At 45.4% G+C, this 144,179-nt stretch overlaps 2 protein-coding genes across 2 annotated transcripts; one reads left to right on the top strand and one right to left on the bottom strand.

The window, feature by feature from the left end:
• Positions 1 to 24,013: 24,013 nt before the first annotated feature.
• XPNPEP1 (X-prolyl aminopeptidase 1) lies at positions 24,014 to 116,078 on the top strand. The gene is made up of 20 exons (XM_082269294.1): positions 24,014 to 24,108; positions 36,935 to 37,060; positions 40,170 to 40,233; positions 50,214 to 50,318; positions 52,167 to 52,259; positions 56,921 to 57,064; positions 57,469 to 57,564; positions 59,390 to 59,471; positions 64,591 to 64,801; positions 64,909 to 64,998; positions 68,127 to 68,177; positions 68,266 to 68,324; positions 76,413 to 76,490; positions 83,579 to 83,650; positions 88,724 to 88,784; positions 88,943 to 89,012; positions 106,738 to 106,911; positions 107,719 to 107,795; positions 112,745 to 112,843; positions 115,727 to 116,078. Exons 2-20 carry the CDS (start codon positions 36,944 to 36,946, stop codon positions 115,853 to 115,855), a joined length of 1,872 nt encoding a protein of 623 aa, XP_082125420.1. The 5' UTR covers positions 24,014 to 24,108; positions 36,935 to 36,943; the 3' UTR covers positions 115,856 to 116,078.
• A 1,950-nt stretch (positions 116,079 to 118,028) lies between these two features.
• LOC309563688 (uncharacterized protein) lies at positions 118,029 to 138,841 on the bottom strand. The gene is made up of 3 exons (XM_082268284.1): positions 138,711 to 138,841; positions 120,701 to 120,797; positions 118,029 to 118,318 (listed from the first exon to the last, which is right to left on the bottom strand). The coding sequence occupies exons 1-3, from the start codon at positions 138,814 to 138,816 to the stop codon at positions 118,036 to 118,038; spliced, it is 486 nt and encodes a 161-aa protein (XP_082124410.1). The 5' UTR covers positions 138,817 to 138,841; the 3' UTR covers positions 118,029 to 118,035.
• Positions 138,842 to 144,179: the final 5,338 nt, after the last annotated feature.

Below are 144,179 nucleotides of genomic sequence, written 5' to 3'. Positions count from 1 at the left end.
GCAAATCCACTGCGGGTTCCCACATCACATTCAACTCTAAGACAGTTCACACTGCCATATGCGAAACACTGGGGCTGTCAATACAAAGTTAATGACACCCCCAGATCAGTTGGCATATCGCAGTGCGAACTGTCAGTTTTGACATGAATCGGATCGCATTGGTGTGAACACCCATGAGATCTGATTCTGCTGCGGACCCAAAAAAGGTTCCTGTGTGAGTTGTGTCCGAATGCGAATTCAGCCATACAAACTGTACGACTGAATTCGCATCGCACAGACATCGCATGTGATTTGCAGAGCAGTGTGCTCCAATAACATGCAATGTCTTTCATCACACATATGTGAACCGCGGGTTTAGGTAAAAAAAGCCATGTGAAGATTGATGGTTATGGGCCATGGGTATGTTTTGTGCATTGCTTATGCTCACTGCACCCTAGAGCTCTGTTGGAACCAAACCACATGGTTAGCATGTGCATTTGCAAGATGCATAGGGGTGCCACACACCAGCATAATTAAAGCCTAAACTGGTATTTAGTTAAGGTAAAACAACCTTACAATTTCTTATATCTCTCTGTTTTGAGTTTCTGGGTCACCATTATTTCCTATATATTATTTAAAATGAAAGAAAAGGTGCTGGAACACACAAAAAGGATGGGAATGCCCAATACTGCCACACGGACAGGAAAATAATAGAAATTATGACAGGGAGTCCTCACCGTTGGAGTATCCAAGTGTAGCGCATCCCCTAAGGAGCTGAAAGTGAACAGGGATCCCCCACCCAGCACAGCCAAGCACACCGTATTTTCACAAGCACTTCAGAGTCAGATAACAGTCCATTGCTTTGTTTTTTTTTGTTTTATTGAGGGATTAAAACGTGGATAGGGATTGGAAATTTATGGGATGCCCACTTGACTTTAAGCAACTTTAGGCTCCTTTCACACACTCCATTGGACGGAGTCCGTTTTTCTCAGTGGGGGATCGAGCCACCGATCCCCCGCTGAGCAGCAGGAGGACAGCTGTGTCTCCGTGCTGTGTGCGGAGACACAGCTGTCAGTTCCCTATGCATCTCTATGGGGGAAATCGGATGGGAACGGACCGTCGGTCCATTCTCATCCGATGCCATCCGATCCGCTGGACGGATGGAGAATAGGGTTTCCATCCGTCCAGATTTGACGGATCGGATCGGGTCGGATGTCAGCGGACATGTCTCCGCTGACATCCGATGCCCCATAGGAATGCATGGGGGGACCGTTCAGATCCGCCAAAAAAAACGGACAGGCGGATCTGAACGGTCCGCCTGTGTGAAAGGGGCCTAAGGGAGAACTGTCCTATATACAGCTCCACTTCTGATGGTTAATCTGACACATAGCACTCACTTTTCCCTAAAACTGATATCTGTACACTTCGGCGAGAAGAATGTTCCTTACATTGGTGGTCAGTGGGAAGATTATTCCTCACATTGGAAGTCAGTGGGAAGAATGTTCCTCACATTGGTAGTCAGTGGGAGGAATGACCCTTACATTGGTAGTCAGTGGGAAGAATGACCCTTACATTGGTGGTCAGTGGGAAGAATGCTCCTTACATTGGTGGTCAGTGGGAAGAATGCTCCTTACATTGGTGGTCAGTGGGAAGAATGCTCCTTACATTGGGGGTCAGTGGGAAGAATGCTCCTTACATTGGTGGTCAGTGGGAAGAATGCTCCTTACATTGGTGGTTAGTGGGAAGAATGCTCCTTACATTGGTGGTCAGTGGGAAGAATGCTCCTTACATTGGTAGTCAGTGGGAAGAATGCTCCTTACATTGGTAGTCAGTGGGAAGAATGCTCCTTACATTGGTGGTCAGTGGGAAGAATGTCCCTTACATTGGTAGTCAGTAGGAAGAATGCTCCTTACATTGGTAGTCAGTAGGAAGAATGTCCCTTACATTGGTAGTCAGTAGGAAGAATGTCCCTTACATTGGTAGTCAGTAGGAAGAATGTCCCTTACATAGGTAGTCAGTAGGAAGAATGTCCCTTACATTGGTAGTCAGTAGGAAGAATGTCCCTTACATAGGTGGTCAGTAGAAAAAATGCTCCTTACATATATAATCAACATATTTTTTTCCACATAGTGTCAAATTCTGTGAAAAATGCATGTAATGTGGGCAGTGCAATACGTAGGTGGGGCTGTGTGTGGGCGTGTCTTGAGTGTGGGCAGGGACACATGGGCGGGGACACAGGGGGCCCCATGATATCCTATTGCCCGGGGGGCACATGAGTTGTCAGTCCGCCCCTGACTGTGTGACTGAGCGCGGTGAGCGGCAGCGGCGCCGTGAGAAACTGCACAGCTAAGCCAATCACACGTGCCTGCACACCTGATTAGTTCGCTGAGCCGCTACTCACCGTGAGTAGCGGCACAGCGAACCAATCAGGTGTGCAGGCACGTGTGATTGGTAAGCTGTGCAGCGGCTCACGGCGCCGCTGCTGCTCACTGTGCTCAGTCACAGAGAACTAGCTGCACAGACGCCCACTCGTTCACTTCTTCTTCTTCTACCTGTAACCTTAGGTAAGTCTCTCTGGTCTCTGCATGATTGAAGGGGACACAGCATGCTGGTCACTACATTGATGGGTTGGTACGCTGGTCACTACATTGATGGGTTGGTACGCTGGTCACTACATTGATGGGTTGGTACGCTGGTCACTACATTGATGGGTTGGTCCGCTGGTCACTACATTGATGGGTTGGTACGCTGGTCACTACATTGATGGGTTGGTACGCTGGTCACTACATTGATGGGTTGGTACGCTGGTCACTACATTGATGGGTTGGTACGCTGGTCACTACATTGATGGGTTGGTCCGCTGGTCATTACATTGATGGGTTGGTACGCTGGTCACTACAGTGATGGGTTGGTATGCTGGTCACTACATTGATGGGTTGGTACGCTGGTCACTACATTGATGGGTTGGTACGCTGGTCACTACATTGATGGGTTGGTCCGCTGGTCACTACATTGATGGGTTTGTACGCTGGTCACTACATTGATGGGTTGGTACGCTGGTCACTACATTGATGGGTTGGTATGCTGGTCACTACATTGATGGGTTGGTACGCTGGTCACTACATTGATGGGTTGGTACGCTGGTCACTACATTGTCAATTGATGGGGGGGCATGCTGGTCACTACATTGATGGGTTGGGATGCTGGTTACTACATCGTCAATTGATATGGGGGGGCATGCTGGTCCCTACATTGATGGGGGGCAATATTGTGCAGCCCTACTCATAGGCGTGCGCACGGGGTGTGCCGGGTGTGCCTAGGCACACCCTAATCACCCTCGTGCAGTGCTTCTGCCATGGCCACCGCCGCTGTGTCTGTTGCTTTCTGCCCCTGGCTGCTCAGCTCCCGAACCCAATCCTGTCGGTGCGGAGACTGAGAGGGACTGTCTGGGGGAGGACCCTGGCCTGCTGTAATGGGGGCATATATATAGGGGACCTCACCTCACCCTGGCCTGCTGTAAAGGAGGATCTATGGGCGACCTGCCCTAGCCTGCTGTAAAGGGGGATATATGGGGATCCTGCTCTAAAGGGGATCTATGCCATAGATCCCCCTTTAGAGCAGGGTCCCCATAGATCCCCTTTAGAGCAGAGCCCTGTGATCGGTGTGCGGCCTTAAAAGAATAATGCAATTGTGAAGAGGACAGCGCAGATTTGGGTGTGTAAATTCTCATAAAGTGCTCAAAGTGCTAAATATTTATGATTGATGCATGTGTAAATAAATACCCCATAAGATCTCAAATCAACAAGAAAATATGCAAGTATATATAAATACAAATAAATAAATAAATAAAATAATTATAAAAAAACTCTTGACATATATATTAAATTAAAGTGCAAATCACCACCTCTTATGTAGTGCAATTGATAGACATAATACAGGTAAGTGACATATAGAGAGTCCAAAAGAGGTGGTGATTTGCACTTTAATTTAATATATATGTCAAGAGTTTTTTTATAATTTTTTTATTTATTTATTTATTTGTATTTATATATACTTGCATATTTTCTTGTTGATTTGAGATCTTATGGGGTATTTATTTACACATGCATCAATGATAAATATTTAGCACTTTGAGCACTTTATTAGAATTTACACACCCAAACCTGCGCTGTCCTCTTCACAATTGCACTTTTAAATCATTTTTGATTTTTATGCACAGCGGCACCTTTGGATTTACTCTATATATTACCATAGCGCAGCATTAATTTTCGTTTCACTTAAAAGAATAATGTTTACTTTGATAATTGTTTATTTAATTAAAAATGTTTTAATACCGCTTAGAATGTTTGTTTACATTTATTTATAAAAGTGTGTGTATATGTATATGTGTGTGTATATATATATATATATATATATATATATATATACACACACACACACGCATGTATATTGACCTCCCCAAAATAATACCTTGCCACCCCTTTTCTCGCAGTCAGTGCAGAGATGCTGCCTGCGCAGTTCTGTTATGTGTGTGCTCGTGCTCTTTTCCCATCACACACACAGTGCAGTCTCCGCCTATCAGAGCAGCCACAACACTTCACGTTCTGTGCTATTGAACTCTGAGAAGAGGAGGAGCGAGGAGTGGGAAGCACGGAGAGACGCTCTGCCTCACTCCCTGTCAGCTGAGCCAGCTCTTACACATAGAGCCCGCAACTGTCCTTCTCCTCTCTCTCAGTGCCTTTCTTGTGCAACAGCAAACGGGGGAGGGGGAGGACGGGACAGCTTAATTGACCGCTACAGAACTATTCAAGGCTCCAGGGGCAGCAGCTTTTTGGGCCCCCAACAATGACAGGGCCCTGGGCAAATGCCCCTTTTTGCCCTATGGTAAAGACGGCCCTGCACACGCTTGACACCATCTGAACCAAGTAGGTTTATCTTGGTCTCATCAGACCACGGGACATGGTTCCAGTAATCCATGTCCTTAGTCTGCTTGTCTTCAGAAAACTGTTGGCGGACTTTCTTGTGCATCATCTTTAGAAGAGGCTTCCACCGGGGAGGGAAAATGGCTAGTTGGGCCCAATTTGGACATTGTCGCTTAGGGGTGTACTCAGTTTTGATGCCAGCGGTTTAGACATTAATGGCTGTGTGTTGAGTTATTTTGAGGGGACAGCAAATTTACACTGTTATACAATCTGTACACTCACTACTTTACATTGTAGCAAAGTGTAATTTCTTCAGTGTTGTCACATGAGAAGATATAATAAAATATTTACAAAAATGAGAGTGTGAGATACTGTATACTTTTCGCTCTTTCTTCTGCTTTTAATACAGTTGACTACCCGCTTCTCCTCAGAAAACTCCACTCATTTATCCTCCAAGATTCTATTCATTTTTTTATTCCCCCTTATCTACCTACCTAGCACTCCTTCAGTGTCATCTACTGTACAACTCTCCTCTTCTCTTTCCATATTTTTTCTTTACCTACACCCCCTCCCCAGGTCAGTTGATAAGCTCCCATGGCTTCCACTATGCTGAGGATACCCACATTTATCTCCCTACTCCTCAGTTCCCCCTCTCATTCTTCTTGCACATCATCACTAATTTACTAACTGGCATATCAGTATGGAGGACACACCACTTCCCCAAACCTAATCTTTACAAAACTGAGATCAGAATATTCCAGGCATGTTGTTTACCTGTGAAAGCCTCCCTTGTGCAGACACCTAAAATCCCTGAACCTGCTGCTGGGTGCCGCCATCTTGGGCGCGATGTCAGCAGCCCCAGCAGATGCAGAGCTGTCACTCTATAGAGGTGGTTTTCCATCCTATTGAGACCAGGGCACATTACATTCTTCTAAAGGCTTTGATGTCCCAACTGTGAAAAAAAGTTTTCACTAACACAGTAAAGGAATGGGAATACTAAATATTTACTGAAATGCTAGAAGGCTCTGGATGTGGTTTGGTGTCACTATTGGGGCATAGGGGTTCTGAAAGGGGTTTGGGGACTCTGCAGCAGACTTGCTGGCTGTGTAGGGGATTTTGCTGGGAGACAGGGGAAAATGTGGGAGATCTGGAAGGGGCTGTGGTTCTCTCCAGGAGGCCAGGGGCTTTCCAGGGTCACAGTGGTACACTGAGGTGCACTGTAGGAACAGGGGGGCACTATGAGGCACTGTTGGGGGTTAGGGGCACTATGTGGGGTTGGAGGCTCTGCAACAAGCTAGATGGGAGTTGTATGGACCTAAGGGGGCCTGTAGGAGGTTGGAAGGCTGTAGAGGCTGAGGGCTCTCCGAGCATCTGGGGACACTGGTTGAGGAAGGTTGAGGAGCCTGATGGACCACTATGGGAGATTGGGGAACACTAAGGCAGCTGGGAGGCACTGTGGGAGGTTAGGAGATCTGCAGGTGGCCAGAAGCCAAGGAGAAGGGAAGCCGTGGCCTTGCAATTGGCCAAGACCCGGTGTTTGAGAACCACTGTAGTATTCCTCCTCACTCCTTCCTTGGCATGTACATAAAAGGTTATATAGGGTGGTGAAGGGAGGGACAGAGGAGTTGGGCCAGCACAGACAGCAATTAGACACTCTTAGAAGATGAGAGTGCTAGGGTGCAAATGGGGAGGGGGTGTGCTCAGGAATTGACTCTTCCTGGACTATTTCAATTTTCACACAAGATTAAAGTCACGGTGCAAGCGAATGAAAAATAATTTACGAAAAGGAAAAACCCTGCGAGTATGTACTTGGTTTTTTCCATGCTTCTACCTGCAGTTTTTTGGTTGATGACAGGTTGCCTTTAAGTATTGGCAGGGGGTTCTGAAAGGGGTTTGGGGACTCGGCAGCAGACTTGCTGGCTGTGTAGGGGATTTTGCTGGGAGACAGGGGAAAATGTGGGAGATCTGGAAGGGGCTGTGGTTCTCTCCAGTAGGCCGGGGGCTTTCCAGGGTCACAGTGGTACACTGAGGTGCACTGCAGGAACAGGGGGGCACTATGCGGCACTGTTGGGGGTTAGGGGCACTATGTGGGGTTTGAGGCTCTGCAGCAAGCTAGAGGGGAATTGTTTGGACCTAAAGGGGGCCTGTAGAAGGTTGGGAGGTTGTGGAGGCTGAGGGCGCTCAGGGCATCTGAGGGCACTGAAGAAGTTTGAGAGGCCTGATGGACCACTATGGGAGATTGGGGAACACTAAGGCAGCTGGGAGGCACTGTTAAAGGTTAGGGGATCTGCAGGTGGCTGAAAGCCAAGGAGAAGGGAAGCCGTGGCCTTGCAATGGGCCAAGACCCGGTGTTTGAGAATCACTGTAGTATTCCTCCTCACTCCTCCCTTGGCATGTACATAAAAGGTTATATAGGGTGGTGAAGGGAGGGACAGAGGAGTTGGGCCAGCACAGACAGCAATTAGACACTCTTAGAAGACGAGAGTGCTAGGGTGCAAATGGGGAGGGGGTGTGTTTGGGAATTGACTCTTCCTGGACTATTTCAATTTTCACGCATGATTAAAGTCACGGTGCAAGCGAATGAAAAATAATTTACGGAAAGGAAAAATACTGCGAGTATGTACTTGGTTTTTTCCATGCTTCTACCTGCAGTTTTTTTGATTGATGACGGGTTGCCTTTAAGTATTGGCAGGCTTCCAGCAGGAGAGGTGGCAGACACCGTGTAATTTTGGTCACTCGTCACGTAGTACTACGATTTTATTTTTAACGTCTTCCACCGGCCTAAATTTAGAGGTATAAATCCATTTGAGAAACCTCATCTGAGGACACAGTCTGGCGCTGGGTCTTCCGCTAATCCCTTAATATCTCATCCGTCTTTCATATCGCGTGGCATCCATGGTAAATAATGGGAGCAGGATTTTTTTATTGGGAGAGCGGTAAATCCAGGTCACCGAAAGGACGGAATAAAGCTTGCATTAATCCCCCACGGGGCTTATTTTAAAACAAATAAAAATCTATTGGCCGGGCTTTGTTGTGGCTTCTGGTGGCCCAGCAGACGTTGTGCTGGTGTATTCAATGCAGGCGTTGATCATCGGGTTCCAAGTAAGCCTGCATGGGAGGGGATAGGAGGGAAGAGGGGTCTCGGTGTCCGTTGGGGGTCATCAGATGTCCGCAAACACATGGGCACTCGTTCGGTAAACGGTCTGTTAATTCCTTTACGTTCTGCAAATTGGCTTTGATTGTCTGCTTAGGTCTTTCAAAGGTTTTTTAGCATTAATAGGCTTATGGCGCCTGAAACAAAAAAATATCGGATGGTCCAGAGAGTTCTGTGTAGCAATAAAAACCTTGCAGAATTTTTTGGTCTTTCTCCACTCCGTCCAAAACTTACAATAAAGTTTTGTTCAACTTGACTCTTTTGTTCAACCATTAACTCTTTAAGGACATTTGTCCAATTCTTACCTACCCCGTATATGTTACGTCCTTGGTTGTCACCATTGGTGTAGATGCTGCACTTGCATCAGTTCAGTGCTTCAGTGTATCTGACCTCCAGCCTTCCCCTCAGTCTTTCACAGTTGTACAGGCTCCTCTCCTGTACCGAAGATGCTTTCTCTGATTTTACTGCACACTGTGAGCTTCTCACAATGTGCACTAGAAGCTGCAGCAAGTTAGATAGAAACTCATTTTCTGGCTGGGGGACGTCCAGCATCATCTAGCGCTTTCTTCTCCAGCCTAACAGCATACATCCACTACTTAATGCCACTGTAATCTGTTTTTTTTTTTTTTTTTTTAGGCCCCATTCACACAGGGCGTTTTTGCAGCTGCTTTTAGGAGCGTCAGACGTTTTATTTTGCAGCTTAAAAACGCCCCTCCATGTTATTCTATGGCCTCATGCACACACAGGCTTTTAGGAGCTCCAAGCGGCATAGGCGTTTTTAAGCTGCAAAAGAAACCCAGGGCCTGTGCGTTCTGAGCTGAAAAAACGTCTGACGCTGCTAAAGGCTGCTTACTGTTGCTTATACAGCGTTAAGCCACGTTATACATGTTTTTTTTTTCCCCTATGTTCCAAACCAGGCCCTTTGGGTCTGGTATGGATTTTGAGGGGAGCCAAAAAACGGCGTGGGGTCCCCCCCAAAATCCATACCAGACCCTTATCTGACCATGCAGCCCAGAAGGTCAGGAAGGGGGAGGGGATGAGCGTGCACCCCCCCACCCCAAAGCACCTTGTCCCCATGTTGATGAGGTCAAGGGCTTCTTCCCAACAGCCCTGGGCGGTGGTTGTGGGGGTCTGCAGGCAGGGGGCTTATCGGAATCTGGAAGCCCCCTTTAACAAGGGTACCCCCAGATCCCAGACCCCCTCCCTATGTGAATGAGTGTGGGGTACATTGTACCCCTACCCATTCAACCCCATAAAAGGCAGTGTATGTAAATAATGACGAGAGTTTTGAGAAGCTTTATTAAAAATCCTTCTCCAATCATCCTCCGATCTTCTCCTCCGGTTTTCTCTCCTCCGATCTTCTACCTCTGGTCTTCTCCCCTCCAATCTTCTCCCTCTGGTCTTCTCCCTTCTGATCTTCTTCCTCTGGTCTTCTCCCTCCGGTCCTCCTCTGACGATGTCTCCGATGATTATGCCGTCATGCCGACAGGGGCATGGCCTCCCGGTGACATCAACCGGAAACCCTGCTCCCTCTTGTCACAGATGACACGATGAGGAGAAGATCGGAGAAAGAATTTTAATAAAGCTTCCCAAAACTGTCTCGTCATTATTTACATATTGGGGGTGTAGGTTCCTAGGGGTCCTCTACTTCCTTGTGGCTCTGTATGAGAGGGAGAGGGAAGGGATCATGCTGTTCTCCGGTATTCAGCTATCCTTATGTATTGCTCCGGTGTTATGGTGTGCAAAATAAACAAGGGGGGGGGGGGGGGGGGACATATAGTTTAATTCCGTATGGTAAATTTTATTTAGGTGCATAAAGAAAGGTACTCACATTTTAAATGATATATCTTTTTATATATAATATTTATAGAAGTATCATATCCAATACCTCTCATCAAATTGTATAAAGTATTATAGTGACGTCAATACCACATCCCCCATTGGGCAGCGCCAATTCCCTACCCTCTTTATATATACAATAGTCAGATATAGTTTGTTGCTATATCCCAGGGAGGCTGCAGCCCCTTCATTCCTTTATTTTTCCATAGCGCAGGATCCCCTTATTATTTATATATCGTCATTATTTAAATACACTGCCTTTTTTGGGGGTGAATGGGTAGGGGTACAATGTACCCCATACTCATATACTCATTCACATAGGGAGGGGGTCCGGAATCTGGGGGCCCCCTTGTTAAAGGGGATTTCCAGATTCCGATAAGCCCCCTGCCCGCAGACCCCCACAACCACCGCCCAAGGTTATAGGGAAGAGGCCCTTGTCCTCATCAACATGGGGACAAGGTGCTTTGGGGTGGGGGATGCAGAGCTCGCTCGTCCCCTTCCCCTTTCCCGGCCTGCCAGGCTGCATGCTCGGATAAGGGTCTGGTATGGATTTTGGGGGACACCAAAATGGGAAAAAAAAGGCTCCAAACCAGGCCCTTTGGATCTGGTATGGATTTTGAGGGAGCCCTATGCCGTTTTTTTTTCCCATCTTGGTGTGGAGTTCCCCCTCAAGATCCTCAGAGCACAAGTCGTACCACAAGTCGGATCATCCCGACTTGTGATGCGACTTACATTCAAATCAATGGGCTGAAAACCGTATCAAAGACGGCTCCTAGGCAACCATTGATTTTGAATGAAAGCAGAAAAATGCTGCTAAAAGCCAACGTGGAACGTGCAACAACGCCAATGGAAAAAGCTACTAAAAGCACGTTTTTAAAGCTGCTTTTTCCTGGCGTTAGAAGTGGCTCTGCAGCTCATTTTTTTCTGACACCCTTTGTGCATGGGGCCTTAAATGGTTTCCTTGTGCATTTTTCTGCCTCCTGGTAATGTGTTCTGTGACCTCTCAAGCCTCTCCTTTTCCCTCTCATGTCTGTTTGTTTGCAACGAGCAGTGCATGTTAGTTCCGGTCATGTGCACTGCTCTATGCACACTGCAAGTCCCATAGTCTGTAGTTCATCTCGGTAGCAAACAAGAGAGGGTGGCTACGTTCCTACATGTAGTGGGGCCACGTAGTCACTAACAGGAAGTCACATCCCAGCAGCAAAAAAATGGAATTTGCAAGAGGTTGAGAGCAATAGAAGGGATTTTTTGAGTTAAGAATACATACTTTAACCACTTGCCGACCGCCGCACGACTATTTACGGCGGCGGTCAGCCCCTCACAGGCAAAGTGACGTAGGACTACGTCACTGGCCTGTGAGCCTCTAGGGGGCGAGCGCACTCCGCTGGAGGCGCGCTCCCGCCCCCGCTCATTCCCTAACATGTCCGTGCGAGTAACCGGCGGACCCGATGTCCGCCGGTCACTCGCGATCTCCCCGTGGAGAGGGAGAAAGGAAGGCGGCTAATGTAAACAAAACCGTCTGTCATTCTCCCCTGTGTAAGAGCAGAGATCATACGGTCCTGCTATGTAGGATCGTATGTCTCTGTTGTTACACCACTAGCCACACCCCTTTACAATTAGAAGCACGCCCCTAGGGATACACTTAACCCCTTGATCACCAATAAAGTTAGCCCCTTCCCTGCCAGTGACATTTTTACAGTAACAGTGCATATGTATAGCACTGATTACTGTAGTAATGTCACTGATAACCCCAAAAGTGTCAAAAATGTCAGTCAAGGGTCCGATCTGTCTGCCGCAATGTCGCAGTCCCGCAGAAATAAAATCGCAGATCGCCGCCAAAAAAAACCCACCAAAAATGACAGAAATCTTTCCCTTAGTTAGTAAACGCAATAACTTTTGCGCAAACCAATCAAAATACGCTTATTGTGATTTTTTTTTACCAAACATAGGTAGCAGAAAACAAATTGGCCAAAAATGTTAAAAAATTCTGATTTTTAAAATTTTTTTGGGGGGAATTTCATATAAAAAAATGTGAAAAATATTGTTGTTTTTTTCAAAATTGTTGCTCTTTTTTTGTTTATAGCGCAAAAAGTAAAAATCGCACAGGTGATCAAATACCACCAAAAGAAAGCTCTGTTTGTGGGAAAAAAAGGACGTCAATTTCATTTGGGTACAGTGTCGCACGACCGCGCAATTGTCAGTTAAAGTTACACAGTGCCGAATCGCAAAATAGGCCCTGGTCAGGAAGGGGGTAAAATCTTCCGGGGCTTACGGGGTTAATATTAAAAAAAATTTAAACTGAGTTTAGTGTCACTTTAACCCTTGCCAGTTCCAAAACCCCAAAGTTTTTTTTTCTACTTACTTTGTAGCGATTTGGTCTCATTTCCTGACAGGAAGTAAAGAAAAATCTCCGTAATGGGACAGACTGAAGAAAAAAAAAAAAAAAGATCCAACACTTCCCTACTCTGTCCAAACATTTTGGTTTAAATCACTTGACCTCCAGAAGATGCCATGGCCATGTTTTGCTATAGGTCACTGCGTTACTTTAACTGACAATTGCACAGTCATGCAACGCTGCACCCAAATTAAATTTGTTTCCTTTTTTCCCCACAAATAGAGCTTTCTTTTGGTGGTATTTGATCACCACTGCATTTTTTTTTTTTTTTGTGCTATAAACAAAAAAATGGCAAAAAATTTACAAAAAAAAAAAAAAAACAATATTTTTTACATTCTGCTATAAAACACAAACAATAAAAAAAAAAATTAAAAAATAAAATATGTATTCTGCTACATCTTTTTAGTAAAAAATAAGCCTATATTGATTGCTTTGTGCACTAAGGAAAATACAACATACTTCACTCTTTGGTAAGCTGACCCCTTTTTTACTCTGAGCCGTAGCATACAATCGTTTTTTTTGGTGCGGATCCTTAAGGCTCGTACACACTATAAGAAAATTGGGCAAACATTTTCGTCCAAAGAATTTTCCTAACGATTTTCGTATAGTGTGTACAGAACTTTCTACAGACGATTCAGAATTTTCTTAAGAAAATTCCTCGAAGGGACAAACTCCAAAATTTTTCTTTTACGGGAAAAAAACGAACGATTTACGTTTATTGTGTACCGTTTTCGTGCGACTTTTGTACAAGAAAAATCAGAAAGGAAAGACTGCGCATGATCAGAAACAATAAACAACAAAAAAAGCCTTTGTTGTACAAGAAGTTTCGTACGAATTATCGTAAGAAAATTTGTTCATCGGTTCTGATTTGCTGTGAAACAACGAGGAAAATTTGACAATGGTTCGCCCCGATTTTCTTATAGTGTGTACCCCACTTTAGCGAATGGAGCTGCATGGAATGTGTTCACTGGTATAAATAAGAAATATAAAAAAACAAACCATAGGGTAACATTACGCTACAAAAACACAGACCTTCCTATTGTCCTGATCAGAAGCTTTTTATTGACCGAGGACAGATGAAAATCTTAATTTTAAGGTCAAGTCCTTGGAAGTCCCATTAACGCTCTTTACTGTATACAGCTCTGAGTTCCTAATCCACAAGGAAGCCTTGAAGTGGAATTATCCTGATGTGTGGCCCCCCTCGCTGTCCGCTCGGGGCCCGTGGGAACGCGGAGCTCTCGTCTCCCAGTGGAAAATGAAAAGTGGTCGGCTCTCTTCCTGTTTGGATGGAGATGGATTTGTGTGTTCGGCTACATCCGCCTCTTCCAAAATAAATCGGAAAAAAATATATGATATCTCCAGTGTTTGGTTTGGACGAGAGGCTAACAATCACTCACAGCGCGAGGCGAGGGGATGGAAACGCGGCTTCTGGATGGCGTGCGTTTGGAAAACCGTGACCCCTGTGATAGAGGTGGAAGGACAGCTGTGCAACCATCCGGGCTGAGCACCAAACCCAGCGAACAAATATTTCATAGCTGAGATATCACAAGAAAGGAAAGGTTGTAACGTGTAGGTGCTATTGATAAGCAGATCTTGTAGGTGACAAATTCTAACTTGCTGACCGCCCTATAGTACCTTTAGGTAGGGATCGACCGATTATCGGCAAAGCCGATATATAGGGGGCCGATATGCATTTTTCCAGATATATCGGAATCTGCGCCTGAGGTTACCGATATTGCCGATATTTTAGGAAAGTGCTGTACTGGAGTGATGCCTGCAGCTAGAGGCATCACCCCAGTACCGACGTCCATAGTCTTGCTGTCTTGTAATGACAACCGATGAGGCTGAGAAAGGAACGTCCCCCCCCTCTCCCACTGCCTTCCGAGGCTCACCCGGGTCTCCCATCCCACCACTCTGCCAGGCAGCAAAAAGCACAGCAGGAGCAGTGCCCGAAGTCCCGCCCACCCTAGTTGTTTGGCTCCTTTTTAAATCATCATGATAACAGAAATCCCCCAAATGGCCCTGATCAAAAGTTTCCATCCCCTGGAATGATTGGCTTTGGTTGGTACAGACACACAAGGTGACACACACAAGTTAAAATGGCAATTAAGGGTTCATTTCCCACATCTGTGACTTTTTAAATTGCAATTAGTGTCTGTGCATAAATAGTCAATGGGAGTGGATGCACTGAGAAGGCTAGACACTGAGCCATGGGGGGCAGAAAAGAACTGTCAAAAGACCTGCGTAACAAGGCAATGGAACTTTATGAAGATGGAAAAGGGTGTAAAAAAATATCCAAAGCCTTGAATATGCCAGTCAGTACTATTCAATCACCTATTAAGAAGTGGAAAGTTCAGGGATCACTTGATACCAAGCCAAGGTCAGGTAGATTAAGAAAGATTGCAGCCACAGCTGGCAAAATAATTTTTCAGAATACAAAGAAAAGCACACAGGTAACCTCAGGAAAAATATTGGCTGCTCTGGAAAAAGATGGAGTGGTTGGTAAGCTCCAGACATGTGCTGTTAGTTTCGTTCTGAAATTAAATTCAGACAATTTTTTTTGAATTACCATAGTAGCGAATTTAAATAGTAGCAAGGTCTATAAAGACATGGATGAGCAAGTTTGGGGTGGAGGATAGGGATTATCGAACTTTTCAAAAGTTCGGTTCGACCAGAACACCAGAACTTCCAGAAAGTTCGGCCCGGATTTCAGAACCCCATTGAAATCAATGGGATCCGAACTTCGGTAATCAAAAAACCCCATTTTGAAGCCCTAAAACCCAATAAATGCCCCTAAAAAGTGCCTAGGGTTCTGGGTCATGCCCCAGAGACTATTAATCACACAAAAAAAAGTTCTTAAAAATTGTCATTTTTGATAGAGAGCCAAATATTGAAAAAATTATTGAAACACAAAAATGAGATTTTTTGATTTTGACTTGGGATTTAGTGTCTGGGGGTCTAAAAAGTGTACCTGTGAAGTTTCAGCTCTGTAGCATGTCCAGAACCAGAAAAAAAAAGATTGTTTCTATTAGGTCACTTATAGAACAGGGATATGGCTCCGCTATTTTCACGCCTTACCAGTTTTGTAGCAAGCGTTTTTTTGGACATTTTTTGGGGTTATTGGAGGCAGGCATAACATCAAAACTTCTGTGTAGGGGTATATATACACACACACTTATATGTATATATACACATACACATATATAGGTGTGAAAGTAGCAGAACACTATACTTGCGCTAATGAAATAATTAACACCCATATGGCTTCTCTCCTTTCACACCTATATATGTGTATGTGTATATATACATATAAGTGTGTGTGTATATATACCCCTATACAGAAGTTCAGATGTTTTGCCTGCCTCCAAAGACCCCAAAAAAATGCCAAAAAAAAACGCATGCGCCAAAAAAAAAACGCCCAGGTGTGTTATTGCAGGCGTTTTTTTGGGCATTTTTTGGGGTCTTTGGAGTCAGGCATGACATCTGAACTTGTGTATAGGGGTATATATACACACACATGTATGTATATATACACCAACACATATATAGGTGTGAAAAGAGCAGAACACTATGCTTGCGCTAATGAAATAATTAACAGGCATATGGCTCCGCTCCTATCACACCTATATGTGTGTATGTGTATAATACATATAAGTGTGTGTGTGTATATATACCCCTATACACAAGTTCAGATGTCATGCCTGACTCCAAAGACCCCAAAAAAATACCCCCAAAAAAAACGCCTGCAATAACACACCTGGGCGTTTTTTTTTTTTGGCGCAGGTGTTTTTTTGGGCATTTTTTTGGGGTCTTTGGAGTCAGGCATGACATCTGAACTTGTGTATAGGGGTATATATACACACATACTTATATGTATTATACACATACACACATATAGGTGTGATAGGAGTGGAGCCATATGCCTGTTAATTATTTCATTAGCGCAAGCATAGTGTTCTGCTCTTTTCACACCTATATATGTGTAGGTGTATATATACATACATGTGTGTGTATATATACCCCTATACACAAGTTCAGATGTCATGCCTGACTCCAAACATGTCCTCAAAAAAGCCCAATAAACGCCTGCAGCAAAAAGCAGACTGACCGGCGAGAAGCCATATCGCTGCTCTGTAAGTCACATAAGAGAAACAATCTTTTCTCTATAGCGGTCACCCTGAAATGGAAGGGTTTGGTCACCCTGCCATAGCAGTCAGTGTCAGTTCACCCTACACTACACTACGGTCACCCTGGCACTTAACACTTTCCCTACAGAAACTAGATTTTTGAAGCTAACTATAGTGGAAAATAGCACCCTAACTACACTAGATATCCCTTTCCTCACACTAATAATTGCTAAATGACACTTTTGAAGCAGAAGTAACAGAACTTCTTCCACTCTCTTCCATGTCCTGTATTACAATGCTAGGAATTTGGCGGGGGCTATCTTATATACTGGGGGGCGTATTCACTAATGATTGGCCTCTGGACCCCCTAGTCACTCCAATCACGTTCCTAGCATTCTCCTGCCCCCTCAATTGGCTTTTGCTAATGGTTCTGGTCCAATCATGGGCTTTTAAAGCCCATTTCCTGTCCCATTGCATTTTGGTCGGTTATGGTTGCCGAATTCGGAACTTTTTCAGCAAAAAGTTCTAAATTCGGCCGAACCTCGAACAGTCAATGTTCGGGTCGAACCGTTCGATCATCCCTAGTGGAGGAACTTGACTGGTCTGCAGAGTCCTGACCTCAACCAGATAGGACACCTTTGGGATGAATTAGAGCAGAGACTGCGAGCCAGGCCTTCCCATAGACACACTCCTAAACCTTGTGGACAGCCTTCCCAAAAGAGTTGAAGCTGTTATAGCTACAAAGGGTGGGCCAACTCAATATTAAACCCTACGGACTAAGACTGGGATGCCATTAAAGTTCATGTGCGTGTAAAGGCAGGCGTCCCAATACTTTTGACAATATAGTATATATAAATATAAATGAGCTCATTTGGGGGATATTTGTACTGTCCTGGCATTTTAGGGTCTCACGAAATGAGATAGGTAGTCACTACATCTGGATCAATTTTCAGATATATAACATAGTTTATAGACTCTATAACTTTCACACAAACGAAAAAAATATACACTGATTTTGGTTATTTTTTTTTTATCAAAAAGTTAGCATAACACATGTTGACCTAAATTTATCAAGAAAGGTTTTTTTATTTGCAAAAATTTTATAACAAAAACAAAATTTTTTTTTTTCAAAATGTTTGATATTTTTTTTACTTACATAGCAAAAAATAAGAAAAACTAAGTGGTGAATAAATACCACCAAAAGAATGCTCTGTCTCAAAAAATGATACAAAATTTCAAGAAGAGCAGTACCAAAGAAAGGGTAAAAAAATTGTTTTCTAACTATGTGATTACTTATTACTACATCTGTTCTATCGTATATAAATCTCCCCTGTATTCACATATTCTTCAATGAAGAAATTATTCTAGAAGTGTATCAGAATAGTAGAAATGTTTTTATTTTTTATTTTTTAATAAATTAAAAAAAAAAAATCAACCAAACAATAGTAGATATACTGTATGCTGTTAGAAGTACCTTTCTTTGCAATTATTGTATTTAATTTGTATATTGTTGTTGTAACACTTTGGTTCTTCCTTCCCTGGCCTTAATAAATCTTATATTTGAAAAAAAAAAAAATGATAAAAATGTCAATTGGGTACAGTGGTGTATGACTAATTGTGTGACAGCGCTGAAAACTGAAAAACGGTCTGGGCAAGAATGAAGTAAAAGTGTCCAGTCTTGAGAAGGTTAGGTAAAATGTCACTCGGACATCAGCCTATTAACAGAATGATCCTAAACACTGCCATACGCTACAATTCACAGAAAATAAATTTGATTGAATATTTAGCACAAGTGATTTAACTTTTTTTGTGCAACTCCAAATCAAGTTTTGCAGAATACTGTAACATTACAACTCCACCATTTATTACTAAGTATTGCCCTCTAGTGGCTAAATTGAATAACTACCATTCGCAGGATTTTTGCAGCATATTTTTATTTGCCTGTGCAAGTATAAAAACAGAAATTCTAACCTTTCCCCACTCTGTCCAAAACTCACTAAAAAGTTTTGTTTAATTTAAATCAGTGACTCTTTTATAGGAACAAAGCCTATGTTCCAATATTTGACCTCTTTCAGTAAATATTACATCCTCGGTTGTCATCAGTGGTGAAGGGGCTGTGCTTGAATCAGTCAAAGATGCGATCAGGTTTTCGCACTGGGAAGGCTGGTTCTAGACGGCCTCCTTTCTTACCCTTAAACTTAGTCTAAAAATGGGCAATGGCATCACAGGGCCCTCCATCCTCAAACTCCTCAGGGCTCAGAAGAGGGGCTATGCTCCCCTGTAGCTGACGCTGCAGGACTTCTTTGGATATCACTGGACTTTGGGAATAATAATGTATTCTGAATCTGAAGCCGAAAGGTAAATATTAGTTAAAATTAGATTTAATAAAAGACTCTTTTAAATAATGGTGTGGTGTATTTTTTTTAAAAAAGACATCTGGTTAGGGGTCCAAGGGATCCAGAGAAACAGTTCTCTAGTAAGGGGCAACCACCTACTTGACCATTGGGACAAAGATAGAGGTACAGACACCCCCCCTCCCCTTCTCCTTTCTCCTTTGCCAGTACTCCTCCCGGCCACGAAGGGTGACAACATCAGGCCTGGTGCTTTGGTGGTGAAGCCTGAAATGTGGCAAAAGGTCGCAAAAGGTCGCAAAGGTCGCAAAGTTGCGGGATCGTTTTGATTCTGAGGGTTGATCAGAAATTGCTCCTGCCATCAAACTCTGTGCAATTCTACATGTGATTGGACCTGGATCCTGAGAGAACACTTTGGGGATCAGCGTTTCACTTGCTGGACGTGGCGAGTGATTGTGACTATCAGCAGACCCCTGATAATCAGGAGAACTGGCTACTACTGCTGGGCACTAGCTTGCAAGGGAGAGCCCTTTTGCAAATCTACGTGGAAACACCTATTGTGGTGAAGGGCCTCCTGGCCACTGGCTTTTCTTTTCTCCTGGTTCTGTGAAATAGTTCTGCCCCAGTGGGGTTGTCTTTATTTTTTAACAATCCATTGCCCCCTTTGATTACAAAAACTGTATGTGAGAGCACTCCCACCACTTGTAAGAAAGATCTAAAGGGATTGTCCCAGCAGGTTTCAAAGAGAGAAATCACAGCAGCTCCTATCTCTGACTTGAACTGGACTTTTACTGAGTCAGAGCACATGTTTAAAGACACATAAAAGAGTGCCTTGGGTCTGGGAAAGGACTAACTTAGCACAAGGTAATCGCTCAGTTAATCTGTTGTCTGCTGGAAACTGTTGCGTTTTCTTCAAGGGCCCCAACTTTGCCGGCCAACATTTTTTTTTTCTTTTACACCATTCACTGGCCAGTAGGATAAAATGGGGACTGTTATAGAAAGTTAATTAGCTTTACCATATTTACTAAGCTCTGGGTAAAACTTCCTTGCAGAGTGCAACTGCACTTGCAAAGTGAACAGTCCATTTGCCTTTAGTAAATCAACCCCACTGTGCGGAAGCACTGCATTTAAAGTGTTTGTTACCCTAAAAAAATAAATAAATAAATAAAAAATAAAGACCCTGTCTCCTTATAGCAGGTTAAACAGCACAGTGCTTGTGCTGTCTAATCTGCCCCTCTGGAAACTGTAAAAAAACCTGGCTGATCCTTCAACTTCCTGTTTCCCCCTCCGTGTGCTGACCACGATAATCATGGCTGCTGAGCCCTGACTACCGTTGTCAGCTTACATCACTCCATCATCTGCTGTATCTCCTCTCCCCCATCCTCTCCCCCCTCCCCTCCCTGCCTGTAAGCTCGGTAATCTGTGTCTCTGTCTCTGCCCACCCCACCTCCCCACCTGCTGCTGTTAATAAAAAGTAAAATGTCACTGCCAGCTCCTCTCTTGTAAGCTCCCATACTGCACTGTATAAGTGTTTGTAAAAAACGAAGCCTCTAAATACCTTTTTGTGAATTAGCTTCAGGCCGGTTGCGTGACTCATGGCTGCTGTAATACTACAATCCAGGGATACAGTGGGAGGGGCCGAGCGGGTAGCTCAGAGGTTATGTGACTCCCAGGTGATGTAAGAGGGAGAGCTTGGTTCCCCCTGCAGTAGCCCTGGATAGTAGTAGCAGAGTGGCCGGGAGTCACGTGTCCGGCCTAAAGACACTTCACAAAAAGGTATTTAGAGGCTTTGTTTCTTACAAACACTTATACAGTGGAGGATGGGAGCTTGAAAGAGAGGGGCTGGCAGCAAGGCATAATTTAGGGTTACAAACCCCTTAATATTTTGTAGTTTGAATATCATGCAAGGCGAAAAATCTGCAAATGTTGGGTTAACCACTTAAGCCCCGGAGGATTTGGCTGCTAAACGACCAGAGGGTATTTTGCGATTCGGCACTGCGTGACTTTAACGGACAATTGCGCGGTCGTGCGACGCTGTACCTAAACGAATTTGGCGTCCTTTTTTTCCCACAAACAGAGCTTTCTTTTGGCGGTATTTGATCACCTGTGCGATTTTTTGATCACGCGCTATAAACAAAAAAAGAGCGTAAATTTTGCAAAAATAGCAATATTTTTCCCTTTTTTTTATATGAAATTCCCCCCAAAAAAAATGTAAAAATCAAAATTTTTTAATATTTTCGGCCAATTTGTTTTATGCTACCTATGTTTGGTAAAAAAAATCGCAAAAAGCGTATTTTGATTGGTTTGCGCAAAAGTTATTGCGTTTACTAACAAAGGGAAAGATTTTTGTCATTTTTGTTGTTTTTTTTTTTAACGCGTAATGGCGGCGATCTGCGATTTTTTTTGCGGTACTGCGACATTGCGGCGGACAGATCGGACCCTTGACTGACATTTGTGACACTTTTGGGGTTACCAGTGACATTTCTACAGTAATCAGTGCTATATATATGCACTGTTACTGTAAAAATACACTGGTAGTGAAGGGGTTAACTTTATTTGAGAGGGAGGGGCTGTGTGTGTCCCTAGGGGCGTGATTCTAACTGTGATTGGCTGTGGCTTCAACTGTATGCAGAGTGATCAATGGATCTACATAGTAGATCCATGTGATCAGCTCTCATACAGAGAGGAGAATGACAGGCAGCTTGTTTACACAAGCTGCCTGACTTTCTCCCTCTCCCCCGCCGATCGCAGAGTGGCCGGGGCCGGCGGCGATCGGGTCCGCCGGTCACACGCGCGGGGGGGTCCGTGACCACGCGGGAGCGGGAGCGCGCCTCCGGCGGCGCGCGCTCGCTCCCTAAACCCTCACAGGCGAGCGACGTAGACCTACGTCACTTTGCCTGTGAGGGGCTGACCGCCGCCGTAGATAGTCGTGCGGCGGTCGGCAAGTGGTTAATGTCAGAAAGAATCTATATTTACTTATCGATAAATAGGATGAATAGTATAGTAATGCACTTTCCCTATTAAGGGTGGTATTGCACTGCTGTGCCGTGGTTTGGCGGCAGCGTGGGTGCAGCGCAGAGTACCCACGGTTTTCATGCCGGCCACCCGCAGTTTCCTATTGATTTCTATTAGATTCCGTGTTTTTGATACGTTTTCTGAAAGCACGCTAAAGATGCAGCATACAGGATTTTCAGAAAAAGCACCAGAAATGTGCGCTCTAATAAAAGTCTACAGAAAACCGCAGGTAACCTGCATGAAACCTACAAACTGCAGTGTGGCAGTGTGAAACTGCTCTAAAAAAAAGATTTTGGGTGAATCTTGCTAGATGCAATTTTTGACAGGCAAATGTTGGGCGAATGTAATTTGAAATTGACGAAAACCGTTGTGATGAATTGAATGAATTTGAAAAATCGAATCTTGGCAAAAAAATGGACAAATCCTGGGCAAAAGTTATGCAAATGATAAAAAAAATCATAGATTCCTCAAGAATGCAAATCTGGAGCTATTGGAACCTCACCGGCCAAATTCTATTCACCCGTACATCTTAAAGACCTTGGAGGTCCTGGAGAAATTGCCCAAAATGGGTATCTCCTTTGGGGCCCAGCTAATGGCCAGGGTTGGACTTTCATATAGAACAGTGGTCTAAGGGCTGGACACTAACAATGGGGTACTAGTCATCTCACTGACACCAATGATGGGGCACAATTCCTCCCATTGACACCAATGATGGGGCACTATTCCTTCCACTGATACCAACAATGGGGCACTATTCCTCCAACTGATACCAATGATGGGGCACTATTCCTCAAATGGATACCAATGATGGGGCACTATTCCTCAAATGGATACCAACAATGGGGCACTATTCCTCCAACTGATACCAATGATGGGGCACTATTCCTCAAATGGATACCAATGATGGGGCACTATTCCTCCCACTGATACCAATGATGGGGCACTATTCCTCCAATTGATACCAATGATGGGGCATCATTCCTCCCATTGATACCAATGATAGGGCAGTATTCCTCCCATTAATACCAATAATGGGGCATCATTCCTTCCATTGATACCAATGATAGGGCACTTTTCCTCCCACTGACACCAGTGATGGGGCACTATTCCTTCTACAGACACCAATAATGGGGCACTATTCCTCCTATCGACACCAGTAACGAGGCTCTATTCCTCCCATTGACACCAATGATGGGGCACTATTTCTCCAGTTGATACCAATGATGGGACACTATTCCTCCCAATTAAGTCAATGATGGGGCATTATTATTTCCAGTGACACTAATATTGGACCACCATTCCTCCCACTGATACCAATGATGGGGCACTATTCTTCCCACTGATACCAATTATGGGTCACTATCATTTCCAGTGACACCAATAATGGGGCACTAAAATTTCCAGTGACACTAATAATGGGCCACCATTCCTTCCACTGATACCAATGATGGAGCACTATTCTTCCCCCTGATACCAATGACGGGGCACTATTCCTCCCACTGGTACCAATAATGAAGCTCTATTCCTACCAATTAAACTATTGACAAGGCGCTATTATTTCCAATGATGGGGCACTATTCCTCTCACCATTACCAACAATGGGACACCATTCCTCCCACTGTCACCAATGATGGAGCACTATTCCTCCCACTGACACCATTGATGGGGCATTGCTTATTCCCACTGATGCCAGGACATTTTCTTCTCCGACTGGCCACAGTTTGGCCCCCCTAAAGTTCGGAGGACGGTAAACTGGTCCTTTGCTTACAAAGTTTGGAGACCCCTGATATAGAAGTACCCAGAAGAGGAAGAATCCTGAAGTCTATATATGAAAAACACATGTATAGCAAAATAGCAAGCAAATAAAAAGTCTAAGGTCCTGTGCACATGAGGTTATTGTGGTAATGTGTGCGTTACCGCGCGCTTTACCGCAACACCTGCCAACATGCATTTATCACATTGGTTCAATGCGGTGCCATGAATTCAGAATGGCACCCCAAAACACCTTACCCGACATGGATATTACAACAGCGACACAGTGTGAGCGGCCCTGAAAGTGAAATGTTATAATATTAAGAGTGAGCAGTCATTGAACCTTCACTATACTTTCCTTTCATTGTAATCTATGTGTTGGTATTGCACAATGCAGACTTGGTCAGAGCTGTAATGAGCCTTGAATACACAGGACAGTAATGAGACTCTGGATCAAGGTTCACCGACAGCTATCAGACAACAGATATTTCTGTTAGGAAGGATTAAAGTGCAAATCTCTTCTCTCAAAGCAGCTGAACACTGAGGTAGCAAAGCTACGAGACTCCTCAGTCAGGTAAGAAGAGTAGATTTTTTGTGACCTGGCCAGATCCTAAGGCTCTGTTCCCAGCTGAGCGCACTGGAATCGTGGGCGGAATCGCACAATTCTGCCCGCGGTTCCAGAATCGCTGCAAAATACGGGTCACGTTTGCAATGCCATTATCTCTTAATGGCACCCCAAACGCAGTGCAATTTTGCTGCGATTGTTGAGCGACAAAACCCAACAAAATTGGGGCAAAATTTTCACTGCCAAATGCCCCTGGCTCTGTGCCAAAATTTGGAACATGAGCTCCTTTGGAGCGTTTTTGGAGCGGAGGGAGGCCTATTTAAAAAAATGGTGCTGCTTCAAAAATGCATCACAAAAACACACACGCAAAGACAAAAAAAAACAAAAACGCAGTGCAGCAGCTGTCGCTTAGATGTGAATGGAGCATAACACTTACCTCCCTGTAATTCTAAAACTATCCCTCCATGTATTCCTAACACAAACCCTCCCTGTAGCCCCAACACTAACCCCCCTGTACCCCAACACTAACCCTCCTTATAACCCCCAACACTAACCCTCTGTACCCCTAACACCAATCCTCCCTGTACCCCAACACTAACCCCCCCCTGAATTCCTAACACTAACCCTCCCTGTCCCCCTAACATTAACCCTCCCTGTACCCTTAACTCTAACCCTCCCTGTACCCCTAAAACTAACCCTCCATGTATTCCTAACACAAACCCTCTCTGTAGCCCAACACTAACCCTCCTTGTAACCCCAACACTAACCCCCCTGTACCCCTAACACTAACCCTCCTTATAACCCCCAACACTAACCCTCTGTACCCTAACACCAATCCTCCCTGTACCCCAACACTATTCCCCCCCTGAATTCCTAACACTAACCCTCCCTGTACCCTTAACACTAACCCTCCCTGTACCCCTAAAGCTAACCCTCCATGTACCTCAACACTAACCCTTCCTGTAACCTAACACTAACCCTCCCAGTACCCCTAACACTAGCCCTCCTTGTAACCCTAACACTAACCCTCCCTGTACTCCAACACTAACTCTCCTTGTACCCCTAACTATAACTCTCCCTGTACCCTAACACTAGCTCTCCCTTTACCCTTAAAACTAACCCTCCATGTACCCCTAAAACTAACTTTCCATGTACCTCAACACGAACCCTTTCTGTACCCTAACACTAACCCCCCTGTACCCCTAACACGTCACTAACCCTCCTTGTAACCCTAACACTAACCCTCCCTGTTACCCTAACATTAACCCTGCCTGTACCCCAACACTAATCCCCCTGTACCCCTAAAACTTAACCCCCCTGTACCCCTAACACTAACACTCCTTGTAACCCTAACACTAACCCTCCCTGTACCCCTAACACTACTGCTTCCTGTAACACTCACTTTTGGTAACCCTACCACTAACCCACCCTGTAACTATTGGTGAGCTGCACATACAGTATCTCACAAAAGTGAGTACACCCCTCATATTTTTGTAAATATTTTATTATAACTTTTTATGTGACAACACTGAAGAGATGACACTTTGCTACAATGTAAAGTAGTGAGTGTACAGCTTGTATAACAGTGTAAATTTGCTGTCCCCTCAAAATAACTCAACACACAGTCATTAATGTCTAAACCGCTGGCAACAAAAGTGAGTACACCCCAAGGTGAAAATATTGAAATTGGGCCCAAAGTGTCAATATTTTGTGTGGCCACCATTATTTTCTAGCACTGCCTTAACCCTCTTGGGCATGGAGTTCACCAGAGCTTCACAGGCTGACACCGGAGTCCTCTTCCACTCCTCTATGATGACATCACAGAGCTGGTGGATGTTGGAGACCTTGCGCTACTCCACCTTCCTTTTGAGGAAGGGTTTAGGTCTGGAGACATGCTGGCCAGTCCATCACCTTTACCCTCAGCTTCTTTAGCAAGGCAGCGGTCCTCTTGGAGGTGTGTTTGGGGTTGTTATCATGTTGGAATACTGCCCTGTCGCCCAGTCTCCGAAGGGAGGGGATCATGCTCTGCTTCAGTATGTCACAGTACTTTTTGGCATTCATGGTTCCCTCCATGAACTGTATCTCCCCAGTGCCGGCAGCACTCATGCCGCCCCAGGCAATGACACTCCCACCAGGAAACAACAACAAAAAGAAAAGGGGTGCACCGACCTAGTACATTACCACTAAAAATGTATTAAAATATTAAAAAGTATACATTATACTCACAAAGTGGTTGTGAATAAACACACATCAACATAATACACATAAAGTCTCCAAGGTAGCCAAGGAACCGCACTATGCCAAAAAAGTTGCTGCTGAACCACACTCTGGAAAGGCCAGGGATTAAATGGGAGCTGGTCCACCTGTTAGGTTACTAGATGTCCTCCCAGTGAACACAGGCTTGTCAGTGCAGTCTGGGGAGGTGGGTGGGCTCGAGCAGCTGCCTGAGTTGCTGTGTACATGACCGGCTCACAGTGTCAGCTGCCCGAGAGATTTTTTGTACTGTGCAGAGACCCGTAGCGGTCGTGGGCGGAAGTGACGTAAGATGCGGTGGAGCGCATCCACTTGCACTTCCGGTTTACGACTTCTGGTTCAGCTTTGGGAGGCGGGTGTCTGATCCTGGCTTAGGTGGGCGTACCTCCCACCTTCTCGCCATTTGACCCCTTCCCCCCCCCCCCCTGGTGGGGGTGGAGCAGGAAGAGGCGTGACCAGCTCCCATTTAATCCCTGGCCTTTCCAGAGTGTGGTTCAGCAGCAACTTTTTTGGCTCTGAGGAAGGGGGTTCGCCCCTGAAACGCGTCAGCCCAGACACAGCAGCCTCATGCGGCACACTGCATACCATTCAGCATAGTGCTGTTCCTTGGCTACCTTGGAGACTTTATGTGTATTATGTTGATGTGTGTTTATTCACACCTGCTTTGTGAGTATAATGTATACTTTTTAATATTTTAATAAATTGTTAGTGGTAATGCACTAGGTCGGTGCGCCCCTTTTCTTTTTGTTGTTGATTCCTAGTTGGTTTCGGATACCCTTGATCCTGAAGGGGCAGCAAGACTGCAAGCTTTGTCCACTCAAATTTGAAGTATCCCTCTTCCCTCCGCTTGTTACTCGCAGGAGAATTGTTCTACTAATGACACTCCCACCACCATGCTTGACTGTGGGCAAGACACACTTGTCTTTGTACTCCTCACCTGGTTGCCACCACACACGCTTGACACCATCTGTGCCAAATAAGTTTATCTTGGTCTCATCAGACCACAGGACATGGTTCTAGTAATCCATGTCCTTAGTCTGCTTGTCTTCAGAAAACTGTTTGCGGGCTTTCTTGTGCATCATCTTTAGAAGAGGCTTCCTTCTGGGATGACAGCCATGCAGACCAACTTGATGCAGTGTGCGGCGTATGGTCTGAGCACTGACAGGCTGACCCCCCCCCCACCCCTTCAACCTCTGCAGCAATGCTGGCAGCACTCATACGTCTATTTCCCAAAGAAAATCTCTGGATATGACGCTAAGCACATGCACTCAACTTCTTTGGTCGACCATGGCGAAGCCTGTTCTGAGTGGAACTGATCCTGTTAAACCGCTGTATGGTCTTGGCCACCGTACTGCAGCTCAGTTTCAGGGTCTTGGCAATCTTCTTGTAGCCTAGCCCATCTTTATGTAGAGCAACAATTCTTTTTTTCAGATCCTCAGAGAGTTCTTTGCCACGAGGTGCCATCCTGAACTTCCAGTGACCAGTATGAGAGAGTGAGAGCGATAACACCAAATTTACCACACCTGCTCCCCATTCACACCTGAAACCTTGTAAAACGAATGGGTTTCATGACACCGAGAAGGCAAAATGGCTAAATGGGCCCACTTTGGACATTTTCACTTAGGGGTGTACTCACTTTTGTTGCCAGCGATTTAGACACTAATGGCTGTGTGTTGAGTTATTTTGAGGGGACAGCAAATTTACACTGTTATACAAGCTGTACACTCACTACTTTACATTGTAGCAAAGTGTCATTTCTTCAGTGTTGTCACATTAAGGCTACGTTCACATGTAGACGTTTTGGGGAGTTTTTCTGCTCTAGGATCAGCTCAAAAAACGCCCAACAAGACAAATCCTATTCATTTCAATGGCCCCTGTTCACATCTGAACGTTTTGACGTTTTAAGCAAAATGCCCAACGCTCGAAAAATTACACGAGCTTCTTTTTGGGCAGATGTCCGCCGAGCACTCGCGATCGTCCGTTACACCGGAAGAAAGGCAGGCGGCTAATGTAAACAAAGCCGCCTGTCATTCTTCCCTGTGTAAGAATGAAGATCACACGGTTCTACTATGTAGGACCGTTGATCTCTGTTCTTACACTAGTAGCCACAGCCAATCACAGTTAGAAACACGCCCCTAGGGACACACTTAACCCCTCCCTCTCCAATAGAGTTAACTCCTTCACTGCCAGTGTCATTTTTGCAGTAACAGTGCATATGTATAGCACTGATTACTGCAGTAATGTCACTGGTAACCCCAAAAGTGTCAAAAATGTCAGTCAAGGGTCCGATCTGTCCGCCGCAATGTCGCAGTCCCGCAAAAAAAAAAATTGCAGATCGCCGCCATTACTCGTTAAAAAAAAAAACAACAAAAATGACAAAAATCTTTCCCTTAGTAATTAAATGCAATAACTTTTGCGCAAACCAATCAAAATATGCTTTTTGCAATTTTTTTTTACCAAACATAGGTAGCATAAAACAAATTGGCCTAAAATGTTAAAAAATTTAGATTTTTACATTTTTTTGGGGGAAATTTCATATAAAAAATTTGGAAAATATTGTTATTTTTGCAAAATTGATGCTCTTTTTTTATTTATAGCGCATGATAAAAAAATAGCACAGGTGATCAAATACCACCAAAAGAAAGCTCTGTTTGTGGGGAAAAAAGGACGTCAAATTCGTTTAGGTACAGAGTCGCACGACCGCGCAATTGTCCGTTAAAGTCACGCAGTGCCGAATCGCAAAATAGGCCCTGGTCAGGAAGGGGGTAAAATCTTCCGGGGGTTAAGTGGTTAAAAACGCAGCTTACAGGTGTTTGGCTTTTTCTCTTTTCTGCCTGTAAATGCACCTCTACATCCAGAAAGTGTTCACAATGCGCCAGTTTTTCCAAATTTTGTTATGTTACAGCCTTATTCCAAAATACAGTAGATTTAATGAATTATTTTCCTCAAAATTCTACAAACAATACCCCATAATGAGAATGTGAAATAAGTTTGTTTGAAATCTTTGCAAATTTATTTAAAAATAAAAAAGGAAAAAAATCCCATGTACATAAGTATTCACAGCCTTTGCCATGACACCCAAAATTGAGCTCAGGTGCATCCTGTTTCCACTGATCATCCTTGAGATGTTTCTACAACTTGTTTGGAGTCCATCGGTGGTAAATTCCATTTACTGGACATGATTTGGCACACACCTGTCTATATAAGGTCCACACAGTTAACAGTGCATGTCAGAGCACAAACCAAGCCATGAAGTCCAAGGAATTGTCTGTAGATCCCCAAGACAGGATTGTATGGAGGCACAGATCTGGGAAAGGGTACAGAAAAGGTCCCAATGAGCACAGTGGCCTCCATCACCTGTAAATTGAAGAAATTGGAACCACCAGGACTCTTCCTAGAGTGGGCTGCCTGGCCAAAGAAGGGCCTTAGTCAGGGAGGTGACCAAGAACCTAAATATCATTCTGACTGCTCCAGCATTTCTCTGTGGAGAGAGGAGAACCTTCCAGAAGAACAACCATCTCTGCAGCACTCCACCAATCAGGCCTGTATGGTAGAGTGGCCAGACAGAAGCCACTCCTCAGTAAAAGGCACATGACAGCCCACCTGGAGTTTGACAAAATATACCTGAAGGACTCTCAGACCATGAGAAATAAAATTCTCTGGTCTGATGAAACAAACATTGAACTCTTTTGCCTGAATGGCAAGCGCCATGTCTGGAGGAAACAACGCACCACTCATCACCTGGCCAATATTATCCCTACAGTGAAGCATGGTGGTGGCAGCATCATGCTGTGGGGATGAATTTCAGCGTCAGGAACTGGGAGACTAGTCAGGATCGAGGGAAAGATGAATGCAGCAATGTACACTTTGTGAGTAATGAGCAAAGGTTGTGAATACTTATGTACATGGGATTTTTATTTTTGAAAAATGGAATCCATAAATGCTCAAACGCTTGATAAGCCTAAACAAGCATGCAGAACATGTTTTTTAGGCAGCTTTTCTCCTTCAGGGGAGCTGACCAAACACTCAGTGTGCATGAAGCCTTAAGGACTAAAAATGCAAAATTTCTACCATGCCTGGGGGATGCCCTGACCCTTCCTGTGTAGTGGTGGATCGGTATGAAGTATACAACCTACTGCATCACCACAGACATTTAGGGCCGACTCACACCAGGCATCCCACAGGAATTTGCGGCAAAACGCGTGTGTAAAATCGTGCCTGACTTAGGGGCAAAATTTGGTCCCTAAGCTTCTTTTGGGCAACAAACAAGCATCGGGCAGTCCAATCAAGTATATGCATGACACACAGGATCATGTGAAAATCGCACTCACATAATCTCGAGCAGGAATAACTTTTGAACGGGGTCCTAGGCAGCCCGTAGATGATATATTTGTATTTATATTTTTTTATATTTTTTAACCAAGGGGTTGAACATATAAAAAAAAAGACTTGATATCTCCATCCACACATTCAAGGTGGATGTAGGAATACCTCCAGCTGAGCCTTTGTATTCTGACAGCAGGGAAATATCACCCCTGGCAGAATACACTGGTGGATTGAACAGAAATGTTTATACCAGGGTGGCTGTATAGAAGTTGATTGGTAGATCAACTTCAGTGCAACCACCCTGCCCATACATGGATCAAAATTCAGATGCTCCCTGCTGGACCGGCCAAATTTTGATCCATGTATGACTGGCTTTATCCTAGATGATCATCTGGTAAGTACATACCAGACACTTTTCCTTGATGAGGGTCTGGTATGGATGTCAGGGGGCACCCCATGCAAAAAAAAAAAAAAACAGAAGCATGGGATCCCCCTAACTTCCACTCTAGACCCTTCGAGTCTCGTATGAATTTTAGGGGAATCACCAAGCTAAAAACTAGAAAAAAAAAGTGTGGTGTCCCCCCCAACATCTATATCAGACCCTTATCCTAGCGTGCAGCCTTCCAGGCCAGGGAAAGGGGGGGACGAGCGTTCACCCTCCTTCCTTCAACATGGTGATGGGACCTTGCCAAGGTAGACTGGCAATGTTACCCTAACACTCAGTGCCGGGACAAGGTCATCCAGCGCCCAGGGCAAGGATGCCAAACTGCGCCCCCCCTTCCCTTAGGGTTAGGGTCAAGGCACCCCCCCCCCATCCTTGCAATAAACCATTGCGCCCAGGGCAACCTTTCCTCCTGCCCACCCCTTGTCCTGGCCCTGCTAACACTGACCCTCCTAGTAACTCTAAGGCCGCCTTCACACCTGGCGTTTCCAGAACACGCAAAAAAAAACACACAGAAAATGCACGTCGCGCTTGCGGTACTTTTTTTGTTAATGGCAGCCCAAGCGTGGTTGCCAGAAACATTTTTTGCATTTTCAGTCAGGTGGGTGTAAGGTATTAAAAGAGAGGTAGGTAGGCTGGATGATCATATGGTATTATTGCAGTCAGGTAAGTACATGTATTATTACAAAGGTAGGTCCATGGTAGTATCAAAGAGATCGGTAGATGGTATTACTGTATAGCAGTTGCTGCACATTATTATAGAGGTTGGTAAATGGTATCATTATACAGCTAGATATACAGTATGGTATTATCCTAGAGGTAGGTAGATGGAATTATAGATTTAGGTACATAATATTATCATAGAGGAAGTTACATGGTGGTATTATAGAGGTAGGTACACAGCATTATTATAGCGGTAGATATATGGTGTTATTATGGAGGTAGGTACACTGTAATATTATAGAGGTAGGTACATAGCAATAATATAGAGGTAGGCGGATGGAATTATACATTTAGATACATGGTATTATTATAGCGTTAGGTATGCTGTAGTATTATAGAGGTACTGTAGGTACACAGCAATAATATAGAGGTAGGTGCATGGAATTATAAATGCAAGTATATGGTATTATTAAAGAGGTAGGTAGACAGCATTAATATAGAGGTAGTTGGATGGACTTATAAATGTAGGTATATGGTTTTATTAAAGAGGTAGGTACACATCACTAATATAGAGGTAGGTGGATGGATTTATACATTTAGGTACACAGCATTATTATAAAGGTAGGTGGATGGAATTATAAATTTAGGTACATGGTATTATTATAGCGGTAGGTACACAGCATTTTCATAGAGGTAGGTATATGGACATATTATAGAAGTAGATATATGGTATTATTATGGAGGTAGGTACGCTGTAATATTATAGAGTTAGGTACACAGCATGAATAAAGAGGTAGGTAGATGGTATTTCTAAAGTGCTAGATACGTAATACTAAAGGTAGGTTGATAGTATTATTATAGACTAGGGTTGCCACCTCATCCCTTTAATCCAGGACACATAGGAATTACACAGGTTCTGAGGCTGATATAATGCACATAAAGCACTAAGGAAGTTTAATTACCACCTTAACCACATCCTACCTGCCCGCCGTCAAATGACAGTGGAGCGGTGCTCCTATGGTTCTGGGATGCTGTCATATGACGGCGCACCAGAACAGCCTCTCTCGCACGCCCATGGGGGCACGCAGAGCGGCGATCGTGGCCTCGCTGTGTTGCTAGGACACGGCACGACCCCGATCTTGGTAAAGATTCAATGACATGGCTCTTTACCCATGTGATCGGCTGTGTCCAATCACAGCCGGTCACATGTAAATGAGGAAGTGCCGTTATTCGGCTCTCCTCGGCTCACACTGTCAGTGTGTGAGGCGAGGAGAGCCGATCAGCCGCTCCTCCTCACAGGGGAGACCGGGACATGTAATCAGGGCACTGATCATCAGCGCCCTGATTACAGAAAATTGCAATAGAGTGCCAATCAGTGCCCACCATCAATGCCCACAGTGCCCACCATCAGTGCCCATAGTGCTGCCAGTGAGTGCCCATTAGTGCCTGCTTATCTAGGCACTGATGGGCACTGACTGGCAGCACTATGGACACTGATTGCGGGCACTGATGGTGCTGCCCATCAGTGCCACCCGTCAGTGCCGCCTGTCAGTGCGCATCAATGCTGCCTGTCAGTGCCCATCAGTGCCGCCCGTCATTACTGCCTCTCAGTGTTCATCAGTATCGCCTATCAGTGCTCATCAGTGCCACCTATCAGTGCAGCATATTAGTACCTCCTTATTAGTGCCACCTCATCAGTGCCCATAAGTACCACCTCATCAGTGCCCATTAGTGCCGCCTATCAGTGCCCATCAGTGCCGCCTCATCAGCGCACATCAGTGAAGGAGAAACATTTATTTATTTTCAAAATTTACTCACAGAAAATAAGAAAAACTTATTTTCTTTTTCAAAATTTTCTGTCTTTTTTTTTTTTTTTAAGAAATAAAAAACACAGCGGTGATTAAATACCACCAAAAGAAAGCTCTATTTGTGTGAAAATAAATGATACAAATTTCATATGGGTACAGTGTAGCATGACCGCGCAATTGTCATTCAAAATGTGAGAGCGCTGAAAGCTAAAAATTGGCCTGGGCAGGAAGGGGGTGAAAGTGCCCGGTATTGAAGTGGTTAATCAGCCACAGAACCTGTGTAATAATGTGTGTCCTGGATTAAAGGGATGAGGTGCCAACCCTTTTATGGAGGTGGGTACACCGTATCATTATAGAGGTAGGTACTTTGTATGACTACAGAGGTAGGTGTACACCGTATCATTATAGTGGTAGGTACTTTGTATGATTACAGAGGTAGGTGTACACTGTATTATTATAGTGGTAGGTACTTTGTATGAATACAGAGGACGGTAGGTGTACACAGTAGATGACGGTAGGTAGGCTGTACACTACTCTATCATCTATGACTGGCAAGAATCAGCTGACCTCCCTGTCGTCACATGACTGGGTGCTGACAGTCCGGGCTGGCCGCGGTGGATGCCGGGATTGTAGTTCGCTGGGCTCACTCTGCTCCTCGTGCAGTGGGGAGAGCGGACTACATTTCCCGGCATCCTGCGCGGCCCCGGCACTGAGCGCTGTACAGAGAGCTGAGCACAGCACGCGAGGGACACTACCTGCACTGTATGGTAACAACCGGGACTCACCACTGTACTACGGGATGGGGGGGGAGAGAGGGGTGATAACTGGGGGAGACCACTGAACGCCAATAGGGGGATTCTGTGTTATATGATAACTGGGACACACCATTATACTGTGTGGGGTGGAGGAGGGGACAATACCTCGCTGCATGGGGAGTGTTACATGGTAACCTAGGAGACCGCTGGACTACATGGGAGGGGGGTTCTCAGGGCTGCTTAAAGACACTGTACAGAGAAGGGTGGCCAGGAGTATGTAGTATACAGCACATTGTACAGAGGACAGGAGTATGTAGTATACAGCACATTGTACAGAGGACAGGAGTATGTAGTATACAGCACAATGTACAGAGGTCAGGAGTATGAAGTATACAGCACAATGTACAGAGTGCAGAGGTCAGGAGTATGTAGTATACAGCACAATGTGCAGAGTGCAGAGGACAGGAGTATGTAGTATACAGCACATTGTACAGAGTGCAGAGGACAGGAGTATGTAGTATACAGCACATTGTACAGAGGACAGGAGTATGTAGTATACAGCACATTGTACAGAGGACAGGAGTATGTAGTATACAGCACATTGTACAGAGGACAGGAGTATGTAGTATACAGCACATTGTACAGAGGACAGGAGTATGTAGTATACAGCACATTGTACAGAGGACAGGAGTATGTAGTATACAGCACATTGTACAGAGAAGGGTGGTCAGGAGTATGTAGTATACAGCACATTGTACAGAGGACAGGAGTATGTAGTATACAGCACATTGTACAGAGGTCAGGAGTATGTAGTATACAGCACAATGTACAAAGTGCAGAGGACAGGAGTATGTAGTATACAGCACAGTGTACAGAGGACAGGAGTATGTAGTATACAGCACATTGTACAGAGGTCAGGAGTATGTAGTATACAGCACAATGTACAAAGTGCAGAGGACAGGAGTATGTAGTATACAGCACAGTGTACAGAGGACAGGAGTATGTAGTATACAGCAAATTGTACAGAGAAGGGTGGTCAGGAGTATGTTGTATACAGCACAATGTGCAGAGGACAGGAGTATGTAGTATACATCACAATGTACAAAGTGCAGAGGACAGGAGTATGTAGTATACATCACAATGTACAAAGTGCAGAGGACAGGAGTATGTAGTATACATCACAATGTACAAAGTGCAGAGGGCAGGAGTATGTAGTATACGGCACATTGTACAGAGTGCAGAGGACAGGAGTATGTGGTATACAGCACAATATACAAAGTGCAGAGGACAGGAGTATATAGTATACAGCACAATGTGCAGAGGTCAGGAGTATGTAGTATACAGCACAGAGTACAGAGTCGGGTGGTCAGAAGTATGTATTGTATAACACAGTGTTGAGGGTTCAGGTAGTCTAAAGTATGTTGTAGCAGACAGCACAGTGGAACAGTCAGGAATATAAATTGTACAGCACAATGGTTAGAAGTACTGTATGTGCAGCACAGACTGCAGGTTGGGGGGGGGGGGGGTCAGGAATATATATTTTGTAGCACAGTATACAGAGTGGAGCAGCCAGCTGTAAGTAATGCACAACGGGGGCAGTGAGTGGTATGTAATGTACAGCAGAGTGGGGCAGTGAGCGGTATGTAATGTACAGCAGAGTGGGGCAGTGAGCGGTATGTAATGTACAGCAGAGTGGGGCAGTGAGCGGTATGTAATGTACAGCAGAGTGTGGCAGTGAGTGATATGTAATGTACAGCAGAGTGGGGCAGTGAGCGGTATGTAATGTACAGCAGAGTGTGGCAGTGAGTGATATGTAATGTACAGCAGAGTGTGGCAGTGAGCGGTATGTAATGTACAGCAGAGTGAGGCAGTGAGTGGTATGTAATGTACAGCAGAGTGTGGCAGTGAGTGGTATGTAATGTACAGCAGAGTGGGGCAGTGAGTGGTATGTAATGTACAGCAGAGTGGGGCAGTGAGTGATATGTAATGTACAGCAGAGTGGGGCAGTGAGTGGTATGTAATGTACAGCAGAGTGGGGCAGTGAGTGGTATGTAATGTACAGCAGAGTGGGGCAGTGAGTGGTATGTAATGTACAGCAGAGTGGGGCAGTGAGTGGTATGTAATGTACAGCAGAGTGGGGCAGTGAGTGGTATGTAATGTACAGCAGAGTGGGGCAGTGAGTGGTATGTAATGTACAGCAGAGTGGGGCAGTGAGTGGTATGTAATGTACAGCAGAGTGGGGCAGTGAGTGGTATGTAATGTACAGCAGAGTGAGGCAGTGAGTGGTATGTAATGTACAGCAGAGTGAGGCAGTGAGTGGTATGTAATGTACAGCAGAGTGTGGCAGTGAGTGGTATGTAATGTACAGCAGAGTGGGGCAGTGAGTGGTATGTAATGTACAGCAGAGTGGGGCAGTGAGTGGTATGTAATGTACAGCAGAGTGGGGCAGTGAGTGATATGTAATATACAGCAGAGTGGGACAGTGAGCGGTATGTAATATACAGCACAGTGTGCAGAGTAGGATAGGTAATCTATTTGTTACATACGTTACAGAAAGTTTATATTCTTCTCATTTATTTATTTTCTAGGCATTAAGAATGGCACCAAAGATAAGCACAGAGCTGCTGCGGCAGCTGAGGCAGACCATGCGTTCCTCCCGCAGCGTGACGGAGCCCATCCAGGCGTACATTGTGCCCTCCGGAGACGCACACCAGGTATTGCGACTTCAATGTCACACCCAGGAGTCAGGCCTGACAATTAACGCCTCCTACACACCATCAGATTATCCGACACATTGTCACATTGTCTCCATTTTTGTCACATGCTGGTCTCATATGGAAAGTGAAGAGGTTACTTTCATACGAAAATTCTCCTATGACAGAATTCAGCCCCAGAAGTGATGTCATGTGTTGGATTGTGTTGTATGTATTCTTTAGTTTCTGAGCATGCTCAGTCTTACTCTTACAATTTCTTTCGGACAAAAACTGTAGTAATTAAATTAAAATCTGGCTTTGTGTTCGCATACAATACAAATGTTATACCCTAAAAATTCTGTTTTTGTCGTACAAAAATTGTTGGAAGCTCTATAAGAGCGATCCGATAATCGGCAGATCGTTCGTCAGACGAAATTTTACTTCTGGTTTTCTTATCGTGTGTATGGGCCGTAAGGGATTGTTTTTTTTGGGGCTTATTCACAAGAGTGCAGAGAGTCGTACGCCATGAAAAATGAGCCTCTCTCTGCACCCCGGGTGGCAGGTGTTTGTGTCTAGTAGAGCTGCACCATTCTGGATAAAATGAGAATCACAATTTTTTTTTGCTTAGAGTAAAGATCACGATTCTCGGCATAACCTCATCTTTCACATTTTACAGAAAAATTGGGCTAACTTTACTGTTTAGTTTTTTTTTTTTAAATTCAATTAACCACTTGCCGCCTGCCGCAAGTACATATACTGCGGCGGTCAGCCCCTCACAGGCAAAGTGACGTATATATACGTCACTAGCCTGTAAGGCTCTGGGGAGCTCCCGCGCGCCACCGGAGGCGCGCTCCCGCGCGGTTATGGCCCCCCCCGCACGTGTGACCGGCGGACCTAATGTCCGCCGGTCACTCGGCGATCGTCGGTGCAGAGGGAGAAAGGCAGGGGGCTAATGTAAACAAGCCGCCTGTCATTCTCCCCTGTGTAGAAACAGTGATCATACGGTTCTACTATGTGCACAAACCAATCAAAATACGCTTTTTGCTATTTTTTTTACCAAACATATGTAGCATAAAACAAATTGGCCGAAAATGTTAAAAAATTTTGATTTTTACATTTTTTTTTGGGGGGAATTGAAGAACTGAAGAAAAGCAGGCCCAAACCATGATGCTGCCACCACCATGTTTGACAGTGGGGATGGTGTGTTCAGGGTGATGAGCTGTGTTGCTTTTACACCAAACATAACGTTTTGCATTGTTGCCAAAAAGTTTGATTTTGGTTTCATCTGACCAGAGCACCTTCTTCCACATGTTTGGTGTCTCCCAGGTGGCTTGTGGCAAACTTTAAACAACACTTTTTATGGATATCTTTAAGAAATGGTTTTCTTCTTGCCACTCTTCCATAAAGGCCAGATTTGTGCAGTATACGACTGATTGTTGTCCTATGGACAGAGTCTCCCACCTCAGCTGTAGATCTCTGCAGTTCATCCAGAGTGATCATGGGCCTCTTGGCTGCATCTCTGATCAGTCTTCTCCTTGTATGAGCTTAAAGTTTAGAGGGACGGCCAGGTCTTCGTAGATTTGCAGTGGCCGGATACTCCTTCCATTTCAATATTATCGCTTGCACAGTGCTCCTTGGGATGTTTAAAGCTTGGGAAATCTTTTTGTATCCAAATCCGGCTTTAAACTTCTCCACAACAGTATCTCAGACCTGCCTGGTGTGTTCCTTGTTCTTCATGATGCTCTCTGCGCTTTAAACGGACCTCTGAGACTATCACAGTGCAGGTGCATTTATACGGAGACTTGATTACACACAGGTGGATTCTATTTAACATCATTAGTCATTTAGGTCAACATTGGATCATTCAGAGATCCTCACTGAACTTCTGGAGAGAGTTTGCTGCACTGAAAGTAAAGGGGCTGAATAATTTTGCACGCCCAATTTTTCAGTTTTTTATTTAACAAAGTTTGAAATATCCAATAAATTTCGTTCCACTTCATGATTGTGTCCCACTTGTTGTTGATTCTTCACAAAAAATTACAGTTTTATATCTTTATGTTTGAAGCCTGAAATGTGGCAAAAGGTCGAAAAGTTCAAGGGGGCCGAATACGTTTGCAAAGAGCCCCCCACTGGTTTCTGCTAGTTCTGTGCTGACAGCACTGCTGGACATCTTCCAATGTGGAAGGGAAGTAAGCATGATGTGTCTTTCATCTGCTGCATTAAGTTTCCTAGGCTGACCACTGCGTCTACAGTCCTCCAAGTTCCCTGTTTTTTTGTGCTGTTTAAAAAAACTGGAACTTGCTGATTTCTATTAAAATGGGCTTCTATCAGCAAAGCTGAAAAGGTTACAATGCATACCATGTGAAAAGGAGACTAGAGTGCCACTTTCTGGCTGGATAGGGGATTGCATAAAATTTTGCATAATCTTCTACTTGCCTGTTTAAAAAAAAAAAAAAAAAAAAAAAATGAAAATACAATATGTACAAAACCTGTATTATTTAGGGAGGGCAAGGAAACTGGTTCATTTTAACAGCAGCCTTACCAGCTGCACATACTCTCCTTGCCTGCACTCCCCTGTCATTTCGTTTTTTTCAGCAGAAGTGAGGAGAGGAAGCGTGTGTAAGCTCCAAGTTTATTCAAGTCAGACCTTACTCAGGAAGGATGATGGGCTCCCCAGCACCTTTGTCTTAAAGAGACCCTGTCACCTTGTTCCTTCAAGGCATAGTGAGAAGGCTTGCTTAAAGCCCACACACCTACCTATACTTACCTTTACATGCAACTCCTTCCTACGTGACTGCCAATGACCCGATGATTCCAGCTGTAGGGGAGCATGTGATCCCCTCCCATGATGCATTGCTTAGACCTAGCAGCCATTTGTTAGGCCCAGGCACAGTCACATGATTGGGAGTGTGATGTCACCGGGTAATCTGCAGGTGCGATGGGTATAAGGTGGTCTGTGGTGGGCCTTAGAGACCCCAAATGGGTAAGGTGACCAGGTCTCTTTAAAGTGAACCTGGACTCTATTTTTAACGATTATCCTAATTGTGGCTGTGAACATGTCCTCCATGTGTGCAGTATGTACAATGCACTGTGTGTCCTCATTTAATTGTCTCTTGTCATTGGTTTGCAGAGTGAGTACATCGCCCCATGTGACTGCAGACGGGAATTCATATCCGGATTTAATGGCTCAGCGGGTGAGTACGGTAGTGGATGTTTCTCCCAGAATGTGACTATAATTCGGTTTTTACTTATGTCAGGTCAGATCAGGTGCTGCATTATTTGATTGCTTATTTTGGATGAAAGCTTTTCACTTCTGCATGGTTGTGAATGTCATGATTAGCACTGCACTGGAGTATCTTAAGGGTCCTGGTTTCAGTTCCCACCAAGTCTCTATGTGCATGGAGTTTGTATGTTCTCCTGTCTTTGTGGTCTTCATTTTGGGTGTTCCAGTTTCATCCCATAACACAACGTGCTGGGAGAATATAGTGGTATTAATACCCAAACCAAAAATATTATATCTTGCAGCTTACCATTTCTTGGATGTGGTGGCTGAATTAGTTTTCTTTTCTTTGGCTTCCACCCCCCCTCTGTTTTTTTACCTGGTGATCCTGCCAGAAACACGGTATCAGGACATTATCCCCCCCGGACATTATCCCCCCCGGACATTATCCCCCCTGGACAACATCCCCCCGGAAAAGATCCCCCTCGACCTAATCCCCCCCCCCCGGGACAATATCCCCCTCCCGGAAAACATCCCACTGGACATAGGGTTAGGGTTAGAGGGGGGATGTTGTCCAAGGGGGGATGTTGTCCAGGGGGGATGTTGTCCGGGGGGGGGGGGGATATTGTCCTAGAATCCAGTAACACACCCCCTATTAGTGAGACAGAACTCTGGAGGAACACTATTGTATTACAAACACTGCAGCCCCAGCATCCCCCCCAGACATGCCTGTGCCTGGCTTCACATTGTTGGCGGCTGCTATGCCTGCACAGCATCCCCGGCGTCCATCCACACATGCATGTGCCTAGCTTTTCCCTGTTGACCGCCGTGGCTGCTATGCTTGTATGGCATCCCTCCAGACATGCCAGGGCCTCATGCTGAGCTCTTTTTGGCAATGGGTTGGACACCCCTTTTTTATATGAATAAATAGAATCCGATAATTTTAAGCTTGTGCTTTTGAAAAAACAGACTTGCTGGCTGGATCACCAGATGACAATAGAAGGAAGGAAGAGCCTAAAAGACCGAAACGAATGCAGCCACCACATATTAGCATTTTTTTTTTTAAGTTGCAGTATAATATTTGCTCTTGGGTTTAAAGGCGAAGTTTACCTTACCCATGATCTCTGCAGTTAGATCAGGGAGAATGACAGGCGGCTTTGTTTACATTAGCCGCCTGCCTTTCTCCCTCTGCACCGGGAGATCGCGAGTGACCGGCGGACACCGGGTCCGCCGGTCACACGCGCGGACATGTTAGGGAACAAGCGGGGGCGGGAGCGCGCCCCCTAGAGGCTCTCAGGCTAGCGACGTAGTACTACGTCACTTTGCCTGTACGGGGCTGACTGCCGCAGTTAATATACTGTGAGCGGTCGGCAAGTGGTTAAAGGCCAGCCAAAACCTGACCTGGAAAGGTTTACTTACACTGAAATGACATTAGCGATATGCGGTCGGTTTAGATGCAAATCATACTTAGTAGGTTCCTCATAAACTATTTTGGATGGACTGACCCTTTAACCACTTGCCGACCGCGCTATAATGGAATGATGGCTACAGTGCAGCCGGCTAGTTCTAGGAGGCTGTCATATGATCGCCTCCCCTTATTGCACCCGCTGTGGGGCACTGACTGTGCATTCGTGATCAGTGTCTTCCAGACATTGCTGATCACGGATTGAGGTAAAGAGCCAATCAGTGTCTCTTTACCATGTGATCAACTGTGTTCAATCACAGCTGATCACGGATGTAAACAGAAGCAGGTTATCGTCATTCCTTTCCTCATGTTGACAGCATGAGGAGAGGAGAAGAGAGCTGATAACCGGCGTCTCTAAATAGGACATGTACACTGATTATCAGTGCACTTCCAACAGTGCTGCCTATCAATGCTCATCAGTGCAGCCTATCGGTGCCCATCAGTGCAGCCTCTTCAGTGAAGCAGAAAAATTACCTGTTTGCAAAATTTTATAACCAACAATGAAAAGTTTTTTTATTCTTCTATTTTTTTTTTTTTTTTTGGCTTTTGGGGTTTTTTTTTTTCAAAATTTTCAGTCTATTTGTTTATTTAGCAAAAATTAAATCCAGCGGCTGGGTGGATTAGATTTAAATCCTTATTTAAATCACTAGTAAAGAGGCTTGATTTATATCATGGGTGTCCAACCTTTTGGCTTCTCTGGGCCACACTGAGTGTAGAGAAATTTTCTCGGGCCGCATATAAAATATATACTACAGTTAAGGTATATAAGTAATAAAACGCTGCAGCGCCCTTCCCGCGCCACCTCACCAGTGCGCGTGCCCATCGGCTGGACCGGCTCCTATGATAGACGTCACCAATGTGCTGTCTATCATTGACAGAGGCTCCGAGGCAGACTCTGCCTACAGTTAGTTGGAAGCCGCTGTGGCCGTTCCCCCGACTCGACTTCCTTCCTCCCCAGCAAAAAAATAATAATTGTCAGGGGGCAGTGGGCCGCATGGCCTGTGGTCCTGGGCCGCATGAGGCCCTCGGGCCACAGGTTGGACATGCCTGATTTAAATCAACTTGATTTAAATCATAATTTTTTTTATTAGCAACTGTCATTTCTGTCCCGCAGCGGCTCCTTCTCTGACCTGATGTTGGCTCACTGACCGTCCCATTCAGTTTAATGGGAAGGCTGGTGATGTGGCAGTGATACAATAAGGTGAGGGACATGGCGGCAGCAGGTGAGTGGATGCCCGCTAACAGGCGCTGCCACGATGGATCTGACATGACAGGTGCTCTTTAAATGTAAGGACCTATTCTTGCTGGTAGTTAGATTCTTTATTATTTGCAAACAAAAAAAAAAAAACAAATGAATGTTTTCTATTTAAAATAAGCTGTCAGGTTAGTAAAACAGCGATATCAGACCCGATTCAATCATACAGTTTGCAGTGTACATAGATTTACAAAACAATGGGATAAAGGAATACTCCATGAACTTTGTTTTATCTCATGGTTACTATGAAATTGTGATGCAGTGCATTTTATCTCAGCTTGCAGAGCTTGGATTCATTAAATGCGTTTACAAAAAATTTAACTATTGCAGAATATACAGCCTCATGCTACATAACTAAGCTCCATTTCTTGCTGCATAAACTAAATTATTAATGTATCTTAAATAGAAAACTAACTTTAGATAGATTTTTACTCCAAATGCATTTTATTAAAATAAATTGAATCAAAAAAATCCAATTTAAATAAAAAAATATAAATCTGATTTTTTTCTTTTTTTTAATTCTTTTAAAATAAATCATTGATTTTTATTCTCCCTGCTTAGCGGTGATTAAATGACACCAAAAGAAAGCTGTATTTGTGGGAAAAAGATGATAAAAAAAATTGTTAGGGTATAGTGTTGCATGACCGTGCTTAGATTGTTAGGTGTTTGATTGTCTGGTCATCCTTTAATTAGGAATTCATAGTGGGACCCCTGCTGAGGGGAACAGGAACACATCACTTTGGGGGTCTAGTAAATAGCTCTTTGTGGAGGTTTTATGTCTGCTTTCACGGTTATACCGGCTATTATTGAACTTTAGAATTTATAGCCTGGGCCTGATTATCCTGCCCTATAATAAATCTAGCCCCGTATTCTGTTTTTCCATGCTTGTCCGGGTTTTAGTACAAGCAGCAGAATGTGGCGCCACATTGCAAAACCTCGGAGTCTGAGTGCGGCGGACCGCTGACACTTTAATGAGCTTGCGGAGTCATACAAGGACTAGCGCATTCTTTGCAGTTTATATTAAACATGTATATTATTAGACCCTTCTCTGAAGACCGGGGGTGTCCAAACTTTCTAAACAAAGGGCCAGTGTACTGTCCTTCAGATTTAAGGCAGGCCAAACTGTGGCCAGTGGCAATAAAAAATGTATCGGTGTCAGTGAGAGCAAACAATACTTCAGGCTTGGTGGTTAGTGGGAGTAAAATAATTACATAGAGCCTGTGGTCAGTAAGAGGAATGGTGCCCCATCATTGGTGTCAGTGGGAGGAGTAGTGTTCCATCATTGGTGTCGGTGGAACGAATAGTGCCCCATCATTGGTTTCAGTCGGAGGAATAGCGCACCATCATTGGTGTCAGTGGGTGGAATAGTGCTCCAACATTGGTATCAGTGGGAGTAGTAGTGCCCCATCATTGGTGTCAGTGGGAGGAATAGTGCTCCATCATTGGTGTCAGTGGGAGGAATAGTGCTCCATCATTGGTGTCAGTGGGTGGAATAGTGTTCCAACATTGGTGTCAGTGGGAAGAGTAGTGCCCCATCATTGGTGTCAGTGGGAGGAGTAGTGCCCCATCATTGGTGTCAGTGGGAGGAGTAGTGCTCCATCATTGGTGTCAGTGGGAGGAGTAGTGCTCCATCATTGGTGTCAGTGGGAGGAGTAGTGCCCCATCATTGGTGTCAGTGGGAGGAATAGTGCCCCATCATTGGTATCAGTGGCAGAAATAGGGTTCCATCATTGGTGTCAGTGGAAGGAGTAGTGTAGTACAGTATTTACACTTTAGTAACTGGAGTTCTGCTTTAATGGAATCTGTCTAAACATTCTAAGCACCTGTGAATTTAAACATTTAAATAAAGTTAGGGTCATCATTTTTTTCCCCTTTTTGGATAGAGCAGCAAAGGGTTAGACTCTCTGTCCGATTTGTTTATTACTGGATCCCTGCTATGGGGATTCACCATATTTTACAAGGACTAAAAGTGATGGAAAAAGTCTTCAACCTGTTCTGGTGACCTCTCTCTTCAGAGAGGCTTCCCATCCCTTTGGAGAGATTTTCTCTCACTTCCTGTTGTGCCTCCAAGACAAGTAGTGAAGGACAAGAAGAACGGACTTGGTATTCCCTAGTCCAGTGATGGTGAACCTTGGCACTACATATGTTTAGGAACTACATTTCCCATGATGCTCAACTGCACTGCAGAGTGCATGAGCATCATGGGAAATGTAGTTCCAAAACATCTGGGGTGCCAAGGTTCACCATCACTGGACTAGTCCAGGGATCCTCAAACTATGGCACTCCAGCTGTTACGGAACCACACATCCCATGAGGCATTGTAAAACTCTGACATTCACAGACATGACTAGGCATGATGGGAATTGTAGTTCCTGAACAACTGGAGGGCCGTAGTTTAAAGACCCTTGCCCTAGTCTATTCAAAACAAAAAGAAAAAACTTTGGCTGGATATACCTAAATGTATCTATGGTAAAAAGTGCAAGTGATGTTGGGACCGGCGCTACCACATAAATATTGTGTCTGTGCAATTCCATACACTGTATAATTCATATAAAACATATAAAAGTGCATATAGTGCTTAAACCAAAGTGCTGCGTGCTGTAAACCTTTTATATATTCGCATGGGCTGTGCTCAGTGTACCATATAAACACATGTGTACATATAAAGTGCTGAGTGCTATTGATAACCACGTGTGTGATTGCGTGCTAAACAAAGTTTGGCGCCAGTGGGTGTACCACCAATTGCACGTTGTTTTACCCTAACAAGGATATACTACGCAATGGAGGCTTGTTTTCTGTTCTAGTGACCAGGGAGTGCTGAGCCACCTTCCTAAGAGTGCGGTAAGCAACGGTGCAATTGGTGGTACACCCACTGGCGCCAAACTTTGTTTAGCACGCAATCACACACGTGGTTATCAATAGCACTCAGCACTTTATATGTACACATGTGTTTATATGGTACACTGAGCACAGCCCATGCGAATATATAAAAGGTTTACAGCACGCAGCACTTTGGTTTAAGCACTATATGCACTTTTATATGTTTTATATGAATTATACAGTGTATGGAATTGCACAGACACAATATTTATGTGGTAGCGCCGGTCCCAACATCACTTGCACTTTTTACCATTCTACTACCTCAGTGGTAGGTTGGGGGCAGCTTACACCACCATTTTTTAGTCCAAAAAAGTACTGAAACTCCATAGCGCTGGTATTTAAACCCTTTTCCTAAATGTATCTATCCCCGGGTTTCCTGACCAGTGTGTGAGATTCTGCATGGGTGGCTTCTGGAACAATAAATCTCTCTGGAACTTGTTTCCGCTAATGGGTTTTGTTGTACTTAATATAAATCAAGTTGCCGGCTGGCTCGGTCTCCTGGGTGCTGACAGGTGGTTGGTAATGTTGCATAAGGTGATTACAACTCCGTTCAGACTTCCACTTTGGCAGCAGAACAATGCCCACTCTTAAAGCTACGTTTTTTTTTTTGTAAAGTTTGGTCACGTGCATTAAAGTTTCAGAATTGAAACTGAAGCCTCTTTGAAAACCCCAAACCCATATTTTGCTCGTCATTCGTTGTGGGACATTTGCCTTGCCTGGTTCATGCTAAAGTTAGCCACACACTTTAGATACAAGTGGAAGAATTCAACCGTAGCCTGCAGTATAATGGGGGTGGGTTACCTGATGATCATCCCTGAGCTGCTGTATGGCTGGTTCCTTCACCATCACAAATGCAGGCGCATTACTGTGCTCAGTTGTTATACTGGGATAAAAATTTTGTTTTAAAAAAATGTTTGTCTTATTTTTAGTTGGGTAAACATGAAATATTGCATTGAATAATCATATATTTATTTTCTGCCAGCAGGGGGAGTGCTAGGCTGCTTTCTACATGTTTATTGAGCTAATCTTATCTGCCAGCAGGGGGAGCATTAGGCTCCTTTTCCACATGTTTACATGGCTAATCTTATCTGTCAGCAGGGGGAGTGCTAGGCTCCTTTTTCCACATTTTTACTGGGCTTATCTTATCTGCCAGCAGGTGGAAAGCAAGTTTCTGGGATCTACATGTTTACTGGGCTAGTCTTATTTGCCAGCAGGGGGAGCACTAGGCTCATTTTCTACAGGTATACTGGGCATATCTGCCAGCAGGTGGAGCACTAGGCTCCTATTCTACTTCTTTTTTTAAATTGGGCTAATCAGATCTGCCAGAAGGTGGAGTGCAAGTCTCCTTTTCTACATGTTTACTGGGCTTAGCTGCCAGCAGGGGGAGCGCTAGGCTCCTTTTCTACATGTTGGACTAATCTCATCTGCCAGCAGGTTGAGCGCTAGCCTTCTTTTCTACATTTTTACTGGGCTTATCTTATCTGCCAGCAGGTGGAGAGCAAGTCTAATTTTCTACATGTTTACTGGGCTAGTCATATCTGCCAGCAGGGGGAGCGCTAGGTTCCTTTTCTACATGTTTACTGGGCTTATCTGCCAACAGGGGGAGCGATATGCTCCTTATTCTACAGGTTTATTGGGCCAATTATATCTGCCAGCAGATGGAGCGCAAGTCTCCTTTTCTACATGTTTTATTGGGCTAATCAGATCTGCCAGCAGGTGTGAGTGCAAGTCTCCTTTTCTACATGTTTACTGGGCTTATCTTATCTGCCAGCAGGGGGAGCACTAGGCTCCTTTTCTACATGTTTATAAAGCTAGTCTTATCTGCCAGCAGGTGGAGTGCAAGTCTCCTTTTCTACATGTGTACAGGGCTAATCTTATCGACTAGCAGGTGGAGCGCAAGTCTCCTTTTCTACATGTGTACAGGGCTAATCTTATCTGCCAGCAGGGGGAGTGCAAGTCTCCTTTTCTACATGTTTACTGGGCTAATCTTATCTGCTTACCGGCTTACAAACCAGAATAGGTTAAGCTCAGATTACACACCTAAATGAGTCACTGGAGAAAGAAAGGAGGGAATCCTCAGTTTTGCACATCCACGGGGTTTTGTGAGGGTGAAAGAGACAACCTTAGCCCTAGGTCCTGCCAGGCCATGCCTCATACGCGTTTCGCTTCCCTCCCTCTCCCTTTGGGGCTTAGTCATATAATTCTATCTAAATTCTCACTCTTATCTAAATGAGTCAAAGGAGTGACCCTTTTTCAATTTTTTTCTAAGATGACATCACACAAAGTTTCAATCAAAAAGAGCGAGCCTCAAAGCAAACCACTTCTGCCATGTTCTCTCTTTAGAAAGCATCAACTGCTCGGTTTCACTGATGTCGTATCCACCCTGTATAAAACATTTGTGTTTTACATAATACATATTTACATTAATGGCAGAGTTGTTGAAAGTGTATATGTGTCACCTAGATCACTCACCTACACATGGTGAGGGTCTCCAGGATTTGTGTCGTTATGGAGAAAACAAACTTTTGGGATCCTAATGGGTCCTGTTCTTAGGTCCTGGAGCTTAGAGACTTTGTAGAGCTTTGAGTGGTGAGAAGCCTTTATTCGTAGGTCCACATCTTACCTTGTTTTTAGTGTCAGCTGTACACAGGGCTTTCTTTATGTGAGATGCTCAGGGCTTCTCTCTCCTGCTGTTGAGTGAAAAGGCTGAGTGCAGACAGAACACTAAAAAGGTACAAGAGCTATCTTTGTATTGGGGAACCCATTCGGGTCAGGAACTGACCTAAGTTTAGTTAGTAGCTCAGACAAGCAGATGTTTTGTTTGTTTTATGCTGTAGAGTTGTTGCTCAAGACCTTCTGCATTAAAAAAATTAATAAAAGCTTCCTTGCTGAGTAAAAGGACAGGATAAACTTGCATGGACTGTTCCTCAGTGTCACTGTCTCATTCATAGTTTACAACTACTAGTTGAGTCTGCCCCTATAAATATACACTATATTACCAAAAGTATTGGGACGCCTGCCTTTACACGCACATGAATTTTAATTGCATCCCAGTCTTAGTCCGTAGGGTTCAATATTGAGTTGGCCCACCCTATGCAGCTATAAGAGATTCAACTCTTCTGGGACCTGTGATGTATCCTCGAAGGCAATGGGGGAAGGAGGGGGGCCGCACTTCTGCTTGGATCGCTGAAACAATCCGACCGGAAGTGTGCCCTGAATGGTGCCCACCCTGAGCAAGTGACCAGTAGGCTGCAGGAAAGCCACTCCTTTCTCCGGAGGCCAATGGAGACCTCTATAGTGTTGATGTCTTCTACTGTGACATTTCTAGCTTCCACATGGATCCCACAGGTATGGTACATACATACTTACATTGGTCCAAGCTGGAACAACGTAGCTTTGTGAAAATTGCCATACCTGGAATTCATCTTTAACCACTTGTTGACCGCAATACGTATATATATATATATATATATATATATATATATATATAATAATACATTGCGGTTTGCAAGTGGTTTACTGGGATTTTGGCTGAAGAGATCAGCCATAAACCCAGTATCGTCTTTTACAACCGGCGGCTAGATTTCTCTTGAAAGAGTTCTGAGCGGCTCATGAGCTATTGGAATGCTTTCAGAATCAGGGGGAGGGGACGTCCTGTCCCCCATTTGTCGGTGTCTCCCGGGCTTACCGTTTCCACTGGCTCCCCCGAGAAATGCTCCAACGGTGCGACCGGCTGGCCACAGAGGCGATAAGACTAGATCATCTTTAATCACCTCTATGGCCTGAGCAACGTCATGACATCACTTCCAGTGGTTTTTTTTTTTGGTTTTTTTTTTTTTAAGCAAAAGATCATAAAAAAGTTTTGCTTTTAAAGGTAAAGAAGAAATTTGGGGCATTTTTTGACCTCAGTTCCCTCCATGAAGAGGACCGGTCATCCCTATTTCTATTGCAAGGGATGTTTACATTCCTTGTAATAGGAATAAAAGTGATTAAATAGAAAAAAACGAACCGTGCTGGAAATCATGGCGTATGACTTGTCACGCGACTTTGCAGTCCCAAGTTGCAGGACAAATCGCACAAGTGTGAAAGGGGCTTTAAACGTGTAAACAAAAAGTGCCAGAAAAAGCCTGGTCAGCAAATGGTTAAATAAGTGACATTGGTGATGGTGTTCTATGGCTCTTCCAAGGTATAGTCCTGTGACTTTCCTCCAGTAGTTATAACTCCACATCCTGAGCATGATTGCTAGAATTGCAAGAACTGTCCTTGGCTGATGTCATGTCTGTCATTATGGGGGGGGGGGGGGGGGGGGGCTGTTTTAACTAAACTTTTATGTTTATTTCCCTTGTTTTTGCAGGGACAGCAATAGTGACCGAGCAGAGTGCGGCTATGTGGACAGACGGACGCTACTTCCTGCAGGCTGCTCAGCAGATGGACAGCAACTGGATGCTAATGAAGATGGGTGAGGTGGATCCTGGCTTGCTTAATCTCAGAATAAAGTTGAACTCCAGGCAAACCACTAAATACACAAAAAAGGGAAGCAGGTCACTGATGATCTCATAGTTTTCACTCTGCTCTCTCCTTCTATGAGCATGTTCTGTGCACTGCAGCACACCCTATTGGCTCCTTTTGCGTCCCCCAATTGCTGTACTGTAAGTCGTTGATAAGCAACTCAAATGTAAGTACTTGCGTTTCAAAAAATATTTAATTATACAAAAATTATATAAAATTTTAAGGAGTACAGAGCTGCATTAATTTGTGTCTTTTATATCTGCCTGGAGTTCAGCTTTTCCCCCTAACGTTTGTCAGGCTATTTTCCTTTTATTTTAGCACAGTGTTCCTGCCAGAAAGACACTCCCTGTCCTGGGGTGAATGTACTCTTTGTAGGAGCAGCGTTGTCACCTTAACCACTTCACACCTAGAAGGTTTTACCCCTTAACGACCAGGCCATTTTTTGCGATATGGCCTTGCGTTACTTTAACTGACAATTGCGCGGTTGTACGACGCTGTGCCCAAAAAAAAAATTTGTCGTTTTTTTTCCCTACAAATACAGCTTTATTTTGGTGGTATTTGATCACCTCTGCATTTTCTTTATTTTATGTGCTATGAACAAAAAAAGCGACAATTTTGAAAAAAAAAAAAAATATATATATATATATATATATATATATATATATATATATATATATGTTTTACTTTCTGTTAATAAACATATCCAATAAAAAAAAAAAATGTAAAAAAAAAAAAAATCAAATTTCTTCATCAATTTAACCCTTATATGTATTCTGCTACTAATTTTTACAAAAAGAAAATCCCAATAAGCGTGTATTGATTGGTTTGCGCAAAAGGTATGGCGTCTACGAACTAGGGGATATTTTTATGGCATTTTTTCTTTTTTTAACTAGTCATGGCGATTAGTGATTTTTTTAGTGGGATTTCGGCAGATAAATCGGACACCTGACTGACACTTTTTTGGAAACCTGTGACACCAATACGATGCGCAATGCGGTGGGCAACCGGACACTAACATTTTGTGGGAACTAACTGCCAGTGGCAATAATACAGTGATCAGTGCTAAAAATATGCACTATCACTGCACTAATGACGCTGGCAGAGAAGGGGTTAACATAAGGGGCAATCCAAGGGTTAACTGTGTGCCTAGCTGGTGCTTGCTAAATGTGTTTGGCCAACAAAGAGACTTCCCTGTTGCTCTGACTGGATGAAGACAGAGATCCGTGTTCCTGCTTAGCAGGAACAAAAGATCTCCATCTTCTCCCCTGTCAGAATGGCAATCTGCCTTGTTTACGATGATCGTGGGTGGCCGTGGACATTGGGTCCGCTGGACCTGCTGATTGGTTTGCCCTGTGTCCAATAAACGCGCAATCTTGTCTCCGGCAGCGGGCGCCCCCCTGTGTCTATTGCACTAAATGACGTACAGGTACGTCGTTTGGCACAATAGAGCCGACCTGCCGCAGTAAAAGTGCGGTAGGCAGTCGGTAAGTGGTTAAAGCTGTATTAACTAGAAATGTAATATAGCACAGCTTACCAATCCTTAGATATGGTGGCTGCACTTATTTTCCTTTTTTTTTTTTTTTTTAGGTTTTTTCCTCTGTTTTCGCCTAGTGATCTGGTCAGTAACACACCTCTTGTATTAGAGTGCCCCCACTCTGGATGAAGGAGAACAGGGGGCACCTTTGGACAGTAGCAGGAAAAGCTGTTGTTCTAATCATTTCCAACTCTACTGGAAAAAAAAAAAGATAGCTTCCCAAATTTTGGCTAGACATACACAACATGTTCTTTCTTGTTACAGGTTTAAAGGACACGCCCACACAGGAGGACTGGCTAATCAGTGTGCTTCCTGAAGGCTCGCGGGTGGCTGTGGACCCCTTTATTATTCAAACAGGTAACGTTTTGCTATTGCAACCGATTGTTTCTGGTGATTCAGACCCTCCTCTGCACCAGTAAGGGGCTTGGCACCCTCCCAGACTGGGGCTTTTTGGTTTGCCCCTTGGCATCCACTGACTGGCTGCCAGGTGACCAACATAAAATGTGTACAGACCAGAAACTCAGCACAGAGATGGTACAAACCCCAATAATAGGTATAGACTTGGAAATTAAGCCCAGGTATGGTGGGATCTCCTCACAATGGGCAGAGCAGGTATGTAGACTTGGGATCTCAGTGCAAAGATGGTGGGAACCACTCAAATTGGGAACACTAGGAATGTAGACCCAGGACCGCAGTGCAGGGACGGTAGGGAACCCCTCATAATAGGGACTGTAGAATCAGGAACTTGGTGCAGGGATGGTGGGAACCAGTCATAATGGAAACTGTAGGAATGTGGACCCAGGAACTCAATGCAAAGATGGTGGGAACCCTTCATAACAGAAACTGTGTAAGAATGTAGACCCAGGACCGCAGGGATGGTAGAAACCCCTCATAATGGGAACTGTAGGAATGTAGACCCATGACCGCAGTGCACGGATGGAAGGAACCCCTCATAATGAGAACTATAGGAATGTAGACCCAGGAACACGGTGCATGAATGGTAGGAACCCCTCATAATGAGAACTATAGGAATGTAGACCCAGGAACATGGTGCATGAATGGTAGGAACCCCTCATAATGAGAACTGTAAAAATGTAGACCAAGGAACGGGGTGCAGGGATGGTGGGAACACCTCATAATGGGAACTTTAGGAACGTAGAACCTGGAACTCGATGCAAAGATGGTGGGAAGCCCTCATAATGGGAACTGTAGGAATGTAGACCCATGACCGCAGTGCAGGGATGGTAGAAACCCCTCATAATGAGAACTGTAGGAATGTAGACCCAGGAAAATGGTGCATGAATTGTAGGAACCCATCCTAATGAGAACTGTAGAAATCTAGACCAAGGAACGTGGTGCAGTGATTGGGGGGGGGGGGGGGGGGACACCTCATAATGGGAACCTTAGGAATGTAGAACCTGGAACTCCGTGCAAAGATGGTAGGAAGCCCTCATAATGGGAACTGAAGGAATGTAGACCCAGTAATGCGGTGCAGGGATGGCAGGAACCCCTCATAATGGTAACAGCAGGAATTTAGACCCAGGAATACAGTGCAGGGATGGTGGGAACCTCTCATAATTGGAGCTGTAAGTATGTAGACCTGGGAATTCAGAAGAGGGATGGTGGGAACCCCTCATAATGGCCAAAGCAAGTGTGCAGACCCTGGAACACACAATTACATTCTATGACCTATATAAGAGGTTTATATGGTTTTATCTTTTCATCTATCAGACACTTAAGCTGGCCTTAGATGGATCGAATCTCGGCCGGTTCAGCGGGGACCGGTCAAAATTGAATCCATCTATGGGCAGGCTGGTTGTACTGAGGACAATCCATTGATCAGCTTCAGTACAACCAGCCTGTTGGAGTTTTTGGATGTGATTGCTGCTGTAGCCACTAAAGTGATCATTGTGTTCTGCCAGCAGCGATGTCTCCCTGTTGGCCGAACACAATAGCACTGCAGGGAGTGATTCCCCCATCAATACTGACTTTATTATAAGGACACTTACCTGCCCCTGGATCCAGAGCTGTCATCATCCAAGCCTATTCTTCAATTGGCTTCGGGTCCAGGCACCGCCATCTTTACTAAGGGAAACCGGCAGTGAAGCCTTGCGCCAACTGGGCTGTGTTTTGTGAATGGTCCCGCAGTCTTCTGGGACCTGTGATGTGTCCCCGAAGGCAATGGGGGAAGGAGGGGGCCACACTTCTGCTTGGATCGCTGCAACAATTCAAAGTGGGGGAGTGGGTGCCTGTCAAAATCCGGTACTCCGCTCCATCCTAAAGTGGATGTAAACCCTCACATATACCCAGTGACGTGAACAGCCTCAGATGATACACCGGGATGAAACAAATCTCCCTATATACATTTTACATGGATATCTGATGTCTTCAGCTTTCTCTTCCTGTTCAGCACTGGGAGTATATTCTTGGCATACAGCCAAGACAGCTGATTGGAGAAAAGGCACACACCCCCACTCCACATAGGCAGAGAGTTGCAGAGCTGTGCTGTGACAAGACAAGCTCTCTGCTAATCTATTTATTACAACCTCCCAGGACACAAATTTCAGCCTGGTTTTATCTCAGTTGTCCCAGAACTTGTCAGAAGTTATCATGCTGATAACAGAGCAATGAAACAGCAGAAAGACCTAGAACTCAGGGCTTTGGAGAGAGATGAGAAAACACTACAGATATATGTGCTTGGGTCAAATTTCATTAATCAGGTTTTCATCCACTTTAAGGCACCGCTTACACATATGCGAATTGGATGTGGTTCGCATATCGTGAACTGGCAGCCTTCTCAAAGCAGTCGGTTCACACACGTGTGGGGTGGCCGCAGTGCAATTTTAAAGAGTCCTATGTGTTTTTCATTCCAATTTCAGGTAAAAATTTGCACATAAATTGCACATGAACAAGTGAACCGAACTGCACCAGACTCCTGTGCTAAAACCACGGCTGCATATATGTGAACGTAGCCTAAGATTAACAACTTACTGCCCGTCCACCATCAAATGATGGCGGAGCGGTGCAGCTATTGTTCTGGGATGCTGTCCTATGACGGCGCACCAGAACGGCCTGTCTCGCACGCCCGTGGGGGTGCGCTGTGTTACTAGGACATGGCGCGACCCCGATCTTGATAAAGAGCCAATGACATGGCTCTTAACCCATGTGATCGGCTGTGTCCAATAACAGCCAGTCACATGTAAATGAGGAAGTGCAGTTTATCGGCTCTCCTCGCCTCACACTGTCAAGAGTGTGAGGCGAGGAGAGCCGATCAGCAGCTCCTCCTCAAAGGGGAGACTAGGACAGGTAATCGGAGCACTGATCATCAGTGCCCTGATTACAGAAAAGTGAAAAACAGTGCTCATAAGTGCCGCCCATCTGTGCCCATCAGTGCTACCTCTGTGCCCATCAGTGCCACCTATCAGTGCCCATCAGTGCGGCATATTAGTACCTCCTCATCAGTGCCCATAAGTGCCACCTCATCAGTGCATCCTATCAGTGCCCATCAGTGCCGCCTCATCAGTGAAAGAGAAATATTATTTATTTTCAAAATTTACTTTCAGAAAATAAAAACTTTTTTTTTTTTTTTTTCAAAAATTTTCTGTCTTTTTCTTTTAATTTTTGTAAGAAATAAAAAACCCAGCAGTGATTAAATACCACCAAAAGAAAGCTCTCTTTGTGTGAAAAAAATAATAAAATTTTCATATGGGTACAGTGTAGCATGACCACGCAATTGTCATTCAAAGTGTGACAGCGCTGAAAGCTGAAAATTGGCCTGGGCAGGAAGGGGGTGAAAGTGTCCTGTATTGAAGTGGTTAAGCTTAACCACTCCCCGCCTGGCCTATAGCAAAATGATGGCTGGGTGTGACTTTTGTCGATTTCAGGTGGACGCCATATGGCGTCCTTCCAAATCAGGCCTCTCTGTGGCTTGATCTGTCATCGGCTGCGTTTGCTGGACACATTGCCCTGTTCCGCTGCCGTTACCATGTGATCACTGCGACCAACCAAAGCAAATCACATTACAGTTATAAACAACGGATGGCTTCCTCTCATGCCATCCATTGTGTACAATTGCGTTGCTAGCTTTGATTGGTGACAATGATCACATGACACAGACAGGGCCAATCACAGCCCATCTGCACCATGTGATTGGCTGTGGCCAATCCCAGCTAATCGCAATAAAACACACTGAAGGAATCTGTTTCAGTAAAAACTGGTATAAACAATTATGATGTATAAAATAAAAATAAAAATCCTGATCACTTTCCCAAAGTAGTACAGTGTTACTAATTCATTTTCCAAAAAATTGTGACAAAAAACTAGAACTTCAAAATACTCGCAATGCCTCTTACTAAATAGCTTGGACTGTCTTCTTTCCTAAAAAGGGGAATTTGGGGGTATTTGTACTGTCCTGGCATTTTCGGGCCTCAAGAAATTAGATAGTCTGTCAGTACATCAGGATTGATCAATTTTCAGATATATACTATAGTTTTGTTCCTACAGACTAAATAATATACCCTGATTTGGTTTACTTTCATCAAAGAAATGTAGCAAAGTACATTTTTGGCTCAATTTTTGAAGAAAGATTATTTATTTGCAACATTTTATAACCAAAATAAAAAAAATATTTTTTTTTTTTGGTCTTTTTTTCATTTATTTAGCAAAAAATAAAAAACCCAGTGGTGAATAAATACCACCAAAAGAAAGCTCTATTTGTGTGAAAAAAAAATGTATAAAAGTTTTATTTGGGTAGTGTTGCATGACCGCGCAATTGTCATTCAAAATGTGATAACGCTGAAAGCTGAAAATAGGTCCTGGCAGGGAGGGGGTGAAAGTGTTTGGTTTTTAAGTGGTTAAGGAGGCAAATAAAAGGAATTCCAATTTCCTTAAGTTTATATCCTTAGTGGAGTGTCCATTTAAAATGGGATGTGGGAGGAGCTTATTTAAAGTAAGAATCAAAGGAACGTTGCAGATAAATTTATTGTTAATGTGTGTTTTCAATTTTTTTTTTTTTTTAGACCAATGGAAGAGTATGTCTATGGCATTGAAGAACGCTGGGCATCTCCTCGTACCTGTGCAGGAAAACCTCATAGATGCCATCTGGACAGACCGCCCAGCAAGGCCATGCCAGCCGCTGATAACACTGGGTCTGAACTACACAGGTTCGTGTTACTGCCTTTGCTATCCCAATGCCAGGCCGCTGAGCTTAAAGGCTAAGTTCACCTTTTTGTGAAAGATGAACTAACTCCAAATATCCCAGCCACTCCTACAGACCTCTCTGTACAGCGGCGGCACTGATCAGTCAGGAAAAGCCAGACCGGCTGGTCTACCGAATAACTTCTGTACAACCAGGGTGCCCATACATGGATTGAAATTCGACCGATCCCTGCTGAACCACCCAAATTTTGATCCATGTATGGCCGGCTTTAGACGGACTGTTGCCTGTGACCTGATGATCCTGGAACACATCTTCTGGAGATGCTGGAACACCCTCTTTAATATCTCTCACACACTGGAAAAAAAAAAAAAAAAACTTATACTAAGAAGTTTTTCTCTGTTATCACAGGTGTATCGTGGCAGGATAAGATTGTGGCACTTCGGGCCAAGATGGCAGAGAGAAAAGCTTCATGGATCGTCCTGACTGCCCTGGATGAGGTTGCATGTAAGAGATGTTTGTCCTTCTCTCCTTTGGTGGATCTTACTGGGAATACAAACAAGATCTTCCAGCAGTACCATCTCTGCTGTTGGAGGCGGATGTCAGTACAGACAGTATAAAATTAAAATCGAAGGTCATCCAAAAAATATCTATTTATTGGAGAGTCCACAGTGTCAAATTTTCAGGTTCTGCAACCCCCGCCCCCCCCTTTTTTATTTATTTAGTTTTGTTTAAAATCTCTTTTAGCATCAGTTCACACTAGATGTGTGAATTCGCTGTGGATTCCGCGCCACATCAAAATCGCAACCCGTTCATACGAACTGATTGCGGAGTGTATGTTCAGGCAATGACACCCCCCAATCGGTTTGCAAAACGCAGTGCGATTTGCAGAATCAGATAGCATGGGTTTGAACACCATGCAAACTGACTCTGGTGCAGACAAAAAAGGGTCCTGCACGAGTTTGGTGTGAATGCAGTGCAATTTGAGCCATACAAATCCACGGCTCAAATCACACCCTACAGACACCGCATGTAATTTGCACAGGAATGTGCTGCGTTTACTGTGAGAATTAAATACAGTGTTCCGCACCACGTGAGTGTGAACCCCCGGCTGAATAACATTTTTATGATATTCTAAGGTTGAGTGTGCAGTTAATCAGCATGCAGTTGTGTTTTATTATAACTGCTCTGTATGTGAGGGGGAAGACTGAGCAGTTTGGGAATATGTTTAATGATGATGGGTTAGGTGGAGGTTTCAGGAATCTACTTGTGAATCTTCCACTTTGGTAAATGCAGGATATAGACAGTCAAACCTCAAACTTTTTTTTTTATTACGAGGGGCCACATCATATATTGTACAAATATTCATGTGTCAATAGTCCAACCCCCCCCCCATTCCCCCCTTATATCAAGCTCCCATCAGAGTTTGTCACCCTTTTATATCAAGTTCCCCATCAGAGTTCTTCCCCCTTTTAGATCAAGTTCCCCATCAGAGTTCTTCCCCCTTTTATATCAAGTTCCCCATCAGAGTTCTTCCCCCTTTAAGATCAAGTTCCCCATCAGAGTTCTTCCCCCTTTTATATCAAGTTCCCCATCAGAGTTCTTCCCCCTTTTAGATCAAGTTCCCCATCAGAGTTCTTCCCCCCTTTTAGATCAAGCTCCCCATCAGAGTTCTTCCCCCCCATCAGAGTTCTTCCCCCTTTTAAATCAAGTTCCCCATCAGAGTTCTTCCCCCCCTTTTAGATCAAGTTCCCCATCAGAGTTCTTCCCCCTTTATATCAAGTTCCCCATCAGAGTTCTTCCCCCCTTATATCAAGTTCCCCATCAGAGTTCTTCCCCCCTTATATCAAGTTCTCCATCAGAGTTCTTCCCCCTTATATCAAGTTCCCCATCAGAGTTCTTCCCCCCTTATCTCAAGTTCCCCGTCAGAGTTTTTCCCCTTATATCATGTTCCCCAGCAGAGTCCCTGCTTACACCAGAAGCAGGCACCACAAGCACCCTCTACTGACCTTAATCCTCAATCAATGTACGCTACTGACCCTAGCTGCAGATTGGATGTGGCCCTTGGTTTGTAGTTTGGAGGCCCCCCCTTAGAGGTGAATTGAGTCAGGTGCCGTCTTCTGTTGTAGGAGAAATATTGTACAGCGTAGACCAGGGACATCCAGCAAGTAAGCATTGGTGCTGGTGAATATCTTTATGGCTGCTGTTCCAGTAGCTGAAATTTGACTCAGAACAGCACAGAAACACTGTGACAGAGGTAAACTAGTATATTTAGTGATGTGTGCCTCTCCTGATCGAGATTTTCATCATGTGTTCACTTCTCTCTGATTAGGGCTGTTTAATCTCAGAGGCTCCGATGTGGAGTATAACCCAGTATTCTTCGCTTACGCCATTGTGGGGACAGAAACAATCAGGTGAGACTGAGCTTTGTTTGTTTTTTTTACTTGGAGATGCTATGTGGGTGGCCCCGCGTCATTTTTAAAAAAAGCCAGATCGTTTGGTTTGCTTTTGTCAAAGGGGCCTGCAAGAAAAACTGTGGCCAAAACAGTAGCTGTATCCAATCAGATGCCACCACTGATTGGGTATTTTTAGAGCTTCTGGATGCTGTTTGTGAATCTGGGCTGTTTAGTGTGGATGGAGGAATCTGTTAAACTTACTTTATTCAGCTCGTAGGCTGAAAAAAGAAAATCTAATAGCATATGGACAGATTTACTTCTTACAGCTGATCTTCGAGCTCCTATCCAGACATGTTTCTCCTAGACTGAAATAATGTCATCAGTCGGCTGCAGGAAGCATTTCCTCAGTCTCATCTCATTTAATGACCAAACGGCTCAAATGAGTTCAGGCATGTTCAGACAAGAGCCTGAACCTGCTTGAGCTATACCGCCAACAAGCTGTCACAGCTGACAGCCAGTCGTAGGTGGTGGAGGCATTTCGGGCTTGTGTATATGTGCGGCTGCTGGGTGGGGAATGCCGCTTCCACCTATGAATGGCTGTCCTCTTTGACTGCTTCCTGCCGGGATATGTCAGGTAGGTTCAGACTCATGTCTGTATCTGCCTGAGCTCATCTCTGCTGGCTATCAGTGCCTAGATGTTGATCATTATTGTCCTAGCCTCTGCCTAAAAGAAGGACACTATAACCAGGCATGTGGACTTTTTCTAATTGAGGCTTCAGGAATGGCGGCTTACATAGTTTTTCAGTAAAGGTTTATTTTTTGTGATTTATGTGCCTTACTAGAAAAAGCATAAATATTAGTTTTAATTACTAGCATTTATGTACGAAGGGAAGGCCTCTGTATGTGCTATAAACTTTTTCATTGTACTCTCATTTGGTAGAAACATAGAGTGATGGCAGAAAAAGACTTGTTGGTCCATCAAGTCTGCACTTCTTTTTTTTTTTTTTTTTATCATCATAGTAATTTCTTGGATAGTTTTGAAATTTCCTCCTGCTAGTTTGAGGTCATGTCTCTGTGTTCCTAACTTCATATACTGAAAAAACTTCCCTCCTGAACCTTATTAACACCTTTCATTTAAATAAAGGTTTCAATCATGTCCCCCCCCTTTCCATTATTTCCTCTCTTGTACATATTAGGTTCCCCCAGTCTCTCCTGATATGTTTTATCCTTCAGACTTTTCACCATTTTTTCTCTTCTCTGGACTAATTTTAATCTTCTCCATATCTTAAAGCGGAGTTCCACCCAAAAGTGGAACTTCCGCTTTAGGGAGTCCTGACCCCCCGACATGCCACATTTGGCATGTCATTTTTTTGGGGGGGTTTTTTTACCTAGTTTTGACAGGTACCCGCTCCCACTTCCGCTCGGAGCGCCGCGGCGCCCTGAGCGGAAGTTCTCCTCTCCCCCTCCCTCCCTGCAATCTTCTGGGACACGTCAGAGGTCCCAGAAGATTGCCGGCCAATCACGGCGCGCAGCGTGACTCGCGCATGCGCAGTGGGTACCCGGCTGTGAAGCCGCAAACTGTAACAGCCGGGTGCCCACAGCAGTGATGCCGGCGCCGAGGGAGAGGATCGAGGCTTCCGGCGGCCGCATCGCTGGACCGTTGGACAGGTGAGTAAATGGCTGGAACTCCGCTTTAAGTGAGTGAGGTCTCCAGAACTGGACACAGTATTGTAAATGAAGTCTACCTAAAGGTCTTCATAGAGGAATCTTGACCTCCTTCCTCCTGCTGGTGACCCCTTTAGTTGTATAAAGATCTATATAGAGGAATCAGGACCTTCTTCCCCTTGCTGGAGATCCTCCTAGACGAGCTATAAAGATGTATATAGAGGAAACAGAACCTTCCTCTTCCTGATGGTGACCCCTCTAAGGATAACAAAAGATCCTTATAGAAAAATCAGGACCTCCTTTCTCCTGCTGGTGATCCTTCTAGTGATAATTAAGGATGTATATACGTAGAGGAATCAGGACCTACTTCCTCCTGCTGGTGATCCCCATAGAGATTTAAAGATCTATAGAGAGCAATCAGGACCTCCTCCTTCCTGATAGTGATCCCTCTAGTAATAACTAAAGATCTGTATAGGGGAATCGGGACCTCCTTTGTTCTGCTGGTGATCTCTCTAGTAATATAAAGATCTCTAAAGAGGAATCAGGATCTCCTCACTCCTGCTGGTGATCCCTCTATCCTAGTGATAAATGAAGATCTATATAGCAGAATCAGGACCTCCTTCCTCCTATTGGTGATCCCCATAGAGATATAAAGATGTACAGTGCCTTGCGAAAGTATTCGCCCCCCCCCCCCCTTCCCCTTGAACTTTGCGACCTTTTGCCACATTTCAGGCTTCAAACATAAAGATATAAAACTGTAATTTTTTGTAAAGAATCAACAACAAGTGGGACACAATCATGAAGTGGAACGAAATTTATTGGATATTTCAAACTTTTTTAACAAATAAAAAACTGGAAAATTGGGCTTGCAAAATTATTCAGCCCCCTTAAGTTAATACTTTGTAGCGCCACCTTTTGCTGCGATTACAGCTGTAAGTCGCTTGGGGTATGTCTCTATCAGTTTTGCACATCGAGAGACTGAAATTTTTGCCTGTTCCTCCTTGCAAAACAGCTCGAGCTCAGTGAGGTTGGATGGAGAGCGTTTGTGAACAGCAGTTTTCAGTTCTTTCCACGGATTCTCAAATACATCATACAATGCAAAAATACGAATCTACCCTCCGGATCACACAGGGCAGACAACTCATGGTAGTCCAGGGACTTGTGTATCAAGACACACACCCCCCTGGAGTACGAGGTATGGGTAGAATGATAAATGCGCTGAGCCCAGGCATATTTCACACAACAATCTGTATCAGGCGTGAGATGGGTCTCCTGCAGTCCCACGATAGCTGGAAAGTATCTACGCAACACCGTGGACACCATGGCCCTCTTCAGGGGATCACCAAGCCCCCTGAAATTCCACGATACCATAGGGACACTAGCCATCAGGTAGGAAAGTCATCATCAATAGAGGGGAAGGAGCACAGTCCCCAGGCAGCCAGGGACCGGTAGGCCAAGTTAGTTCGTGTAGGTCATGGGAAGTCCGTGTATTCCGTAACAGACAGTGTATCCACAAAAAAAGGAAAAAGAAAGGGAAAAAAGAAGCTTGCCAACGGGGCAAGATAGCAGTCCACAGTTCCAGACATAGACACAGGGACATCTTAAAACAGCACCGGGGGCGCTTCAATATAACAAGAGACAAACGCATGGATCGGCAAGCGAAGCTCACCAAGCACTGGTCAAGTTCTTATGGGCAGTTCCGGAGTTTAGTAAGGCACCGGGTTTTCCACGGATTCTCGATTTGGATTCAGGTCTGGACTTTGATTTGGCCATTCTAACACCTGGATATGTTTTATTTGTGAACCATTCCATTGTAGATTTTGCTTTATGTTTTGGATCATTGTCTTGTTGGAAGACAAATCTCTGTCCCAGTCTCAGGTCTTTTTCAGACTCCATCAGGTTTTCTTCCAGAATGGTCCTGTATTTGGCTCCTTCCATCTTCCCATCAATTTTAACCATCTTCCCTGTCCCTGCTGAAGAAAAGCAGGCCCAAACCATGATGCTGCCATCACCATGTTTGACAGTGGGGATGGTGTGTTCAGGGTGATGAGCTGTGTTGCTTTTACGCCAAACATAATGTTTTGCATTGTTGCCAAAAAGTTTTGATTTTGGTTTCATCTGACCAGAGCACCTTCTTCCACATGTTTGGTGTGTCTCCCAGGTGGCTTGTGGCAAACTTTAAACGACACTTTTTATGGATATCTTTAAGAAATGGCTTTCTTCTTGCCACTCTTCCATAAAGGCCAGATTTGTGCAGTATACGACTGATTGTTGTCCTATGGACAGAGTCTCCCACCTCAGCTGTAGATCTCTGCAGTTCATCCAGAGTGATCATGGGCCTCTTGGCTGCATCTCTGATCAGTCTTCTCCTTGTATGAGCTGAAAGTTTAGAGGGACGGCCAGGTCTTTGGAGATTTGCAGTGGTCTGATACTCCTTCCATTTCAATATTATCGCTTGCACAGTGCTCCTTGGGATGTTTAAAGCTTGGGAAATCTTTTTGTATCCAAATCCGTCTTTAAACTTCTCCACAACAGTATCTCGTACCTGCCTGGTGTGTTCCTTGTTCTTCATGATGCTCTCTGCGCTTTAAAAGGACCTCTGAGACTATCACAGTGCAGGTGCATTTATACGGAGACTTGATTACACACAGGTGGATTCTATTTATCATCATTAGTCATTTAGGTCAACATTGGATCATTCAGAGATCCTCACTGAACTTCTGGAGAGAGTTTGCTTCACTGAAAGTAAAGGGGCTGAATAATTTTGCACGCCCAATTTTTCAGTTTTTTATTTGTTAACAAAGTTTGAAATATCCAATAAATTTTGTTCCACTTCATGATTGTGTCCCACTTGTTGATTCTTCACAAAAAAATGACAGTTTTATATCTTTATGTTTGAAGCCTGAAATGTGGCAAAAGGTCGCAAAGTTCAAGTGGGCCGAATACTTTCGCAAGGCACTGTATATAGAGGAATCATGACCTCCTTCCTCCAGATAGTGATCCCTCTAGTGATAACTAAAGATCTATATAGGGGATTTAGGACCTCCTTTGTCCTGCTGGTGATCCCTCTAGTGGTATAAAAGATCTATATATTGGAATTAAGACCGCATTCCTCCTGCTGGTGAATTCTCTAGTGATAACTAAAGATCTATATACAGGAATTTAGACCTCCTTTGTCCTGTTGATGTTCCCTCTAGTGATAAGTAAAGATCTATAAAGAGGATCCCTCTAGTGATGCACTCCAGCATGTTCATGCTGTTTGCTCATTTTGCAATCATCTGAAAAAAAGAACCCCTAAATCTTTTTCCTCTGTATTTCTGGCCAGAATTGTTCCTCAAACAGTGTACACTATCAGATACATTTTTTTCTTCCGTAATTGCATTTATTTGTGTTTAGGTACGTTGAGCTTTGACCAATCTTCCATCAATGCCTGATCATGTTCCATGTTGTGCCCTCTTTGTTTTTTTTACAGGCTTTTCATTGACGGTGAGCGTCTGGCTGACCCAGCTGTCCGGGCGCACTTACAGCTGGACTCCTCTCCAGCCGCTGGGTTCAGGATCCAGCTGGAGCCATATGGGTCCATACTGAGCGCTCTGCAGGGAATCTGCGCTGGGCTCTCTCACAAGGAGAAGGTGTGGATTAGTGACAAGGCAAGCTACGCACTATCTGAAGCTATTCCCAAGGTACATGCTATATTCTGCAAGGGCATATGTATGTCCAACTGTCCCTGTCTATAACTTCTCTATTTAATACTAATTCTTTATTTGTTTCATGTGTTTGAAATACTCAGACTCAAAGATACCTGTCGCAGTACACGCCGATATGTCTGGCAAAGGCTGTGAAAAACTCTGCAGAGATTGAAGGAATGCGGAGAGCCCATGTAAGTCTTTTTTGATGAATGAATAAGTACCAGGAACTGTCCAAATCTTGCACCTTGACATACGATGAGGTATTATACTGGAGAGTGCAAAATCTGGTGCAGCTGTGCATGGTAGCCAATCGGCTTCTAACTGCAGCTTCTTCAATTAAGCTTTGACAAAAAAACATGGAAGCTGATTGATTTCTATGCAGAGCTGCAGCAGATTTTGGTTCTGGGGGAGAGCTGATACTCTTGCATGCAATGCATTAAGATAAAAAAAAAAAAAAAAAAAAAAAAACACCTGAAGCATTTAGAACCATTTTAATAGAGCTCAAAGAATAATAAATTCAGTCTGCTGCACATTTCTAATCAGAGTGCCCTTTAAAGCAAAACTACACTGCACTATAAGCCAAAGCTGCTGTTTTGACACATCCATCTATGTCTCCATGCTTTATTTTGCTGATAAAGCACTTTGAAAAACACCCTCCTGGCATTTCTGGTCATGTCCATATTGAGTAAGGGCGGATAATTCATGTAGCATTTACTTCCTTGAATCCATCTGCCCTTAGCTATGGCATGCATGCTGAAGGGTGTGCTTAGCTGAGAAAACCCCTCCTGGAGACTGCTGGGATGTAGGACTACATTTGCATAGACACCAGAAAGTAATTAAAGAATTGTAAAAAAAAAAAAAAAAAAAAGGTTTAAAACAAATATCAACCTTCCTAACGAATAAAAATAGTCAGTGTTGATTGAAAGAATGAAGTTCTGTCTGCGTCCCTTATGTCAGGGTTCACTATCAGGGTCTGCCTTTACGTCGGGGTCCGTCATCAGGGTCTGCCTTTACGTCGGGGTCTGTCATCAGGGTCAGCCTTTGTCGGGGTCCATCGTCGGGGTCCATCATCAGGGTCTGCCTTTATGTCGGGGTCCGTCATTAGGGTCTGCCTTTACGTCGGGGTCTGTCATCAGGGTCTGCCTTTACATCGGGGTCTGTCATCAGGGTCTGCCTTTACATCGGGGTCCGTCATCAGGGTCTGCCTTTACATCGGGGTCCGTCATCAGGGTCTGCCTTTACGTCGGGGTCCGTCATCAGGGTCTGCCTTTACGTCGGGGTCCGTCATCAGGGTCTGCCTTTACGTCGGGGTCCGTCATCAGGGTCTGCCTTTACGTCGGGGTCCGTCATCAGGGTCTGCCTTTACGTCGGGGTCTGTCATCAGGGTCAGCCTTTATGTCAGGGTCCATAGTCGGGTCCGTCATCAGGGTCTGCCTTTATGTTGGGGTCCGTCATCAGGGTCTGCCTTTATGTCGGGGTCCATCCTCAGGGTCTGCCTTTACGTCGGGGTCCATCCTCAGGGTCTGCCTTTAGGTCGGGGTCCATCCTCAGGGTCTGCCTTTAGGTCGGGGGCCATCCTCAGGGTCTGCCTTTACGTCGGGGGCCATCCTCAGGGTCTGCCTTTACGTCGGGGTCTGTCATCAGGGTATGCCTTTACGTCGGGGTCCATCCTCAGGGTCTGACTTTACGTCGGGGTCTGTCATCGGGGTCTGCCTTTACGTCGGGGTCTGTCATCAGGGTATGCCTTTACGTCTGGATCCGTCATCAGGGTCTGCCTTTACGTCTGGGTCCATCATCAGGGTCTGCCTTTACGTCAGGGTCCGTCATCAGGGTCTGCCTTTACATCGGGGTCCGTCATCAGGGTCTGCCTTTACGTCGGGGTCCGTCATCAGGGTCTGCCTTTACGTCGGGGTCCATCCTCAGGGTCTGACTTTACGTTGGGGTCCATCCTTAGGGTCTGACTTTTCGTCGGGGTCCATCCTCAGGGTCTGACTTTACGTCGGGGTCTGTCATCAGGGTCTGACATTACGCCGGGGTCTGTCATCGGGGTCTGTCATCGGGGTCTGACTTTACATCGGGGTCTGACTTTACGTCGAGGTCTGTCTTCAGGGTCTGCCTTTACGTCGAGGTCTGTCTTCAGGGTCTGCCTTTACGTCGAGGTCTGTCATCAGGGTCAGCCTTTGTCGGGGTCCATCGTCGGGGTCCATCATCAGGGTCTGCCTTTATGTCGGGGTCCGTCATTAGGGTCTGCCTTTACGTCGGGGTCTGTCATCAGGGTCTGCCTTTACATCGGGGTCCGTCATCAGGGTCTGCCTTTACATCGGGGTCCTTCATCAGGGTCTGCCTTTACATCGGGGTCCGTCATCAGGGTCTGCCTTTACGTTGGGGTCCGTCATCAGGGTCTGCCTTTACGTCGGGGTCCGTCATCAGGGTCTGCCTTTACGTTGGGGTCTGTCATCAGGGTCAGCCTTTATGTCAGGGTCTGTCATCGGGGTATGCCTTTACGTCTGGGTCCATCATCAGGGTCTGCCTTTACGTCAGGGTCCGTCATCAGGGTCTGCCTTTACGTCGGGGTCCATCCTCAGGGTCTGACTTTACGTTGGGGTCCATCCTTAGGGTCTGACTTTACGTCGGGGTCCATCCTCAGGGTCTGACTTTACGTCGGGGTCTGTCATCAGGGTCTGACATTACGCCGGGGTCTGTCATCGGGGTCTGACTTTACATCGGGGTCTGACTTTACGTCGAGGTCTGTCATCAGGGTCTGCCTTTTACGTCGAGGTCTGTCATCAGGGTCTGCCTTTACGTCGGGGTCCGTCATCAGGGTCTGCCTTTACGTCGGGGTCCGTCATCAGGGTCTGCCTTTACGTCGGGGTCCGTCATCAGGGTCTGCCTTTACGTCAGGGTCTGCCACATAATACCCCCCTACTGCAGAGCCCCTCCATCAGAGTCCAAAGAAGAGACCCCTCTTATGTCAGAATCAACAGCAGAGTTCCCCCTTACAGTAGGGCCCCCATCAGAGTGAAGACTGTGCACATCAGCTGTGGACCAGATAAAATCTAGTAGCAGACTACAGTTTGGAGCCCCTTGACATCATTTTAATTATATGATTTGTAGTAAGTTAATCAAATATAAAATAAATAAAATATCTTAATTTAGAGCATTGTTCTACTTTGTGTTGAAGGAACATAGATAGAGTCCCTTTAGAGTCAGAGAGAGCAAAAAAAATGTGTCCATTTCTGTAAAGTAATTCTTGTACATATATCGTTGGTATTGTCACCTAGTTTGTGTCATTAGGATTTCACATGTCATCTTTGTTTAGATTAAGGACGCCGTGGCCCTCTGTGAGCTGTTCTGTTGGCTGGAGAAAGAGGTAAAAATACTAATACTGGTGATGTGATTGTCCTCCCTCCTCTATTAGAAATCATTGTGTTATTGACGATGTCTGTTTTCTGTTACAGATCCACAGTGACAGTATTACAGAGATAGGAGCTTCTGATAAAGCAGAAGAATTCCGAAGGTAAAAACCCAAAATTCTCCCAATAATTTCAACTACATTTCTTCTTGAAAGAACTTCAGTCCCCTGTAATTTGGCCCACCTCCCCCCTCCAGCACCACCATTTTTAAAGATCTATGCATTTGTTCAAGGTCTCTGTCTGGCCTTTGGGACCTAGAAGAGACCTGCGGCACATCTACACATGCTCGTGGGGGGAGGGGTTCCTGCACATGTGCAGACACCCCGAGACCTCTTACTTGTGTAGTCTTTGTTGTGTCCTGAAGTCCTGCAGCATGTCTTGCACATGCGTGAGATCCAGAGCTTGACCTCATTCTTGCCTAATTGAGAAAAGTGTTACAAACACTTTAAATAAATAATTTTTTTTTTTTTTTAAATCTAATTGTGGAAGAATAAAGCACCCCCCCCCCACAGGTTTAAATAAGTTGATTTATTGGGTTAAAGTGGAATTTCACTTTCTAAATCAGCATGAACTATTTTTAATTCTTATGCTGCTAGTAGTAAGTAAACAGGAAGGTATATTATTTTTACTTATTTTAACCAGTTCTGGACTGCTCAATATCAGATCTACTGCTACGGGATGACCCTCCTGCGCAGGATCACGTATATACATGGGGGGTGTGATTTATGACAGCAGAAGATCTGATCTGCAGGTTCCAGGCACTGGATGTCCGCCGACACCCACCTGTCGTCGGTAAAACGCAGAGAATGGTGTAAACAAGGTGGATCTCCATTCTGAAAGGGAGGAAGGCATATTTTTAGCATTGAACATTGTATTAGTGTCACTGGTATCCGATTGTCCACCACAATATCGCAGTCCTGCTATAAGTCGCTGATCTCAGCCATTATTAGTATAAAAAAATAAAATAAAAATTCCATAAATATATACCATAGTTTGTAGACGTTATAGTGTTTGCGTAATCGGTATAGGCTTATTAGGATTTTTTTTACCAACATATGTAGCAGAATACATATTGGCCTAAATTTCGGAAGAAATTAGATTTCTTTCATTCATTGACGGACACAGCTCCTGATTCTTCTTAACCATTGGGTTATACTGCCGCCTACAGGAGTTAGACACTAGGCAGGAAAAAGCTTGACTACACCTATGGACAGTCCCAGGGGGTATACACCCACTCTCAGCTATAGGCACCCAGTTTTGTTACAAGCAGTGTCAGAAGAAAGCCAACTCCACAGAAGGGTGGCCGTAAATGAAGTAAGGACCTAGTTCCTTGCTGGGATCTCTGGTCCTGGCGATTATTTTTTAAATAAATTTTTTTTCCTATCTTTGTTATTTTGTTCCTGTGAGAATCTACAATCAATTGCCGGACTGGGCGACAAACTGGATTATCTAGATCCAGAGGGTCCTCTCAGTCTCGCCTGCGAGCGTGCGCAGGCCTCAGCTCCACGCTTGGTCGGCCGTGACATAGCCCCACTGGATGGGGGCTGGCCTGCAAGTCAAACGTTTTGTGAGGGCGCATAGGACCTGGCCTCGGCCTGAGTTGCAGCGTTCCTCCTGGCTGACACCCACATTCCAATGGAACGGTGGTCTGTCCGGAGTGGTGCCCACTCTGTTCCTGGTATGGTAAGTAGCTGTCCCCCTCCACTCCTGGATGGTTTTGGTGTGGACGTGGGCCCCTCCCTATGACGGTGGAACCCCCCCCCCCAGCCCCTCTAAACCTTCAGTGTTCACTGTGGGTCTTTTGCCCCCCCACTTTGGGGGAGCGACTAGTTTAGCATCTGCGGGTCCGCGCCTCATGCGGCCAAAAATTTAGGCCACGGCTTTCCAGCCTACTGGTTGGAAACTATGTGGAGTAGCCCCTGTGAGGGTGGCTGCCACTGCCTCCCGTTTGGGCATCTGGCTTCCCCTCTGCTGCCCCAGGGGGGTCGGCTTCGTTGGGGCTTGAGTCCAGGCGGCTGGGTGCCCTAAAAAATTTAGGCCGCAGCTCTCGGCCTACTAGGCCATGCGGCCGATTCGGGCGCCTCTGTTGGGGGGTGGCCCCAGTGACTTTGGCTGAAGCCCCCACTCTTCCTTTGGGCATCTGCCAGACTGGGATCTGTGCATTTGCGGCTGAGCCTCCACGAACATTTAGACCGCGGCTTGCGGCCTTCTAGGCCATGCGGTCAGCTTGGTGCATCCCTAGGAAGGGGTGGCGCTGTGGGGGTGGTTAATTTTTTGTTGACAGCCTTGCCACCATTATTGTGTGGGACACCTGCCCCTTTTTAGTTCTGCGGGACCATCAGGGTACCCTGCCTGCGCATCTGCGTCACGGCGGGTGGCCCCATCTTAAGGGGGCTATTTCCTATTATGCGGGCCTCTATGGAGGGGCTCGGAGGGCGACACACTTGTCCCCTTTTTGCGGGGTCCAATAGGTGGTCCATTGGTGGGCCCTCAGTTGGCATTCCTGTTTGCAGGATCGCAGTCGACGGCCCTTCAATGATTCTTGCATCAGATCCTGAAATTGTTTTGGCCGCCGTGGACGCGAGTCACCCTGCTCCTTTAGCCGAGCATGAAAAGGCGCTGGTGGATGCACTGTTTGTGTCAGTGCGTGAAATTTTAAAAAATCGAGGTTGCAGCTGATACTGTGTCGGAGGCGCCAATCCCTTTTGGCACTCGCAGGCCCTCCAAAGCGGCGTGGGTGTTCCCCTTTCCGCTTACTTTGACAACATTCACAAAACAGTGGGGTTGTCCAAAACGCTGTGGTTCCTAAGCGTTTTTGCCTTGCGCTATCCTTATGAGGGTTAACTGCTTAAAAGGTGGACAGTCCTACATGTAGCAGACTTCATTCTGGTTGAGGAGTCCCCGGTCTTTACAGATCCAGCTGATAGGAGGGCGGAGGCTCCGGCCGGCCATATGTTCGCTGTGGCTGGTTTGGCACTTAGGCCAATATTTACTATTGCCCTGGTCTCGCAAACGCTGACCGAGTGGGCTAAACTTTTTTAAACGCGGGGACCTGGAGGGGAAACCGCTTTCCCCTGTCTTGCGGTGCTGGCGGATTCGTTGATCCAGGGGCTACAGTTTATCTGCGATGCTTCTTTGATGTGGCTCCTTTGATTTTTAGGCTGTCTGTATCAGCGGTGGTCTTTTGGCGTATTATCTGGCTGAAATGCAGGTCTGCGGACCAGACTTCTAGAAAGCATTATCTGATCTTTCCCTTGTAGGGGATCGCCTGTTTGGAGCTTCGTTGGAAGACATTGTTAAGGGGCTCACAGGGGGGAAAAGTACTCTTCTTCCGCCGGCTACCAAGGGCAAGGAGCCCTGTCGTAGACATGGGCCACTCTCCTTGGCTCATGAGAGGTTTTTTCATCCCTCAGGGTCTTAAGACAAGGGATCAAAAGTCAGGGCCTCCACCTGAGGTTCCAAAAGGACCTCGTCTGGCAAGCCACGAGCGGGCTCTTCCTGCGGACAAGGCTGCATCCGCATGCAGGGGAACCCTCACCTGTATGTGTGGTGGGGTTACGTCTTTGCTGGTTTCCGGATCCATGAACCTCCATAGTAAAGACAAGTGGGTCCTGGAAGTTATTTGGCCAGGCTACAAGGTTGAGTTCTACCTTCTCCTCCGAAAAGGTTCCTTCCTTCCAACCTGCACGTCCCCAGATCGCTTACAGGGTCTCTTTGGTGCAGTGCAAGACTTGTTACTTTAAGGGGTGATTGTTCCAGTCCCGGCTTCGGAAATTTTTCAGGGGTTTTTACTCAAACTTCTTTATAGTTCCCAGGAAGCAAGGCAAGGTACGTCCAATCTGGATCTCCATGGCGCTAAACTGCTTTGTGCGGGTACAGAAGTTCCGCATGAAGTCCATTTGCACAGTAGTGGCGTCCCTTTATCAGGGGTTTATCTTCTCGTCTCTATCGGCATCAAGGACGCCTACCCGCACATTCTAATATGTGCCGGTCACCAACGATTCCTCCATTTTGCCTTGGGCGAGGAGCAGTGTCAGGTTGTGGCTTTGACCTTTGGTCTCGCCTCTGCTGGTCGGGTCATCACAAAACTGTTGTCCCCGGTGCTGGCATTGTTTGCATCAGTGGGGGATCGCAGTACTGGGGTACCTGGGCGATCATCTTCTGCGAGCGGAGACTCGACTCCTCTGATGGACATCTGGAGATTACTCTGCGAACTCTGAGGGAGTTTGGTTGGATTCTGAACCTTCAGAAGTCTGCTTTGGTTCTGTCCTCAAAATACTGGACTATCTGGGTCTGACTCTGGCCTCAGCCAGAGTGTTTCTTCCTCCGGAAGAACTCCAGACATTGCAGGAGGCAATTCAGCTTCTGTTGTTCAGCAGACGGTCATCCCTCCGGGCTTGCATGCGGCTGCTGGGCCTGATGATAATCACCTTTGAGGGGGCCTGTTTGCAGAGTTCCAAACAAGATCTCTGCAAAAGAGATTCTGGTGAAATGGGACAAGGCTCCACAGTCTCTAGAGGTGTCTTCTTTCTCCGGCGCTTCAATTTGGAAAATCCTTCTCCCCCTGTACTGGACGGTTGTCGCCACGGATGCCAGCCTGTCCGGGTGGGGAAGCGTTCTCAGCACAGATGTGCAGAGCCCAGACTGCCGATTATTGTACTGGAACTCCGAGTGATCAGACTTGTCTGGACAATTCATCTTCGAAAAGGCAGAAGTTGGGACTTTAAATGGAGCACCGATAATAGTGCCCCCATCCCTGGTTACATGGATAAAGGAAAGGTTTGGGACTTTGAATGAGGTGGAGACCAGAACGCTGGGAGACATGGGTGATAAAAACATTTTATTACTGTACAACATCAATAGACACACAGGCACTTCGTATTGGCCACACAGTCCAGAGTTGCTACATTATTGCCATACTGTGGGCGGTCTGCAGGGTGCACCATGGTAATGAATGTTGAATCAAAAACTTACTGCAGCAGTCATGGACCTAATATAGATCATGTGTTGAATCACACAGAATTGCAATAAAAGTTCAATAGGTAAGTAACTGTTTAAAATTGATTGAGTAGCGATTAATTTCTGTATAGTAGAAAAAATTGATGACATCCTTGTAGCTCTACGAGTTTCATGGCTAAATACCACTCTTCAGGAGCGGATGCCAAAAAACTCTGTAAAAAAAGTATAAATGTAAAAAAAGTATAATTGTAACTATTGATCGACTAAAATCGCATATATGAAAATAAGGAGGGAGGAAAGGGTTATCCAATCCTATGGTTACTTACAAGATGGCTGTCATTAACTAACAAAGTGCGGCTCTGTTGGCGCAGAGCATCGCATACGCCTCCCCCGGGAGCTGTGGTGGTCATCCCCGCAGTCCCGCACAACGCACCACACATATCACCATAAAAACGAAGTGCAGAGTAATGAAAAAATGTGGGTTGTGGCTGTGTTGCTGTGAAAAAGCAAAAAAACTACTAAGAGTCTGAAATAACAAAAGTATGGGAAAAATGGCATGTGTAGAAGTAGTGGACCAAAAAAGAACTCTCCACAGCCCAAAAGAAATAAAAAGAAAAAAAAAAAAAATTACAAAATAAATAAAATATAGGTAGCGATAGGAAATACTCCAAGAGAATCAGTCAGAATAACCAAGTAGTAAGTAGGTGCAGTATATCCAAGAATAAAAAGTATACAACAAAATATTAAAAATGTGGTTACCTTGAATGACTTCATCAAGTGTTATAGTAGTATACATGTGTAGTCTCTCAAATCCTGGGTCTAAATGATCTGTGGCAAACTAGGGGATATATATGTGCATCAGCACAATTTATCTTCAGTGGTGTCCGGTACGAATTCATTCAGACAAGGCCACGGGCATGTCTATGTCAACCACCAAGGGGGCACAAGAAGTGTCCTGGCGGCTCGGTAAGTAGCTGGCATTCTTAGGTGGGCTGCTGATTCGTTCCAGTTCTCTAGCACTTCTGCCATGACTCCTGTGCAGGATTGAGGCAGAAAGGATTCCAGTCATTCTAGTGGCTTCAGTCTGGCCTCGCCGGTCTTGGTACGCCGATCTGGTACGGCTGGTCACCAATGCTCCTTGGGGACTTCCTCTCAGGGAGGATCTGCTGTCCCAAGGTCCAATCTTCCACCTTGCTTTACAGTCGCTGGCTTTGGTGGCTTGGCTGTTAAACGCCAGGTGCTGAAGGATAGAGGTTTGTCCTCTAAATCGGTGATTCCTACGCTTTTGAAACTAGAAGATCTACCATTGTACGTGGAGTTTCTTGGGGTTCATCCTCGCTCATTCTCAGTGGGTCGGATCTTAACCTTCCTTCAACAGGGGAGTTGAACAGCAATTGGCCTTAAGTACCATGTATCTGCTATTGGCTTTGGCATTTTTTTCTAATTACCTTTGGCCACACACTCCCTGGTGCGTACCTTTTTTCACGGTGTCCGACATTTGTTACCTTCAGTGCGGCCCTGGGATCTTAATTTGGTGCTTTCAGCTCTACAGAAGCCTCCCTTTGAAAATAATCGGAAGCTTTTCCTGCTTTCGCTGTCCCAGAAGGTGACCTTCTTTTTTTTTTTTTTCTGACACCTATGCGCGCAGGGTGTCAGAACTGGCGGCGTTATCCTGTCGTTCGCCTTATGGTGATTCACAAGGGTAAGGTGGTGATTCGCCCCTGTCCGTCATTCCTTCCTAAGGTTGTCTCTGACTTTCATTTGACTGAAGACCTGGTGTTGCCTTCCCTGTGTCCCAGGCCTAAACATCCGAAGGAAATTGCCTTGCATGCCTTGGATGTGGTCCAGGCAGTTAGGGTGTACCTGGCAGCTACAGAGTCTTTTAAGAAGTCAGACTCTCTATTATGCTCATGGACAGACCTCACAAAGGGTTGTCCGCTTACACTGCCACCATTTCCAGATGGATCAGACAGATGGTGGTTTAGGCCTATTCCATCAAGGGTCAGGTTCTTCCTTTTCCTATCAAGGCGCACTCTATTAGGGCGCGTAGTGCCTCCTGGGCTTTCCGTCGTCGTGTATCAGTGACGCAGGTTTGCAAGGCGGCATCCTGGTCATCTGTGCACACTTTTACAAAGTTTTTATAAAGTGGATGTGTGGGCATGTGCAGATGCTTCTTTTGGCTGCAAGGTTTTGCAGGCTGCTGTTTAGAGGACTTGGTCCTCTTTGAGGGTGTATTGTTTTTCAGGTGAGCTCCAGTTGTTTATGGTAGAGCTCTGTTACCTGATCGGCTATGGTTAGCCTTGGGAATTTTTTTCTTATGTTTTTCCCATCCCTCATGTTTAACACTGCTTTGGGACGTCCCAATGGTTCAGAAGAATCGGGAGCTGTGTCTTTCAATGAACGAAAGAGAAAATGGGATTTTCGGCTTCTCATAATATCTATTTCTCTGATGTTCATTGACGGCCACCCCTCTGTGGATTTGGCTTTCATCTGACACTGCTTGTAACAAAACTGAGTGCCTATGGCTGAGAGTGGGAGCATACCCTCTGGGACTGCCCATAGGTGTAGTCAAGCTTTTTCCTGCCTAGTGTCCTACTCCTGTAGGGGGCAGTATAACGCAATGGTTAAGAAGAATCGGGAGCTGTGTCCGTCAATGAACATCAGAGAAATGGATTTTACAGTAAGTCAAAAATCCCTTTTTTTTTTTTTTTTTTTTTTTTTTTTTTTTTAATTTTTTTTTATTTCTTTATTGGATGTTTTATAGCAGAAAGTAAAAAACTGATTGTTTTTGTTGTTGTTTTTTTTTTTTTCTGAAAATCGTCTTTCTTTTTTTGTTCATAGTGCAAAAAAATTAAAACTGCTGTGGTGGTCAAATGCCACCTATTTGTGGGGGGAAAAAATGACACAAATTGTATTTGGGAACAGCGTTGCATGACCGCGCAATTGTCATATTCAATTAACACATGCTGTATCGCAAAAAATTACCTGGTCATGAAGGGGGTAAATCCTCCGGAGGTCAAGTCAGTTAAAGGGATGCTGGGGATGGGCTGGACGGGGTTAATATGGGCTAACCTATTACACATTTTGGTAAATTCTGTGAAAAAAAATAACATTTATAAAACTTTTTTTATTTGATTTTGCTATTTTCTTTTTTATTGAATTGTATGTGTATATATTATCACAGCAGAGAGAAGAATGTTACACTGCTTTTTTTTTTTTTTTTTGTGTTTCAGCCAACAACACGACTTCGTAGAGCTCAGCTTTCCCACCATCTCCAGTACCGGACCGAATGGGGCAATCATTCATTACACGTAAGATCTTCTTTGCTTACATTTCTTGATGGATACCCAAGATCTGTACTGAAAATATACAAACTGCCATTGCTTACCTTGCTCTGGATCAGTAGCTCAGATTATATTAGGTCCAAGCAACTGGCGTTTTCATAGGGAGGTCAACGATGGCAATCCCTGTATTTAAAGTTTTTACAGCAAAGTCCCCCTTCACTCTTGTGTGTGCATTTCATTGAGGTATGCTGTGGTAAAGCAGCCTTATAAATGAGCAGCCAGTGAAGCTAAGCACATCCTACACCAGGGCTTGACAAATTTGCTTTGAATCTAGGAGCCAGCTAAAATAGTTAGGAGCCAGTTTTTTTTTTAACTAACAGAGCTTTGTTTTAGACAACGGAGATGGCAGATCTTGACTTTGCACATGGAGGGGACTGGAGTAGCGCATGCTGCTGGGTGGGGCAGCTTTCTCACTGGGTGGTTTCAGAGGACGCGTGTCTCTTTGGGGCTCTCACAATGTGGAGATTTGACACTTGAGGTTGTTGGGGTTGCGGTTTTTGGTGTGTTTTGTGTGGCATGCTGTGTGGGCTGGACTCTGATCTCCTCCAGTGCAAAGTGCTGGGAGGAGGAGGAGGGGTGGGCCATGGTTCGCACAGATCGGCTGGTGCCGAGGGAGAGGGGTGTGTGGGGGAGCCTTTCTGCACGGAGGCAGTGGGTCTGCTGGGGGTGGGGGCGGAGGGGATGCCAGTGTGTAGAGAAGGAGAGAAACTTTGGCTCTGCTGCAGGTAAGTAGCAGAGCTGGAGTGTTTTTTTTTTTTTGTTTTGTTTTTAGATGTTGGAGCTGGATCAGCTGCCCAGCGCCCAGAGCTGCATATCCGAGGCATCGGGCAATGGGAGTTGACCGCACCTTGTGGCGGCAGTGAGTGGACAGTCGCTGTGATGTGGTTTCTGATAGCCATGGCGACCTGGGATTTGTCGAGCCCTGTCCCTACATATACACCCTGGTTACCCCCTATATACAACCCTCTCCCCTTCTCTGTATACACACCTGGGTCTGGTCCCCCCTTCTATATACAACCTGCTCCCCCTCTTTATACAAACTGGGTCTGGTTCACCCCCCCCTCCTCTATATACACCCCCCTTCCTCCTCTGTATACATCCTGAGTCTGATCCACCCCCCCATATACACCCTGTTCCCCCCCCTTCTCCTTCTCTGTATACTCACTGGTCCTATACACACCCTGGGCCTCGTCTGTGTTCCCATGTGAGAAGAGCAGAGTATACCAGCTCCTCGGGACACAGTGGAGCCCAGGCAGCTCCCTCGTTCCATCCACACCTCCACCGCGTGGTAGTACTGCCAGTCCACCCGCTCTGTCAAGTGGAGGCTACAGAGGGTGCCAGTTCCCCACCCCCACCGACCCCCTCCTACACAGCGTAGGTGAGCTCCAGGGGGAGCTAGGTCACCTTGCGGCTCGGGCAGGGCGGGCTGCAGAAGAGCCAGCACAGCTCCCCCAGAGAGATGCATTTCATTCTCAGACCCCGCTCGGGCATTGCGGAGGAGGAGGGGACAGCGGCTGCCTGAGAGGCCCCCCCCCCCCGGACATCGGGCTTGCTTCCGTGAAGACCAGCCAAGGGGAGAGAGAAGGATTAGCTGCTCGTTGCCCCCAGCTGCACGTCCGGGGCGTCGAGCAATGGAAATTGGGTGAGTGGGCTGACAGAAGCCCAGGCGCCAGGATGCAGTTTCTGGTTGCCATGGTGATTTGGCGAACCCTGCCATACACCACACCTGCAGCCCAAAGGAATCTGAAGAAACCCTTTCATATTATCATGTTCTGTACACTGGTGGATTTTTTTTATTGTTGGGTAAAGATTTCTTTATATTTGCAAGATTATCTTGGTTAACCCCTTTCCTGCTAGGCGTATGCAAATATGTGGCCTCAACGGAAGTGGGTTGATTGCCGTGGGATCACATATGTGCACTGCTGTGTCTGTGCTGGGAGCACGCCAGCTAAGTACTCACCCAAGCTGTCACTGACAGATCCAGGTCTTTTACTAATGATACTGAGGTGGGAGGACTGGCTCTGCTCTCGATTTATATTATCGCTGTTGTGAGTGGCTGTCAGTTATCAGTCACTGCCTAGCCTGTCCCTGTACTCTTTCTCCTCTTGTATTGAGAAAATGATACTAGGGCTGGACCGATACTGTTTTTTTATTGGTGAATACGAGTATTTACTGATACTGAGTACCAATACCTTGCAGTGTGATTTTTGTCAATACAAAAAAAAAATTGGCGCATATCTCACTGCAAAGAATCACATGCAATTTGAATAGGAATGTGGTGCGATAATGTCTAGATAGACTATGTTTCGCGAAGGCCCTTTTTTATGTTGTTGGTATGTTGTCTTATTCTCACAAAAAAAAGGTCTGGTGATCCTCCCCACATATTGTAGCCTACATGGGCATTCTATTACATATGTGACATGCGTACTTGTGCATGTAATCCTCTCTTTTGCTTTATGCTGCCTGTCTGTGGCCGCTATAAAAGTGTCCATTTTCTTTGGTTGTTTTTTTACTAACTACATGGTAGACACTTTTGACACCTAAAAAAAACCTTTTTAAACCCAATTTGCTTTGGTGGATCAAGTACATTGTGTACAAGTTTCGTCCTGAGCGTGGGGACTTTTCTGTATATGAATTTGGGACGTTGTGGGAGTATTTTCTTCAGTGTTTGGCAAATTTGAGGATAAGCTATTGTTTCTTTACTATATTTTCCACATCCTTATACTGTCTTTTGAAACCCATGAGAAAGGCCCACTCCATATTGTTTACAGTTTTCATCTGTTTGTTTTCAAGGAGTATCTCTCTGTTCATATTTTTAATTTTCATCTTCAGTGCTTCTAATTTTTTACTTTTGTATCCTTTTTATTCAAATCTTTGTATTAAAGTTTCTGTTTGCTCCTCATAGTCTTTATTGTCACTGCAGTTCCTCCCAATTCTCATAAACTGCCCTTTGGGCACATTCCCTGTTGCATAGGGAGCGATGTCCGGTGAGTGGAGTAGCAGGAGGGGGGCATGAGTGGAGACATCGGTAAACTGCATGCGGTTGCACAACCCTCAGGCTGTAATATCATGAAATATTGCTCCTTTTTTATTGATACCACCAAAAGGACCAGCGAGGAGAGCTGGAAAGTTTGGACTGAGATACTGCATAGGATTTATGGACTGTTCACTTTAAACACTGATCCCCTTGTATTAGTCCATGGTTTATGTATAAATTGTCTAGTGAAATTGGATTTTGACATCACTTGGGCACCTTTTATTTAGCACGTGCACTTTATAAATAATTGTAATTTTTTGCACATAATTTCTGCATATGCCGCACAATATTATTCTATATATTTTCTGTTTTTTGGTTTATGATACACTGTACTAGTTGTACATTGCACACAGACCAGTGCCAAAACCCAATTTTTACATAGGTTTCACAACATGCATTACCTTGGGAGCAGTGGCGTACCTAGAGCATTTGGCACCCTGGGCGGATCCTATATCTGGCACCCCCCCCCCCCCCCCACACACTTTAAAATGTAAAAACACCCGCAAAAATTTGTAATGTCTCCAAGAATATTTATTGCACAAATTTCCCAGCCCCCCTATCACAGTGCCCTTTGCAGTCTGCCCCCCCCCCGTCTCTCTAATCACAGTTCCCCCTTTTGCACTCTCTGCCTCCCCTGCACAGTCCTACCTTTGGCATAGACAGATAGCTAATACTATTATTAATGTGTTTAAGTTTGAGTAAGAGATTGGAGACATGCTAAAGGAGATAGTCAGAGACTACGGACCTAAAACAAAAGAAATCAGATACTGAGGACATGATACAAGAGATGGTCAGAGACTAGGGACATGATACAAGAGATGGTCAGAGACTGAGGACATGATACAAGAGATGGTCAGAGACTGAGGACATGATACAAGAGATGGTCAGAGACTGAGGACATGATACAAGAGTTGGTCAGAGACTACGGACCCAATACAAGAGAAATCCAAGACTGAGGACATGATACAAGAGATGGTCAGAGACTACGGAGGGGATACTAGAGATGGTCAGAGACTGCAGACAACACACAGGAGATGGTCAGAGACTGAGGACATGATACAGGGGATGGTCAGAGACTGTGGACATGATACAAGAGATGGTCAGAGACTGCAGACATGATACAAGAGATGGTCAGAGACTGAGGACATGATACAGGAGATGGTCAGAGACTGAGGACGTGATACAGGAGATGGTCAGAGACTGAGGACATGATACAGGAGATGGTCAGAGACTGAGGACATGATACAGGAGATGGTCAGAGACTGAGGACATGATACAAGAGATGGTCAGAGACTGTGGACATGATCCAAGAGATGGTTGGTCAGAGACTGAGGACATGATCCAAGAGATGGTCAGAGACTGCAGACATGATACAAGAGATGGTCAGAGACTGAGGACATGATACAAAAGGTCAGAGACTGCAGACATGATAGAAGATAGAAGAGCATTAGGGGGGCCGGAGAGCACAGGGCAAGCAGAGAGCACTGGAGGAGCTGAAGGGCGTGGGGGGGGGGGGACTGGAGAGAATTAAGAGGGGTTTGAAAAGCATTGTAGGGGGGTTGGAAGGCGCAGGGGTGGAGAGCACTGGGGGGGGACAGGGAAAACCAGGGGGATGGAGAGCATGGGGGGAACTGGAACTCACTGAGGGGGGAGGCAGGGAGCACAGGGGGGTGGAGAGCACTGGGGGAGCCAGGGAGCATAGGGGGGAGATGAAGAGCACTGGGGGGCTAAGGAGCGTCGGGGGGGGCAAGATAACTGAGGGGTTAAGAGCAGGGGGAGTGTTAAGAGCAGGGGGAGTGTTAAGAGCAGGGGGAGTGTTAAGAGCAGGGGGGGTGTTAAGAGCAGGGGGGTGTTAAGAGCAGGGGGGTGTTAAGAGCAGGGGGGTGTTTAGAGCACTGGCAAGTGTTTAGAGCAGGGGGGGGTGTTTAGAGCAGGGGGGGTGTTTAGAGCAGGGGGGGTGTTTAGTGGAGGGGGGTGTTTAGAAGGGGGGTGTTTAGAGCAAGGGGGTGTTTAGAGCAGGGGGGGTGTTTAGAGCAGGGGGGGTGTTTAGAGCAGGGGGGTGTTTAGAGCAGGGGGGGTGTTTAGAGCAGGGGGGGTGTTTAGTGGAGGGGGGTGTTTAGAGCAGGGGGGGGTGTTTAGAGCAGGGGGGTGTTTAATGGAGGGGGGTGTTTAGAGCAGGGGGGGTGTTTAGAGCGGGGGGGTGTTTAGAGCGGGGGGGGGTGTTTAGAGCAGGGGGGCTGTTTAGAAGGGGGGGGGGGTGTTTAGAGCAGGGGGGGTGTTTAGAGCAGGGGGGTGTTTAGAGCAGGGGGGTGTTTAGAGCAGGGGGGGTGTTTAGAGCAGGGGGGGGGTGTTTAGAGCAGGGGGGGTGTTTAGAGCGGGGGGGTGTTTAGAGCGGGGGGGGTGTTTAGAGCGGGGGGGGGGTGTTTAGAGCGGGGGGGGGGGTGTTTAGAGCGGGGGGGTGTTTAGAGCGGGGGGGTGTTTAGAGCAGGGGGGGTGTTTAGAGCGGGGGGGGGTGTTTAGAGCGGGGGGGTGTTTAGAGCGGGGGGGGTGTTTAGAGCAGGGGGGGTGTTTAGAGCGGGGGGGGTGTTTAGAGCAGGGGGGGTGTTTAGAGCAGGGGGGGTGTTTAGAGCAGGGGGGGGTGTTTAGAGCAAGGGGGGGGGGCTGGAGAGCACTAGGGGGCCAGCAAGTTGTATAGGAGAGGGGATGGGACAGCTGCATATAGATGATTTGATCTTTACATATTCCTCCTGCTGCCGCTAACTGACTGCAGGAGGGAGAGGAGAATCGGCCATTCAACAGCAGCAGGAGAAATACGGAAAGATGAATCCCTCTATATTATATCCAGCTGTCCCATCTCCTCTCCAGTCCAGACAGTTACACAGAAGGAGGCTGCTCAGTGCTCACCTTCTTCCCGCCGGCCGCCGCCCCCGCGAGCAGCGCGGACTAAAGGAGCTGCAGCTCCTTCACACTGACTGAAATTCCGAGCAGCCTGACACCCCCCCAGCGCGTGGCACCCGGGGCGGGCCGCCCCCCCGCCCCCCCCGTTAGTACGCCACTGCTTGGGAGCACTCTAAAGTGGGGTACACACTATAAGAAAATCGGACAAACGATTGTCCGATTTTCCTCGTTGTTTCACAGCAAATCGTAACCGATGAAAGAATGTTCGTACAAAAATTCGTATGAAAATTCTGGTACGACAAAGGCTTTTTTTGTTGTTTGTTTCTGATCATGCGCAGTCTTTTTTTTCTGATTTTTCTTGTACAAAAATCGTACGAAAACAGCCACATTAAACAAAAATTGTTCGTTTTTTGCCGTACGAGAAAAGTTTTGGAGTTTGTCCCTTTGAGACTTTTCGTACGAAAATTCTGAATCGTCTGTAGAAAGTTCTGTACACACTATACAAAAATCGTACAAAAATTCTTTGGATGAAAATCCTTGCCCGATTTTATTATAGTGTGTATGAGCCTTAAAAGGGGGCAACAGCTCTATGCACACTAAGGCTTCTTTCACACGGGCGCTCAGTTTTTTTCCTCCGCTGCGGCACTTTTTGTTTTTTTTTTTCACGGACACTGGTGACACTTGTGTCATCCGGTCCGTATGTCCGCATATCATCCCATCCGTTTGCGGATGATATACGGACATAATGTATGTCTGTGGGGATTGCGGATATCGGTGGATGACACCGCTGACATCCGATTTTGCATCCGTTCCGTTTTTTAAACTGAAGAAAAATAGGGTTCTGTTCCGTTCCAAAAAACAGAACAGAACTGAAAGGACACAAATCGGATGTCAGCGGATGGTCATCTGCTGACATCCGCAATCCCATTGACATGCATTATGTCCGTATATCACCCGCAAACGGATGGGATGAATATATACGGACATACGGAACGCCCTTGTGAAAGGAGCCAAAGCACTTTATTACACATTGGTGTTTATCTGATTTATACACATTTTAGCTATATAAATCCTGTATAATATATAACTCATTTCTATTTATTTATTTTTTTTCTTTTAGACCGGTTGATGAGACAAACAGAAAATTGTGTGTAAATGAAGTTTTCCTCTTGGATTCTGGTGCCCAGTACAAGTAAGGATGTTTTTATGTTTCTACAGGGTTTTGTAAGATGCTTTGATGGGATAACCATCCTTAAAGTGGAGTTCCACCCTATTTTTATACTTACCTCCATCTTCTCGCTCCGGGTCACCTGAAAAAGAAATGGATAATCGCATATTTTTTTTTTTTTTACTTACCTCGTAGCGAACAAAATATACTTACCTTACTTCCTTCTTCTTCCTTCCTCGGCCGCGGCCCGTCGTCACTTCCTGGCTCTGCAATGATTCCTGGGAGCTGGACGTCATAGCTCCCAGGAATCATTGCGCCTGCACCGGCCCCGACGTCAGTTCCGGGTCGCGCGCGTCATCCCCTTCTAAACAGCTTCTGGGCATGCCCAGAAGCTGTGGAGGGGTGACGCGCGCGACCCGGAAGTGACGTCGGGGCCGGCGCAGAGCATCGTGGGACCACAGAAGGCGGAAGAAGACGCCGAAGAGGACGCGCTGGCTTCAAGCTGCCCACATCTGAGATGGCAGCGCTGGACAAGACGTTTGCAAGGTAAGTATTTCGACTTGCAGGTAAGTGCAACCCGGGACAGATCAGAGGCTAGCCATTGTGGAATGCACTAGCCCTGACTGTCCCGGGGGTATTAAAAAAACAAAAAAACAAATCCAGGGTGGAACTCCGCTTTAAGAAATACACTATATGGCCAAATGTTTGTTGACACCTGACCATCGCATCCAACCTTATAACCAAAAGTATGAGGACCCCCCTCCAAATGGTTGAGTTCAGGTGTTTCCAGTAAAGAGAACTGTTGGTGCTACACTTCACAAAAACATTTACACTATTGAGCTCTTCCAACCTTGGGGTGACACTTGGGTGAAGACCCTTTTCATGTTCCAGCATGACTGTGCCCCTGTGTACAACGCCAGGTCCATAAAGACATGGGGGTTGATTTCCTAAAACTGGAGAGTGCAAAATCTGGTGCAACATAGAAACCAATCCGCTTCTAGTTTTTTTTTTTTTTTTTTGGCAAAGCTTAACCACTTGGCAACCGCCCTACTTCTACTAGTTTCACTGCTATAGGCCTGCCACTGTGTGCAGGATCACGTGTGTATGTGTGTGTGTATGTATGTATATATTTGTGTGTGTGTTTATAACGAATAACCACAGCTGGAGCAAATGGATGGGTAACGCGAACACGATGTCCGCCGGCACCTGCAAATCATTTGGTATACACAGGCACAATGGCAGTCTGCCTATGTAAACAAGGCAGATTACAGTTTTGTCAGCGGGGACTGCATGGATCCTGTGTTCCTGCAAAGCAGAGATATGGATCCATGTCTTCCCCTAGTACAAGCACCTCCCACAGTAAAACAGCAGCTAGGCACACGTTTAACCTTGTGATCACCCTTGATGTGAACTCCTTCCCAGCCAGTGTCATTAGTACAGTGACTGCGCATATTTTTAGCACTGATCACTGTATTAGTTTCACTGGTTCCCAAAAAAGTGTCAAGAGTGTCAGTGTCAGATTTCCGCCACTACGAGTCGCTGATCGCCGCCATTACTAGTAAATTTTTTTTTTAAAAAACTAAAAAAAAAATCTCATAGTTTGTAGATGTTCTAACTTTTGCGCAAACCAATCAATATACGCTTATTGTTTTTTTTTTTTTTTTTTTCAACCAAAAGAAATACATTTTTTTACATTCTTTTATTGGGTATTTTTTATAGCAGAAAGTAAAAAAAAAAATATATATATAATTTTTTTGTTTATAGCGCAAAAATTAAAAATGCAGTGGTGATCAAATACCACCATAAGAAAGCTCTATTTGTGGGTGGAAAAGGACATAAATTTTATTTGGGTACAACGTCGCGTGACTGCGCAATTGACATTTAGATGAACGCAGTGCCGTGTCGCAAAAAATGGCCTGGTCAGGAAGGGGGGTAAATCTTCTGAAGGTGAAGTGGTTAATTGAACAAGCTGAACTTAGAAGCTGATTGGCTACCATACACAGCTGTACCAGTTTCCAAGCGCTCCACTAAATAAACCCCATATTTGACCATCTTGGTGTGGAGGAACTTGTGTCTTGCACTTCATCCCTACTGAACACTTTTGTGATGAATTTGAACTCTAATTGGAAAAGCCAGGTCTTGTCATCCAACAATAGTAACTGACTGAAAGGGCACAAATTCATTGTATGGTAAGTCTTCCCAGAAGAGTATAGACTGTTTATTATTTTATTTAATGCCCTTTTTTGGAATGGGGGTCCAAAGGTCCAAAAAGTTCATATAGGTGTGATGGTCAGGTGTCTGCATACTTTTTGGACAGCTAATATATATATTTTTTTTACATAAAATTTCTCATCACCAAAACTAGTGGTAAAAAGGGTGGTTAGGTCTCTTACTAGAATAAGCTCACAAAACAACCCAAAAACATATAGATACGTTTGCATGAAGCCAACTTTGTTTTTTCTTTTTTTATGTATACAGTGCCTTGCGAAAGAATTATTCGGCCCCCTTGAACTTTTCAACCTTTTGCCACATTTCAGGCTACAAACATAAAGATATAAAACTGTAATTTTTTTGTGAAGAATCAACAACAAGTGGGACACAATCATGAAGTGGAACGAAATTTATTGGATATTTCAAACTTTTTTAACAAATAAAAAACTGAAAAATTGGGCATGCAAAATTATTCAGCCCCCTTAAGTTAATACTTTGTAGCGCCACCTTTTGCTGCGATTACAGCTGTAAGTCGCTTGGGGTATGTCTCTATCAGTTTTGCACATCGAGAGACTGAAATTTTTGCCCATTCCTCCTTGCAAAACAGCTCGAGCCCAGTGAGGTTGGATGGAGAGCGTTTGTGAAAAGCAGTTTTCAGTTCTTTCCACAGATTCTCGATTGGATTCAGGTCTGGACTTTGACTTGGCCATTCTAACACCTGGATATGTTTATTTGTGAACCATTCCATTGTAGATTTTGCTTTATGTTTTGGATCATTGCCTTTTTGGAAGACAAATCTCTGTCCCAGTCTCAGGTCTTTTGCAGACTCCATCAGGTTTTCTTCCAGAATGGTCCTGTATTTGGCTCCATCCACCTTACCATCAATTTAAACCATCTTCCCTGTCCCTGCTGAAGAAAAGCAGGCCCAAACCATGATGCTGCCACCACCATGTTTGACAGTGGGGATGGTGTGTTCAGGGTGATGAGCTGTGTTGCTTTTACGCCAAACATAACGTTTTGCATTTTTGCCAAAAAGTTAGATTTTGGTTTCATCTGACCAGAGCACCTTCTTCCACATGTTTGGTGTGTCTCCCAGGTGGCTTGTGGCAAACTTAAAACGACACTTTTTATGGATATCTTTAAGAAATGTCTTTCTTCTTGCCACTCTTCCATAAAGGCCAGATTTGTGCAGTATACGACTGATTGTTGTCCTATGGACAGAGTCTCCCACCTCAGCTGTAGATCTCTGCAGTTCATCCAGAGTGATCATGGGCTTCTTGGCTGCATCTCTGATCAGTCTTCTCCTTGTATGAGCTGAAAGTTTAGAGGGACGGCCAGGTCTTCGTAGATTTGCAGTGGTCTGATACTCCTTCCATTTCAATATTATCGCTTGCACAGTGCTCCTTGGGATGTTTAAAGCTTGGCAAATCTTTTTGTATCCAAATCCGGCTTTAAACTTCTCCACAACAGTATCTCGGACCTCTATTAGGCAAGTGGTTCCTTAAGGACAAAATATTCAAAGTCCATAAAGTTCTCAGGGTGGAATCATGCAGAGACCATGGTGTATGGAAAACTTAGTGTTCTGATGTTAATAAATAGAAACAGTGCTGTATAACACAGAATCTTCTTTGCTGATCCCACAGCAGCCACCAAGATCCTTCACCACACCGCTGTGCTCCCCCCTATAGAGTGAACATGTACCCTTAACACTTGGGTGAAGCGCTTTATTCAACCAGTGATCTTCCTCTCTATGATGGCGATCCACCTTAGTACTCAACTCCAGCTGGTAGAATAATGGTCAGCACCTCCTCCTCTCATTCTGTAGTCCCCCAACATGCATTTCCAAGTGGGAATAGAGCCAGGTTCACACGTCAGGGCTATCTCCGCTTCTTCTCTGGAAAATCCCATCCGCCAGGAATGGCGCAGAGCTCTCGATGACAATTAACTCGCGCTGCGGAAGAAGGACAGGGGTTTAATTCAGCTTATCTTCCTTCTCCTCCATGTCTCCATGGAGGAGAAGGAGAAGGAAGATAAGATGGAGGAGAAGGAGAAGGAATGGAGACATGGAGGAGAAGGAAGATAAGCAGAATTTTAGCATTTTATTGAGACAAATAGTTCTTTCTTTTGGTGGTATTTAATCACCACTGAGTTTTTTTTTTCTTTTTTTTACTAAGCAACCTAAAATTTTGAAAAAAAAAAAGTTTTTCTTAGTTTCTGTTACAAACGTTTGTGAAGAAGTTATTTTTCTCCTTCACTGATGTACACTGATGAGGTTGCACTAAGGGGCACTGATATGCTGCACCAATAAGGCCGCACTGATGAGGTGGGGCTGATGGGCCTTTATGAGCACTGATAGGCAGCAATGATGGGCACTGATAGGCGGCACTGATGCGGAGGCACGAACAAGCAACACTGGTGAGCACAGGTGGGCATCGCTGATGGGACTGCACTGATAATCAATGCATTGCTTTGCAGCGCAGACCCCCGTCAGGAGAGCCACTTATCAGCTCTCCTCTACTTACGCGCTGTTAGCATGAATAGAGGAATGCCAATAACCGATTCTTCCTCGTTATATTGTGATACGTCATAGGCTCTTTACCGTGATCGGAGATGCGGTGTGTCCGAGCAAAACACCGCACCACCAATCACCTCGCTGCACGACCCAATGGGCGCGCACGAGTGGCTTGTTCAGATGAACGTCGTATGATTTCCATTCAGAACAACGAAACCCCCGTCCGGCCATCATTTTGCTATAGGCCGGGCAGGAAGGTGTTAAACTTTATATGTGTGTGTATATGTGCATTTGTATTTAAAATGTACTTTTTTCTCTCTCTTTGATTGTGTTTGAAAGAGAACCTGATTAACTTTGACTTTGACGATTATTAGGGACGGTACAACAGATGTGACCAGAACAATGCATTTCGGAACTCCGTCTGAATACGAGAAGGTAAGGGATGTCCTCCTCTTATGATGATGGCGGAAGAGTTAGTGGACAGCTGTTTTTGGGAACATAGTTTTCTCCTTTCGGCCCATGTTTTTGTTAGATTTCCATGCTCTCTCTGCTTTCTTCTGATTGCAGTGTTCTCTTATGTTGTTTGCCTATAGGAATGTTTCACGTATGTTCTGAAAGGCCACATAGCCGTCAGCTCTGCTGTTTTCCCCAACGGGACAAAAGGTAGGTACTTTTGTTTGCTCTCCTAAAGGGAAATCTTTTGTGTATTTCTCTGTAGGGGCTCAGTCTGGGTTATAGTAACATATGCCTGAATGTATTTGCATGCTGTTTTTGTGCAGACCGGAGTAATGGGAAGCCGCTGAACATATGATCTGAGGTCTGTGATTTAAATGGGATAAGAAGGGTGTGTGTATGTGGGGTCATATGGGGCTTTTGTATTCAGAATTGATTTCTTTATTGTACACCATGGGACACAGAGCAGCCATAATAATTACTATCTGGGTTATACGCCATCTATAGGTAAATGGACACTGGCAACTAAAAACCCAGGAAGTCCCTCTCTATATAACACCTCCCATACAGGAATTACCTCATTTTTTTCGCTAGCGTTTTAGAGGTGATGCTAATATTTGGAGAAGCTCTCCATATTTTAAAGTTATGCTGTGGTCCCGGATAAAGATTCTGCAGGATCCAAGGGGCTTGACAATTAGATCCATCCAAAAGTTGAATACTAAAATGGATAGTACCTGCGGCTCAGTAGATGGAAGACTGCGAGGTGTTGCCTGTAATGTGACCCCCCTTGGGCGCTGGACCCTGGGATCCGGACCCTTGGTAAAGACTAATTCCAAAGGCGATCCGGCAGGGTGCCCTACAGGTCCAAGGAAGTGGCCCCAAGATTATAGGGGGACCTGGTCCTTGAAGGTCCACAAGTGACAGAACCTGCCGTGATTGGGTAAAGGTTGGATTCTAGCTATTAGCAGAGTCCTGTGGTGGGATTGGTAAGTAAGGTTACTTTAAATGAGATGCACTGTTACCTATATGATATTTAACAGATACTGGGTACCATGATTTATGTCTCCACGCCGCACAAGCGCAGTAAGGGGCGGAGGCGGCGCAGCATTTGAGGAAGTGTTCCCGACAGCGCAGGCTTCTGTAAGGCGCTAGATGGGACACAGAGCAGATGCAGCTGGGTGCGTGAGTCACTGTGGGTGGGTGGATGGATGCAGGCACTGACAAGTTTTGTTACTGTGGGGCTAACTGTGCTGTGTATTGTGTTAAGCTGATTACTGCTTAACACAAGGATTGAGTGCACTAAAGTAGTACCTCAAGTTTCTTGTCTGGAGCAATGTCCTTTCCGGAAAAGGAGTGGGGGGGGGGGCACAGTAGGAAGGCGCACAAGTGTGCCGCCAGCAGGATTGGAAGATCCTAGCCAAGCATCCTCTGTGTTAACCTCCCCTGAGAGGCCAGAGGCGACTGGCCAATCTGAGCCATTACAGTTGTCCGGTATAGTAGCTACAGCTAGTGCTTCTGTCTCAGCCTATGTCATGGACAATTTGGCGTCAGCTTTAGCTGTCCTTGAGGGAAAGATTGCTGGCATGACTGATTCAGTATCCCAAGGAGGGAGGAAACGTGATCCCCCCTCACCTGAGCAGCCCCTCTATTTTAGTACAGGATTGGGCAGAGGATGTGGAAGAAGTAACTGTAAATGAGCTAGAAGGTCAAGCTGAGAATTCCTCTTCCAGGGAGTCGGGGTCTGAGGAGCCATTTTCGACCTCTCAATCTCAGAGATAGTTAATTCAGTCTCTCATTGAAATGGTCCGGTCTGGACTTAAATTACCTCCCTTAGAGATTTCTGAAGTCTTTTTCTTCATTAGGCTCATTATGCCCTCTGCAGAACTCTCAGGCTTTTCCCTTACATCCGATTTTAGAGCAGATAGTGTATGCTGAATAGGATCACCCTCACTGGGTTTTTGTTCCTATCAAAAGGTTTTCTCTGTTGTATCCTATGGAGTAAAAATTCACAAAGAAGTAGAGTATGCCTACGGTTGATGCTGCTATTTCTTCTGTAAATAGAAATTTAACCTGTCCTGTAGACAATGCCCAGGTTTTCCAGCGGATAAGAAATTGTAATCTTTACTAAAAACTTTTTTTTGCTACTGCTTGGTCTGCGATACAACTGGCAGTGGCAGCTATAGGAGTTTGTCAGTCTTTGAAAAACCGTATTTAGCGGGTAGCCTAGAGTATTCCTGGCCAGGGGGAGTCTGCTGAATATTTAGCAGATTTGCCTTGGGCTTTGTGTTTTGCAGTAGATGCTCTTAAGGAGTCCATACAGCAGGTGTCACAGTTTGCTCTTCTGTCAGTACATATGTGGAGAATTCTGTGGTTAAAGAATTGGTCTGCAGAATTACCTTGTAAGAAGTTACTAGCTGGTTTTCTCTTTCACGGGGAAGGCCTATTTGGTGACGATCTGGATAAATATATCCAAAAGATTTCAGGGGGAAGAGTGAGCTTCTACCAGTTAAGAGGAGGAGTGAAATCCTTATTTTAAGGTGTCTAACGCTCAAGTACCCAATACTTCTAATCCTAGGCAGTTTCGACGGCCTCAGCCGTCTGGATTTAGAGCAAAACTTCCAGGGCAAGGGCAGAACAAACCCTGGGTCCGGAGGCCTACCAAGCCTAGCTCTAAATCTACCCTGTGAAGGAATGCCCCCACTCAGTCGGGTGGGAGGAAGGCTACTACAGTTCTCGGATGCCTGGGTAGAAGTGATTCAGGATAGCTGGGTTGTTTTCACAGTCTCTCAGGGGTACAAACTAGAATTCCGGGTGTTTCCTCATCCTCGGTTTTTAAGGTCCTACATACCCACAGATCCATTAAAGAGAAAATCCTTTTCTCAGGCTCTAGACCATCTGAAATCACAAGCAGTGATTACAGAGGTCCTGGATGACGAGAAAGTCAGGGGCTTCTACTCAATCTTTTCGTAGTCCCCAAACCAAACGGAGATGTGAGACCTATTCTGGATCTCAAAGCCCTGAACCAGTTTCTAAACATTTTACACTTTTCGAATGGAGTCAATTCGCTCAGTCATTACTTCTCTACAAGGAGGAGAATTTCTGGCATCCATAGACATCAAAGGGTGCATACTTACATGTTCCAATTTTCCAGGCCCATCAAAGGTTTCTGCGGTTTGCGGTGGAAGACAACCATTTTCAGTTCGTGGCTTTGCCCTTCGGGTTAACCACGGCTCCACGAGTGTTCACAAAAACCCTAGCTCCGGTATTGCCAATTTTAAGATCTCAGGGGATAATAGTTGTAGGATACCTGGACGATCTATTGGTCATAGATCAGTCGGCTTCTACTCTTAAGCCAGAATGTGTTCCGGGCAGTTCAGTTCTTAGAATGTCTGGGTTGGATTCTGAATTTGGCAAAATCAGCGTTGCAGCCCGTTCAGAGTCTAGAATATCTGGGTCTCCTTGTGGACACGATACAGGAAAGAGTGTTTTTGCCGCCAAGAAAGGTCGAAGCTGTAAAGGATCTTTTCCGGATTGTAAGAGGGAAAAAGTATCCTTCTGTACGTCTTTGCATGAAGTTGCTAGGGAAGATGGTGTCTTCATTGGAAGCAGTTCCCTATGCCCAATTCCATGCCAGACCATTACAAAACAACATTTTGTCAGCCTGGGGCACAAAGATCCAGGCCCTAGATTGTCGCATGTCTCTGTCACCAAGGGTGCGTCAGAGTCTCGGTTGGTAACCAGGATTTTGGAGATAGGGAAGTCCTTTCTACCAGTGGTCTGGAAGGTGATGACCACAGATGCCAGTCTCTCTGGCTTGGGGGCAGTTTTGGAGGATGCCACTGTCCAAGGGAAATGGTCCTGTTTAGAAAGGAGCTGCCATCAATATCCAGTTTGTTTGGCTCTAAGGTTCAGGAATACCAGACTATGGGGTTGCCCTCTCAGAGTCCAATCCGACAATGCCACGACTGTGGCCTACATCAACCATCAGGGGGCACAAAGAGTAAGTCAGCCCAGAAGAAGGTGGGTCACATCCTATCCTGGTTGGAGAAATTTGTACCATATCTGTCGGCAGTATTTTTTTTCTGGGAGAACTGGCAGGCAGACTTTCTGAGTGGCCAGCAGATGTTTCCAGGGGAATGGTCTCTGCATCCCGAGATCTTTGCATTGATTTGTCAACGCTGGGGGGTTCCGGACGTAGTTCTGTTGGCATCCAGGTTTAACAACAAGTTGGACAGATTTGTGTCCAGGACCAAGGATCCGCTCCCAGTCGGACTGGATGCCTCGGTGACTCCCTGTGATCAGTTCTCCCTGATCTATGCCTTTCCCCCGGTCCAGCTGTTGCCATGACTTCTGCGCAGGATTCAGGAAGAAGGGAGGCCAGTAATCCTGGTGGCTTCAGCTTGGCCCAGGCTGACTTGGTTACATGCAAATTGTAAGGTTGTCGGGGGGGGGGGGGGATTGAGAGACCATTGTCCTCCCGCTACGTCCGGACCTGCTTTCTCAAGGTTCGATATTCCACTCTGCTATACAGTATCTAAATTTGACGGTTTGGCTATTGAAGCCAGGATTTTGAGGGAACAGGGTATATCTGATCCTGCAGTCTCTACAATGATAAACTCTAGGAAACCAGTCTCTAAGAACATTTATTACAGAGTCTGGAAGTCTTACATTTCCTGGTGTGAGGCCAGGAAGTGGCATCCCCGTAAATATATCATCAGGAGAATTCTAGCTTTTTTGCAAGTAGGGGTAGAAATTAAGCTGGCCTAGGCACAATTAAGGATAAAATTTCAGCCTTATCGGTCTTCTTTTAACCACTTTACCACCGGAGGATTTTGCTGTCTTACGTCCAGGCCACTTTTTGCCATTCGGCGCTATGCAAATTTAACTGACAATTGCGCGGTCATGCGACGCCGTACCCAAACGAAATTTACGTCCTTTTTTTACCACAAATAGAGCTTTCTTTTGGTGCTATTTGATCACCTGTGCGATTTTTAATTTTTGCGCTATAAACAAAAAAATGCGTTTATTTTGAAAAAATAACAATATTTTTAACATTTTTTATATGAAATTCCTCCCAAAAAATATGTAAAAATCAAATTTTTTTAAAAATTTTTGGCCAATTTGTTTTCTGCTACCTATGTTTGGTAAAAAAAATCACAATAAGCATATTTTGATTGGTTTGGGCAAAAGTTATTGCGTTTACTAACGAAGGGAAACATTTCTGTCATTTTTGGTGTTTTTTTTTTTTTTAACGAGTAATGGCGGCGATCTGCGTGTTTTTTTTTTTTTTTGCGGGACTGCGACATTGCGGCGGACAGATCGGACCCTTGACTGACATTTTTGACACTTTTGGAGGTACCAGTGACATTACTGCAGTAATCAGTGCTATATATATGCACTGTTACTGTAAAAATTACACTGGCAGGGAAGGGGTTAATTTTATTGGAGAGGGAGGGGTTAATGTATGCCTGGTGCTTACTAACGTGTGTGGGGGGGAGGTGACTGAGTGAGCCAGGGACAGATCGGATGTTCAGCTATGCTGAACACTCCGATCTGTCACTCCCTGTCACTTAGGAGATCCGCCCGCTCTGTTTACACAGGCGGGCGGATCTCCAAACTAGATTCCCCGACGATCGGGGAAGAGCGGCGGCGATTGCCGCCGCTCCTCCCCTGGCCCGACTCCCGCTGTGAATGAAAACAGCGGGAGCGTGCCTCCGGTGGCGCGCGAGCACCACCTACAGGGGGAGGAGTCCAGCGACGTAGGTCTACGTCGCTGGACGATAACGAGCCACTGTGCCGCAGTAGCAGCACAGTGGCTAGAGGTAAAGTGGTTAAAGACCGATTGCTTCACATTCCTTGGTTCAAACCTTTATACAAGGGGTGCTTCATATGCTTCAGCCAGTTAGGCCACCCTTGTGTCCTTGGCATTTAAATTTAGTTCTGGCGGTCCTACAGAAACAAGCCTTTAAGCCCATTCGGCATATTCCTCTGGTTCTAGTTAGTCTTTTCAGTTGCAGTAACATCAGCTAGAAGGGTTTCTACTCAATAGCTGCTTTTCTAAAGGAAACAAACTCAAAGTTTAGTTTAAGGTCTTAAAGAAGAAGGCAGCCCATACATAAGACTGTTTTTTAGTTCAAACAGTTGGTTGAACAAAAAAAAACGGAATCGATTCGCTCATCCACACACTCAATGTGGATGGGGGAAACTTCCTCGTTTAGCCTTTGTATTCTGACTGTGTGGAGACTTCCCTGGCGTCGGAATACACTGATCAGCTTTGCAGGCTATAGTCGGCAGGACTGATAAGGGTGGCAAAAATTCATCAAGGCGGTTGGTCAACCTACTTCTGTACAATCACCTTGACATACATGGATTGAAATTCAGCTGGTTTCTGCTGCCTTTTGCCCAATTTTCATATTTTGGGTGTAACATGGTGCAAGTGGGACCCCTCAGAGACAGCATGCAAAGGTTCTTCTCCCCTGCAGCAGCAGTCACTTTTGAAATCAGCTGGGGTTTTCCTGTATATCCACATTATTCATTTAGAGAGATCTGTGAATGAAAGGACTACAAGTCTACTACTAAATATTTAACATGGCATAAACTTTCAAACAGTAGGTTGAACAAAAAAAAAAGGAATCGATACGCTATTTACACATTTAATGTGGATGGGGGAATCGTCCTCGTTGAGCTTTTGTGTTCTGACAGTGGGGAGACTTCCAAGGGGTCAAAATACACTGATCAGCGTTGCAGTCTATAGTTGGCAGCACTGATGTGAGTGGCAAAAATTCAACAATGCGTCGTACAGAAGTTGGTTGGTCAGTCGACTTATGTACAATCACCTTGACGTACATGGATTTAAATTCGATCGGTTTCTGCTGCCTTATGCCCAATTTTCAATGCTACACCCATATTTTAATGGTGCAAGTGGGACCCCCCCGTGACAGAATGCCATAGGCTCTTCTCCCCCGCAGCAGCTGTCACTTTCAAAATTAGCGTTGCTTTGATTGTACATCCACATCATTCATTTAAGGAGATCTGTGAATGAAAGAACTACAAGTCCCCACCACAGTGGCAGACAGACTTGTAGTTCTCAATGGAACACACGTGTGATTGCCATTGACCATCAACACCTCCTCCGGTTCTCCAACTGAAAGCCTGTACCTCAATACAGACCGAGAGCTGGAGGAACAGTCTATAGGAGCCTGGCATTGCACCCACTATACACTGATTAGGGTGTGATGTTTTGCAGGCAAAAAAACAATAAATGCACATTTGTTTCCTACAAGCATATGTGCATTAATTATATTATTTTTTTCCAAAAAGGTGGATTTTAACCACTTCCATACCGAGTCATGTAATATGACGTCGGCAAAGTGGTTGTAAGGATCCGGGCCGCCGTCATATGACGTCGCCCGGATCTCCCCTCTACTGCGCGCCCCCGGGGGCGCGCAGCGCGGCGATCGGGGGTGAGGCCCGTCCCTCGGACATAGCCCATCCCTGATCAAGGTAAACAGCCAATAGAAATTGGCTGTTTACCATGTGATCGGCTGTGTCAATCACAGCCGATCACATGAGCGGCTCCAGCACGAGCCGCTCGTTCTCTCTCCAATGCGCGCCCCCGGGGGCGCGCAGAGCAGCGATCGGGGACGAGGCTCGTCCCTCGGACAGAGTCGATCCCCGATCTAGGTAAAGAGCCAATGAAATTGGCTCTTTACCACGTGACCGGCTGTGTCCAATCACAGCCGGTCACAAATGTCAACAGAGAACACGGTAACAAGCTGTCACCGTGTTCTCCTCCTCACACACTGATCCTGTGTGAGGAAGAGAGTGTGGTAACAGCTAGTTACCAATTACAGTGCACCCCAAACACACTGATTGCCCCCCCCCCCCAATAAAGAGCACCTGTCACTAGCCCATCAAAGTACCCGAGTACCTGTCACCAGCCCATCAGGTACTCAGATGACAGGTACTCGGGTACTCTGATGGGCTGGTGACAGGTACTCGGGTACTCTGATGACGGGTACTCGGGTACTCTGATGACAGGTACTCGGGTACTCTGATGACGGGTACTCGGGTACTCTGATGACGGGTACTCGGGTACTCTGATGACGGGTACTCGGGTACTCTGATGACGGGTACTCGGGTACTCTGATGACGGGTACTCGGGTACTCTGATGACGGGTACTCGGGTACTCTGATGACGGGTACTCGGGTACTCTGATGACAGGTACTCGGGTACTCTGATGACGGGTACTCGGGTACTCTGATGACGGGTACTCGGGTACTTTGAGTACCTGTCAACGGAGTACCCGTCATCCGAGTACCTGTCACCTACCCATCAGAGTACCCGAGTACCTTCCACCTGCTCATCAGAGTACCTGACGCCTGAAGTACCCGAGTACTTGCCGCCTGCTCATCAGTACCCATCACTACTCATCAGTACTCATCAGTACCTATCACGTATCAGTACTGATCATCAGTACCCATCAGTACAGTATCACCTATCAGTATCAGTACTACTCATCAGTACCTATCACCTGCCTGTCACCTGCCCATCAGAGTACCCGAGTACCTGTCACCTGCCTATCGGAGTACCCGAGTACCTGCCACCTGCTCATCAGTACCAGAGTACCTGTCACCTGCCCAACAAAGTACCCGAGTACCTGTCACCCTTGATACAGCCACCATGTCCAAGTCCAAAAAGGTTTATATAGGTCCTCCGTTTAAACCTAAATACCGGTGTTATGGCAGCAGATAGCTGCCACAACCCTGGTATTTTTTTAAACGGTGGACAGTTGGCTTTCCGATAAGGGTGGTCCCAGCGGTGGATTCACCGTGGGATCACCCTTCCGGGATGGCGGAAGAGGCACCCCCCCCCCTCCCGCCGCGTTCCGGTCCTTTTCCCCGCTTACCGGACCCGCCGGCAGCGGGGAAAACGATCCGGTCCCAGATCCTCACAGACAGGATGTCGAGTGAGGGCAAGCTTGCCCTCACTTGACTCTATGGTCTTGGAGGACCGGAGCTACGGAAAATGTTGTTGCCTAGCAACCGGTTTAAAGGTCCTTTTTTTTTTTTTTTTTTTCTATCTTTTAATGTGCTTTTGAGATCTGAGGACTTTTTGACCCCAGATCTCACAAAAAAGAGGTCCTGTCGTGCCTATTTCTATTACGAGGAATTTTTACATTCCTTTTAATAGAAATAAAAATGATCAATTTTTTTTTTTTAAACGGTGTAAAAATAAAAAATAACTAAAATAGTAAAAAAAAAAAAAAAATTAAAGCGCCCTGTCCCCGTGAGCTCGCGCGCAGAAGCGAACGCATCCAGAAACCCCGCCCACATATGTAAACGGTGTTCAAACCACACATGTGAGGTATCGCCGCGATCGTTAGAGCAAGGGGAATAATTTGAGCCCTAGACCTCCTCTGTAACTCAAAGATGGCAACCTGTAGAAATTTTTAAATTGTCGCCTATGGGGATTTTTAAGTACCAAAGTTTGTCGCCATTCCGTGAGCGTGCGCAATTTTGAAACATGACATGTTGGGTATCTATTTACTCAGCGTAACATTATCTTTTCTAAGCAGTTTTCTAGCAAAACAACTGATTTTAGCTTGTAAACACCAAATGTCAAAAATAGGCCTAGGCAAGTGGCTAGGATGCATAATGATGCTCTTTGGATGTTGGGCCCCTCTATATGGCTAGGCTGTGAAAAAGTCTCACATGTGGTATTGCCATACTCAGGAGGAGTGGCAGAATGTATTTTGGGGTGTAATTTTTGCTATTTACATGCTATGTGTTAGAAATATCCTATAAATTGACAACTTTGTGTAAAAAAAAAAAAAAAGGTTTTCATTTGTTTCCCACATTTTCCAAAAACTTGTGGAAAAAAAATGACACGTTCAAACGACCCATAATGCCTCATAGAATATACGTTGGAGTGTTTGCTTTCCAAAATGGGGTCATTTTGTGGACTTTTCCATTGTATTGGGGCTCTAGGGCCTTGAAAAGTGTGATAGGTAGTAAGAAAGTTTTATGTGTATTTATGCTCCTAGAACGCCTGAAGGTGCTTCTTGGACGTGGAGTCTCTTTTTGTGGCCAGGCTGTGTAAAAGTCTCACACATGTGGTATCACCATACTCGGAAGGAGTAGCAGAATGTAGTTTTGGGTGTAATTTTTGCTGTGTACATGCTATGTGTTAGAAATAGCTTATAAATTGACAACTTTGTGGGGAAAAAAAAGAAAAAAATTTTTTTCTTCATTTTCCCAAGAATTGTGGGAAAAAATTACAACTTCAAAAAATCCACCATGCCTCTTACTAAATACCTTGGACTGTCTACTTTACAAAAAGGGGTCATTTGGTCAGTATTTGTACTGTCCTGACATTTCAGGGCCTCAAGAAAGGAGATAGGCAGTCAGTACATCTGGTGTGATCAATTTTCAGTAATTGGTACCATAGCTTCTAGACTCAATAACTTTCACACAGACTAAATAATATACACTAATTTGGGTTAATTTTACCAGAGACATGTAGCAGTATACATTTTGGCCCAAATGTATGAAGAAAAATTAATTTTTTGCAAAATTTTATAATTGAAACTAAAAAAAAAAGTGTTTTTTTTTCAAAATTTTTGCTGTTTTTTGGAATATATCACGAAAAAAAAAACCCCCAGTTGTGATCAAATACCACCAAAAGAAAGCTCTATTTGTGTGAAAAAAATTATAAAAATTTTGTTTGGTTACAGTGTAGCATGACTGAGCAATTGTCATTCAAAGTGTGAGAGTGCTGAAAGCTGAAAATTGGTCTGGGCAGGAAGGGGGTCTAACTGCTCTGTATGGAAGTGGTTAAGACACTCCGTGGAAGAAAATACCAATTAGAGTGTGCTAGCAATTTTCCTTACCCAAATTTTGCCTTCAGGTGAAAAATCAGTGACTGAGACCAAGGCTAATTCATTCGTTTTCAGAACTTGAGTCTTCTGTACCATGTTTCTTAGAGGAACTCATTTAAAATGTAGGATGATCAGTCTACAGAACGGTGGCTTTCTTGGCAATTATTATAAGGCTAATTTATTTTACTAGAATTGTTACACTTGGTGATCTGTAGGGTATTGCTGGGAATGCAATGAGTCTAATTAGTCCTATGGCACATTCTCTTCTACACATTATTTCCTGTGGCATTATCAGAGGAGTGCGAGGAAAGAGATCCTATGTCAGAGTTTTACTTTCCCTGTTAGAATTCTATATTTTACATACTAAGGCCCAACTCAAACCCAAACACTAGTTTGTTGTGGATAGGGCAAGGAAGGGGTCGAGTCTCCATTAGGTCTTTATTTCTCAGATATAAAGGAAGGAGGGCGCCATACACATGTTGAAGTCCAGATGTGTGGATGTGAAGGTCCTCCTATATATAATGCCTTGAAAAAAGTATTTATACTCCTTGAACTTTTCCCCATTTTGTTAGGTTACAACCAAAAACAAAACAGATGATATGCCTACTGCAGCCTTATTCCATCACTGTTTAATGGACTCTGATCCCACATAAAGATTAGGGAACGTGAGTGTAAATTCAACATCACAACAAATAGATGCCAATGAGTTGCTAATCCCCTGTATCCGCCCCAGACATATGCAACATAAATATTCCTCTCATGATAATGCAAATTATCAGATTGTTATACACCTGCTGTTGGTCCTGAGGAAGCATATTGCGAAACCCGTTGATCAGCAACAAGGAATACTTTTCTCAATCAATGGATTGAACATGTAAAGGTGTTCACACCAAAATTCTATAAGGATACTGTATCACACCAATGTGTATTCTTAAATGTAATAGTGTTGGGCGCCTACTGTGTTCTTAATGATGGCTAATAAAAGATTATTTTTTTTAATAATTCAACAAGTCTGTCTCATGTGAGTGCCATTAAAATCCACCACTAGCAGGACTGTGTTTTACAAACTCTTTGCACATATATCAATATATTAGGGTGCGGCGCGGGTAAAGGTCCTCCCCCTTTTGTCTCTTTTGTATTTTATTGGGATTTTATGTGATAGACCAACACAAAGCGGCACATAATTGTGAGGTGGAAGGAAAATGATAAATGGTTTTCAAACTTTTTTATAAATATCTGAAGTGTGTGGCGTGCATTTATATTCAGCCCCCCTGAGTCAATACTTTGTAGAACCACCTTTCCCTGCAATTACAGCTGCAAGTCTTTTTTGGGGATGTCTCTACCAGCTTTGCACATCTAGAGAGTGACATTTTTGCCTATACTACTTTGCAAAATAGCTCAAGCTCTGTGAGATTGAATGGAGAGCGTCTGTGAAGAGCAATTTTCAAGTCTTGCCACAGATTCTCAATTGGATTTAGGTCTGGACTTTGACTGGGCCATTCGAACACATAAATATGATTTAAATCTAAACCATTCCATTGTAGCTCTGGCTGTATGTTTAGGCACGTTGTCCTGCTTGAAGATGAACCTCTGCCCCAGTCTCAAGTCTTTTGCAGACTCTAACAGATTTTCTTCTAAGATTTCCCTGTATTTGGCTCCATCCATCTTCCCATCAACTCTGACCAGTTTCCCTGTCCCTGCTGAAGAAAAGCATTCCCACAACATGATGATGCCACCACCATGCTTCATGGTGGGGATGGTTTGTTCAGGGTGATGTGCAGAGTTCGTTTTCCGCAACATAGCGTTTTTGCTTTTAGGCCAAAAAGTAAAATTTTGGTCTCATCTGACCAGAGCACCTTCTTCCACATGTTTGTTGTGTCCCCCACATGGCTTCTCACAAACTGCAAACGGGACTTCTTACAGCTTCCTTTCAACAATGGCTTTCTTCTTGCCACTCCTCCATAAAGGCCAGATTTATGGAGTGCACAACTAATAGTTGTCCTGTGGACAGATTCTCCCACCTGAGCTGTAGATCTCTGCAGCTCCTCCAGAGTTACCATGGGACTCTGGGCTGCTTCTCTGATGAATGCTCTCCTTGCCCGGCCTGTCAGTTTGGGTGGACAGCCATGTCCTGGTAGGTTTGCAGTTGTGCCATACTCTTTCCTTTTTTGGATGATGGATTGAACAGTGCTCCGTGAGATGTTCAAAGCTTGGGATATTTTTTATAACCTTACCCTGCTTTAAATTGTTCCACAACTTTATCCCTGACCTATCTGGTTATGTTCCTTGGCCTTCATGATGATGTTTGTTCACCAATGTTCTCTAACAAACCTCTGAGGGCTTCACAGAACAGCTGTATTTACAGTGCACATCACCTGCCTTTGCAGAGAAGAGGGTAGGGAAAGAGGCCTGGCGTGGTGGTCCTCGCACCCTCCTCTTTACTTTCTTTTGCATTGTATAGCAGTAGTTAGTCACATTCAAATTAATTTATTTGATAATACTGAAGGCCTAAATAAGTGGCTGGGATAACAATTGCAAGACATCTTCAACATTGCAGAACAATACCAGTTAGATATGACTAATTACTACTAGCTACCCAAATCCATATATAGTTTATTAGTAGCATTTGTAAAATGTAGTATTTGCAAGCCTTTATCTGTGATTGCAATATACCAGGGGTCTCCGAACTATGGCCCATAGACCAAATACGGCCCACTACATGATTTTATCATGCCCTCTGATGTAGGAGGGGACTCTGATGGGAGACTCAATAGTGTTAAAGTGATTGATTGTCTCTTTTTTTTTTTTTTTTATTAAAAACAACAAACATGTTATACGTAACTGCTCTGTTGCAGTGGATTTGCACAGAGCAGCCCAGATCCTCCTCTTCTCAGGCCCCTCTTTGCAGCCCCTGGCCCCTCCCTCCTATCGAGTTCCGCCACAGCAAGCAGCTCACATGACTGGAGGAGATGTATCAGTGGTCCGCCCCCAAGCTGACATCACTTCTGGCCTATATCTGCAGGGGTCCCGGCACTTCCTACATCTCTTCAAGCCCTTTGAGCACCACAAGGGCTGTGGTTTTGGATTTGACATGCAAGATTTATTACGTTCTTTTTAACACATGAGTTGTGATAAAAAAAAATTTAAAAACTGTTTTTCCCATTGCTGCACTTATTAGATGGCACTTCCCTGCCTTTCTATACTGGGATCAGACAGGAGCAGTGGAGGGAAACTGCATGCCATTTGGACCAGAATCACACCGCATTACTGTTCAAATCGCATTCGATTCTTTGCAGTGTGATCTGAGACCATTCATTTTGTATGGGCTCAAATCGCATTGCAAAGTACTGTATCGGTACTTGGTATCGGCGAATACATGAGCAAAAATATTGGTGTGTGTATATATATATATATATATATATGTATGTATGTATGTATGTATGTTATGTATGTATATATATATATATAATGTATGTATGTATGTATGTATGTGTATATATATATATATATATATATATATATATATATATATATATATATATATATATATACAGTGGGTACGGAAAGTATTCAGACCCCCTTAAATTTTTCACTCTTTGTTATATTGCAGCCATTTGCTAAAATCATTTAAGTTCATTCTTCTTCCTCATGAATGTACACATAGCACCCCATACTGACAGAAAAACACAGAATTGTTGACATTGTTGCAGATTTATTAAAAAAGAAAAACTGAAATATCACATGGTCCTAAGTATTCAGACCCTTTGCTGTGACACTCATATATTTTACTCAGGTGCTTTCCATTTCTTCTGATCATCCTTGAGATGGTTCTACACCTTCATTTGAGTCCAGCTGTGTTTGATTATACTGATTGGACTTGATTAGGAAAGCCACACACACCTGTCTATATAAGACCTTCCAGATCACAATGCATGTCAGAGCAAATGAGAATCATGAGGTCAAAGGAACTGCATGAAGAGCTCAGAGACAGAATTGTAGCAAGGCACAGATCTGGCCAAGGTTACAAAAAGATTTCTGCTGCACTTAAGGTTCCTAAGAGCACAGTGGCCTCCATAATCCTCAAATGGAAGACGTTTGGGACGACCAGAACCCTTCCTAGAGCTTGCCGTCCGGCCAAACTGCGCTATCGGGGGAGAAGAGCCTTGGTGAGAGAGGTAAAGAAGAACCCAAAGATCACTGTGGCTGAGCTCCAGAGATGCAGTCAGGAGATGGGAGAAAGTTGTAGAAAGTCAACCATCACTGCAGCCCTCCACCAGTCGGGGCTTTATGGCAGAGTGGCCCGACGGAAGCCTCTCCTCAGTGTAAGACACATGAAAGCCCGCATGGAGTTTGCTAAAAAACACCTGAAGGACTCCAAGATGGTGAGAAATAACATTCTCTGGCCTGATGAGACTAAAATAGAACTTTTTGGCCTTAATTCTAAGCTGTATGTGTGGAGAAAACCAGGCACTGCTCATCACCTGTCCAATACAGTCCCAACAGTGAAGCATGGTGGTGGCAGCATCATGCTGTGGGGGTGTTTTTCAGCTGCAGGGACAGGACGACTGGTTGCAATCGAGGGAAAGATGAATGCGGCCAAGTACAGGGATATCCTGGACAAAAACCTTCTCCAGAGTGCTCTGGACCTCAGACTGGGCCGAAGGTTTACCTTCCAACAAGACAATGACCCTAAGCAAACAGCTAAAATAACGAAGGAGTGGCTTCACAACAACTCCGTGACTGTTCTTGAATGGCCCAGCCAGAGCCCTGACTTAAACCCAATTGAGCATCTCTGGAGAGACCTAAAAATGGCTGTCCACCAACGTTTACCATCCAACCTGACAGAACTGGAGAGGATCTGCAAGGAGGAATGGCAGAGGATCCCCAAATCCAGGTGTGAAAGACTTGTTGCATCTTTCCCAAAAAGACTCCTGGCTGTATTAGATCAAAAGGGGGCTTCTACTAAATACTGAGCAAAGGGTCTGAATACTTAGGACCATGTGATATTTCAGTTTTTCTTTTTTAATAAATCTGCAACAATGTCAACAATTCTGTGTTTTTCTGTCAGTATGGGGTGCTATGTGTACATTCATGAGGAAGAAGAATGAACCTAAATGATTTTAGCAAATGGCTGCAATATAACAAAGAGTGAAAAATTTAAGGGGGTCTGAATACTTTCCGTACCCACTGTATATGTATATATATATATATATATATATATATATATATATATATATATATATATATATATATATATATATATATATATATATATATGTTGAAAAAAGACACAAGTCCATCTGGTTTAACCAATAGTATTCGTACTCACTTTAACCACTTTACCACTAGCCACTGTGCTGCTACTGCGGCACAGTGGCTCGTTATCGTCCAGCGACGTAGACCTACGACGCTGGACTCCTCCCCCTGTAGGCGGCACACGCACACCGCCGGAGGCGTGCTTCCGCTGTTTTCATTCACAGCGGGAGTCGGGCCAGGGGAGGAGCGGCGGCGATCGCCGCTGCTCTGCCCTGATCATTGGGGAATCCAGTTTGGAGATCCGCCCGCCTGTGTAAACAGAGCGGGCGGATCTCCTAAGTGACAGGGAGTGACAGATTGCAGTGTTCAGCATAGCTGAACATCCGATCTGTCCCTGGCTCACACAGTCACCTCCCCCCCCCCACACGTTAGTAAGCACCAGGCATACATTAACCCCTCCCTCTCCAATAAATTTAACCCCTTCCCTGCCAGTGTAATTTTTACAGTAACAGTGCATATTTATAGCACTGATTACTGTAGTAATGTCACTGGTACCCCCAAAAGTGTCAAAAATGTCAGTCAAGGGTCCGATCTGTTCGCCGCAATGTCGCAGTCCCGCAAAAAAAATCGCAGATCGCCGCCATTACTCGTTAAAAAAAAAAAAAAAAAAACACCAAAAATGACAGAAATCTTTCCCTTTTGTTAGTAAACGCAATAACTTTTGCGCAAACCAATCAAAATACGCTTATTGCGATTTTTTTTTTTTTTACCAAACATGGGTAGCAGAAAACAAATTGGCCAAAATTTTTTTTAAAAAATTGGTTTTTACATCTTTTTTGGGGGGAATTTCATATAAAAAAAGTTAAAAATATTGTTATTTTTTCAAAATAAACGCTCTTTTTTTGTTTATAGCGCAAAAAGTAAAAATCGCACAGGTGATCAAATACCACCAAAAGAAAGCTCTGTTTGTGGGGAAAAAAGGACATAAATTTTGTTTGGGTACGGCGTCGCATGACCGCGCAATTGTCAGTTAAAGTCGCACAGCGCCGAATCGCAAAAAGTGGCCCAGACGTAAGACTGCAAAATGCTCTAGTGGTAAAGTGGTTAAAAAAAAACTGTATTGGTGTGACCGTAGTAAAAATTGCCATACTTGAAATACATTTTTAGGTAAGTGATTGGTGATGGTGTTCTATGGATCTTCCAAGATATAGTAGCAGGCACTGCTGCTAAAGAGCTGTCCATCAGCTTCCGAGTCCTGTGCTGATTGGCTGTCCTGCTGCATTGTGAACACAGGAGGTTGCCTACTTTGCACAGACATCACTTAGAGAACACTTTGCATTTTTTCATTGACATGCAAAGCATTCTCTGACTGGATGGGGTGGGGAGGCCGCACTCTCAACCTCTTCCAGTCATAGAACACTTTGCATGCATTGGGAAAATGCAAATATTCTCTAAAATGCCCTTTGCAGAATGGGCAACCGTCTATGTTAATGCAGCAGAGCAGCCAATCTACACAGGACTCTGAGGCTAGTGAAGATCACTCTAGTAGTGGTGCCTATTACAGTGATTTCCAGCTTCCAGGGGGTCCCAGAGGTATGGTATAAACAGTTACATTGGTTCAAACTGGGCCAATGTGCATTTGTAATATTTGTCATACTTGGAATTAATCTTTATCCCTTTTCACTACTTCAACTGTTCAAATTTGCCAGAAGGGCGATGGCAGCATATCAGAATACAGGGGTACAACGGTCACTTGGGAAATGTGTGACGTCCTTTTTTTTTTATCTGTTGTCTTTCAGGACATCTTTTGGACTCCTTCGCTCGTTCAGCATTATGGGAGTCTGGACTGGATTATCTACACGGGACAGGTCATGGTGTGGGATCCTTTCTTAACGTCCATGAAGGTCCTTGCGGGATCAGCTACAAAACGTTTGCAGACGAACCCTTGGAAGCCGGGATGATTCTTTCTGATGGTATTGATCCCCGTCTAACTCCAAATTGTGTTTTGTAATGTGGCAAACCTTCCTTCATGTATTTAGACGCTCACTCATCTAGTATAGGCACCCAATATGGTGACAACCCTTGGTCCCTGTCTACCAGTTGTTCTCCTGAATTGTCATCCTGTCACATGGGCTTTTGATGAAGACTACAAGTGGCCACGGTCCACTGTTACCACCAGGATACTCGCCCTGAGAAATGTCATGCAGACATTGGTTGAGTACATTTAGATCGGGCATGCATGCAAGAGATCCCGAGCATTAATATATAGCAAAGGATATAGAAAAGTGAAAATTTTAAATTTTCACCTTTTCATAAAAAATAATGAAAAGGTATACTAACACTGTACACCCGCCCCACCGCCCCGGTCCCCTCTGTACTTACCTCCAGGGATGCTGAGCTGTCGGTGCCGACTCAGCTGGTTCAGTGGTCCAGGGATCAGAAATCCCCACTCTTCTCCCCTTTCTCTGTGCAGCGCGTTCAGGACGGACCAGAGTGATTCTGATTGGTCAGCGCCTGCACAGTGAATCACTCTGGTCTGTCCTGAGAGCTCTGCACAAAGATTAAGGGGAGGAGCAGAGATTTCAGGTCCCTGGACCGGCTGCGTGGGCACTGACTGCTCAGCATCCCTGGAGGAAGGTACAATGGGGACTGGGGGGTGGGGAGGGTGTATGGTGTTCACTTTTTTTTTTTTTTTTTCATTTTTTCTACCCACCAATTTATACATAGGACTGTACTAACATTTCAGAGACTCTAACCTGATCATTATTTGTATTTTCCAGAGCCAGGTTATTATGAAGATGGATCGTTTGGGATCAGAATTGAGAATTTAGTCCTGGTGATCCCTGCTAAAACCAAGGTAAAGACTGACAGATCTAAAAGATTAACCACTTTCCAACTGCAATATATAGCTTATAAGCCACTAGACCAGTTTCCGAAGCGGTAAACCTCCTGCCGCTCGCCGGTGTTTCCCAGGCTTACCGTTGCTACCAGTTTGCCCAAGAAATGATCCAACGGTGCTGTTGGCTGCTCTTATAGGCCATCAAAGAGTTAACCATCTTTTAGCGACTCTATGGCCTTGGAGGACTGGAGCGACGTCATGACGTTACTTACGGTCCAGGCTGGAATAAAATAATAATAATTTTTTTTTTTTAAAGTGCAAGATCAAAACACTACTTTTTTTTTGATCTTTTGCTTTTTGACCCCAGATCTCTCCATAAAGAGGACCTGTCATCTTTTAAATGTTTACATTTCTTTTAATAGAAATAAAAGTGATAAAAAAATAAAAGGATAGTGTAAAAATTAAAAGCGCCCCTATCCTTCCGTGCTCGCATGCTAAAGCGAACGCATACGTTCATGGCACACGCATAAGTAAATGGTTTTCAAACCTCACGTGAGGTATTGCCATGAACGTTAAAGTGAGAGAAATAATTCTAGCGCTAGACCTCCTCTGTAACTCTAAACAGGTAACCTGCAGAATTTTTTTAACCGGTTGCCGACTGCGCACAGTATATTTACTGCGGCAGTCAGCCCCGGCCAGGCAGAGTGACGTAGATCTACGTCACTCGCCTGTCACTGAGATTGGAGCCAATAGCGGGCGAGCGCGCACCCGCCCGCCTCGGCTCGTTCAGGGAGGAGTGCGGGCGTGTGACCGGTGGACCCGATATCCGCCGGTCACTCGCCGATCGTCGGTACAGCGGGAGAAAGGCAGAGCGGCTTATGTAAACAAGCCGCCTGTCATTCTCCCCTGTGTAAAAATGAAGATCAGACGGTTCTACTATGTAGAACCATTGATCTTTGTTTTTACACCAATAGCCATGTCCCAATACAGTTAGAATCACGCCCCTAGGACACACTTAACCCCTCCCTGTCCAATACAGTTAACCCCTTCCCTGCCAGTGTCATTTTTGCAGTAACAGTGCATATATATAGCACTGATTACTGCAGTAATGTCACTGGTACCCCCAAAAGTGTCAAAAATGTCAGTTAAGGGTCCGATCTGTCCGCCGCAATGTCGCGGTACCGCAAAAAAATCGCAGATCGCCGCCATTACTCGTTAAAAAAAAAAAAAAACACCAAAAATGACAAAAATCTTTCCCTTTGTTAGTAAACGCGATAACTTTTGCGCAAACCAATCAAAATACGCTTTTTGCGATTTTTTTTTTTTTTTTTTTTTTTTTTTTTTTTTTTTTTTTTTTTTTTTACCAAACATATGTAGCATAAAACAAATTGGCCGAAAATGTTAAAAAATTTTGATTTTTATATTTTTTTGGGGGGAATTTCATATAAAAAAGAGTGACAAATATTGTTATTTTTGCAAAAAATTACACTCTTTTTTTGTTTATAGCACATGATCAAAAAATCGCACAGGTGATCAAATACCACCAAAAGAAAGCTCTGTTTGTGGGAAAAAAAGGACGTGAAATTCGTTTAGGTACAGCGTCGCACGACCGCGCAATTGTCCATTAAAGTCACGCAGTAAAAATCGCAAAAAAAACCCCTGGTCAGGAAGGGGGTAAAATCTTCCGGGGCTTAAGTGGTTAAACCTCACCAATGGAGATTTTTAGGTACCGTAGTTTGTCGCCATTCTATGAGCGTGCACAGTTTTAAAGCGTGACATGTTAGGTATCTATTTACTCGGCCTAACATCATCTTTCACATTATACAAAACAAAGGGGGGTAACTATTGCGATTCTTTTTTTTCTTTTAATTCATTAAAGTATATTTTTTGCCAAAAAAAATGTGTTTGCAAAACCACTGTAAGTAATTTTCTAGGAAGTAATTTAAACTTGTAAACGGTGCTAGAAAAAGCCTGGTCGGTAATGGTTAATGCAGCTTGATATTCATTATTGCATCAATAAAGAGGACCTGTAATGTGGAAGCTATGCCAAAAGAGGAAAAATGGCTAGTCACTTGTATTGCCTGTGGTCTCCCTGCAGCTAATCTCTTCCCCATTACTGATTTACTATGTCTATTTCTGTGCTGTTTCTTATAGAGGCAGTCATCTTGGTAGGAGCAAGGTTTTGCCTCCTTGTGTCACAGTTGTCCCCCCTGATCAATGGCGATTTGAAGACTAGGAGGCAGCAGAAGGAAGAATAGTTCCTCAGAATAAATGAAACTGGGAGATCCTTGCATTGCAGTTATTCAGCTACAGCTTCCTCTCCAGCAAAGAGTGAGAAGCACCAAATCTCACTCCGTATCTGGTGAGACTAGCAGTCAGAGGCAGCGGTGCCTTAGATATTCTCACACTGTAGATATACAGTCATAAGGCCACAGGACAGGAGTGTCCAGCGCAAGAAGTACACTGTTATTTTTCAGGAGGAATTAATACCAAAAGATTTCCAGGGGTACTGCTTGGACACTAAAACTTGTAGATGTTTCCTTTAACCACTTCAATACCGGGCACCTTCACCCCCTTCCTGCCCAGGCCAATTTTCAGCTTTTAGCGCTGTTGCATTTTGCATGACAATTGCGCGGTCGTGCAACACTGTACCTAAACCAAATTTATGTCATTTTTTCCCACAAATAGAGCTTTCTTTTGGTGGTATTTGATCACCGCAAGGTTTTTTTCCTTTTTGCTACACAAATAAAAAAGACAGAAAAGTTTGGGAAAAAAAAAGTTTTTTTTTTTGTTTATGTTATAAAATTTTGTAAATAGATATGTTTTTTCCTGCACTGGTGAGCACTGATGAGGCCGCACTGATGATGAGGCACTAATATGCAGCACTGATATGTGGCACTGATAGGCAGCACTCATGGGCAATAATGGGCACCGGTGGACGGCACTGATAGATGGCAATGATGGGCAGCACTGATGAGGAGGGCACTGAAAAGGGTCCCTGAGCCCTGATTGGCATCCCTGGTGGCCATGGGTGGGCAATCCCTGGTGGCTCTAGTGGCATCCCCCAAGGGATCAATGCTCTGATTACCAGCACAGACCCCCCCCCCTGTCAGGAGAGCCGCCGATCGCCTCTCCTCTACTCGTGCCTGTCAGGCATGAACTGAGGAAAGCCGATCAACGGCACTTCCTATTTACTATGTGATCAGCTGTGATTGGACACAGCTGGTCACATGGTAAAGAGTCCACGTCATTAGGCTCTTTACCAGGATCGGAGATGTGGTGAGTCAGAGTGACACACCGCACCACCGATCGCCGATCTTCGTGCCCCCCGTGGGCGCGCAGAGCGGTCTATCCTGCTGAACACCATATGACAACCACTTCCCGGCTGTGATTTTGCTATATGACGGGCGGGAAGTGGTTAAAGTAGTTGTAAACCCCTTTACAGTGAAGGGACTGGCCTAAGTTGATGTGCAGAGATGAAACAAATCCTCCTACATAAGTTGTACCTGTTTATATATAAGTATATAAAGTCTTATTTTCTCTTCTTCCTCTCAAAGTCCAGAATTTATAAAGCTTGTCTGGGCTGTCAGAAAAAAAGGGGTCAGAGAGCTGAAATCACACTCTGCAGGGCTCACTAAGGAGAACTCTGAGCGCTAATTGGAGGAAAGAAACACACCCCTTTACACAGGAATAGAGCTGAGGCCGTCAATCATCTGGAGGTCCCTATCCTGTCACCATTTTCCTCTTGGTGTCAGGAAAACTTGTCAGAAGTTAATCATGATGATAAGCAGAGGAACAAGGTAGCAGACAGAAATGACACTTAGTGTTCTGGACTGAGACAAGTACACACTATAGAGGGATATGCTTTGTTCATATTTCATGTCTGAGGTTTACATCCACTTTAGGCCTGCCATACATACTGTGGCCAATTTTTGGAACCAATTTAACCTTCCAGCATGTCTTTGGAGTAGGAGGAAATCCACATATGCACAAGGAGAACATGCTGATAGTGTCCTGGCCAGAATACTAACTTGCATAAAAAGCAACAAGGGTTAAATGCTCCTTAAATCTAGAGATAGAGGAATAAGATATAAAATTTTCTTTTTTCTCTCCAACGCTCAGGGTTGTATGCAGGCCCTCACTGACCTCAACGTACAAAACAGGGCTGTTGATCTTACATTGTACTTGATGACATCATCGATGGCTTGATAATGGAGGTCAGTAGTACAACACAGAGTGAACCTGCCAGAGCAAGGAATATGATAAGTATTACAGCTTATTCCTCTACCCCTAATCCTACTGAGCATTTAACCCTTGCATAGCAGGGGGCCCCACTGCAAGGGCATTATTATTATTTTTTTAATTCCCAGATTTCGGCTTTAAATTTATTGACATGGTCAGCAGATGTTACAATTAGATTGCAGTATGTGTGACCAGCTTTACGTCTACAGAAGGGCAAAGTCAAGCATTACCTAGAAGAGTATTCCCACTTTGACATAATGTTCCTTTGTTATCTTCCAGTATCCTCCTGCTTGTCAGTAAGGCCTAATGAGGCACAATCTATCCCAAACAGACTCTTGAAGGTTTATAGACCATGGCGGTTTAGTCTGTATCATTACCGTTTGCTGGGTCTCAGGAGAGGCCTATTCATATATATATTACACCAAAATGAGATTGAATCTGCAGCCTTAAATAAATACTAATGAGTTTCTAACTTTCCGGAATACGCCGGGATGGCTGGAATTGACTGTTTAAGGCTTATTATGTTACTCCTCGGGGTGGAAGACTCTTAAAACAATTTACTTTCCACTTTTTTAATGTAGCGTTAAGCGGTCTTCCCCAGGTAGCTGTCTGTTTTTGCAGCTGCTTCTCGCTCTTTTCTTTTTTTTTTTTTCCTGTATCGGAGAGAAAAGGAGTATTTGCCAGGAAAGATGGTAAATGGCCCTTTTGTGCTTTTTCATTTTTAGTACAACTTCCGAGATCGGGGAAGTCTGACCTTCGAGCCTATTACCCTGGTTCCTTTACAGAGCAAAATGATCAACGTCGACCTACTGACACAGAAAGAGGTAAGTGACCAATGTCATTGGACGGTGTTTAAATGGCAACAGACCCCTGTTCTTTTCTATACATAGCAGCTGCAGGAAGACTGACTGATGGATGGATATATAGATAAATAAACTAATGTACAGACAGATAGATGGGCAGACAAATAGCCTAATGGACATGTAGATGGAGGGATAGCTAGAGATTGGTGGATGGAAAGATTGACGGACAGATTGGTGGACGGATAGACTGATGGACAGACAGTAGAGGTGCCCATTTTCACTGGTCTCACAATTGGATTACGATTATCCTGTCAACGATTTGATTCTGCGATGCATCACGATTTAATGCCCATGTTTTTCATCAAAAAATTCAAGCAGTCAGAAAAACGTAATTTCTTTATCTGCTCTTAAAAACACTCCCTGCGTGTAGCAAAGTCTGTAAACAGCAGACAACCCAGTATTTATTTAGAACAGTAAATACTAAATGGCACAGCCCCCCTGCACATTGCACAGTCCCCCTGCACATTGCACAGCCCACCTGCACTTTCAGGAAACCCCCTTCACATTAAACAGCCCCCCCCCCATGGCTGGCGGGGGGGTCACAACCGGCCATGAAAGAATGGAGCGAATAAGGTATTTAGAGGCAAAGGTTTAAAATGACACTGACACAAAGTAGGAAGGATCCATGAAAAGGGGCTGGCAGTGATTTTTTTTTTTTTAATTTTAGAGTATGCTGGCAGGGCTGTCCCAGGAGAGGCGGGGCACGCTGGGATGATGTCAATTGTGGAATCGATGCAGAATCGTTCACAGCTGAATCGCAACTCATCGATTCCACGATTATTTTCAACACCCCTAATAGACAGATTGGTGGAGGGACAGACAGATTGGTGGACAGACAGATTGGTGGACAGACAGATTGGTGGACAGACAGATTGGTGGAGGGACAGCTTGGTGGCCAGACAGACTGACGGGACAGCTTGGTGGACGGACAGACTAAGGGGCAGATAGACCAATCTATGGAGGGGGATGGGTAGACTGACATACAAAGTTTGTCTACAAGACTCCTAGGTAAATGGATGTTAGAAAGTGGATGGACACAGTAGTAAGTGGTTAAGCCCCTTCCCGGGTGAAATCTGGTGAATGGGATTTCTTGTAATGTGCAGTTTTCTATAGTAAAAAAAACTGATAGACAAATTGGGGGAGATTTACTAAAATGGTGCACACAGAATCTGGTGATGCTCTTCATAGAAACCAATCAGCTTCCAGGCCTTTGGTCAAAGCTTAATCGAACAAGCTGAAGTTAGAAGCTGATTGGCTACCATGCACAGCTGCACCAGATTCTGTGTGCACCAGTTTTACTCCTCCATAGATATCTAGAAGGGTGGATAAACTGATAGAGATGGATAACTAGATAGATATAAGGATGGAGAGTGATGGAAGAATAGACAGATGAATTGTGGAGTACAGTTTTACAAGTTTGGTTGTTTCATGTAAGTACGTATATGTTTTATAAGTGCCTATTAGGTCTAGGGGTAGAGGAATGACGTGTAAGGCCCCATTCACACGGGGAGCAGACATGCGCCTCCCATGCACGGCCCTCCTTCACTGGCACGGGGTGCATATCGCTGCCAGTGTCCCATTCATTTCTATTGGGATACATGGCTGCACGGGCACAGCCACTATGTCCTAATATAACATGCAGGTGTAACGCTCCTGCGTTTTTGTAACAAGATGGATTTGCAGCTGCAGAAATCTCCACTCAGCAGTCATGTAGAGATGTGTTGAAATACCAATTCCAACTCCCAAGACTCATCACTGTGGCCTGCCTGATTCAGCATACAAATATACACACTCAATAAGATGTTCCTGGAGTGATAGGATGTATATAGCAGTATAGTGGTGATGTGCTGAAGGGACAGGTATGAACAGTGACAGTAGATGGCAAGCACTTGAGAGAAATGTTCAGGAGAGTATAGATGGTAACAGGTAGGATGCAGATAGGTTAGCAATCATGTATGGTAGTAGGTGGTAGGATAGCAGATGACATACAGGAGAGACTAACCCAGTGCAAGGATAGATGTTAGTAGGCTCAGGAGCTAGCAATCTAAATAACAGTGCAGATGATAGGTTTAGTATTGCATAGAGAGTGACAGTCTTTAGTGAGCAATAGATATATAGTGTAAGTAGGTTTTATGGAGGTTTCCCCTGCGGGGTACTTATCACTAGAGAGTAGGTTAGTAGCGGGTCCAGTAATGAGGAGTGATCCGGTAGCGGGATACAGGGATCAGGAGCGAGGTTCCGGTCTGTTCAAGGCAAAGGAAAGCAACTGGAGGTTCCGACAGCGAGACACACTAGCAAGCATGTGGACAGCCAAGCAGGTTGAACGAACGATGTGAGTGAGACCGCCGGCGGTTGAAATAGCCGCTCTGCGGCGCTCAGCAGTGACCTCATCGCTCTTAAAGGTATATGCGTACCACCTAAAGGGAAAGGTGGGACGCATTGAAAAGAAAGTAGTAAATAAGGGTACTAGAGGTACCAGAATCTTACAGCAGGTGGGTGCGGGACCCCAAACCCATACAGGGTATATGTATTTTTATTAACCCTGAACATAATGAGCATATACAGAAACACACTGGGGTTCATTTACTGTGCACTGCAAGTGCAGTTGCTCCAGATCTTCATAAATGAGGTAAAGCTTCACTTTGCACAGAGTACCCAATCACATGCAAGGGAAACACAACAAAAAAAAAAAAAAGCTTTTTTTGCTTGCACATGATTGGATGATAGAAATCAGCAGAGCTTCACTAAGCTCTGGAGCAACTGCACTTGCAGTGCACAATATATTTGTCTTTAGTAAATCCACCCCACTATACATTCCTTCTAACACCGTCCGGTGCTTTCCAGGTGGATTGGGTGAATGATTACCACAAGAAGTGTCGGGAGGTGGTCGGTGCTGAGCTGGAGAAGCAAGGACGCCACGAGGCCCTCCAGTGGCTGATAAAGGAAACACAGCCCATTTGCAAATCCCATTAACCCCTTTTCTAAAGGTTTTTTTTTATCAACTTCAGCGTTGTCATTTTGTGCAGCACATGCTGGGGTTGCCTCTGCCAAGGCATCAAATTCGACCCCTACAGCTGGGTCTTTTATGTGGCATATTAAATGACGTGTTTTAACTGATCACAGATGACAGTTGAACCCTGAATGATGTAATGATCTGGAGTTTATACAAAGAAGAATCGAAGTGCAGACAATTAAATGAAAGCAAATGATTTCTGTGTTCTCTTTTATTGCTTATTATTGGGAGAAGTTTTGCATTGGGGGTTACTTTTGAGCAATGAATAAAATATTAAGTATTGAGCATCAGCCTACCCACTACTGTATGCTCATCTGAAATACTCTGTGCTGCTGCAGGGCTGAACTGCTCAGGGATTGTGTACTGGGGTGTCAGAGTCCAAAGCCAGAAAAACACTCCAATGACATTGTACGCACCTTAAAGGGTAACTCCACTTTCGTTGGGAAGAAATTAGCAAATAAAGAAAAAACAATATAGCTTATACAATTGGGACACAAATCATATTGTAATTGAATGTTATTAAAAATTACCTTTCCTTTTCAATCTGCAGCTGTTGTAATTTTCTGAAATTGCAATGCAATATGGCTACCTGGAGGTGTTCTGTACACAGAATTTATACTGACCACACCCCCAGAAACATCATTTCCTGCTTGTGTGATTGGCTCACCGATTTTCCCAGAAATCTGCCTAAGATACAAGTCAGATTTCTGGCATCCTCTGCAACAAAAATGTAATTTTTGGTGATATACTCCCAATAGGAACACGTCTAAAGGGATGCAGGCCCAGCAGATTTCCTCTAGAGCCCTGCAGCTGCCACAGCTGATTGATAATTATGAAACCACTCCCATTACACCCACTCAGCACAGAGGAACAAACAATGATTTCATCAGAATAACAAAAGGTAGGAATCTGCAACAAAGTTTGTTATAATCCTTGTAATGTACAGAGATCACCCAGATGGGAATGTTTTTTTTTCTCAACAAAAGTGGAGTTACGCTTTAAAGCTTTCAAAAGGCTGAGAAATCTATCTGCACCCATGTGACAGTGGTGAGCCAATCGACAAGAACTAGTGCTGTCACCAGGGGAAGGCCCCTTTCACACAAGGGAGTCCGTTGGCGGACTCCGTTTTTCTCAGCAGGGGATCGATCCACCGATTCCCCCGCTGAGCAGGCAGATGGCAGCTCTGTCTCCGCGCTGTGTGCGGAGACAGCTGTCAGGTCCCCGATGTTCTCTATGGGGGAATCGGATGGGAATGGACCATCTGTCCGCTCTCATCTGATCCCATCTGATCTGCTGGACGGATGGAAAATAGAGTTTCCATCCGTCCAGATTTAACGGATTGGATGTCAGCGGACATGTCTCCGCTGACATTCGATGCCCCATAGAGATGCATGGGGCATCCATTCAGATCCGCCAAAAAAACGGACAGGCGGATCTGAACAGTCTGCCTGTGTGAAAGGGGCCTTAGTCCCAAGTCGTGGCCCCCCCACCACACACCCTGTTCCTGGAAGTATTCGATGTTTCTATTTTCTCCCCCTGGTAAGTGTGCCAATTTCTTCAAGCTGTTTTTTTTTTAAAGCTGCAGTCTAATCTGATTACATTTTTGCTTCCCTGGTTCCTCCTCTCTCCCATCATCTAAACTCATCGCTCTTCATAGACCAACACTAATATAACTGAACCCTTACCCGCCAGATCACCAGGTAAAAAACGAATGCAGCCGCCACATCTAAATATTGATAAACTGCAATATATTACGTTTTGGGTTTAATACCACTTTTAAGATCTCCCCTCTTCATCAGGGTTCAGCTAATGTATATAGTTAGGAGGAGGAAAAAATGTAAATTTACAGGATGAAGAAAGGTAGTGCCCAATACGGCATTGCACCATTGTCCACCCTGTAAATTTAATGATTGTACAATTTCAGATTGTCCTGGAATTGAAGGGTCTGATGACCGGGTCTCTTTAGAGTAATCATTCCGGCTCGTTGGGTATGAGATTTAGTATTTAGTAATCTTTTATACTAGTAGACCGATGGCGGCAAGCAGGACTACCCCTCGACATTGTCATAATTGCCCCCACTTGATGAGAAGCACTGGCTTGCAGCGTACCATACGCATGTTGTACTGCATAATTGCACCCATTAGACGAAGAACACACAAGGGTTTAGGATGACTCCACTGGACTTGGCATCTCCTGGAATGACAGGTGGGGTTTTGTTTCCCGGTGGTTTCTCCTGGTCCTCACTGACCATGGCCAAGTTGCTGTAGATGAAGTAGACCTGTGGGCTGTGCTTTTCTTGTTTTCTCATTAGAATTATGGATTTGTGGATGTTAATGAGCCGCCTCATGGTGGACATGGTGACGGGGGTGCTACTGGAGCTGATTTTGACGCTGGCCTCGTACTCCTGGGCTCGTTGGTACTGCCTGCACAGAGCAAAGAGAGGTGATGAGAAATCGGACCTGAATTTAGGCTTCAAAATAGATCCCTGGTGCCCAAACTGCGGCCCTTTTGGCACTTTTTGTGCGGCCCTTAGATCCTCTGCTAGTCTGTGTTTCCCCATTGCCCTGTTTTAAAATAGTGATTTCTATCAGTCTCCTGTAATATGTCTCCTGAAGCATGTCCCCTGTCTTCAACAACTCCTATTGCATATTCGCAGTCTCTGACCATCTCATATCAGGGCTCGACAAACCCCGGGCGCCAGGTCGCATTGGCGACTAGAATTAGCGACCTGGGGCCTAGGGTGCCCTGGAGGAGGTGTCCTGTCCCTTTTGCGCCCCCCCCACCTCCTCCCCGAGTGCACGGACTACCACGCCGTCCTAAAATTGAGGCCCCGGCTTTTCGGCCTTCTTCTGTGAGATGAGAGAGGCTTCCAATGGGGAACTGGCACCCTCTTGTGGTGGCCGGGAGTTTCACAAGCAGTCACTAATGACTGTTTCCACTGCATGTTCTCAATGCCTGCCCATCTCCTTCCCAAGAGGAGATTAGATGAAAGTTTTTGCAGGCTTCATCTCCCTGTCCACTTACCTTTGCTTAAAAGGTAAGTGGACAGGGAATGTGGTTATTATTTATTTTATTTTTTAAATTATTTAAAAAATAATATTTTTTTTTCAATTATTGAAAAATATATATACAGTGTGTGTGTGTGTATATATATATATATATATATATATATATATATATATATATATATATATATATATATATATATATATTATCATGTCCCTGCCATGCCACAGCCACTCAGCCGAAGGCCCCTTTCACACAGGCTGTCTGATCAGTTCTGCCTGTCAGTTTTTCAGGCATACCTGATCGGACCCTTCAGTCTCCTCTATGGAGCGGTAATCTGCTGCCATCTGATCCTGTCCGCCAAAAACAGATGGATGGCGGTTCTATTTTCTATCCATCCCGTGGATCGGATCAGATGGCATCGGATGGAAAGAGGCAGACAGTCTGTTTCCATCCGATTGCCCTATAGAGGAGAGTGGGGTTCTAGTCGTATTTGTGTAAATTTTGTATCAGTTTTTTTTTTTAAATAAAGCTTGGTTGTTGGTTTAAAAACAAAAAAAAAAAAAAACTGGCTCCTAACTTTTTTTTTAGCTGGCTCCTAGATTTCAGGCAAATTTGTCAAGCCTTGTCTTATATCATGTGCACAATCTCTGACCATCTCCTGCATTATGTCTATTTCTTGTATCGTGCCCATAGTCTTTGACTGTATCCTGCTGTGTGTCTGCTGTCTCTGAGACTGAATATTCACAGAATTTTATATATATATATATATATATATATGACCCTTTGCTGCACTTGAGATGTCCCCATATCTAAAAAGGTGACCACCATTGAAATAGATAGGAACCCAATTGCTAATTCCTTCTCATCAACATGCTAATTTCATTTTTAAATAAAACTCTCCCATATTCATTACAGATCCAATTTTAGACCCAATGACATCATCGTTGGCTCTCTTCTTCCCTATGCAATGCTGGCAGATCATGGGTGGTGGGAGGAGCCGGCAGGGTGCTGTTCCTGGAAACATAACAGCACCCTTCCTCAGTAAAGCCCCGCACACACGTACTGATCATCGGCCGAACGATCGGCCGTCTTTTGTCCAGGGCTGTCGGTGTCTGTTGAAAACTGCAAAAGACTGCACACGAATTTTGTCGGCCAACAACAGCCGACTGCAGAAGTGATGTCATGTGATGGTTAACTTTCCTTGTCTTTTTTCTTTTCTGAGCATGGCCAGTCTTGCTAATCTGCTGTCTGTCGGCCGAATTCTGTACTGACTGGCGAACAATCGGCCGTTCTGGTGTTGGCCAACAAAAATTTTAATGCCTGCACGACAGATTCTGTTCGGCCGAAAATGCGCTGTCGGCTGTCGGAAGCATCATACTAACAAGCCTACAATCGGCCGATCGGTCGTCGGCCGAATATTTACGGCCGACAATCGGTACGTGTGTACGGGGCTTTATTCTTTCAGGAGTCCTCAGCCATGCAAGCAGTGGGCTGGCACTTGGGAGGACTTGAGGGGTGGATGTCAGTCTGGAGAAATGGGCTTTCCTAGGCTGGTTCTGAGAATCCACAATTGCAAAAACTCAAATCCATTGAATGAAAGGGGGGTAGGTTGGGGACAGTCAAATTGCAGAAATAAGATCTAGATGATGCTGGATGTCCTCTGGCCAAGAAATATGATACATGATACAGAAAACAGCCCATGGCCACACCATCCTGAATGCGCCCGATCTCGTATGATACAGAAAACGGCTATTTGACAAGGTGGGGATTGTTCAAGAAGAATTCATGTGACGTACCTGCTGTGCTTGTGCCAGGCTCTGGTGCATAAGATGGCAGTAATAAATAATATCACAGCGGCAAGGGACATCATTGTGATGGTAAAGACATTGAGCGCTGCAATGGAAAAAAAAAGAAAGGCTTTAAATTGATCAACCCAGTACAGACAGTCATTGCCGGGGGGGACCTGTGGGGGGGCAGTACTGAGAAGCTCCCTGGGTACAGCATGGACCCTGCATTGCCTTGTAGTCGCCATCCATGCATACTGCACTGTACACAGGTAACAAACAAAAATGAAACTTAAATGCCAACTCTTACTTTAACTATCTTGTTGAAGAGACCCTGTCACCATCTCTAAAGATTGCATATAAAATACACAAAAATCTAGTATTACACCACCATGCTTGCAGCATTTTTTTTTTCCATAAATTATTTTTTTATTGACTTGCAATGTGGCATGAAAATTGCTAGAAAATTTGACCACTTCAAGGTAAAGTCAGTTTCCTAGCATAGCTCCCTTCCTCCTTGCATGGCCAAGCCCTCTCCTCTTCTCGGAGACCCTAATTGCTGTCTCAGCAACTCCTCTCCCTACATCACCTTTTATGTACAAGTTAAGTGGAATACTTTAAGGCAGGGGTCTCCAAGCTATGGCCCGTGGGCCACATCAGGCCATCTACAAGACTTTATCTAGCCTCCTACTGGCTGATCTGTGTATCATCATATGAGGACTGGCACATCCACTGACAGACAGCCATGACCCTCCCCCAGTCCCCCAAAATGGTTACTCCTAGATGTAGGGGGATATGATGGGCAGCCCTGGATATAAGGGGGGGGGGGGACTCTGATAGGTACTCCTGGATATAAGGGGGGACTCTGATAGGTACTCCTTGATAGAAGGGAGACTTATGGGAACTCCTGGATGTAAGATGGTGGCTCTGATTGGCAATCTTGATTGTAATGTGGGGGGCGGGGAAACTGATGGGCACTCCTGGATGTAAAGGGATGAATCTGATAGGCAATTCTGAACGTAAGGGAGGGAGAGTCTGATGGGCACTCCTGGACGTAAGGGGGTGGCTCTGATGGGCTATCCTGAATGTAAGATGGGGCTGTGATATGGACTTCTGGAACTAAGGGGGGACTCTAATAGGCACACTTGGATGAAGAGAGGGACTCTGATAGGCCCTCCTGGAAGTAAAGGGGAAGGGGCTCTGATGGGCACTCCTTGATGTGATGTAAGGAGGGGACTCTGATAGGTACTCCTGGTTGTAAGGGGAGACTGATTTTTATTTATTTATTTTTCTGCCCCTGAACATTTGTAATATCCACAAGGTGGCCCTGATACTGAAACGTTTGGAGACCCCGGCAATAGAGTGTCACCTGAGCTCTGAGTCTCCTGGGGCTGCTGACACCACATCCAAGATGGTGGCACCCAGCAGCACCATAGGGGGGTTGTCTACACACGGAAGGGTTTATACTTGGCAGATTCGGTAAATAACATGTAACAATTACATTAAATGCAATATATGTGTAGGGGGTTGTAATGCGCTTTAGGGTGTTTTTAAACCAGTTCTTCTTAATACATATATACACTTTTCTTCCAATCAAAATTCATATATAAATACTATAATCCTGTATCACTGTATTAATTTAAAATATATAAAGTGCTTGTGTGCTTCAAGTAATGGTGACGAGGATATGTTGAACCTACAGTGCTTTTGTGCATAACATATATTAAAATCAATCCGTGCTGATAAATAATCAATGAATATGGAGTGCCTTTCATCCAGTTTAACATATAAAGTGCTTAATTCATAAAGTGACCAGGTGCGCCAGTATATAAATATACCATACACAGTGCTTCTATATATATTTTTAAATAAACCGATTCACTCCTTTTGGTGCTAAATAATATGTAAGTGTCTGAAAAAAACAGAAAAATTTATTCAAAGTGATCCATAGTGCTTTCTATCTTCCTCCACCTTTATTTCCCGTGTCTTGGATTTCTTCAGTGCAAACAGTTCTAGGTGTCCTAAATGCTCACCTTAATGAGGTAAGTAATACGCCTGTAGCACTTAGCCCTCAGTGCCTCCTGGTTCCTTTTATCTCAGCGCCGTTCGTCTCCTTTTAGGGTGGTTTCCTTCCCTCCTGGTCAGTGTTGGGTACCTTCTCCTGGGTGTCTTTATCTTTCTTATGGGGGTTGCCTATATTCCTCCCACTCTCGATTCCTTAATGTTTTTCTTTACTCCTTGGGGCTCATGTAAATAATAGGGGACAACATAGTGTAGTAGTTCAAGGTTTTTATTACAAAAAATATAGCCAACTCACATTTAAAATCGCTCTCAATCGTCTTTCGGATTCTGTTACGGGATCTCCGTCCCGTTACGTCACTTCCGGGTAATCCTACGCATTGCGTCACGGCCACACGTGACCTCCTCAGGGCATCCTTACCCGGATTACCCGGTATGGTTGAAACAAAAAAGGGCAAAAAGTTCCCTTATTTGTACCCTTCAGGTCTGGTATGAATTTTTAAGGTAGACCCCGTGCAAAAAAAAAAGGATCCGGTTTGGATTTCTTGGAGTAACCAGGACACTCACTCTCTCTATTTGTCCTGGTTACCATTGTCACTGAGACATAAAGTAATTCGAAATCCAAAACCAGGGCTGTTTACGCTTTCCCTACTTTACCCAAATGTAAAAAAAAAAAAAATTAAAAATTTGACAAATTTTCTTTAAACTTTTTTGTTTTAACCACTTGAAACATAATCATGTAAATGTACTTCATTGTGTTCAAGTGGATATAGCGGGGTCATGACTGCAGCTGTCAGCCATAACCCCGGTATTAACATTTTCAGCTGCGGATTCCCTAACCTGTAAAAGTCATCTGAGCAGCTGATTAGCCACAGGGTCATTTTTACAAGCAGCGGTAAGGGATGAGCCACTCTCCGCTGCAGTCTTCTTGTTTCCTAGGCTTACCGGTCTCAACACAGAGCGCGGCATCCAATCCAGCCGTTGATGGCTGGCCATAGAGTTGATTGAAGACCAGAATGTCCCCAATCATCTCTATGGTCTATGAAACCGGAAGCAATCAGCATTTCTCTTACGTCCTCCGACAGTCGCCGCCTCTTCAAATTCGTCACTATGGGGTTATTGACCTTTGCTCCGTAGGAGTAGCTAGGCAACAGAATATGTCAATATTAAAGCTTTTAACATATCCCACCCCCAGGGGGTGGTCCCCTCAGTCAATACCCTCCTGCTTCCTGTATCCATACCTCAGTTTCAATTGTCTAGCTCAGGAGTAGGCTGGCTGATTCTGTGCTGGGGCTTTTCAGTCTCCGCTTCTTTTCTCTTTTAATTTTATTTGAAGTTTTTTTCTCTTCTTTTTATTAGCTGTTTATTTTTCAGCACTAGTTAGGTTCTTCTGATGAAGATGATCGTGCGGTGCTGGGTCTCGGGCTGGCCTCCCTGGTTTTCCGGGGCTCAGGGCCAGTGGCTTCCCAGCCTGCCATTGAGCGTTCAGTCAGGTTTTTTCCTGGCATGTGTGAACGACCCATCCCTGTTCGCTGCAGGGATGCTGCGGTGAGGTGGCTACCTCACTGGACGCCATGCGGTTTCGCACCGCAGTTCTATTGCGTCCTGGCTGCGACTCTCCCTGTCCTCTGTGCAGTGGCTTGATCGCTTGGGCGGGCTCCCCACGCCATTCAGGAGGTAAGTGTACTCTGTGTGGGGACCTGTCTGTTTAGTGGGTGTCAGTCTGGGACTGTGTAACCCTGCATGTCTGTAAACACTATTGGGCTCCCTGTCTGGATTGCTGCTTTCTGTGGGCTGCAAGGGGGGGGCTCGCCTGCCATGTTTTGTGTAACAGGCTGTGTTTTTTCTGTGTGACATGCTGTATGCTGTGGGACATGATGTGAGACATGTTTTGTGGGCATACTTGCGGCGACCGCTGCTGCGGTCCGCCATTTTATTGCAGCAGGCTTATGGTGGCCGATACTGTGTGGGGAGAGCGGCGTTTTTGGCGCCAAGCGCTGCCATTTTGGCGGTGATCGCTCAAGCCACATGTCAGCGCTGCATGATCTCTGCCTTTGCAGTCCTCCTCCGGCGGCCATTTTTTTTGTAGCCTTCCATAGGCTTTATAGGAGCGGTCAGTATTGCATCACTTCCTTTGCCCTGAGAACAGCGATCGATGCAGCAGCCTGAGTGATCTCTCCAGGTTTACCTTCCTTATTCCTGTATTCCTTGCCTAAGTTTTGTACTTCTCCCTGTGGGGGTCGGTGTGTGCTGTGTGTGTGCGGTGGGCTACGCTCGCCGCGATCTTAAAGGGGCAGTACCCCTTTTTTTCCTGCAAACTTGTGGGGGCATGGATTCTCAGGAAAGCAAATTTCCTCCCACTTTAATGGGAGGCCAAGGGGCTGCTGCTGCTCCCCCCTAGGGGGGCGATTTGGCTACCATTGTGGCTAACCTAGCTGCTCAGGTGCAGATGCTTGTGGCTGCTCAATCCACAAAACGGCCCAGAGTTTCAATTTCCTCTGATTCAGAGGGCGATGGTGATGGGGCTGCTATGGCTGGGGTCCCCTTATCGGGGTCCCGTTCGTCCCTGGACCTTGTAGGGTCGGAAGGGGAGGCGGAGGTTGAAGGGGTTGATGATTCCCCCCCTGGCTCGTCTGAAGAGCTTGCAATCATGGATGAATTGGTTGCTTCTATCAAACAAACACTGCATTTGCAGGATGAACCATGTCCTCCTGCCGTCCTGGCCTCTTATGGGACGCAGCGGAGGCGCAAAACATCACAGGTTTTTCCTTGCACTGAGGATTTTCAGTGCGCTGTTAGTGAACAATGGCGCAATATAAAGAAGCCTTTTGCTGTGCCGAGTAGGTTCAAGCTGCGTTATCCCTTCACACCCGCCACTGATGAACGTTGGTGTGTACCGCCTCCGGTGGATCACGCGGTAGCAGTTTTGAATAAATCTACTGCGATTCCGGCGGAGGATACCCCGGTGTTTCGGGATCCCACGGACAGGAGGCTGGAGTCTCTTGCCCGCCATACTTACTCGGTTACCGGTTCCATGCTAGAAGCTATTTTTGCTTCCCTTATGGCAGCTCAGGCTGTCGCGGATTGGACGCAGGTGCTCAGGCGCGTCCTGGTGGCTGATTCTGCCCCGCCGACAATGTTGGCTATGGTAGATCAAATTCATCAGGGTGTCATGTATTTGTGTGATGCGGACTTAGATATAGTCCCTTTGGCTGCGCGTGTGCACAGCGTGGCGGTGTTGACACGCCGCTTGATTTGGCTGAAATGTTGGTCTGTGGGCCAATCTTCTTGCAAGACTCTAGCTAATCTACCTTATACGGGATCTCGCCTTTTTGGCGAATCCTTGGATACGCTGATAAAGGGGATCACTGGGGGTAAGAGCACGCTCTTGCCCCAGTCTCACAAGGCTAAGGTTGCTCAAGGTAAGAAGCATGCTTCGTTTAGACCCTCTCAGGGGTCCTTTCGTGCCTTTTCGGTCGCACTATAAGGGCAAACCCTTCAAAGGTCAAGGCTCCCAAAAGAAGCCGTGGACAGGTAAGCAGAAGTCTGGCCAGTCCGGGTCCGCTGCCCATAACAATGCGGCCTGAAGGGGCGCCCTCACCCAGTTCTGGGGTGGGGGGACGTTTGCTCGGTTTTCTTCAACCCTGGCTGGCCCACGTTCGGGACAGGTGGGTTCAGGAGATCGTTCGGTCCGGTTACAAGATCGAGTTTCTCTCTCGGCCGGCGAGCAGATTTTTTCCCTCAAATCTTCAACTGTCTCTGGAGCGTTTACGGGATCTGCACCTGGCGGTGCGGGACCTGCGGGCTCAGGGAGTGGTGGTTCCGGTGCCTCATCGGGACAGATTTCGGGGGTTTTATTCAAATCTGTTCACTGTGCCCAGAAAGGAGGGCAAGGTACGTCCGATTCTGGACTTAAAAGCTCTGAAACGCTTTGTGCGGGTTCGCAAGTTCCGCATGGAATCCCTGCGCTCGGTGGTGGCTGCTCTAGTTCCGGGAGAATTCATGGCATCCATCGATTTGAAGGATGCGTACCTTCACATCCCCATTTTCGAGGGTCACCAGAGGTACCTTCGATTCGCCATTGCGGAGGATCATTACCAATTCGTGGCGTTGCCTTTTGGTCTCGCTTCGGCTCCGCGGGTGTTCACCAAGGTGCTTGCACCGGTTCTGGCTTTATTGAGAGCCCAGGGCATCTCGGTCCTGGGGTATCTGGACGACATTCTGGTTCGGTCTGCGACCAGTCAGGGTCTGGTGAAAGACCTGTCCGTCACGATGCAAACTCTACAGGAGTTTGGTTGGACGATAAACTTTCCAAAATCGACGCTGTGTCCGTCATTTCGTCTTTCCTACCTGGGAATGATTCTGGACTCTGTTCAGGCGAAGGTCTTCCTGCCGGAAGACAAGCTCAGGACGCTTCAGGAAGAAGTCAGGTCCCTCAGGGACGTTCCGTGCTCGTCCCTCCGGACGGGCATGAGGTGTCTGGGATTGATGGTCTCTGCCTTCGAGGTGATTCCCTTCGCCCAGTTTCACACGAGGGGTCTCCAAGCGGAGATCCTGTCCAGGTGGGACGGCCGACCACAATCTCTGGATCTTCAGATATCGTTGAGTCCTCGCACCAGAAGGGATCTTCTGTGGTGGCTACAGTCCCCGGCGGTGTCGGGGGGCAAGTCTTTTCCTCCTCTTTCGTGGACGGTGATCACCACGGATGCCAGCCTGTCGGGCTGGGGTGGTGTTCTGGGCGTTCTGTCCGCCCAGGGTACTTGGTCGGAGGGGGAATCCTCCCTTCCGATCAACATTCTGGAATTGCAGGCGATAAATCTCTGCCTTCGTCGTTGGACGGACAGGCTTCAGGGCCGTCCGGTTCGGGTGCAGACGGACAATGCCACAGCGGTGGCCTACATCAACCACCAAGGGGGCACCAGGAGTGCCCGAGCGGCTCGGGAGGTGGCCGACATTCTGTCTTGGGCCGAGTCGCACGTCCCGGCGATAACAGCGGTTCACATTCCGGGGGTGGAGAACTGGCAGGCGGATTATCTGAGTCGCCAGACCCTGGACCAGGGGGAATGGTCACTCCACCCGGATGTCTTCCAGATGTTGTGCACGAAGTGGGGTCTTCCGGATGTGGACCTGTTCGCGTCTCGTCTGAACAACAAGTTGGGAAGGTTCGTGGCAAGGACGCGCGATCCTCGGGCAGACGCGTCGGACGCGTTAGTGGCTCCGTGGCATCAGTATCGCCTGATGTATGCATTCCCACCGATTCAGCTGCTATCCAGGTTCCTTCGCAGGTTGTCATCGGAACCGCTCACGGTGATTCTGGTGGCGCCAGACTGGCCTCGCCGGTCTTGGTACGCAGACCTCGTGAATCTGGCGGTCGACGCTCCATGGCGTCTGCCTCTTCGAGAAGATCTTCTGTCTCAAGGACCGATATTCCATCCTGCTTTGCAGTCGCTGGCTTTGACGGCCTGGCTGTTGAAACCGAGGTCCTGAGGGATAGGGGTCTCTCCCCTGAGGTCATTCACACTTTGATCAATGCTAGAAAGACCTCTTCGGGGAAGGTTTACTACCGTACTTGGAAGGCCTATTTTGCCTGGTGTGAGTCCAGGGGGTTTTCCCCTCGCTCATACTCGGTGTCTAGGGTGTTGTCTTTCCTTCAAACGGGCGTGGACCAGCGTTTGGCGTAGGCCACAATTAAGGGTCAGATTTCTGCGCTGGCCGTTCTTTTTCAACGCCCTGTGGCGTCTAACCCCTTGGTTAGCACTTTTGTTCAAGGGGTGCGGCACCTGGTCCCTCCTAGGAGGGAGCCTTTGCCTCCATGGGACTTGAACCTTGTTCTGTCCGTGTTGCAACATGCTCCTTTTGAAAAGATCAGGGAGATCTCGTTGTCCATGTTGTCCAAGAAGGTCGCTTTTTTGGTGGCGATCACCTCGGCTCGCAGAGTGTCGGAGCTGGCAGCCTTGTCTTGCAGATCTCCGTATCTGGTGATTCACCTGGATAAGGTGGTCTTGCGACCTAACCCTTCTTTTCTTCCGAAGAGGATCTCGGAATTTCATCTCAATGAGGACATTGTCTTGCCTTTGCTTTGCGCGAAGCCTAAGCATCCAAAGGAGGTGGATTTACACTCCTTGGATGTTGTTCGGGCGATCAGGGTTTACCTGTCATCGACAAAATCCTTGCGCAAGACGGATTCTCTGTTTGTCCTTCCAGAGGGGCCTCGGAAGGGCATGGCGGCGTCGGCTTCTACCATCGCCAAATGGATCAGACAGACCAGTGAACAGGCGTATGCTTTGCAGGGAAAAGTTCCCCCTATGCCTGTGAAGGCGCACTCTACCAGATCTCTGAGTACGTCTTGGGCCTGTCATCATCGGGCTTCTGTGGCTCAGGTGTGTAAGGCGGCGACTTGGTCGTCCGTTCACACCTTCTCAAAGTTCTACAAAGTGGATGTTCGGGCATCGGCAGATGCTTCCTTTGGCCGCAAGGTTCTTAGTGCGGCAGTGCCTTAGGGTCCCTTGTTTTTTGGGCCCTTGGCTGTTTGGGATGTTTTCTTGTCCCTAGGTTATTTGTTTTTCCTGGGTTGTTGCTCCTGTTGAGCAAGTTTTTTTCATGCTGCCCAGTTGGTTTCCTTCCTTTGGTAAGGTTCCTTTTTTTCTGCTGTGGGTACTGCGTTGCCTTAGGCGCGGCTGAGTTTTCCCACCCCTCATGTATGCACTGCTTTGGGATGTCCCCATAGTGACGAATTTGAAGAGGCGGCGACTGTCGGAGGACGTAAGAGAAAACTGAACTTTTGTAAAATCTTACCTGTAAAATTCCTTTCTCTGAGTCCTCCGACAGTCGCCGCCCCCGCCCCTCTTTTGGGGTTTGTTTGTGTACTCTACTGCTATTCTACTGAAACTGAGGTATGGATACAGGAAGCAGGAGGGTATTGACTGAGGGGACCACCCCCTGGGGTGGGATATGTTAAAAGCTTTAATATTGACATATTCTGTTGCCTAGCTACTCCTACGGAGCAAAGGTCAATAACCCCATAGTGATGAATTTGAAGAGGCGGCGACTGTCGGAGGACTCAGAGAAAGGAATTTTACAGGTAAGATTTTACAAAAATTCCGTTTTCTCTTACGTCCTCCGACAGTCGCCGCCTCTTCATATTCGTCACATATGGGGTATTAGACTTTGCTCCGAAGGAGTAGCTAGGCAACAGAATATGTTAACATTAAAGCTTTTAACATATCCCACCCTCAAGGGGTGGTCCCCTCAGTCAATACCCTCCTACTTCCTGCAACCATATCTCAGTTTTAATGTCTAGCTTGTCAGGAGTGGCTGGCTCTCTCTGTGCTGGGGCTTTCTGCCCCAGACTCTTTCTTCTTTTTAAGATTTTGTTTGAGTTTTTCTCTCTACCTTTACTTAGCTGTTATTTTTGTCAGCGTTAGTTAGTTCTTCTGATGAAGAGGATCATGCGGACTGGGTCTCGGGCTTATCCCCCTGGTCGCAGGTCGTGGGTCAGTGGCTTCCCAGTCTGCCATCGAGCGTTCAGCCAGGTAACGCTCCTGGCACAGTGAAAGACCCATCCCTGTTCGGTGCAGGGATGCTTGGTGAGGTGGCTACCTCACTGGACGCTGTGCGGTTTCTTAACCCCCATTTTGTGCGTCTTGAATGCGACTCTCCCTGCCTCATGTGCAGCAGCTTGTTCGCCTGTGCGGGTCCCCCACGCCATGTGAGGTAAGTGTATTTATGTGGGGACCTGTCTGTCTGGGGGGGTGTCAGTCTGGGACTGTGTAACCTGCCTCTATTCACACTGCTTGTCTCCCTATCTCTCGGCTGCATGCTGTGGGCTGCAAGGGGGGGGGGGGAGCTGTGTGTGTCAACCTGGTCAGTGTGTGAAGCTGTGTGCTGTGGGGCATGTTTTTTTGGCATGTTTGGGCATACACAGCGATCGCTGCGGCGATCTGACATGTATTCTGATACTGGAATGTAATGTGTGTTTTAATGCACTGTGGAGCGGCGGTTTCGGCGCCAAACGGCGCCATTTTGCCTACACTCGCTCCGGCCGCATGTTTTACATGCATGGCGGCCATTTTCTTGTAGCCTCCATAGGCTCACATAGAGCGCCCTGGCAGCATCACTTCCTCTTTCCAGGAACACCGATCGAGGCAGCAGCAGCGGCGAGGGTCTCCTCAGGTTTTATCCTTCTGTTCTTGCTATCCATTGCCTGTGTTCAGTTTGCATATTCCCTGTGGGGGTCTTATTGTGCTTGTGTGTGGTGCGGTGGGCTGCGCTTCCCGCGCTTGCTTAAAAGGGGCAGTTAACCCTTTGTTGTCTGGCATTACAGGGGCAATGGATTCTCAGGAGGGCAAATTTCCTACAGCCTTGGTGGAAAGCCAGGGGACCGCTGTTTCCCCCCCAGGGTGGGATTTAGCCACTATTGTGGCTGGCCTTGCTGCTCAGGTGCAGATGCTGGTGGCTGCTCAATCTACTAAAAGGCCCAGAGTTGCTCTTTCCTCTGATTCTGAGGGTGAAGGTGATGGGGCTGTTATGGCGGGGGCCTCCTTATCGGGGTCTCGCTCCTCCCTGGATCTTGTGGGGTCCGAGGTGGAGGCTGAAGTTGAAGGGGTTGATAATTCTCCCCCTGGCTCGCCTGAAGAGCTTGCAATCATGGATGAGTTGATTGCTTCCATAAAGCAAACGCTGCGTTTGCAGGACGAAGTGTGTCCCCCCGCCGCCTTGGCGGCTTATGGGACGCAGAGAAAACGCAGGACGCCGCAGGTTTTTCCCTGCAATGATGATTTTCAGCGCGCTGTTAAGGAACAATGGCGCAATCTGCACAAACCTTTTGCGGTACCAAGTAGATTCAGGCTGCGTTATCCTTTTTCGCCTTCCACTGATGAAAGGTGGTGTGTGCCTCCCCCAGTGGATCACGCAATTGCGGTTTTGAACAAAGCCACTGCGATTCCTGCAGAGGATTCCCCTGTGTTCCGTGATGCCACGGATAGGAGACTGGAGTCTCTTGCCCGTCATACTTATTCTGTTATGGGTTCTCTGCTTAAGGCTCTGTTTGCTTCTCTCATGGCGGCCCAGGCGATCGCAAGTTGGACGCAGATGCTTAGGCGCGTCTTAGTGGCCGACTCGGCCTCGCCGGCGACCCTGGATATGGTGGATCAAATCCACCAGGGTGTCATGTATCTGTGTGATGCGGACCTGGACCTGGTTCCGTTGGCTGCACGTGTGCACAGCAAGGCGGTGTTGTCTCGCCGCCTGGTTTGGTTAAAATGTTGGTCGGTGGACCAGTCTTCACGTAAGACCTTGGCCAATCTACCTTTATGATGGGTCTCGCCTTTTTGGGGAGTCCCTGGATGTGTTGATTAAGGGGATCACCGGGGGTAAGAGCACTCTCTTGCCCCATTTCCCCAAGGCTAAGGGAGCTTCTGGGAAGAAGCATGCTAATTTTCGGCCCCCTCAGGGGTCCTTTCGTGCCTTTCGGCCGCACTACAAGGGCAAGCCGTTGAAAGGTCAAGGCTCTCAGAAGAAGCCCTGGTAAACAGAAATCCGGCCAATCCGGATCTGCAGCCCATAACAGTTCGGCCTGAAGGGGCGCCCTCACCCAGTTTTGGGGAGGGGGGATGCTTGCTCGGTTTTCTTCAGCCCTGGTTGGCCCGTGTGCAGGACAGATGGGTTCAGGAAATCGTTCGATCTGGTTACAAGATCGAGTTTCTCTCTCGGCCGGAGAGCAGATTTTTTCCCTCAAAACTTCAACTGTCTCCAGAGCGTTTGCGGGACCTGCACCTGGCGGTGCGGGACCTGAGGGCTCAGGGAGTGGTGGTTCCGGTGCCTCATCGGGACAGATTTCGGGGGTTTTATTCCAATCTGTTCACCGTGCCCAGGAAGGAGGGCAAGGTTCGTCCAATTCTGGACTTGAAGGCTCTAAACCGCTCTGTGCGGGTTCGCAAGTTCCGCATGGAATCCCTGCGGTCGGTGGTGGCTGCCCTGGTTCCGGGGGAATTCATGGCCTCCATCGATTTGAAGGATGCGTATCTTCACATCCCCATTTTCGAGGGTCACCAGAGGTACCTTCGATTTGCCATTGCGGAGGATCATTACCAGTTCGTGGCGTTGTCTTTTGGTCTCGCCTCGGCTCCACGGGTCTTCACCAAGGTGCTTGCACCGGTTCTGGCATTATTGAGGGCCCAGGGCATTTCTGTCCTGGGGTATCTGGACGACATTCTGGTTCGGTCTGCGACCAGCCAGGGTCTGGAGAAGGACCTGTCTGTCACGATGCAAACTCTGCAGGAGTTTGGTTGGATGATAAATTTTCCAAAATCGACACTGAGTCCGTCGGTTCGTCTTCCCTACCTGGGAATGATTCTGGACTCGGTGCAGGCGAAGGTCTTCCTGCCGGAAGACAAACTCAGGACTCTCCAGGAGGAAGTCAGGTCCCTCAGGGACGTTCCGCACTCGTCTCTGCGGACGTGCATGAGATGTCTGGGATTGATGGTCTCGGCCTTCGAGGCGATTCCCTTCGCCCAGTTTCACACGCGGGGTCTCCAGGCGGAGATCCTGTCCAGGTGGGATGGGCGACCTCAATCTCTGGATCTTCAAATCTCGTTGAGTCATCGCACCAGAAGAAACCTTCTGTGGTGGCTCCAGTCCCCGTTGGTGTCCGGGGGCAAGTCGTTTCGTCCTGTCTCGTGGACGGTGATCACCACGGATGCCAGCCTGTCGGGCTGGGGCGGAGTTCTGGGCGTTCTGTCCGCCCAGGGGACTTGGTCGGTGGGGGAGTCTTCCCTTCCGATCAACATTCTGGAATTGCGTGCGATAAGTCTCTGTCTTCATCGCTGGACGGACCGGCTGCAGGGCTGCCCGGTTCGGGTGCAGACGGACAATGCCACGGCGGTGGCCTACATCAACCACCAAGGGGGCACCAGGAGTGCCCGAGCGGCTCGAGAAGTGGCCGACATTCTGTCCTGGGCCGAGACTCATGTCCCGGCGATAACGGCGGTTCACATTCCGGGGGTGGAGAACTGGCAGGCGGACTATCTGAGTCGCCAGACCCTGGATCAGGGGGAATGGTCTCTCCACCCGGCTGTCTTCCAGATGTTGTGCACGAAGTGGGGTCTTCCAGATGTGGACCTGTTCGCGTCTCGTCTCAACAACAAGGTGAGAAGGTTCATGGCAAGGACGCGCGACCCTCGGGCAGACGCGTCGGACGCGTTAGTGGCCCCGTGGCATCAGTACAGGCTGATGTACGCGTTTCCACCGATTCAGTTGCTGTCCAGGTTCCTTCGCAGGTTACACTCGGAACGCAGCACGGTGATTCTTGTGGCACCGGACTGGCCTCGCCGGTCCTGGTACGCAGACCTCGTGAATCTGGCGGTCGACGCCCCGTGGCGTCTGCCTCTTCGAGACGATCTACTGTCTCAAGGACCGATTTACCATCCTGCTTTACAGTCGCTGGCTTTGACGGCCTGGCTGTTGAGACCGAGGTCCTGAAGGAGAAGGGTCTCTCTCCAGAGGTCGTTCATACTTTGATCAACGCGAGGAAGTCTTCCTCGGGGAAGGTTTATTACCGTACTTGGAAGGCCTATTTTGCCTGGTGTGAGTCCAGGGGGTTTTCACCCCGCACGTATTCGGTTTCCCGTGTGCTGTCTTTCCTTCAAACGGGTGTTGATCAGCGTTTGGCGCTGGCTACGATAAAGGGTCAGGTGTCTGCGCTGGCCGTTCTGTTTCAATGTCCCGTGGCTTCCAACTCCTTAGTTGGCACTTTTGTTCAGGGTGTGCGGCATCTGGTTCCTCCTAGGAGGGATCCTCTGCCCCCTTGGGACTTGAATCTCGTTCTGTCTGTGTTGCAACGTGCTCCTTTTGAACAGATCAGGGAGATCTCGTTGTCTATGTTGTCCAAAAAGGTCGCCTGTTTGGTTGCGATCACTTCGGCTCGCAGAGTGTCGGAGCTGGCGGCTTTGTCCTGCAAGTCTCCGTACCTGGTTATTCATTTGGATAAGGTGGTCTTGCGACCTAATCCTTCTTTTCTTCCGAAACGAGTTTCGGAATTCCATCTTAATGAGGATATTGTCTTGCCTTCGCTGTGCGCGAAGCCTAAACATCCAAAGGAGGTGAGATTGCATTCTCTGGATGTTGTTCGGGCGATAAGGGTTTACCTTAAATCGACTGAGTCTTTTCGGAAGACGGACTCCTTGTTTGTTCTTCCAGAGGGTCCTCGGAAGGGCATGGCGGCTTCGGCCTCTACCATCGCCAAATGGATCAGGCAGACCATTGAACAGGCCTATGCTTTGCAGGGGAAGGTTCCTCCTGTACCTGTGAAGGCGCACTCTACTAGATCTTTGAGTACGTCTTGGGCCTGTCGTCATGGGGCTTCTGTAGCCCAGGTGTGTAAGGCGGCGACTTGGTCGACCGTGCACACTTTCACAAAATTCTACAAAGTAGATGTTCAGGCATCGGCGGATGCTTCCTTTGGCCGCAAGGTTCTTAGTGCGGCTGTTCCCTAGGGTCCCTTGTTGGGGACTCCTGGTTGTTGGGATAAGTTTTGTATCCCCTGGTTTTTTTGTCTTTTCCTGGGTTGTTGCTCCTGTTGAGCACTTGTTTTTTGCTGTTGCCCAGCTGGTTTCCTTCCTTTGGTAAGGTTCCTTTCTTTGATGCGGAGACTGCGTTGCCTTTTCGGCGCGGATGCGTTTCCCACCCCTCATGTTTGCACTGCTTTGGGACGTCCCCATATGTGACGAATATGAAGAGGCGGCGACTGTCGGAGGACGTAAGAGAAAACGGAATTTTTGTAAAATCTTACCTGTAAAATTCCTTTCTCTGAGTCCTCCGACAGTCGCCGCCCCCGCCCCTCTTTTGGGGTTTGGTTGTATACTCTACTGCTATTCCACTAAAACTGAGATATGGTTGCAGGAAGTAGGAGGGTATTGACTGAGGGGACCACCCCTTGAGGGTGGGATATGTTAAAAGCTTTAATGTTAACATATTCTGTTGCCTAGCTACTCCTTCGGAGCAAAGTCTAATACCCCATATGTGACGAATATGAAGAGGCGGCGACTGTCGGAGGACTCAGAGAAAGGAATTTTACAGGTAAGATTTTACAAAAATTCAGTTTTTGTCACTTCCGGTTAGGGAGAATGTAAACTGAGACAACTTCTTGGGGGAGCTAAGCATGAGATCAAGGTTTGTTTTTTTCTTTGTTTGGTTTTTTATTTTTTTTATTTCATGCTTTCAAGGGTGGAGGAGAGATCTGGGGTCTTATAGACCCCATATGTCTCCATAAAGAGGGCCTGTCATGCTTTATTGTTTTCAAAATGGATGTTTACATGTCTTGAGGGAGCAATGAAAGTAAAAAAAATATTAAAAGGGACAATGTAAAAATAATAAAAAAAAACCAAAAATGAGATAATAAATTTAAAGTGCCCCCGTCCTCCTGTGCTCTCGCTCATAGGCAAACACATATATAGATTGCACACACGTTCGTTATCACTGCAAACATTGTAGCGAGAGTAATAATTCTAGTGCTAGAGCCCTCTTTGTTAAAAGTATGCCGCCTTTGGAGATTTTTAAGTATCATAGTTTGTCATCATTCAATGAGCGTGCATCATTTTTAAGCGTGACATGTTGGGTATCTATTTACTCGGCGTAACATCATCTTTTAATATTCTACCAAAAATTGGGGTATACAGTGCCTTGAAAAAGTATTCACACCCCTTGATATTTTTCACATTTTGTCATTTTACAACTAAAAACATTTATTTTATTGGGATTTTATGTGATAGATCAGTGATGGTGAACCTTGGCACCCCAGATGTTTTGGAACTACATTTCCTATGATGCTCAACTATACTGCAGAGTGCATGAGCATCATGGGAAATGTAGTTCCAAAACATCTGGAGTGCCAAGGTTCTACATCACTGTGATAGACCAACACAAAGTGGCACTTTTGCTGTTAGATTTCCTTTAGATTTACCTTTGACTATGTAGTGCAAGGGCCTGCCAGATTGCATACAAATTGAAAGTGTTTAGGTTTGACCTCATATTATATGGTTTTGGTAAATCTAATGGAACCAATCGCCTTCAGAAGTCACCTACTTAATAAATAAAGTCCACCTGTGTGTAATTTAATCTTAGTATAAATACAGCTATTCTGTGAACCCCTCAGAGGTTTGTTAGAGAACCTTAGTGAACAAACAGCATTATGAAGGACAAAAAACACACCAGACAGGTCAGGGATAAAGTCGTGTATAAATTTAAAGCAGGGTTAGGTTATATACAAATATCCCAAGCTTTGAACATCTCACAGATCACTGTTCAATCCATCATCTGAAAATGGAAAGAGCATGGCACAACTGCAAACCTATCAAGACATGACCGTCCACCTAAACTGACAGGCCAGGCACGGAGAGCATTAATCAGAGAAGCAGCCAAGAGTCCCATGGTAACTCTGGAGGAGCTGCAGAGATCCACAGCTCAGGTGGGAGAATCTGTCCACAGGACAACTATTAGTCCTGCACTCCAGAAATCTGGAAGAGTGGCAAGAAAAAAGCCATTGTTGAAAGAGTCGTAAGAAGTCCCGTTTGCGAGAAGCCATGTGGGGGACACCGCAAACATGTGGAAGAAGGTGCTCTGATCAGATGAGATCAAAATTGAACTTTTTGGTCTAAAAGAAAACGCTATGTGTGGCAGAAAACGAACACTGCATGGTCATGGCAGCATCGTGTTGCGGGGATGCATTTCTTCAGCAGGGACAGGGAAGCTGGTCAGAGTTGATGGGAAGGTGGATGGAGCCAATCTTAGAAGAAAACCTGTTAGAGTCTGCAAAAGACTTGAGACTGGGGTGGAGGTTCACCTTCCAGCAGGACAACGACCCTAAACATACAGCCAGATCTACAATGGAATGCTTTAGATCAAAGCATATTCATGTGCTAGAATGGCCCAGTCAAAGTTCGGACCTAAATCCAATTTAGAATCTGTGGCAAGACTTGAAAATTGCTCTTCACAGACGCTCTCCATCCAATCTGACAGAGCTTAAGCTATTTTGCAAAAAATGAGAAAACATGTCACTCTCTAGAGCCAAGCTGGTAGAGACATCCTCAAAAAGACTTGCAGCTGTAATTGCAGTGAAAGGTGGTTCTACAAAATATTGACTCAGGGGGGCTGAATAGAAATGCACGCCACACTTTTCACATATTTATTTGTAAAAAAATTTGAAAACCATTTATTATTTTCCTTTCACTTCACAATAATGTGCCTCTTGTGTTGACCTATTACATAAAATCCCAATAAAATACATTTATGTTTATGGTTGTAACATGACAAAATGTGGAAAGTTTCAAGGGGAATAAATACTTTTTCAAGCTCAGTATATTGTGATTTTTTTTTTGCAATAAAATTCATTAAAGTGCATCTTTTGAAAAACCACTGCGCAAATACTGTGCGGCATTAAAAATTGTAATGACTGCCATTTTATTCTCTAGGATCTCTGCTAAAAAAATATAGAATGTTTGAGGATTGTAAGTAATTTTCTAACAAAAAATACAGATTTTCTATTTGTAAACAAATAGTGCTAGAAAAGGCCCGGTCTTCAAGTGGTTAAACTTCTGAAACTTTGAAAATATTGCGGCGGTCATATAGGCCTATAACTGTTCAGCACCACCACCCCTGTGATATGATGAGATGCCAAATAGACACCAAACTGATCTGTATTTAAATTGCTGAAAATGCCATTCCCTCTGTAAATGCTAACTATCTGGCTATCTCTGTAGTCACTGATCTAGAACATGCAGAAAATCAGAATGAATTCACAATCTCCGTATGGAGATGCTGAAACCCCCCTGTGCTGTCCCCTGGCTGCAGCGCTCCCGGGAATAGTTGCATAATTAATTAGAGGCACTCAATAAAATACAAAACACTGAAGGGATCCGCTTTTGTCTACAACTTGGCAAAAGTTTTAAAGCAAAGTTTTTTTTCTTCGTCATTTTATTTTTTTCTCGTTCATCTTTTTTTTTTTTCTTACCGAGTGTCCCGCTGTTTGTCTCGGGGTCTCCTCCGCCTGTCCGATTACCAGCGAGCACATGCAGACCGTCTGAGCTGTTAGCGTCCATACCGGTGACTCTCTCCATTTAAAACTATCCGCAGCCAAGTCACGTGACCTGATCTGGTCAAATACCGTCTCTATGGCAGCGGCTTTTTGTTAAAGTTCCATGCCGCTTTTTTTTTTTTTCCTTTTTTTTCCCCCCTTATTATAGATGAACTCCGGACAGATATAAAAGATACTATTTAATGCAACTCTGTAATCAGCGAGGCCCCGAACACGCGTGTCACTCTTGTGATACCATTATTTCTTAAGGAAACCCAGGGAGCTTAAGAAGTTGGAGGAGAAGCAGTTAAACCTTAAACACTTAAACTCCGGAAGGTTTTACCCCCCCTTCATGACCAGGCTCTTCGCTTACTTAGCACTGCTCTACTTTAACTGGTAATTGTGCAGTCATGCAACGCTGTGCGCAAACCAAATTTATATCATTTTTTTCACACAAATAGAGCTTTCTTTTGGTGGTATTTGGTCACTTGTGTTTTTTTATTTTTTATTATATAAACGAAAAAAGGCAGAATTGAAAAAATCCAATCCAATAAAACACTAATATCAATTTTTTTCATAAATTTTGGGAAAAATGTATTCTGTTACAAGTCTTTAGTAAAAAGAATCTCAATAAGTGTCTTGATTTGTTTGTGTCAAAGTTATAGCATCTACAAACCATGATATATATATATACTGGGATTTTTATTTATTTTTTTATACTAGTAATGGTGGTGATCAGCGACTTATAATGGGACAGTGATAGGGACAATAGGGATAATGCTGGGGGAAACTGACTAACTGACACTGACGTCACCAGTGACATTAAAGCGGAGTTCCGCCCCCCCCCCCTCCAAAAACTAAAAGTCAGCAGCTACACATGTACACATACTGTAGCTGCTGACTTTCAATATTAGGACACTTACCTGTCCTGGAGTCCAGCGATGACAGCACAGCAGTCGATGTTTCCATCGGCTGTCGGATTGCTGCCGCCGCCATTGCCAGTAAGGGAACCCGGCAGTGAAGCCTTGCGGCTTCACGGCCGGGTCCTTTCTGCCCATGCGCGAAGCGTGCTGCGTTCTGTTACTGGCCTGGAAGCAGAGGGAGTAGGAGGGGGCTGAACTTCTGACGTACCTTGCCGCGGCGAGGTTGACCGCCCACTTTGCAAGGTTGCCGGTGGGTGAAACTTTTTTATAGAGGGAGCTCCACCTATATACTTTCTTGCTTGAGCTTGGGGGCCCATTAGGGGGCTGGTGCTCCATGGGCCGGGGGGGGGGGGGCGGCAGACGGACCACACCATACCCCCCCCCGGACCACACCAGCTCGCACACCTTACCTTCCCCCCCGCCCTTGTCAACGGCTCACTCACCCTGGACTTTCGTGGAGGGCAGGCAGCAACAGCTTCCCCTGTGTCTCCTCCCTCCTCCTCCTTGGCCAATAGCATGGCCTCTCCTTTCGGCCATGCTATTGGCCGAAAGGAGAGAAGAATCAGTGTGATAATAGTGAATATTCATTCACTAATGTCCCACAACTGGGTGGGCTCTGCACCCCGAGCCCACCCTTTGTTGAAGCCTATTAGAGCCTCTGGCTCTAATCATGTGCTTAAAAAAAAAAAACCCATTGGAATCCATGCGTCCGGCGCCCTGCATGTAGATTAGGGGGGCCGGATGCATGGATGGGGGGCGGCACCCTGCGCCCCCAATGCACCGGCCGCCACTGGGGCTGGTTGTAAAACCCTAGAAGAGACAGCAGGTTCCAGATGATGCAAGCAAGGAAGATGGTGGCATGCGGCCTTCCGAGGAGTACCAGGAAACCAGGTAAGAAAAAAAATTATAGAAGGGGGTTGTGTACTTTTTTTGTGTTGTATTGAACTGCATCAGATTATTTTTTTCTGTAGTATGCTGACATCTAGTGGCAGTTTAGAGCCACTAGAATGTGTTTACTTATGTGACTTGGTATATTCATCCGTCCTCTCCTTCTGTTTAGTGCTAGTTCGTTCAGTCCTAGCTAATGTAGTGCTAACCCTGGCAAGGGCTACTGATTTGGCACAGGCTTATTTTACAGATTAGTGCAACAACAGCCAAGCACACAGCAACAGTCACTCTTTCTGTCTAAGGGCTGCCTTTTTTTTTTTTAAATATTTATTGCTAAATGAACTTGGATAGGGCATAAGGAGCTGTGAGACACTCCATTAGCACTGAGCAGTATCGGAGGACACTCTTCACCCTGTTGCTACTTCTTAGGACAGTCCTTTTAGTAATTGCCCAGAAAATGGACAGCACTGAGCCACTATCAGAAATATCCCAGGCCAAGCAAGCACTATTACTGATACAAAAAGGATCGCAGCAGTAGTCACCAGGGTCCTGCATTCAGGGCTGCACTCACAATGTCCCTGGAAACTTGGATGTCTCCTTCCAATATCAGTCAGACATTTCTCCAGTGAACTCTCCAGACCAGATCCTCAGTGACATCCCTTGATTGGTACCAGAGATTTTCAGCAAACAGCCCCCCCCCCAGGGAGCAAAGGTAAAATTTAATCTGGGTTGCCCAGAATGGCAGCAGCCCTTCAGACTGGGAATTTCTCCTCCTGGACAAGAACCCAGCGGCTCCAGACCCCAGAATATTTTTTGCACTCCCCAGCCACCTTCTGGGCACCCTCCCCCATAGGTTGGCTGAGAGAAAAAATATTCAGTTTGCTGATTTCCTAACCATCCTAGCAACCTGTCTGGGAGGGTGCTACATTAGACCCTCTCTGTTTACTCTATGTTCCCATAGCCAATTTTTTGAGATGGGAACGGGGACACCTATTAGCAAAAGTATGTCGACATAGGACATGCGCCCCCTTAAAGGGGAATTCTAAAAAAAAAAAAAAAAAAAAAAAAACTTTTTTTAGTTTTACTGCTACTATTCCTTTAAATTGGCTTTTGAAATTTACAAATGCAGCAATTTAGAAATTGGATGAAAGGTTTAGCACTGGGAAACACTTTTTGAAAGATAAAAAGTGAATTTTTTTATACAACTATATACAATTTGAACTTCAGCAAGTTGTCTTCACCACGTCTAGATGCCTAAAGTTGCTCCCATGTGAATGGCTGATTACCAATTTGTGTTACCTGAAGGAATAATCTATCCTCCATTTTGTTCTTTCAACTCCATTTTATTACTAAAACCCTAGACTCAGCTTAATTAAAAAGCCTATCTAAGTAAATTTCCGTGAAAGTTTCTAGGACGTTACGCTTTGTGGTCAAACTGACCCTTAGAGCAAGTCTGTTTGAAGTAACTAATTATACCTTATCTTAACTCTTAGAACACGTCTGATGTAATGCCAATTATAACTATGCCTTATTTCAATTAACTTATATTAAGTACGTGACTTGAAGCACGTAATGGTAAACTGCTATTCTTGTATCAATTCTATGTATTATCTCCTGGAAAGGGACTTCCCCTTTTACTTTCTCTATAAAATGTTCTTCATTGTTTGAATAAAGCCGAGCATTCTGTGACATCGTACCTGCCATCTCTGTGTCTCATTGAGTGCTCCCAGATATCTGAAGGAACTTTGATGCCTAGGGCCATGCGAGTCTGAATTATTGCCAACATTACCAAGCAAGTGAACAGGTGTACCTTTATAAAGTGGCTGGTGAGTGTAGATTACCCCAAAATGAGGGACAAATAAGGAGGAAAAAGGAACAGAGAGACTTTGTTCCAAACTGGGGACAGTCTCTCAAAATCAGGGACACTTGGGAGCTATGGTGTTAGTACTTCACAGAGACAGAGTTCTCGAAAGTAATTTGGAAAGACTGGAAAAACATTCTCTGTACTGCAATTAACTGAAGTAAAATTGTGTTGAATTCAACTCCTGTGTTTTGTTTAGGAGTTAAGCTGCCTGTAGATGGCGCCAAGTCAGCAGGTGCCACATTCTGCAGCATTTGAAACAGAACAGTGGTGAAGTTCCAAAGCCTGGATCTCGCTGGAGTGTTTGCATCAATGCAATAGATAGAAAAAAAAAAAAACAGGGGCAATAAAGGGGACTGGTCCTGCTCTGTCCATGCAGCAATCACAGATATCCGGTCCCTTGCACAGGAAATGCTGTGTTTAAAGCTTCTAAAGTTTACTTTAGCAGAAAATATCAAACCAAAGAAGAAGATACTTTGCCTGGGCACTCGGGGCAGAAAAAGGTAATATATTACCGACAAATGTGGAAATGTATTTTTGCCCGGACATAGGCTTTATTATCTACAGCAGAAGTACCTGAAAGTTTGCTGGAGAATTTTTTGAAAACCAAAGAGGGAAAAATGGACTAATAATGTTATAACTTTATTTAATTGTTCTTGGTTTGTGTTGCAGAAACATGAATGATTAACCATCATAGAGGTCAATACTTTCCAGTAGCCGTTCATCGCAGAAATTGCAGAGCTCTCGCCGCTGGTACGGTGGCAGCAAATCCCACTGGCTCTAATAGGAACATGAATTGGGGCGGCTGTGCCGGTGCGGCAGTGTGTCAGTGAGCTGCGGAGATTTTGATGAATTGTCATTTCGCGATAATGTAATTATCATATGAGACAAGAACAAACCCGGAGGCTTCTGCAAATGGTCGTATCCTAAAGTGCCTTTCCAGAGCTCAACTAATGGTGTCCCAGGGTAATAAAGGGCCAGACGGGGCAATGAGCAAATACTGGCCAGCATCCGATCATTCACTGATTGAGGATTTCCCGAGAATAAAACTTCAGAGAGAATTCCAATTTCTAATTTTCTATAATTTATTTTTCCAAAATTTTGTCACAATTTTATTTGGGGAGTAAATTATTCAACTCTTTGCTGCCAGCGCCGTTTTTGCAATTTTTCCACGTTCCAAAAAAAAATACCTGAAGATTATGTAAAACCATTATATATTATACCCAAACATTACCCATTACCCAAACATTATATATTTTCCGAAAGCAGACATCACAGAGAATAAAATAGTGGTAGTTCCAATTTTTAGGTCACACGATACTAGCGCAATGATTTATGAAACACAAAATTTCAGTAGAAAATACACTAACGTTAATTTTAGTTAATATACAGTGCGTTGAAAAAGTATTCATACCCCTTGAAATGTTCCACATTATGTCATGTTACAAGGAAATACGTAAATGTATTTTATTGGGATTTTATGTGATAGACCAACACAAAGTGGCACATAATTGGGAAGGAAAATTATAAATGATTCTCAACTTTTTTTTACAAATAATTATCTGAAAAGTGTGGCATGCATTTGTATTCAGCCGCCTTTGCTCCGATAACTCCTAACTAAAATCTAGTGGAACCAATTGCCTTCAGAAATCACCTAATTTGTAAATAGAGTCCACCTGTGTGTAATTTAATCTTAGTATAAATACAGCTGTTCTGTGAAGCCCTCAGAGGTTT

This window comes from Pelophylax lessonae (genome assembly GCF_965119305.1).
Source record: "Pelophylax lessonae genome assembly, chromosome: 9".
Taxonomy (NCBI): Eukaryota; Metazoa; Chordata; class Amphibia; order Anura; family Ranidae; genus Pelophylax; species Pelophylax lessonae.
The sequence above is the reverse complement of the archived record's forward strand: the minus strand, read 5'-3'. Positions and strand labels throughout refer to the sequence as shown.

What these genes read in the sequence shown, in the direction of transcription:
- XPNPEP1 (XM_082269294.1), top strand. Translation starts at nt 36,944, where the DNA reads ATGGCACCAAAGATAAGCACAGAGCTGCTGCGGCAGCTGAGGCAGACC. An exon ending in CCTCCGGAGACGCACACCAG is followed by an intron (nt 37,061 to 40,169) that starts GTATTGCGACTT and finishes ATTGGTTTGCAG; the next exon opens with AGTGAGTACATCGCCCCATG. An exon ending in TGCCCTGGATGAGGTTGCAT is followed by an intron (nt 57,565 to 59,389) that starts GTAAGAGATGTT and finishes CTCTCTGATTAG; the next exon opens with GGCTGTTTAATCTCAGAGGC.
- LOC309563688 (XM_082268284.1), bottom strand. Translation starts at nt 138,816, where the DNA reads ATGGAGAGAGTCACCGGTATGGACGCTAACAGCTCAGACGGTCTGCAT. An exon ending in GACAAACAGCGGGACACTCG is followed by an intron (nt 120,798 to 138,710) that starts GTAAGAAAAAAA and finishes TTTCCATTGCAG; the next exon opens with CGCTCAATGTCTTTACCATC. An exon ending in GCCTGGCACAAGCACAGCAG is followed by an intron (nt 118,319 to 120,700) that starts GTACGTCACATG and finishes TGCTCTGTGCAG; the next exon opens with GCAGTACCAACGAGCCCAGG.